Here is a 144179-nt window from a genome sequence, read left to right as displayed (position 1 = left end):
TTGTTTGTGAATAATGTTGACAGTGCATTAAGGCAAGTGGTGTATCTAATGATGTAAGTGAGAGTCATAGAATACCAATCCAGTTAGAGCTGTTTTTCAGAGCAATGATTCAAACAGTAAAGGTAACATATCTGTAAGGATAGAGAATAAAGGTGAAATTTTTTTGAAGTTTGTTTGGAACCACATTAATGATAAGATAGATTAATGTGCACCCTGGAATAAGTTAACTGTAGTTAGTCAAAATTTGTATCCAAACTGGTGGTATGACGTAAAAGAAGTGTAATTTTGACTGTAACATATTTTGTGTTCTTTCTGTAATAAAATGTGTTAGTTGTGCTATGGAATCCATTCACTGTGTTCAATCTTTACCTGACAACATGAGCAACCATTTTCATTCTGTGGTACTAGTAAAGACAGTGTGGATGTAGCAACTGACAAAACTGAAAGTGATCTTTTACATGAAGTGTCTAATAACAGAGATGATGATTCAGATTTTGGGTGTCCTTACATTAAGATTAAGATTGACAGGTGGGAAGGTAACTGTTCAATTGATACAGGTAGCCCGATTTGTGGTATATCTGAACAATTTAGAGACAAGATTGAGTATAGTAAGAATTTTGTGGAAATTCCCATCATAGATGTAAAGATAAGAGGAGCTACCAGTAAGCAAAACGAATTGCTATAAATCTCAGTTAGTTTAACGTTTAGTATAGAAGATAAAACCTTTGAACATGGATGCTTAGTGATGCCTAGTCTGGCAGAAAATATAATTCCCGTATGGGTTGGATAGTGAAAGTTGAGGCTTGTTTTGGATGGAATGCTAAAGAATGGATTTTTTGGAACCTTTAAGTAATACTTATGTGAAAAATAATTTCTGTATTTTAAACTGTGAGAAAAGTTCTAACTATTTGCAAAACATTGAGAACCAAGGTGAGTACCAGATGTCTGATGACGATATAGATTTTGATGAGACAGGATCAAGATTTTGAAAGTGTAGTAGATTCTAAAGTAAGGGAAGCTACAGCTCCTAATGACCAACAGAAGGAACAACTTTAGAATTTGTTATTGGTGTTTAGAAATGTGTTTAGTGAAAACCCAGGGTAAGTGAAAGGCTATCAGTGCATGCTTTTCCTTAGAGACCATCAACCTTTCTCCCTTAAGGCATATAATATACCATTTTCAAAATGAAAAGATGTAGAGAAACATGGGGTGTAATTGCGAGAAATAGGAGTGGTTACAATAATCCTTTAGTTGCAGTAAGTAAGAGAAATGGTGGAGTGAGAATTGTTTTGGACTCTAGAGATGTTATTAAATTTCATGTCAGAGTGAATGACCACCCTGAGAACATGGATGAGATGTTACACAGATTGGATTATGTAAAATATGTGAGTAGTTTGAACTTGACCTCTGGCTTTCACCAGATCCCACTTGAAATTAATTCTGGAAAGTATACAGCATTTTTGTGTTGAGGTAAGCATTTTCAATACTGTGTGGTGCCATTTGGGCTAAATGCATATGTAGCTGAATTCATAAGAGCTCTGGATTCTGTCTTGGGAAGTGAAGTGAGTTCAAAATTAATGGTGTATGTTTATGACATTCTGTTCACTGAAAAGGTTTGGGAACGACATTTGGAAATGTTAAGAGATAGTGTATAGCTGTACCCTGCTGGACTAGTTGACTTATGTGAGGTTATACATGTTGGGTAATGTAGTCATACACCTGTCAAGTACATCAGTGTTGTGACAGATTTGTAAATTGTCAGCCAAGACTGCCAAAGACAGTGATATTCCAGATAAATATTTGTTGCTTTCAAGCAGAGGGATTGATATGCTAATACATCATATAACTTTAAATTAGTATGTCTTTTTTACCCATTTTAAATGATTCTATTAGGCTTTTATGTATGTAGTTTAGTTTGCATCAACAATTAGCAAATAGTGTGGAAGACTTTAACTAGTGCAGACAATATAACACGACGCAAACATGTCAGCTTTCATATGCTGATTTTGGTCCTCAAACTACTCGATTATGTCATCATTCAAAGCTATTTATGACTGCGTTTACCTGTATTTATCCTCAGCACTGCAATATTGTATCAGACTGGAACTTGAATTGTAGGGAAAGTCATGCTTAACTCTGTTTTGGGTACCCTTGGTCATTGCGACAGCAAGTGTGTACTCAAGGAGTATGTGCAACGATTGCTTGAGGCTTCTTATAATTATTCTTTACATACGATTGCAATGATTGTGAATTTTATTCATTTTCTTGTGTTGAAACATTTTTTGCTTGTTTGTACGGTTTGGTTTGGATTCATGGTTCGGTACCTACATCATGAGCTTGGACCCTAATATTTTTTCATTATTTTATCCTTTCATGAGTCAACATATCCTTAAATACTCTGATTTATGTGGTTGATTGATTTTGTGCTATATTCCTCCTCATGACTGAGTATATTCTTCTGGTCTTTACTCTTCTCCTTTGAAGATTTTGAAGGTCTGAATTTTATGGATGTAAACTTGCAGTTTGTAATTCTAGTAATTTATCTTGTCTCTGTATTTATTTCTATAGTTTAGTGTTGTAATGTTGTAGTTTTGACTTTGTATTATTTGTCTTAGGACAGTACGTTCCACAGATCTCAGAATCTGAATGCCATATCCTGATATATGTGCAGGAGATATTTCTCTTATGTTGTCTGTAATGTGTTAGTCTTAGGACAGTACGTTCCACAGATCTCAGAATCTGAATGCCGTGTCCTGATATATGTGCAGGAGATATTTCTCTTATGTTTTCTGTAATGTGTTATATATCAGATACTTCTATACATCTGTATTCTGTCTTTTGGCATCATTCTGTACACCTTTTGGCAAACCTTATAGCCTGTCATAAAACATTGTAAACATGTTCTTTCCTAATTCTGTGAGGGGGGGATATAGTAAAGGGAGACCCTCTTCTAGCATTACTTTTCTGAAAAGAAGTAGACAATATTAAAAATAATTCCAACTTTTTTAAACAAATTAATATTATCTCAGCTGTTTTTTCAAAAATAATTTCACATGACTTTATACACAATATATTTCTGGCTAAAATGTATAAAAAGAAACTGGTTTATTTTCGTTGTTAAAAATCGATATGTGTTAGTTTTGAATGTACAGTTAAAATTACTTTTATTTTAGAAATATTTGAAAATTACGAAATATTTGGCACACTTAAAATTCCTATTATTAGCTGCACAGTGTGAGAATATTTATTATATTTATTTCTGGATTCATTTATAAAGTAATGATATACATTGGTAAAGATTCATTTGTCAAGAAAATTTGTAAACTCTTTGGAATATCATTAGTTCTGCATAGTGATGGGCTAAACTGCAATTTTACGATGTCGGTGATCTCTGTGAATGCTACTTTTCAGTATCTGTTATTCTTAACTGTGATTTGTCGTAGTTAAGAATCGCAGTTAACGAATCCAGGTCTTGTAACCCTCCGCACTCCTCCACTGCTATTTCTGCGACTCCTGATACTTCAGCGATTTCTGTGACTCCTGCGATTACTGCCACTCCTGTGATTTATCACCGTATGAAAAAGTTGTCCACACAGAAAATTGCATCTCAACAAAAGTGTCATTAGTAAGTATGTTTTATATTTGTTCCTCCACTGGCTTTAATTCTGTACTAAAGAAACAGTTGTGAAAATATTAATAGTGTCATTAATATGTAAGAAACCATATAGTACCGTAATAGTTTGTGTATAGAAAACGAATTCTAACGTATTTTATGCTCACAAATAACCCATCTACATTTCAGTCACTTACTATAGCGATAATTGAAAATATCATTGTCAACAGATCTGGAGAAATTGCTACTGCGTCTTTAGATTGTCTGCGTCAGACGAGAGGTTAGTTTCTAAGTGTTTCGATGAGCTTAATTACTTAAGTGAGATCGTTCTTGCAAATGTGAAACATCCCCCATTGAGTGGAATTCATTACAGGAAGTATTAGCAATGCTATGCTGCCAATTACATTGCTTGTAATTAGTAACAGCAAAATTGTTTACTAATCCTTGTGATTTAGCAGAGGCAGTTCCGACTGATTCCTGGTTGCTGTCCGTATCTATCCACATCACGGCTCTTGAGAGAGAATCATGAAGATTCAAGACAACTCTTAGAAGACTTGCAGTTTAAATGTGCCATAATTATGAAATAATTGTGCAGAATGAGTGATTGAACTGAGTTTAATTGAAGTTATTATGTGATTTTAAAGGAATGGTAAATAAGTGTTAAATACTGTGAGTGAATAATGAAAATCTCATTTTCCCCGTGTTAAGCCGTTCTATACCTGTAAATTTTCCGTCATTTAATTACTGGTAAATAGTTTCCCCATAATCTTGGTGTGGTGGCGCTGACCTGTAACATAGCCCAAGGTTTAGAGTACGCGTTTTGAGGCTGTAAAGGATGAGCCAGACAATAGGGGATTTTACTTTATTATATGAACCTGCAACCGGTAACTTCATTTTTCCATTGCGGCCAAGCCACGGCCGGCAGTGTTAGCTGCCTCTAAATTCTTTCGTCCCACGGTCTACTAACAGGAAGTCAGCACCGAGGAAGGGCACCTTGTTCACGCGCCTCTCTCGTGTGCTGACGAGGTAACGCCGCCCCAGGCGTCGCTTAGCAGGCAACGCTCTGGAAAGTTCCATGCCGCCCGCACGGTTTTCTCGGTCCTGACCAATCAGCGCGGAGGAAGCCGCGTGGGGCGTCGAACATACCCGGACGCCCGGCGCCGGGCTCGCTCTCTTGTATTCTTGCTCACCCGCAGGTCGGATGCAAGTCCTGTAGCATTGAACATCTCCCGCTTCTCCCGGTGCTGCGGCACTGTGGACTTAGTTTTGGCAGACAACAACTTTTGGTAGCTTCAGGACAATGTTCGCTAAATTATAAGCTCTGGCTCACCCTCACCTCCCTAGGCCTATGTATCCCCTTTCAACAAGTTTTAGCCAATAAATGGCCTTTCTCTAAAAATTACATTATTATTCCATAACGCCCACCGCCTGCCCATACCCACCATCCTGTACAACTGGTGTCAGAAGTGGGATTGCGTTCCCGTAGTGACTTTGTCGTTACACTAAATTTTTCCCGGCAAAACGCCGTACACTTCGCGCATGGAATGCGCCAACCGGTCGCCACGTTTGCTCCACGTGGGCCGTGGCTGCTCCACTAAACACGCACAGGGCGCGCGCTGCAGCGAGGCAGCCCACGCTAGTCAGCCACGTGAGCCGGACGCCGCCGCGCTGCCCGCTGCCTGAGTTCGAGGGGCCTGCGCTGCGCTGCGCGACCGGCCGGGCCGCCATCATCCGCCGCCGCCGCCGCCGCGCCAGGGCCTGCCGCCATCGCCGACCGGCCGAGCCAGCGCCGTCCGCGCGCCAACACATTCGCCGCCGCCCACGGGTCCGGACGCCGCCGCCCGCCGACCACCGCTCGCCGCCACTGCACCACGCCGTCGCCGCCTCCAGTGCGTCGCACCGCCTCCATCGCCATGTAAGTCGCCGCGATGCTTTCAGCAATAGCTTCGACGATCTTCCGCCGCTGGATTGAGAATCTTTGTGGCCGTCCTGTTTTTGTAACAATCATTACTTTCTTTTGGTCACTAGCGTCCCATACAATTGTAAACATGCCGATGGGAACACGAGCGACGGAACGGGATACCCCCGTAGAGGCACCCGCCTCGCAAGACCCGCTCGAGGCCATAAATGCGCAAATGCGCCAGTTATTCGCACAAAATCAGGAGGTACTTGAGCCAAACCGCGGCTTGAAACAGACGCTGGAAGCTAGTGCGCGAACTTCCATACCTGTGGCTAGCTCCACCCCTGTAACAAATGCTCAAACAGAGGCAACTAACACTAATTCTGTCTCTAATACAAACGCCACAGTTTCTGCTAACATGGCGACTGTAAGCAATTTTCCTGCGGCTGATTTCATTCCCACGTTTTCTGGGAAGTCTCACGAAAATGTGGCTATGTTCTTACAAAATATTCGTGATGTGGGTCGCAACTGTGCCTGGCCGGATGATCTATTGGTCAATGTAGCCAGACTGAAGTTGACAGGGGAAGCCCGAATGTTTATAGAAACGGTGGACAAATTGCGTGACACGCTCGAATTTCAAGAATTGGCCTGCGGATTGACTACGCGTTATTCCGATACCAGAGGTACCACATATTACAGAGATCAATTATCAACCCTTAGGCAGAAGCCTAATGAGGATTTTGATGCCTTTGCAGATCGCATACGAGCAGTGTCTTGTCGTACCTATAAGCTAGGCGAAAATGCCAGTGAAAACAGAATTTTGCGCTCAGAAGCCGAAGCGCGTGCAATTGATGCATTTGTCCGCGGTATTGACCCCCACATCGGAGGAGAAGTCAAAGCAGCCTCCCCCACTTCTCTGTTTGAAGCTGTTCGTTTGGCAATGCTACGCAAAGAGGTGTTGCGTTTTTGCGCTGCCGCCCCGCGCCCATCGGACCCAGTACCAGTCCCAGCAAAAGAAGTATTTTGTCAGCGTTGTGGGAAGCCCAACCATACGGCAATGCGCTGTCGCGCGCCGTATTGCACTATTTGCCAGACAGTAGGTCATGCTAATAATGTTTGCCCCACAAAGTCTCCATTTTCTAATCAGATTCACGGCCACCGTCGCAACGTGGGGTCGAATCAGGGAAACGCTTGGGGGGCAGGTTCCGCCACCCACCCGCGCCCCCGACAAAAATAATACACCCGGTTAGGACCGGAAAATGTAAAGAGGTGGAACACGTTAGTCTAGTTGGCGTACTCGGGAACAAATCAGTTAGAATTTTAGTTGATACTGGTGCTCAAGTTAGTGTATTGTTTGTGGAGAAAATTGATCGAAGGGTGTTACAGCCACCCCGGTACAATATCAGTGGCCTTGGAGAGGAAGTAATTGTCCCTGCAGGTTAGTGTGTAGTGAATCTGCAAATAGACGGTGGTAAATACAGTCAGAGGATGGAGGTAGTAAGCCTAAAGTAGGGTGAATTTGACATCATACTAGGGAATGACTTCCTGCACCGTTATCAGGGGATAGTGGATTATCGAACGCGAACTGTGCAATTCGGCGAAGCAATTCACCGATTTGGCAGTGCGCACCCCCGTCAGACGCGAGGGAGCTGCGAAAGGCGCCGTTCACAGTCTCCCATAAAACCGCAGATGTGGGCGATAAGAACTACTGACCCTGTGAGGATAAAAGGCGGAAGTGGAAAGATTCTCTGGATAGATGTCAAAAGTCAAGAACAGCCTAAGACAGACATCCTGGTTGACCCGCTCACCCACAATGATGTTTTAGATCGTCAGTCAGTTCATACAAAGAGAGGTATCTGCCGACCGGAAAGGAGACAGAAGGGTTTTGCGATACCAGTAAGTATAGATAATTTTGGTGTAAAAGATGTTGTGATACCGAAGGGTACTATTGTTGCCAGTGGTCAGGAAATTTTTGAGGAAATAAGAGGAACTGAGAAGCAGCGAGATAAAGATGAAAAAGGAAGGAGAAGAAAGAAATGTTCAGTTAGAGAAGTGCGATATGTCGCGTCGACGTTAAGGAGTCAGTTAGCAGAGAAGTTAGGTCATTTAAACAGTGAGGAGAAAAGAATGTTGCAGCCAGTATTAGAGGAATTTTCGTGGTTGTTTGGAGAGAGGCAGTTTCTTCCGGCTACGGATTTGGTTCAGCACGGAATTCCGACCGGAGAAGCCGGGCCTAGTACGCCAGTAGTTCCACCCAAAAAAGCAAGAAAGAAGGTAATACAACCGCCTAGACAGCAACGTAGATATGCTCTAAGGTCAAATCCCTATGATTTGCGTTCCAGAAAGTAGGTCTGAAATGGTATGTAAACAGTTGGAAAAGTCCTGCATGCAGCAAGAGAATCAATTGACGGTACTATACCTTTAATTAAGTTGTGCATGTTAGTTCTAAGTAGACATAAGAATTGGCAACCATTGGTAACTGGTAATAGAATTTATGATGTCACATATTAATGGAAGTGATTGAAGTTATGTAATCATTTTGTCATTTAACGTCTCCAGTAATGTTATCGTAGCAGTCGAGAATAAAAAACAAAAACATTCTTTAATCATGGAATTAAGGGGAAAGTTGTACTTGCCAATAGAATACGCTGAATTATGAATCAGTTAATCTTGTATATGTTAAATGGATTCACACTTCACTTGTTAATTTAGTGAATAGTGCACGAACACAGCTATTAAAGTTTTACCATAAAAACTTGATAGTAAGAGGCCTTCGTAAATGCCAGTAGATCAGTGACTACATGCTGCCGTCTACCTGTCCTTTGAAATACGCCCAATTACATGAATGTTTTGCTAAATGATCACACAACGATAATAACAAGAATAAGTATGTCCAAGTTAAACAACAAATAGGTTACTCTAAAGTAAAAGGAGTCTTCCTCAAGTGCTATTTTATTGTTTTCATGAAGCGATGTTGACCAGATAACAAGGTAAGTTTTCTTCGTACCACGTATTTCTGTATATTAAATGCCACGGAAGGAGTCGCGTAAATACCGCCGCTGTTGTCTACAGCTGTTCACATGCGGCGAGTCCCGCCCCTCCCTGTCAGCTGGCGACGCGGCCCCCTTCCCTTCCCTCTCATCGGCCTGCCGAGAGAGCGGCCATTGCAGTTCACACTTCCCCACCCACCGCCTCTGTCTTTGGCGCATACAGCATCTGCACCTCTCCCCTCGCCCCGCCACAACACCCACCCTTCGCTCTGCACGCCACGTGCGTCAGCCACGCTACACATTCGTACGTTGCAGGTTAAACAGCAAACCTAAAGTGATAGTTATAGAAATAAACTCGCCAGCTTAATATCGCCCTGCAGATTTTATTAGTCTGATCTAATGATGGAAATCTATTTGTTTTGTCGGAGAGAGAACTTTTTCCTGGAACGCATTGTCTAAGCCATCAGGATTAGCAAACGTTGGAATTTCAGATCGATCTCCGGCTATGTTGTATGACCACCACGGTTAATAAACGGATCTATATGGCGCCAAGGAAGCCGGCACTTGCCGCTATATCTGTCCTGTAAGCGACCGTTGTGTGGGAAACGCGTTAGCCAAGGAGTTGGGTTTGGAATGCCATCGCAAAATACAGTTTATCTAGAAGCCTAACACCTGCCAGTTACCTAAATTTTAGAAGAACAGAGTGTTTAAATAAAATAATTGGAACCCGATAGTTTTGTGACCTCTAGCGATTTAAGTTATTAGAGTCCCTTAGAAAAGAACATCCTCCATGCATAACTGTCGTGAACAACATAACTCTGGAAGGAAATTTTGTGACTGTACCGAGAGATAAACTCCATGCGTAGCAAGAGGACGGACCCAGCGTGAACGCCAGTTATGCTGCCGAGCCAGTGAAACCGAACGCAGCCGCACTGTCAGCTGTGCTGTCAGCAACTCACAATCTCACGAGCGCGACGCGTGTCGCACCTCAGCACCTCCAGCTGCACTGAATCTCAACACAGAAATTCTTAACCACTATATAACGAACGCTTTGAACTTACTTTGCTCCCTACACACTTTTTATATGACAAATTAACTCTAATTTTATTAAAAACCAAAGTACCGACAGGTAAGTCATATCGACGTCTACGAGATGCAACCAGCTTCGTCGAGCCGCCAATATTTATTATATGGAAGCAGGTAGGTGAGAGAATTAACAAAAGGAACAACAATCATATCCTTGAACGACTGACTGGGTGACCGATAAACACAAATATTTGCAAAAACAAATCAACACAGCAAACAGCATATCACGTGTTTAATAATTATTGGTCTGTTCATTGAAGGCGACACAAAACCACTTTTCATCAGAGTCTTCTTGTTAAAGGAAGTATTAACGTGACATCACACTATTCCACAGCATTACACACAACATTGCCATTACTTAATGACAGTTTTCTTGTGGGTAGAAGTACCAAAGATCAGTTGGTATGGAGATGCAAACGAGAGCATAAAGGAATACCAAGGGATACTTACACTCATTTTGCTACGAAATGTAACTGGAGGATAAGGAAGTTTTGTTTGAAAGAAATAATATTTTAAACTTTTGCTTTTGTTGCAGTTTTGCCATGTCTTGTAGTATCACTATGACGAGTTGCCAATTACTTATGTCAAATTACTTATGTCTAATTACTTGTGTCCAATTACTTAAGTCCATGTATTATCTTATTGTTGTTCATTTTGACTGTTTTATTACTACCTATGTAGAGAATTTTGCTAAAGTTTTGCCAGCACCAGTAATTTAGTATTTGTACCAACCTAGTGTTTCCATGTGTCACTGTGTTACTATATTGATGACGATAATCATTTTGTAGGATTTCAAGTATGATAGAGTAAGTTCCCGAGTTCTGCCAATTATTTGTTTAATAATAATGATGTCTTAGGTGATAAATTGTTTTGGAAGAGTAGTTTAGGATGTAACCATGCTTTATGTTGATTTGTATTTGAATGTTTATCTGGAGGGACATACCACATGCCTACCCCCGTGATAGATAACGTAAACAGAGTGAATCACACCCACAGAACGAGCAAGGTTTGGCCATATACCTAGTCTGTTGGATGAACAAGAGAACCACACCCGCGAGGGCACGTACCTTTCGTGACGCGGCTGGCACCCGCGCGGTCCCTTAGCTGTCTGTGTCGTTTCTTCACTTTTCCGTTTCGCGACATAGTCCATCCTACCCACTATCATATTTCCTCTCTCAACACAACACATGAATAGTTATGCACAACCCGCAAGGGCACGTACCTTACGTGACGCGGCTGGCACCCGCGCGCTCCCTTAGCTGTCTGTGTCGTTCCTTCACTTTTCCGTTTCGCGGCATAGTCCATCCTACCCACTTTCATCTGTCAAATTTCAACAGACACAAAACTATTCAGCCCAGACTTTGATCTTCCATGTCGAAGAAGAGTTCACGAGAACAGTGTTCCGTGCTCTCTGACGACAGCTGATCAGTCACCATCAGACGCGAACCGCGTCTAGCCCGCAGCTAAACCGCCAGTAAGCGGAAATCTCTGTTCAAAACCTTGAGCCTTCTTTGACACTGTTTCCCGTTGTATTTTCCGAAGGAATACCGACTACTGAAGTAGTAGCATTTAACTGTATGACGTGTCCCAGGACACTGCGAGATAACCAATGATAGGCGGAGTTTTAAGCAACCAGCTGGGCCAATGAGGCCAGCACCATGGAGCTGTAGAGACGGCGAGTTTAGTCGCAAAATGTTGAGAGGATGAAGACGGCGAATTTGGTCGCAAAGTAAAGTTAGTCGCAAGATGTTGAGAGGATAAAGACGACGAATTTTGTCGCACAGTAAAGTTTTTTTTTATGTGATGGAAGTCGAGTATGAAGAAGTATGAAGTAGCTATCTTGGAGTCGCAGCATTGTCATGTACACAGTTAAGAAGGCGATAACGTCGTGTCAACGATGCGCTGTGCACTATACCTTCATAAGGGAAAAGTCCTTCAGAAATTACGCTCAACTTAGTCTTTTCTAATCCAATTCCTTATACTCTCTGTGTCCACTATGGACATCGTCGAGTTTTGTTTCTCTCCTTTCGTTAGCAAGAGCCTTGACATCCAACGACACAATCTACGCCCCACCTGCACCAAACTGGTGTCACTTTTCTTTGTCCGTCTCACTTAATGGTGTTCAGCAAATACATTGAGTTACTAGAAAATTCTTCTCAAAATGTGAATGTTATTACACTTGGATGGTTAGCCCAAGGAGACAGTTAACTTTCTTTTTTTAGTTATTGATATGGCATTTGCAACAATTTGATATGATACTTGTGTGCCTCATTTCTACATTTATGTATGTTTATGTAATTTTAAACAGAACCTACTGTAACAACGCGTCTAGCGTGATGACACGCGTAATCCCACTTCTATTTTGTTTGTCATCGGTGAATAAACCATATCGATTACTCACATCTATTTCCCTTTGGAGAGAGTGTAAAATACAGACAGCGCAGTGAACAGCGTCGGTAAGCTTCATCGCTCTCTCTCGCTCTTACACCTGACGCATGCTTCCTGCGCCGCGCACGTGCGCACTGCGTGCGCACGTAGCCGCCTCGGCTTCACTTCTCAGCTGCCGCGTGTAGCTCTGACGCGGCGCTGCCCTTGGAAGTTATCTGCCGCGCACCTTTCTGACGTAGCGCGAGATTCGGCCTTGCAGTCAGCTGCCACTCTGACCTAGCCTCCGCGCAGATCTTTAGCAAACGGTTCCTGTTGGAACACCACTAATAACCTTTCATGCCACTACGGCTTACTCACTTAGTATTCGCGCCCCCTTTAATTATGTTTTTTATACCTGAAAGGCCATTCATGATTCCCTTGTCAGCTAACTTGCCAGCTTTGTCTAACTTATCAAATGATCACCTCCTATCGTCAATTGATGACTTGCTAAAAAATGAAAAAAGGACAAATATCTTACGTTCGCCTGTTGGCACACTTAAATTAATGGCAAACAGCCACAAACTAAACTAAACAAAAAAGAGAAAACAAGAACCTATCAGGCATGTGTCCTCCCTTAGTTTTAAGAGTGCAATAGTAATGTCACCTAATGTGGAAAAACTAGTGTAGTGTAGGAAGTGTACCCTTAGTGACTCCCTCTTCAACTGTGTTTTGAAACATGTGGACCTCCCCTCATACCCCCCCTGCGCTGAGTTCCAGTGCACGGTCCTGGCCACGGCCACGCCCCCTTCCCGCCGGCAGCCTGCACGCTGCCCGCTGAGGACAACACACCACGCCGCCTCGTGCCACTCGCCCTCGCCGTGACTCAGCAGTGGTGATATGTTTATATTTTCAACTTATTCCAACAAAAGAAAAAAAAGACATTTTTGCTTCAACTTAGCAACAAGAACACCTGACATATTTACCTAACACACACTGTCATGTTTTGTTCGAATTTTATTTTGATGTTTTATGATGTTTTGATGTTTTATGATGTTTTGATGTTTTATGATGTTTTGATGTTTTATGATGTTTTGATGTTTTATGATGGTTCTTGTATGCACACAATATTGTTGATGTAAGTCCCCTTGCGACCCTTAGGAGGTCTTTAGAGTCTCTATACCCTCCCATAGATTAAGACCCCTGCCGTCTTCCGTGAGGGCCGTTCTTAATCAAGTGATGTTCACCTTCTTTTGCAAGATAAATTTGTTTACATTCAAATAATAATTACATTGAGCGAATTCACGTACGTTCTCCGCTCCCACGGAAGGGGGAGGAATGTAAAGGATGAGCCAGACAATAGGGGATTTTACTTTATTATATGAACCTGCAACCGGTAACTTCATTTTTCCATTGCGGCCAAGCCACGGCCGGCAGTGTTAGCTGCCTCTAAATTCTTTCGTCCCACGGTCTACTAACAGGAAGTCAGCACCGAGGAAGGGCACCTTGTTCACGCGCCTCTCTCGTGTGCTGACGAGGTAACGCCGCCCCAGGCGTCGCTTAGCAGGCAACGCTCTGGAAAGTTCCATGCCGCCCGCACGGTTTGCTCGGTCCTGACCAATCAGCGCGGAGGAAGCCGCGTGGGGCATCGAATATACCCGGCCGCCCATCGCCGGGCTCGCTCTCTTGTATTCTTGCTCACCCGCAGGTCGGATGCAAGTCCTGTAGCATTGAACATCTCCCGCTTCTCCCGGTGCTGCGGCACTGTGGACTTAGTTTTGGCAGACAACAACTTTTGGTAGCTTCAGGACAATGTTCGCTAAATTATAAGCTCTGGCTCACCCTCACCTCCCTAGGCCTATGTATCCCCTTTCAACAAGTTTTAGCCAATAAATGGCCTTTCTCTAAAAATTACACTATTATTCCATAACGCCCACCGCCTGCCCATATACGCCCATCCTGTACAAGGCCGTTGATATGGAAGTGGCCAGTAAGGATTTTCCAGTTAAATCAGAAACGGTTTAAGTGCAGTGCTTGAAGGTGACACAGGAAGAGCTTACTTGTGCAGGTGGTTGTAATGTCGGCAAAAACTTCTTGTGTGTGCATTTGCCTTGTAGAACACCACGTGTAAAATTTTTCTCCAAAGTCTTGAACTGTATTGGAACAAAAGTGAGGCCTTCATATGACTCTATAATATTGTTTTCATTTAATTACACTCATACAGATGTCTGAGTTCTGCTGTGTTAAGATTGCAAAGTCCTGTGGGCATGTGGAGTATTAACCACAACCATTGTATTGGAATCAGAATCAAACATGTTTTAGGTTAACTGTCTCTAAATGATATTTTCAGGAGAAAAAAGCAATGTTGCTTCTTATTGTTACAGCTGTATTTGACCAACCATAACTGGTGCTGAATGTGCATGTCGTGTTGTCATATAATATGCCCACACAGTACATCGATCTCGTGAGGCAGAAGGTTCTTATATTGAAGTACGAACATCGGGCAACAGATGGCACTGTTAACTGTGCTTTTTAGTTGATACTTGCGACTTCTAGCCACGACTTGTCACTCAAATCGCAGCTAATTCCATAGCATAACACCTGGTTTACAGAAAGCAGTACAAAATTTGGCCAATAGATGGCACACAATGTTGAATGTGAAATGCTACTTGCGACTGCTAATTGTGACTGAAATCGCAGTTAGATTCTGTAAAGTTGTTATTTGATATCTGTGACTTCTCAATCACTGTGATTTCTAACATATACGCAATTTCCTGCCCATCACTAGTTCTGCAGAATGGATTAGTAGTGGGCATGCCTCTGATGTGATCAGACGTGTTTTAATTTTGGAAATAACAATGTAATTTTCGGATTTGAAGTGGAAATTTTAAAGATAGTGTGATATAGAAAAATGAAACAAAATAAGAATCACAGAAGCAGATATTTCTGCACAGCCAATACTTCAGCATTATTTACATCAATTGGAACCATGAGAACCTACAGTGTCAAAAATTTCACCACAGGAATTAGCCCCAAGACATGAAGAACTGGAGCCAACTGCAAGAAAAAGAGATAAGCAAAAAGTTTGTTGTAAATCTCACTCCTCTTGAAGTTTATTAAAAGTCAGCAACAATCAACAAATGATGTGATGGAGGGGTAGATTACAAGACTGATGTGCTACTGAAGAGGCACAGCAGAAACTACATTGATCAGGTTGGTGGGCTTACAGTACTTGTGAAGTACAGCATCCTTGGTGTGGGTGACAAAAGCATAGAAAATGCAATTGAAGCAGCTGCACTGTTACAGCTCTCATTAAAAGCCATAACTATATTTTTGCACTGTATGTCAGGCACTAATACTGAAGCATTTGCACAGCCCTGGGAGACAATTGAGTAATTTTTTGCAAAATGATCTAAGTACATGAGATACATTCTTGGTGACATAAATATTGATATAAGACTAAGGCAACCACACAATTTAGTTTTCTTAAAATGCTATGATTAGATGACTTGTATTGCATTAATCATAGGTCATAATAATTTTTCTGTTGCCATCAGTGTTCATTAATGATACTTCATAAAATATCAGGGTTTTGACTCTCATCATGTCCTGAAATGAAAAATATCCCCCCCCCCCTCCACCCACAGAGTTATCCTACTGCCTACTCAACTTACATGATATCCTTGGCTCTCCCTTTTCCACCCCTGCTCCAAACCAAGTGCCCCAGGGGACTTATCCTGCGATAGATGCAAGACCTGACCCACACCACAACATGCTCCAATCCTGTCCCAGGCATCTCTCATCCCATCAAAGGCAGTGACAAATGTGAAAGCAGTCATGTGATCTACCAATTTATCTGCAACAGATTTCTAGCATTCTACATGGTCATGACCAATAACAAGCTGCGTGTCCACATGAATGGTCACCACCAAACTGGCCAAGAGACAGCTGGAACACCCAGTTGCTAAGCATACCACCCAGTATGATATGTTTGAATTCAATGACTGCTTCACTGACTAGATTCTTTCCACCCACCCCATCCCCACAATCTCAACCTTCCCTATCCCCTTCCCTGCTCCCACTCCAGCCCTACACAGCCTACTACCCCACTGGTTCACTGTCAAAATCCTTTTCCTTTTCCCATTTTCTAGATTTGTAATGACCCTAAATTATTATTGTTCACATTTCAAAATGTCTACATGAGCAATTTTTGTCAGATCTACACGAGTACATAAAATGCACATAAGTTGTTTTCCATTGTAAGTGTCAATTACTCATAGTGATATCTGAAACTGACATCAAGATTCAATGTACAGTTTACTGCAATAGGTGTGCAAATGTAGCCATTGGTAGGATTGTAGGACTCAGTTTTTGGATTATGCTGTCTCTCATTTGTAAAATCACAGTGCTTTTGCTTTGGACTCTGCTATACAGTACTGAGAAGTTCATAAACCATGTTGCTTATTCACTACCTGTATGTTGTAATTTTACTTAGAACAAATGTCAGTTACTGCTCTTAAATTATTTTGGCTGGCTATTGTACCACTTGCACCTACTCATAAATTTTTGTTTGTCTGAAGTAATAGTATTGCGATCATTTATCTTATTACACATATTTGACTAATCTTTATGGTATGCAGAAAATAAAAAGCAACTGTGAAAGTAAATATCTTTTTTATGCTTTCTTTTATCATTCCTTACACAAGGTCCTTCCTACACAATATCATACCTACTTAACCCAGAGTACTTTTTTGCAGCTCTTTGTCTGAAATACATATCATGAAATATTTATGCTGGATAGTACATTTGTGGATGTAGATCTCCTGCAAGTATTATTGCTCTTTGTTACAACAGTGTTCTGTTACTGCGAGTTCTAACCCAAAGAAATACTAATATCAGAATGTGCTAATATTTTGTCAAAAGGAGGGAATTATGGGAGATCCAGGAGTTACTATGCTTATCCCTGAACTAATTAAAAATTTGATGATTAACACAAACTGAATTCAATATTATTCATCTGTCAAAGACAGTTTTAATCCAGGGAGGTACATAAAAGCAGTGAATGGTTTTCTGAATCTTTCCATTTATTCTAATGATATGAATATAATAGAGGGAAACATTCCACTTGGGAAAAAATATATCTAAAAACAAAGATGATGTGACTTACCAAACGAAAGTGCTGGCACGTCGATAGACACACAAACATACACACAAAATTCTAGCTTTCTCAACCAACGGTTGCCTCGTCAGGAAAGAGGGAAGGAGAGGGGAAGACGAAAGGATTTGGGGGTTTTAAGGGAGAGGGTAAGGAGTCATTCCAATCCCGGGAGCGGAAAGACTTACCTTAGGGGGAAAAAAGGCCAGGTATACACTAGCGCGCGCGTGCACCCCCCCCCCACTCCCACATCAATCCGCACGTACGTACATGTACACGCGCGTGTGTGTGTGTGTGTGTGTGTGTGTGTGTGTGTGTGTGTGTGTGGGGTGTATATATATATATATATATATATATATATATATATATATATATATATATATATATATATATATATATATATATATATATAATAGAGGGAAACATTCCACGTGGGAAAAATTATATATAAAAACAAAGATGAGGTGACTTACCGAACAAAAGTGCTGGCAGGTCGATAGACACACAAACAAACACAAACATACACACAAAATTCTAGCTTTCGCAACCAATGGTTGCCTCATCAGGAAAGAGGGAAGGAGAGGGAAAGATGAAAGGATGTGGGTTTTAAGGGAGAGGGTAAGGGGTCATTCCAATCCCGGGAGCGGAAAGACTTACCTTAGGGGGCAAAAAGGACAGGTATACACTCGCACACACACACATATCCATCCACACATACAGACACAAGCAGACATATTTTGTCTGTCTGTATTGTGTGTATTGTGTCTGTATGTGTGGATGGATATGTGTGTGTGTGCGAGTGTATACCTGTCCTTTTTGCCCCCTAAGGTAAGTCTTTCCGCTCCCGGGATTGGAATGACTCCTTACCCTCTCCCTTAAAACCCACATCCTTTCATCTTTCCCTCTCCTTCCCTCTTTCCTGATGAGGCAACCGTTGGTTGCGAAAGCTAGAATTTTGTGTGTATGTTTGTGTTTGTTTGTGTGTCTATCGACCTGCCAGCACTTTTGTTCGGTAAGTCACCTCATCTTTGTTTTTATATATATATATATATATATATATATAGACACACACACCTGTCCTCTTTTCCCCCTAAGGTAAGTCTTTCCACTCCCAGGATTGGAATGACTCCTTACCCTTGCCCTTAAAATCCACATCCTTTCATCTTTCCCTCTCTTTCCCTCTTTCCTGATGAAGCAACCGTTGGTTGAGAAAGCTTGAATTTTGTGCGTATGTTTGTGTTTGTTTGTGTGTCTATCGACCTGCCAGCACTTTCGTTTGGTAAGTCACATCATCTTTGTTTTTAGATATATTTCTATTTATTCTATTTGACCTTCAGCAGTGCAACGCTATTTAGCCTAGATTGCCTGTACTTGGGATGTGTTTATTCTTTATAGATTCATCACCACAACAAACTCATTGCATTAGTATGTAGACTATACCTGATTTCATTATAAGATGTGCATATTAATAATATGTATATGTATTTAGCCCCCACTTGTAATTTTAGTTTTCCTAAATTTCCCTGATGAGCTTTTAATTGACTTGACAGTAACTCTGACAGGCACTCTGTGTATGTAGAATAGAAATCTTCATAGAATTGAGCCATTTCTCATACGATTTGTTCACTTCATGAAATAGAAACAAACTCTTCAAGTGTCATTGAGCACACTGTACAGTATAGCATTTAGTACTGCAGTTTTGGTCAACCCGTTTTTCGGTTGGAAAGGAAGTTGCTTACAAAATGCTTTTCTTTATGTGCACTCCTCTCTACACAGTTGTATGGGTAGCTGCATTTTATGTTTTGTGCATCACTGGGAAGCTTTTCTTCATCATTCTGGACTCTACAGTTGCTCATTGAAAATCTAAACACACTATGTAACATTACTAACTTGGTTACATTGCTGGTATTCTTTGGTAATGCTAAGCTTTTGAAGTCCCATTCTCAGAAACTGGTTGGAGATGTAATCTAATATTTCAATGGTGGACATGAAACCACTGATTTAAACTTGAGATTACTTCACATTTCTTAGTGCCAAAACTAATAATGATGAAGATTAACTTCTGCTATCAACTATTTTCATAGATTAAATATACCAAGTAAGGTACTACACTGGTTGAATTGTAAACACTTTCAAGTCTATAAAAATGTAAATGTTCAGAAAATTGCATTTGAAAGAACTGAGTCACTGAATCTTCACTAACACTTTAACACAGAAAAGTTATGTGTTGTGTGGACAACTACAGACAGATTTTTTAACATGTCCAAGAAATGGTCACAATGAGTGACTGTAACATTAAGATCTGCTCATATTCGTGACTTTGACATTGAAACGTGGAATGGATGAGTGCACTCTATGAATTTTTACATTGAGACATTAAGAGGAAAAAAAAAAAGGCTAATCATGACTCTGCCTTGGAGAACTTACTATAACAATTACTAGAAGCTAAATTCCAATTACTATGTAAATGTCAAAATTAGTGGCAATGACATTATGAGGAAGCAGGTAATAATTTGGTTTATCTATGTGGTAGACGATTGGGAAGTAAATAAAGTTGGGTGGATTATTTTATTCATACCATGTGCTTTGCCGTGGGTATTTACTGAGCCTCTTGTAAATTTCACAGGATAGTAGCTTTCTTCAGTTCTTAAATGTCAAATTACTCTGATAGCCAGAGCAATTTTTCAGTTCAGAAAAATTAGAGCAAGAAAATTATGGTATTATAAAGATAACGAAAGGTCCTAATAATAACACTATTTTCTGAATGGTGGAAATTTTAATTACAAATAACTTTTTAGTTAATGACTTTTAGCAAATAATAAAATGTTTGATGAAAGAGTGAAACGAGGGCCTTCAAATAATTTGTCATTCTGGAAATAAAATTGTTACCTCATGATATGTTTCTGAGCGTATGGCTTCCAAATAAAGTAAATTACCGATTTCTCCTAAAGTAACACATATAGTGAAAAATGAACAATACCATTGGCATTAGCAGAACTCAAATAAACTGATGAATAATTAATTTTACTAAAACATCACCTACATACAAATTTTGGTGCTTTATATAAAGTGGTACATCTACTACTAGCAAAATATAAAAAAGAAATAAAAAATGACTGAGGAGTAGAATCATAGTAAATGGAATTATTCCAACTTGCTAAAATTCAAGTTCCTCATCTGTACAGTAGAAGCATGTCTTCTGCTGCTCCTACCTCAAAAAAGTGAGTTCTAAGGTTCTCAGATCCCAAATGGCACATGGAAATGTGTTTATGAAGTTACTGTTGATTTCTTTAGCACTGCAGATAAACTAGCTGGATTATGAAAACATGCCAAATTTAGGGAAATCTTTAACCCAGCATATAGCTGCGAGTTTCTGAGGGGAATATGACATTATAAAAAATAAAATGCTGTAAAATAATAACACAGCACTTGTGTACACAGTACACAGTTCTACAAAAGCAAACTTAGTAACAGTGGCATACAAGACCAGTCAAATTAATATGAAAGATATGAAGAAAGTAAGTAAATATTCATTAATACAGAAGTAATAGGCATAGTTGTTAACTCATTTATTCCACTGTAAGGCAAGGTGGTCAATGTCTTTGTGGAAAAATGTTTGCAGTTGCCTCCGGAAACATAATTGTACCCAAGCATGCATCTCATTATCTGAAGCAAAAGGACAACCATGAATGTCTTTCTTCAGGGCTCTGAAAATATGAAAATTACATGAGGAGAGATTTTACTTTATGGAGAATGTGTAAGGGTTTACCAGTGAAATTTCTGCAGTGTACTCTATAGGACCTTGGCAGGCATTTTGTTGGCAAGTTGCTTCAACTATGCAGCATAGTTTTGCTGGGAAGGCTTCACACAACCTCAATTCAGTCCCAAACTCTCCCCATGTTATTTCCATATTTTTGAAGCCCTGAAGAAAGACATTCTTGGCCATCCATTTGCTTCACACCAAGAGGTGCACACATGAGTACAGTCATGGTTCCATAGGCAACCACAAACATTTCTCTGTGAAGGGATTGACCATCTTGTTTCACAGTGGCATAAATGTATTCAAAACTATGGTGATGACATCTTCAACTTTTGTAGTCCTGTCTTCCTCAGTTGCCTTTATTTTCTGTAAGGCATCATCAGTGGCCTGGAATATGTACATATATTAGCTATTTTATTTACATTTTTGTCACTGTGCCTATAGGTTATAAACAGTTCTGGTGGTTGGTATTTCCTATTAAGTAGTAATGTTTTGAACTGTACTTACAGGTTGCGTGGACAGTTTCTTACATATTATGCTCTTGTTGCATTTTTGGTGTTGTTCTTCTTCTTATGAACGCCAATTTGCGGTTTTTTCCACATTCCACAGCACTATGCACTGAACGCTTGTTTCTGTTGCCGACTGTCAAATGTTTTTGCCAAAGATCGAATCTTATTGCCAACCTTATGAGTGTAACTATTGAAGTATCTGTGGTCTGTTCGTGTATGCATTTGTGTGTGTGTGTGTGTGTGTGTGTGTGTGTGTGAGTGTTTTTTGGTGTGATATTAATTTAATTTTATATATTTATTTATTTGTTTTTTTTTTGTTTTTTGTTTTTTTTGTTTTTGTCTTATGTATGTGTGTGTGTGTGTGTTTTGGTGTGATATATATTTTTTTGTGCTGTGTGTGTGTGTGTGTCTGTCCGTATTTTGGTGTTATACAATTTTTTTATTTTTTGTGTGTGTGTGTGTGTGTGTGTGTGTGTGTGTGTGTGTGTCCAGATGGTGTGGGGAAGAGTTTTTTTTATGTTATCATTTCCTTTATTTAGTGTAGTAGGGAGCCTGTGCTGATGTGTGTTTGTCCATTTATCACATGTTTGTTTTCTGCTATGGCTTTCTGGATGTGGAAGTTTTCTTGCACTTGTATTTTTTTTTTATTTTGGGTGGGGGGGGGGGGGGGTGCTGTGTGTGTGTGTGTGTGTGTGTGTGTGTGTGTGTGTGTGTGTGTGTGTGTGTGTCCAGATGGTGTGGGGAAGAGTTTTTTTTGTTTTATGTTATCATTTCCATTATTAAGTGTAGTAGGGAACCTGTGCTGATGTGTGTTTGTTCATTTATCGCATGTTTGTTTTTTGCTATGGTTTTCTGGATGTGGAAGTTTTGTTGCATTTGAATAAGATGTTTGTCATGGTTGCTTATTCTCATTATTTTCATTTCTTGTTCCATGTTTGTAGGATGATGGTTGTAGTGTTTTAAATGCTCTGCAAATGTGGAATGGTTTGTTTCATACTTCCAACATCTGATATGTTCTTTGTATCTTGTTTCAAAATTCCTACATGTCATGCCTATGTATACTGCATCACAACTTTGACATTCAAGTTTATATATCCCTGATTGTTGGAATTTGTCCCTCTTGGTAGCTGGCTGGCTTAGGTGTGATTGAAGGGTTTGGACAGGCTTATATGCTATTTTGAAGCCCTGTCTCTTTAGGATGTTTGCAACTCTGTGTGTTAGTTTATGTGTGTAGGTCATGGTGTACCATCTGGTTCTTTTCTGTGTGGTGTTGTCATTGTGTGTGTTTGTTGAGTGTGTTTGTAAGTTTTCAGCTTGTGAGTTCTTTTGTATTGTGGAAATGTTGTGTTTGTTTTTTATTTGTGTTTATATTTTTTGATTGAGCCTGTGTACCACATGTGTGTCATACCCGTTGTTCCTAGCTATTTGTACGATTGTACTCATTTCTTGTTCATAGTTTCTCTTGCTGAGTGGGATTCTGTTTAATCTATGTAACATGTGTCTTAGTGCTGCAAGTTTCTGGCTGTGGGGGTGGTTGGATGTGGAATGTATTATTGTGTCTGTGGCTGTTGGTTTTCTAAAGATGTTAAATGTATGTTTTCCATTTTCTTTTTTAAATGTAATGCCAAGAAAATTTATTTGCTTTTCTTTTTCTTTTTCAAGTGTGAATTTTATGTTCTGATGAGCTTTGTTTATTTCTGAATGGAGTTCATCTATTTTTTCACTTGGCTCATCTACCAGACAAATAATGTCATCCACGTATCTGTACCAATATATGATTTTGAAACTTTCATTTGTGGTTATCTTATCAAATATCTGATTTTCTAGGTGACTGGTGAAAATGTTTGCTAGTGTTCCTGATATTGGGGATCCCATGGGCAGTCCATCAGTTTGTAGATAATATTCTTCCTCAAACTGAAAGTAGTTTTGTTCAGTTGTCAGTCTGAGCATATCTGTTGTGGGATGAGAGATTTTGTTCTATGATTTCTATTTTTTCTGTGATAGAGATGAATATATACATATTTTCTATATCGAATGAAATCAGTGATGCTGTGTGTGGTACCTGTATGTTCTGTATGTTTATTATTAGGTTTCCTGTGTTTATCACTGTTCTGTTGTTTTCTACTTTATAGTGTTTTGTAACTAACTTTTGGAGGTGTTTTGGCTATGCGGTATGTTGGGGCTTTCTTGAAGTTGATAACAGGTCTCATTGGCATTCCGTCTTTATGTACTTTCGGTTGACTGCAGAGTGTTGGTGCTTGTGGGTTTTTCTGTGTTAAGTAGTATTTCTGTTTGTCTGTGAGTGTGTGTTCAATGTTTTTCAGTGTTCGTTTCACATTTGCCTGGAATCGTGTAGTTGGATCTGAGTTCAGTTTTTGTATGGCGTTGGTGATTATGTATTCCTTGGTTTTTGTGATGTATTGCTCTTTATCCATGAGTACTGTTACATTTCCCTTGTCTGCTCTTGTTATTAATACGTTATTATTTGTTAACTTTTGTTTTAACCTTTTCATAGTAGCTGCTTCTGTTTGGTTGTACTTATTGTGTGTCTGCTGTGTTTGTTTTATTATGCCTTTTATTTCTTCTTTTACTAGTTCTCTTGTGAGTCCTATGTTTATTTCACAATTATTTTGTTGTTCTTCACGTGCAAGGATGTGTTCGGTTTCTACTATGAGATTTTCTATGTATTGATTGTTCACTTTGCTATTGGTGCAGTATTTCAAACCTTTTTCCAAGAGCGTTTTTTCGTTTTCGTGTAGTTCTGTCTCTGTTAGGTTAACTAAGCGTGGATGGAATGTGTGTTGGTGTTCATGTGGTTTCACATTTAAAATGTAAATGTATTTTTGCGTCTTTTTTACTGTTAGTTTCAAAAAGAAAAACAAAAAAAAGAAAAATTATATTAATATCACACCAGAAAACACTCTCTCTCTCTCTCACACACACACACACACATACACAAATGCATACACGAACAGACCACAGATACTTCAATAGTTACACTCATAAGGTTGGCAATAAGATTCGATCTTTGGCAAAAACATTTGACAGTCGGCAACAGAAACCAAAACATTGCATTAAAACAAGCGTTCAGTGCATAGTGCTGTGGAATGTGGAAAAAACCGCAAATTGGCGTTCATAAGAAGAAGAACAACACCAAAAATGCAACAAGAGCGTAATATGTAAGAAAATGTCCATGCAACCTGTAAGTACAGTTCAAAACATTACTACTTAATAGGAAATACCAACCACCAGAACTGTTTATAACCTATAGGCACAGTGACAAAAATGTAAATAAAATAGCTAATATATGTACATATTCCAGGCCACTGATGATGCCTTACAGAAAATAAAGGCGAAAAGCGTATGGCACTAAAATTGTGTTTTATTCAGTTGCTGTCAGACGGTCCATAAGTATAAATTATCAATATACCGTAATAAGACAAGGAGTTTGTCTTTAAATATGTCTGCTTGTGTCTGTATATGTGTGGATGGATATGTGTGTGTGCGAGTGTATACCCGTCCTTTTTTCCCCCAAGGTAAGTCTTTCCGCTCCCGGGATTGGAATGACTCCTTACCCTCTCCCTTAAAACCCACATCCTTTCGTCTTTCCCTCTCCTTCCCTCCTTCCTGATGAGGCAACAGTTTGTTGCGAAAGCTTGAATTTTATGTGTATGTTTGTGTTTGTTTGTGTGTCTATCGACCTGCCAGCGCTTTCGTTCGGTAAGTCACATCATCTTTGTTTTTAGATATATTTTTAACACATACTAAGATAGATTTTTCCATGTACACAGTGTAAACCTTCCCCTCCGCCTGCCTCTACCTCTAACATACAAAAATTCATGAGATCAAATTCTTTTATCAGTTTCTTTGGGTGATTGTGGCAAGCAAGGACATAACTGACCAAAATACACACACACACACACACACACACACACACACACACACAGTGAGTGGCAACTATCCTTTTCATAATATTATCAAACACTGATCTTCCTTTTTTATTGATGTGAGATGACAAAGCAGTCCATGTAGAGTTACTGGTATCACTATTCCAAAGCAAACAACTGCTTTGTTGTTTTAACCAGTGTGTGACTTGTGATGATATGACATATCGATACCTCTGATCAAAAAAGCATTAAAATATTGTTTAAGACATTAATTTTAAAAAATTCTCTCTGGTAGGTCACAGTAATGGCACCTTTTTAACTGCTTTTATTTTCCTTTTTTTAATAAATCAAACACTGGTCATAACTGCTGCCATTTCTGCTTGTTTTATTTCATCAAGATTATCTCATTTCCAAAAGGTCAAACCAAATTGAACATATCTAGAAGAAACTGTTGTAATTAAGTGTTCTATTTCATAGCCCACTATATACTCTCACAGACTGATCAATGTGAAGTCACAAGCAGAGGAGAGGTGACATGAGGAAAGAATCAAGAAAAAAGAACTGAATACATGACAAATAAGAAGCTATGTATCATTAGCTGAATGTATTATCATTGGCTCATCATACCTTACGCCAAACATAACAATATTGTGAAAAGGAGAATTTCTACTCACTATATAGCAGAGATGCTAAGTTGCAGATAGGCACAACAAAAAGACTGCCTCAAATATTTAGCCAAATATAGCTTCCATACCAAGAAGTCCCTTGCACACAGTCTAGCAGCCCATGGTAGTCGTATCTGCAGTGAGTAGTGGTCCCACCTGAAACTTACTGAGGGTCTCACTGAAGCCTTCACTAACTGTAATTATCCTCTAAACCTTGTACAAAAACAAATCTCCCAAGCCTTATCTTTCCAGTCTCCACCCACCTCCCAAGGTCCCACCATTTGGTCACAGAGGAGCATTCCCCTCAAAGCACAGTACCACCCAGGACTGGAGCAACTGAATTACATTCTCCACAAGGGTTTTGACTACCTCTCATCATGCCCTGAAATGAGAAATGTCCTGCCCACTATCCTTCCCACAGTGGTATTATGCTGTCGACCGAACCTACATAAAATACTCATCCGTCTCTGCACAACTCCTTGCTTCATGGCTGATACCTCTGTAATAAACCAAATATAAGACCTATCCTACACATCCTCCTACCACCACTTACACTAGTCCAGTTACAAATAACACCTCTACAAGGTAAGTTGCATTCTATGAGTGCATGACAACCAACAAGCTGTCTGTCCATATGACATCCTTCATTTCAATGACTGCTTCACGGCCTGTGCCATATGGATACTTCCCACCAAAACCAGCTTTTCTGAATTGTGCAGACAGGAAATTTCCCTGCAGTATATCCTACGTTCCCATGGCCCTTCTGGTCTCAACCTTCATTACTCATTGTCTTCTCTCATCCAGCCCCTTCTTTGTTCCAATTCCAGCACTACACAGCCATCATTCCTCCATTGCACTCGAGTCCTTTTACTTCTCTCCTTTTCTGCTATTCCCCCTCCCCCCATGCCCACCCCTTTCTCCACAATCATCTGTCTAACCTCCTGACTGCCCGACCCTCTATCTACCTCAACCCTGCAGGCTCCCAAACAGCACATCACTGTCCACCATCCCTTCCCTACTATCCCTCCCCCTATCCACCCCAGCCTTCTCTTTAGCCCCACCCAGTCACCACTCCCAACATTCACTGGTGCTGCTCCTCGCAGTGTGGCCTCATTTGCCTGAGACAGCAGTTGTATGTGTGATTTGCATCTGCAACAGTTTATATGTGTTTGTTTGTCCTCAAATCAAACAATGGAAAATCCAGGGTGGAATGTAAAAATACCAGAGAAGGAAAGTTGCTACTCACCATATAGTGGAGATGCTGAGTCGCAATAGGCACAACAAAAAGATTCACACAATTAAAGCTTTCGGCCATTAAGGCCTTTGTCACCAGTAGACACACATACACGCACCTGCACACACAGTCACGTAAACACAACTTGCATACACGTCTGAACTCTCAGAGAGCTGAAATCACACTGCAAGCAGCAGCACCAGTGCATGATGGGAGTGGCGACTGGGTGGGTAGGGATAATATGGTGGGAGTGGCACACAGTGAAGTGTTGAAGTTTAGACGGAGGGCAGGAGAGAAGGTGCAGAGAGTAGAGGGGGAAAGTAGCAGAAAGGAGAGAAATAAAAAGAAATTAAAAGACTGGGTGTGGTGGTGAAATGACGATTGTGTATTGCTCAAATGGGAACAGGGAGGGGCTGGATGGGTGAGGACAGTGACTAACGAAGTTTGAGGCCAGGAGGGTTACGGGAACGTAGGATGTATTGCAGGGAAAGTTCCCACCTATGCAATCCAGAAAAGCTGGTGTTGGTGGGAAGGATCCATATGGCACAGGCTGTGAAGCAGTCATTGAGATGAGGGATATCATGTTTGGCAGCGTGTTCAGCAACAGGGTGGTCCACGTGTTTTTTGGGCACAGCTTGTCAGTCGCCATTTATGACAGACAGCTTGTTGGTTGTCATGCCTACATAGAATGCAGCACAGAAGTTGCAGCTTAGCTTGTAAATCACATGACAGGTTTCACAGGTAGCCCTGCCTTTGATAGGTCAGGTTATGTTAGTGACCGGACTGGAGTATGTGGTGGTAGGAGGATGTATGGGAGAGGTCTTGCATCTAGGTCTATTACAGGTGTATGAGTCATGTGGTAAGGGATAGGGAGCAGGGGTTGTGTAAGGTTGGACGAGTATATTGTGCAGGTTTGGTGGACGGCAGATTACCACGGTAGAAGTGGTGGGAAGGATAGTGGGCAGGACATTTCTCATTTCAGGGCACGAGGAGAGGTAATCGAAACCCTGGTGGAGAATCTAATTCAGTTGCTCCAGTCCTGGATGGTACTGAGTTACGAGGGGAATGCTCCTCTGTGGCCAGACTGTGGGACTTTGGGAGGTGGTGGGAGACGAAAGATAAGGCATGGGAGATATGTTTTTGTACAAGGATGGGAGGTAATTATTGTCGGTGAAGGCTTCAGTGAGACCCTTGGTATATTTTGAGAGGGACTGCTCATCACTGCAGATACAACGACCACAGGTGGCTAGGTTGTGTGGAAGGGACTTCTTGGAATGGAATGGGTGGCAGCACTATCATAGCACAGGCCTACATTGATGTTTTAAGCACCTTCCGCTTCCCACTGTTGAAGAGCAGTTCAAGGATGGCGATTGCATCTTTCAATATGATCAAGCATCTGTTCACAATGCACGGCATGTGGCAGAGTGGTTACACGACAATAACATACCTGTAGTGGACTGGCCTGCAAAGAGTCCTGACCTGAATCTAATAGAACACCTTTGGATTGCCGACTTTGCTCCAGGCCTCACCAATCGACATCAATACCTCTCCTCAGTGCAGCAGTACATGAAGCATGGGCTGCCATTCTCCAAGAAACCTTCCAGCACGTGATTGAACGTATGCCTACAAGAGTGGAAGCTGTCATCTAGGCTAAGCGTGGCCAACACCATATTGAATTCCAGCATTACCAATGGATGGCGCCACGAACTTTTAAGTCATTTTCAGCCAGGTGTCCAGCTACTTTTGACCAAATAGTATTTATTTTTGTACTTACTGATAAAGTTTCTCTTTCGCTATATGCTCCTTCCATCTAATAATTTGCAGACGCCGTTCTTTGTTTACGAAATATGACTTGAGTACACATATAACATGTTATGACAGTGAAAGGAACCTGTGACCACTGGAGGTATTTTATTTTACGTATTTTAGTTTTACCACTAGAAATTTTTTTTATATTTACAAGAAACACCAAAACCATCTAAAATAGTGCTTTGCTTCTCCACCAGAGTGTGCCACAAGGTCCTCCAAAAAATTTTAACACAGCACGTACATATTTCATACCACAATCTAACAAGTCGCGATACTTCACCCCCGATTTTGTTGCTTACTATCAGCAGCGTGCCAGGTGGCCAGTTAAACTGTTGAGGTCAGCATGATCGTGGAAACGAAAGTGAATAGTAGTTGCTTATTTTGGTTTGTACAATAGTTTTTACAAATGAGAAGATAACAAGCAATAAACTGCAGCAGCAACAAGACGATACCACATCTGTCTTTTTTTTTAGGTTTCCTAATGATCCCGAGAGGTATATACTGTCATGTTACTAAAGTGTATCACCAGGATTCGCTTGCAAACTACACGTATATTGATGATTAATGTTTGTTTTTAGAAGTAGACTACTAGATGTCAAACAAAACCTGTTCATTAATATAGACAGTAATAAACTCGTGTGGAATGCAGTTAACCACACTGACATTCCAAATAAGCCACCTCAACTGACAGTAAAGAGGAATCTGCCACAAAGGTACAACTATCTAAAGCTGTAAAACACTACTATGGCACAGAAGCAGCCAGTTCAACTCTCCATACATCAGTGCCAGATTCATCTGAATCATCAACGCAGACCTGCTTTGAAGATGAAGTGGTAAAATTAAGTGCAGTTATTTGTGTCTAGAAAAAATATATGGAGTATTGAATGTGCAGATCGTAGACTTCGAGCAAAACTATTACAGGACAAGGAAAGTGTCTGTCATTTATAAGATCAAATGTGTGTGAATTGCCAAGGGACCAAACTTTTGAGGTCATTGGTACCTAGGGTTCCACATTACTTTAACTTATGCTTAGAACACGTGCAAGGACTCGAACCTCCGGTAGGAGGGGCTGTGCAGTCAGTGACATGGCGCTTCTAAACCCACGGCCACTCTGCACGGCTCATTTTAAGTAAAGACAGCAACAGAAACTGTAGCAGAAGTATCAATCAAAGGACAAACAAATTTTGAAGGCTGTAGGGTCCCAACATTAAAGAAAAATATGCCCTTGGCTTGTTAAGCTAAATTAGCATGCCACCTGCAAGATGGAAAGACAAATATAAACTGTTTGCTATTTTATGTTTCCATCAGTGCACACATTACAGAGGTATGTGGAAGGGATACAAATTAAATTTGGGATAAGTGACAGTATGTTGCATCTTTTAATGCAGAAGGTACAACATTTCTCCAATACTGATAAACTAGTCCATATGTCAGTGGATGAAATGTCTTCAACGACAAATTCAACATATCACAGAACTTCTGACAGTGTCATTGGCTTTGAGGACTTGGGGTTTACACTCACAGTATATTTCTCCCATTACTTGGCAGTTGCTTGCCCCACTTAGAATAATATAAATATGAAGGTCGTATTTGTGGCAACAGGTGACAATGACAAACACAGTAGGCCTAAGGAACGACAAACGGGGCGTTGCCCCCTTTTTGCATGTAGAGGTACATGTCTGATTTTATTTCGTGTTCCATACATCGAACTGTGTTGGGTTCACAAGGACATGGAACACGTCAGTTTTTTACAAATACAATATGACAATCTTACAGCATGTGAACATAATTATATAAAAATTTATACAGTAAATTCTTTGAGCAGCAATACAGAAAAGGACTATCCATATTTTCTTAGAATCATTAAAGAAGATAACGAAGGTACATACAGCAATAACTCATTTCATTGTTTTACTACATTTACAATAATTTTGTAAAAACTACCAACATAAGCTTAATATATAAATAACTTAATTCTTTTGAGTGGATTTAAGTATCTGATCCTCCCAAGTGAGGAAGATGTTGCACCGGCTGAAGAACCAGTAGTCGGCTTTTACAACAGGGATGACAGAAGTGGCATTGCAAAGAGGAATATGATCGCAGCACAGTTGCTAATGTAAAAGCAGCACCAGATTCCCCATCACAAACATATTACAACAAATGTAAGTAAAACCCTATGGGATAAAATTACACACTAACAGCTTTAGTTACTACAAATTTGAAGGTTTAATGTTCAGTGTCTAAGAATTTCATTCATTCATTCTTTATTGATCAACAAATCATTTTGTTTACAGAGTACTACATATTATGGGACAAGTCATACTTGTGAAACATTTAAAAAATACACAACACCAAATAAATACACCTACACTTACACAATTGTATGATAATTATAGATTACAAGATATAGTGTTAGTATATTCAAAAGTTGTTTGAAATTAAGGTCAACAAGGCATAATTAAAATTACTGGATAAATTTAAAATCAAATTCAGTACAGATAAGCATTATGCAATTTATACAATAGTTATGATTTGCTGGATAAATATAAGTACATACAAGTAGATCAATTTTTAACAGTTGGTTAGGACTTGAAGTACAGAAACAGGACAAAGCATGCAATTTGAAGAAATGATTAACACAATACAACCTACGTGGTTCCTAAAATCATTTAGAATAAAGTCAAACAATTACTGCATCAGCTAATTTTGGTGTGAGTAAATTTAAATCCATAACATAGTGTAATTAGTCGCGCAAGTTAGTTTATGGGTGACATGTCCAAGGTCCTTAATAATAAACATATGGAAAGATGACCAAGTGTGACAGTCCCAGGCACTCTTCCTAGCATTGTAGCCAAATCACACTGAAAATGTTGGGGAGGCAAACGAGAGACTGTATCTGACTGGCAGAACACTGAAGATTTAACAGCACTACAAATGAGGTTGCTTACAGTACACCTTTCCATCCTCTGCCACAGAACTGCTTCACAATATGGGATCCTTGTGTGACTGAAGACCCCAAAAAAGTTTAAAGGCAGCTCATTTTGTATTATTACGAAATAAAGAGGTGTGTCATATACAAGTTTGGGTGGCAACAAAACACAGGTACTTTGCTTTGTGGTATGAGGATGTCATGAAATGACAGCTTTCTCCTGTAAATGTGAAAATATGTGGAACAACATAGCAATGAAAACGATAAATCTGAACCAACACTAATTGACTGAAGTGAATTTTTCCCCACATGCTTCAAGTGGAACAGGAGAGGAAGTGGTACAATGAACTAGCTGTCAGGCCCTTGTTTGGGAATTGCATATTAGTCACGCAGCTGTAAATCAGTCTCATGGCTTATCTGATGGGAAGATAATGAACTTTAAATTACCTCTCATTTTCACCTAATTCTGCTGTACTATATTGAGAAATCTCTGACCAGTAACCACTGAATCCCACAGAACAATCTCTGAAAATAAAAGCTAATTCACATCAAAAATAGACACCCAAAAATTTTAATGACTGGTCAAATAGGTGAAAGTTCAATTAACTCTGAAGATATTTCAATAAATTAATTAGAAAATATCAAATTTATACACAAAATAGGACAGAATGAATGCAAAGGTAATTTTACAAGAGCTAAAACAACTGTGCTTCACTATGAATGACACTTATAAATTAATGCCTAGCAGTTCATTGTAATCTAACAAAGCTATGAAGAAACTGCAAGACTAAAATTTCTTAGGGCCGATAACATGCCAAGCATTTTTGTAAAACAAATGACAAAATATAAAAAATGAGTCATGGAATTTTTTTTTAATTTAAACAGGACAAATGACAACAGGCTAAGAAATGTATCTCCAGATATGTGAGAACAAATGAACAAGCAACATCTTAGCAGTTATAAATAAAAGTAGCCTCCCCCTCCCCCACAGTAAGGTTTCAGATTTAGGATTCCAAAGGCAGAAGCATTCATCAGCGTGAGCTTTTCTGAAGGAAAGACATGTTTGGGAGAAAATACTGGAGGAAAAATAGAGCAATGAAAGAATGACTTGCCACACAGTCCCGAATTGACGGAAGTATCTATTTGGGGACAGACATTTAAAACATCAGATTTTGGTTTATTTGCAGAATACAGGGGAAATGCAATCAGTCTACAAAGAAGATTGCTTATAAGTCGCTTTTGCCACCCACCCTAGACTATTGCTCAGGTGTGAGAGACCCATACCAAACAGAAAGAGGTATATTGAATATACAGAGACTGTCTGAACAAATGGTCACATGTTGGAATCATGAAAGTCACACAGATGCCTTAAATGAACTGGTAGACTAACAGTCACAAAGTGTCCCAAGAAAGCCTACTTAGAAAGATTTAAGAACCAGCTTTAAATGACTGTACTAGCCCTCTACATATAACTCCTGTAGGGATCAGGCAAGATTAGACCAAGTACAGATCACACAGAGGCACTTAAACATACATGAACATAATGGGAAAATTAATAACTGGTACACACTCTCTGCCGTGCATTTTATCAGCAATAGAGCAAGTGGTAAATACCTATCAAATTCCAACACTTATCGCTAACAAACCCCTATTTAAAGTTTAGTTATCTAGCAGATTTCAAGACATAATTTGCAAAATTTGCCATATGCAAATTATAAAAATAGAAAGGGCACAATATAAACAAAAGATTTAAAAATGAAATTTTGGAGGATAGCTCATCCGAGCCTCGAAATACTTCCCAAGGAGCATATTCTGCTCCAACGTTGCCTCTAGCAAAGAACGTTTCACTTCCAGGCTTGCCCGTTTCAACTCCAGCCTCTCATTTTCCCTCTGGTCTCTTTTTCTGTCTTTCCCACTCCATCTCAAGCCTCTCCTTTAAATAATTGCTCCTCTCTTCTTGGGAATCTCTTGATGTGCGACTCTTGACTTTAAGCTTCTTGTGAGGGGGATGGATGTACTTGCAGAGTCCTTAAATATTAACATGCAGAAAAATTGCTTACATGCTCATGCAGAAGTGTGGCATAGAGAAGTATTCCATCATAGTAATGTTAGCACTTACCCAGCAATGAAAATAATTTAGTACATGAAAGAAGGCACTAAAAAATACAGAGTAAAATCAAATTTGCTTGGATAAAGAGAATGAACACAATCAAATAGCAATGCTTTTAGGCACAATTTTCTTACTGAAAACAATTTTCGTATCACTAATAAACCAGTTTAATGTAAATACCTCTAGAAGGAATAAGGGAAGACTAGACATGTCTGCAATACTTAGAGAGGGTAAAACTGATATTAAGGAATGAAAAAATAAAGGAACTAAAGTGCCTCTAACCAATTAAATTATTGGCATTAATAGTGTACAAATCAACCTGGGGTCATATTTGCTTGGAAGATTACTACATACAAAGAAATTTGAATGGAACTATCAATTAGTGCACTGAAAAACGAAAAAGTTCACACAAACATCCAACATACTCCCACAGTTTCCACTGAGAGAACTGACAAACTGCATAACTTTGGACCGAGATCTTGCAAATAAGAATCAAAACTTTTTTTTTATATTTACAGATATTGGTAAAACAAAATTGTGATACCTCCAGTTACCTTGGAGGATGAATTGAAAAATTACTTACGCACATAAACCATAAATTGAAGGATACAGAAAATAGGGTCATATACAACAAAAAGCTATGAAACTGCAATGCTCACACCCACGTGGACTCTTAGCATTTAGTAATTAACAGCTAGGACAGCTAACCTTCGTCGTGTATCCTGATGGCCTGGAACAGCCTGGTCGCTTGGTTGGTCGCTGCCTCCGCCACAACGTCTAAACAAAATAAGGCACTGTGTTAATGTTCATCAAAAACCGTTATAAACTAGAAGTCTCTTGAAGTTCACGTGATGACTGTATGAAGTATCGAATGTAAAGTTACATTCGATACTTGCACCATCAAGCAAAACCTCCGGGTAATTGTCGTTCTTGTTCTGAAAGATCTCGTCCATAGCTTTCATATACATGAAATCTTTCCGACCTCTCCCTAATTCCTTGTTGTCCATTACGCCCTTATAAGAACGTAGCAAACATCGCCATTTGTTTTCATACTGCGCTGGCGAGAACGTCTTTACCAAAGCTTTCTTGATATAAGTGGACATCGCGTCCCATAATTGCTGCTTCCGCTTCAGATCTCGGCTCTTACCGAGCCTTTGATTATGAATTCTGTAGAATTCAATTACTTTCAGTGTAGCTTCCCTGTCCCACAACGCTTCCGGTGTGGGACGTGAAAGAAAGGGTTCTTCCGCACGAGGTGAATGGAAAACCAGGAACTCGTCCATTACATCGTAGTCTGAAAATAACAAATATATAATAGAGTTTCCATATTCTCACCCATAATTAACATACACAGAACACTTTTTATAATTTACCGCCTCTCAATTTGTAATTAAGTCGGATCGGCAATCATTATGTTGCGAGAGGTAAACCAGCCACGTCTTTGTAATGGCACCCGGCTTGCGGGGAAGAAATTAAAGAACAACGTAATCGAAGCCACAATTTTAAAAGGAAAGTACACAGGTGAAGACAGTTTGATTCCAGTATCACTAAGATTCCGACCGACATGCCATTCGACTTTAAACGGTTATAATTTCCAGTGCAGCTTACATTTGCCATGTCGATAGATAAATCGCAAGGGCAGTTGTTATATGTTTGAGGCATCAATCTTGAAAATCATGTTTTTCACATGGCCATTTGTAAGTCGCATATTCCCCTGTCGGGACACCTTCAACTTCATTTGTTTATGCACCAGAAAACAAAACTATCAATGCTGCGTATCAAAAAGTATTACAATAAATGCTACCTAGCAGTAAACTTTGACACTGATTCACTGATCACCACAAAAGTTGACAGATATATATGAGTTTTCATAGATAGGTGAAGAGGAGATGAACTGAGGTGGCGGAATCCAACAGAGAGAGGACGAGGAGAAGGATAGAGGGTGGGGGGAGATGGGCCAAGGGATGGGTTCAAAAATGGTTCAAATGGCCCTGAGCAATATGGGACTTAACTTCTGAGTCATCAGTCCCCTAGAACTTAGAATTACTTAAACCTAACTAACCTAAGGACATCACACACATCCATGCCTGAGGCAGGATTCAAACCGGCAACCGTAGCGGTCGCGCGGTTCCAGACTGTAGCGCCTAGAACTGCTTGGCCACTCCGGCTGGCCAAGGGATGGGGGGGGGGGGGGGGAAGAGGTGATCAGAGAGATAGTGGGAGAGGACTAAATGGATAGAGAGAAAATAGGGGAGGGAAGATGGACTACGAGAGTATGGAATAAATAAATGCCCAGGCAACACAATGCAGTCTGTGCTGCACTTTTCAACACCGAAACGGATGGATATTTGTACTAAAGAAGTGAACCTCCACCCCCCAAAAAGAAGATTGGTCACCTCCCCAGAAGAATAAATTATCTACGCCCCTATTAACCACTGTACTGCAATGAGAACCAAATTAAGATTTTGGAAGTCTAGATTCTTTAACTTTAGTATGTTTCAGCCAAGTATGACACCAATTACATAAATATTTAACTACGTTTCCAGGATGTATTTTTCTGGTTCTGTGAATTCATTCAACGTTGGCAAAATCATTCTAAATTGCCAAAATGCATTTTAACAAAATCTAAGGACTTGTTTCGTATCCAGTTCGTCTAAAAACTATAGTACTGGGAATACAATGGCGACCCTGAGCCATTTTTTGCGGCGCCTACGTTTGCGTCATGAGAGTCCACACTTGTAGTCTAGGTCTGCGCCATGAGGGACCATATTTCAGGCCATCATGATGCAGACTAAGACGACGAGTGTTTACTTGCTTGACGCAAACCTAAACGACGACTGTAGACCCTCATAACACAGACCTAACGACGAGTCTGAATCCTCATGACGCAGATGTAGACGCTGTGGAGAGTGGCTCAGAGTTTCCATTATATTCCTACTACAATACATTCATGGAAAAAGACGCTCTTCATTTTAGGAGCATTTGTAGTGTCTAGGTCTTCAGCATCTTGACTCTGCATGTGGGATGCCCCTTAATATAGAAATACAAGAATAAAATTACATTTTGCAATGTGTGTGGAACTCAACAAAATAAATTGTAATTTAAACTCATAATGTGTATTGCCTTAATCCACAAATGAATATTTTATTTTGCAGAACACTTTTCAACATAAAATATTTACAAATTTTCCTTCAGTTCCCCTGAAAGTATTATTTAGGCCAAACCAGATACTCCTAAAAATATTTGGCTATTTTTGCAAACACAAGTAACAGAAAATGGTTTACAAACAATAATAAATGTCACTTGGGAGGATTGAAATCAAAAAGTTTAGTCTAAAATAAAAATGAACTGTATGCATTAAAAATTTTCTATCTCAGAAATTGACGCCCAGAAAGCACAAGAAAGAAATCTGCACTCTTAATTAGTAAATTTGCGCTCAAACTCATAGTTTCCTGTTTAATGTTCTACTGTATTCTTAATGTGTCTACTGATTAGCGTTTGAATTAATTATGACGAGATCGTTAAGTCTGTCTGCACTAAGACGTGATCGTTTTTCGCTAATTAGGTTTCCAGCGCAACTAAAAATTCTCTCACTAGAGGCACTAGTGGCTGGGATATTTAAAATTTTTCTTGCCACACACGCAAGTCAAGGAAGTCGTTGGGAGTTATTTTTCCACCACTGTAGAATATCTCCCTCGTTCACACAGTGTTCTTGCAAGTATCTGCTGACTTCATCATGTAGGAGAGGAGGCTCTTCTGCCCAGTCCTCAAATTTCGCTATTTTGTACGGCCCTGGATTTGTTTCTTGGGTGCTGTGATTGGGCACTTGTACTGAAACAGTACAGGTTCCAATTAATATTTGCAGAACAATGTGATGATCGTACTACACATAGTTGAAATTTTAATGGTTTTTAGATGATGCTATCATTTATCGTTCAGTAAAGTCACCAGAAGATCAAAACTAACTGCAGGACGATTTAAATAAGGTATATATTTTTGGTGTGAAAATTAGCAGTTGGCAATAAATAATGACAAGAGCGAGGTTATCCCTGTGTGTACTAAACTAAGTCCGTTAAACTTCGTTTACAAGATCAACCAGTCAAATCTAAAGGCTGCAGATTCTACTTAATACCTCTGATTACAATTACGATCTACTTAAATAGGAATGGACACACAGAAAATGCTGTAGGCGTTTTAATGACAAAACACTCTGTTGGAGCATTGCTACGCAGTTGGAGAGCCTTACGATTGACGAAAGAGGTCGAAAGAGTCTAAATAAGGGCAGCTGGTTTGGTATTATCGTGAAACAGGGGAAAGAGTCTCGCGGAAATTACAAAAGAGTTGGGGTGGGAATCATTACAACAATGGCGTTTTCTGATGTGGCGCGATCTATATATGAAATTTCGATCACCAACTTACACCTCCGAATTCGAAGATATATTGTTGAGTCCCATCTACATTGGAAGAAATGATCGTCAGAATAAAATACAAAAAAGCAGCGCTCAGACGGAGAGATGTAGGTGTTCTATCCCGGCCGAAATTCGAGAATAGGAGACAAATAAGTTGAAAGTGGTTCGATGAACCCTCAACCAAGCACTTGCGTGTGTCTTGCAGAGTAACCATGTACATGTAGATGAAGAATATATGCATTATCTTAGGAGCTTACCTTCAGCACACATCTGTCGTGCTGCTTGGTAAACTTCAATTTTTTCATCCTCGGTTAACTTTCTTAATGTGCGGTAGTTAGCCACCATAAACATTGCAATTTTATGCAACATACTTACGCAAATTTTCTGTTCTAGGAAGGTATCGGCGGCTTGTTTCAAAGGTTTCATGTCCTGAAAATACATTTTCTCAACATACATATTTCACAAGTGGTTCTATAATATTCAGATGGAATAAAATTACAAACCTCTTCATCGTTATCCCGTACGGTACAGTGAGTTTTTAAGGCATAAAACCACGGTAGAACTAAATGTAGGGTTGGCTCCTTGTCACCCTCTAGATCAACTGTGGCTTCTTTAAACGGCTTAAGAAATTCTATAAGCTGGCCAGTTATATGGTGGTCATAACCCAGCATCATATCAGAGTCACCTTCATTATGTAAAACAGCCTTCACTGGATCAATCTGAGAATGGACTGATACAAGCATGTCAAAATAACTGTTCCAACTAGTAGAAACACACTGCTTTAAAGATGAGTTCAGTCTCACACAGAGACCTCTTCTCTTGAAGTACGAAACCGTAGCCCGCACTGTATTAAGAATGGCTAATATATTTGGAACATTTTCTTTCAAAAACTGTTCGCTCAGAACAGACTGTGTTTATATTATGAGCCATGCATGGAAGACGCTGATATATTTCGAGAGCTTTGACAATGTTACTGCCCTGGTCTGTGACAAACGTAATTTTGGCAATGTCTTCACGAGAAACACCCATAGTTTCTAAGCAATCTTCCAACTCGTTTCGAGTATTAGAGCCAATTTTTGGGCAGTCAGGAAACGCAGAGAACATCAGTACCTATTTATTCAAACGCCAGTCTGAATTTATGTAATGCATTGTCACGGACATGTAATGCACCCCTTTGTAATTGTCTGTCCATAGATCAATTGTACTGGCACATATACCAGAACGAATCGCATGCACTATATCTGGGAGCATTTTGCTGTGCACTTTATCAGCTAAGGTTTGAACTTTCCTAGCTACTGTCACTCTGGAAGGCATAATATTTTTAATATCAACTGAGCCATATTTTTTACCTATGTCGATCAGTGTCTGCCCTAAATTAAGAAATCCTTCTCCTTCTATACTGCTAAATGGTCTCAGGTCCTTAGCACACATTTCGACGCACTTTTCGGCCACTAAATCTTTGTCCTCTTTCAAGATATTTACGGAGTGAGGGAACTGCTTGTCAAATTTGCACACATGTAACATATTCGAGGTTCCCGAATAAGTACTTAAGAGCTTTTTACATAGTTTGCATTGAGAGACACCTACCGATTTATTGAAGCGGCCTCATAAACACACGAAAACGTTTCCCATGGGGCACTTGTGCTCTGTTTCGTTACCAGCACGTATTCGCCAGTTGTCAATTTTTTGTCAATCTCACTAAAGTTCGACCTATTCATTGTGCTGCCCCCACCGTTGCGATAAATGAACTGCGGGCTAACTGCCTGGCTACTCTAGTCACGGTAGCTTGACAGCGCAACCTGTTGTCAGGCGCAGCAAGCTGAGCGGGTCCCGTGAAGCTCGGCAGGCTTGCAGGCACCCAGGTAGCCCGGGCTTGCGGGAGCCCGTATCGGCCGCATTACCCACTATGCCTCAGTACACGCGCACTCTTGTGTTTACGTCGCGGCAGGCTGACCTGCATGAATGGTTGCAGAGGAGCTAGGGGCAAGCAGGCTGCAAGGGGAATTTGTACACCTCTAGTTGTATAAGAAGAGGTACCAGAAGGAATTCGAGTGACTATGGAACTAACTGTCAGAGATCGGTATTTTCCTCTGGCAGTTATCGTTATTGGCTCACAGTTCTCGCTCTCTGGCAGTTACCGGGCTACCATTACAGGTAACCTGGAAGTTGGTAACGGAATAACTGTGTGTCTGCGTTCCCGATACAGTGACTCCAGTCTTAGACCTAGGTGATATTACAGAGACGATACTTACTGGAGCGAACAAATATTTACGTACTTCTTCGGAAATAGCCGCTGGCCATTGCGAATGACAAATAGCATGTCAGAAAGTATAACATAATACAGTTGAATATAATAATTATTATCCTCATCATTTGTCAGGAGATTGTCAAAATATGTGAATATATCACAGTAACTGCTAATATTTACATAATTGATACACTGTCAGAATAAAACACAGTTACGCACTTTTAATAAATTTATCATACACAGAATACCCGATCTTGACTGTTGCAACCAAGTGCTGTCAAAACTGAAATATAGCAGAATTTTTATCTAAGCTGGTCTATCAGTCTCTGTTACGATATTCATCTACAGAGTAGAAGGAGGGGTCAATGGAAGCGTCTGATTCCACCCGTCTGCTTCGACGTAAAGGTGTTGTTGTGTGTGAATGTCATTACAGCACGGTGTTTATGAGTTGGTTTTTGTGTCTGTGTGTGTGTGTGGGGGGGGGGGGGGGCTGCCGATCTAGTTTGCAGTGCCGGAATTTGCTGGTGGTAATTTTTTTTTTTTTTTTCTAGCTGTGATGTTTTGTGTATTTATGGAGTATTGAATGTGATTTAATTTATGTACGAATGATTGATTTGTGGACTTTTGGGATTGTGGTTTTATTTTTCGCAGTTGTAGGTGTTGATTTTTTTGCATCAGTAGCTGTGGTGCACCTATATAGGTCACCGGAAATGACCGATTCCCATTTTCATAGTTGTATGTGTTGATGTTTTAGTATCGTCATCTGAGGTTGACATGTAGGTCAAGGGAAATGTCCGATTCCAATTTTCGTACTTTTAGTTGTAGGTATTGGTGTTTTGGTATGGTCAGCTATGGTTGACCTATATTGTTCAAGGGAAATGTCCGATTCCTACAGATTTTTGTTGGTGTAGCAAAATGCTGTATTTTTTCTTTTTGTTCTTCATTTTGTGTTTTGGGATCATGGTGTGTGTGTGTGTTTTTTTTTTTTACTAGCTTGTCCTCACCCTAAAACCCCCAACTTCCCGCAGTTGTCCCATTGGTTTGATTGTATTTTTGGTGGGAGATGTTATTGTATTATTTATATGTATCTTCGTGTTTGTTGCCATGTGTATGTAGTGACGTCATAGACACACTTAAAATAGCCATTTCCGGCATATTGATGACGGGTGGAATCAGACACTTCTGCATCAAATAGTCTTTCAAACACACTGTAAACCGTGCTTTATCTGGAACCAAGTTTTTAATGGTTGCTGACTTGCTGGCAGTTTATTGAAAATGCATGTTCCCGAATATTGGACCCCTTTTGGACCAAGGTAGTGATTTTAGGTCTTTATGTAGATTGCTGTTCCCATTTCTAGTACTGATATTATGTATTGAGCTATTGGTTGGAAATACTTGTAACAAATTTCATTAAGGAATAAATATACTAGGTAGCAGTGGTTAGAATACAAAGTTCCTTGAACAGGTTCCTACATGATGTTCTTGAATTTATACCACAAACGATTTTTATTACACGCTTTTACATGCGAAAAACTTTTGCTACGTTTGAAAGTTACCACAGAATACTCTCCCTTATGAAATAATAGAGTGAAAAAATGTGGTATGCCCTTCCAACTGAATTTATTATCGAGTTGTAGTCCCAGAAACGTAACACTGTCAACCTTTTCGATCTGCATGTCTTCATATGTTATAAACATGCTGTAGCTGGAGAAATCTAGCAGTTACCAAATCTGACATAAAACCTGGATTAGCGTACTCACACTTTCCCCAATAGGACTAGCTTTTACAGCACAGAAGTAAACGAATCTGTCACATTACGTATATTTTTTGTTGTATTACAAGGCTGTAGACTTTATTCTATTATGTGAGCGGCACAAGAAATTAGCTTCGAATTTAACCTACAGTACTCAGTTTACATATTACTTCATACTTAAAAACGCACATTGTTAACATTTTACTTAAACAGTGCTGTGGCGAAGTTCAGCGTACTTTCTGTCGCAGCTGCGAAGATAATATTTCTCATAGCGACCGATAACCTACAAACATATAATATTAAACACTAATAATCGTTCTAACATCAACTAAAATGTACCCGGAGTTAATAAGCTAAGGTTATGACAAGATTCATACGACATTCCTGCCATTTTTCACTACTCGCAGTTATACTGATAACTAAACTGATGGATTCGAACTATGTCGTTATTTAACTGTAGCCCCTCGGAGTATTCGCCGAAAATCAGCTACCTCTCACGTGAGTCCAACCAGAAATGGGCCGCCGGGAAGCGTACGAACAGCGGAAGCGAATCTGAAGTTCTCCCTTCTCGCCGCTTGGAGCGCTAGTGTCGCTCCAGCTGTGAAACGGTAACAAGTAACAACTTTTAACAGCAGTGCCGTTTAATGGGAGACTGTGTCACATTACAAATGTAAACCGTGGAGATAAATAAGCAAAGGTAACAGTAAACTTGTTGTTTCATTCAATCACATATTTATTATTCTTGTAACTGCATGGGTCACACGAAGCATTTTCCATGTATTTTGTTACGATGTTCTGACAATAGTTGCAATATTGTATTAATTTAACGGCATTTTGCCTTGTATTTGAAATTTATTTTGTGTATCCAAAGGGCTGTATTTAAATTATCGTTGGTGGATTGGTTTATGGTTTGGGCTAGTGTGCGAATTTGGTTTATACTTCTATTATGTTATGTTTTCCAAAACAAACAACTTAATAATAATAATAATAATAATAATATTTATTCAACATCGAATAATCAAATACAATCCCTATTCCCTAGAAATAATACAGTTTCAGGACTTCATACAGATTATTCTTCTGAATACGTCAGTTTATAAATTACAAACTAAAGATTTGTTTGTATTAATAAATTTTACGTTTTGTTTTCCATAAGCTTGTAATTTTTCGAAATGGACAGAGATCAGCAACTTTGTGCGCAGGTACTCCCTACGTATACTATACATCAATTGTGAAAAGTACAGGTGCTGTTTGTAGCCCATAGCGTCTTGTGAAGTACTTGCTATTTTCGTCCCATCCGATAAAATCTCTACATCTATATTCTGTAATCTGTAACTTCATAAAAGAGACTATTTGTATTTTCGACGTTTTTTCAACAGTTTCCATATGTTGTGATCTCCAGTGAAAGTGATAAGTCATTTATAATTTCTGTAGGAAGGACGACCTACGACGGCAAATTTCTCACTCTCACTATTTGGTTACCTTAATCTGTATTTATGTTGTGATGTAATATTTTTTTTTTTTGTGAAGGAAACACGAGGGATAAGAACAGCGTTTGTTATGATGTAATGTGATGCTTGTCCGTACTACAGTGGAGTAACTTCGATAGTATTGTTCAGTCGTTTAGTGCACATAGTTACTTCATTTCAGGAATGGGGCATCAGCAGAAAAGAAATGTTGGACATATTCATTTGTTGTGGCTATTTGGAATCATTTTAGTATCCTATTACTTGATCTGGAAATCGTGCACAACAACAGTTTGTATTAAGATGCATTTATGAATGTTTAGTGTAAGGATAATGCTACATCTTTGCAAATAGATGTAGAAAGGAAGTAACTAGTGTAGAAACAGCTGCTATATAGCCTAAATGTAATTCTCACCATGGGTTCACAGTTGAGATGGAGGAGAGGCAATAAATATGTTTAGTAATAGAATATTAAACATAGATGATGATAAAAAAAAATTTGATGGTTCTTGAAAAAGTGCAGTGTGTGTGGTTCCTTTTTTTTTTTTAAGTGAATGGATAAAAATTCAGCACTGCAATATTTGCTCTAATCTGGGTATTCAGTTATGCCTTATAAAAGGAAAGCCTTACAGGAGCAACTGTGTCAAAAACACACATTAAACATATAATAAAATGATGCTGAACATCTCTTGTAGTTAGATTTTCATTTTGTACACGTCAAGATGATTCTGAATAACTGAAGACAAACTGCAGACTAATGTCCAAGTTTAGAGGTTAAGTACTGAAAGTGCCACATACATGATTAAGAACTGCAAATTCCATTTTGTTCTTACCTGCATCAATGAGAACTGGATTATAACATTTGGATAATCATATGCATTCTGGTAGTCCCAAACTGAATCCCAAAGATCGAAGTCTCTATTTCAACTTATCTTTCTTCGACTTTAAAATTGTGGTTGATGTTAGAAGCTGATTTTCCGTAGAAAATCCATTTTCCATTTATTAGTTGCTTTGATTCCTCATAATGCTGTAGTTACAGTTCCTGTGGGAAAAAGCAAGACACATATCAAGTAATGCTCACAGTAGTGTTATGTAGCTAGTGTATCTTAAACAAATGACAGAAACAAACAGCATCAATCAGTTGTAGCATTTGTTTCTGTTGGATGGATTTTGCAAAACACTGATTTTCTCTCATTTTAAGATTATATGTATGACACTTCGTAATGAGGAAATGGTAAATCAGTTCATGTCATTGGACTCCTTTCTTCAGGTAGTGTAGAATTTTTCTAGTTTAGTGGTTCATCTGCTGCAGCCAGTAATGGACTGAAAATACTGCCTTTGAGCTGTATCTCACATTAATAATGGAAATTGAATGTGACTCTTTGTACCTGGTTCCTTGCTTTTCAGGGGCTAATAACTGCAGTAATGGACCACCAGAAAACTATTCGGATAAAAGATGAAACAAATGAAACAGCAGGTTCACCAGGCTCCATTGTAAGTAGTTACTTTGTAATTTTATTACTGTAGTTTCATTAATTTCGGTGTGTGATATGTTCTGTGAATAAACAGAATTCATGTTGTGTTGCTGAAAGTATGCAGTAAAATATCCAGTGAGTTTTCGAGGTCACACACATCTTTTGTAGCACTATGCATAAATTGTAATATGTGTTAAAATTCACAAATGATGCAGGGGAGGTTTTAAATTTAATTTTTGTAAATGTAGGCAAATTTGTAACCCACTGCTTATTGCCAGTGATAACATCTTTGTATAAAATTAAGCTATTATGACAAAATAGTTCACGAGTGATTGGCTGGATGTCAGTTCCAGTAAGCACAGTATTTCAGTAAGTGTCCACACTGCCATCACCCAGTGTGTTGACTGTTAGTACGGAATTAAACAAATGGTTCAACACTGCTATGGCAACTTTGATCCACACTGTCCCTTTCACACTAACCTAGACCTTCAGCTTTGCTACAGATCAATTTAATAAATTTAAGCATATTCTTAATGCACTGGCAGTGGTTGTATGTTTGCTTAAAGGCAGATTTAATCTGAACTGATACATTTCCTTTAAGTGTCATCTTTAATCTACAATGCAAGAATGAAGATGACATTGTAATGAATATCAGCAATGTAATTTCAAAATATAGCAGGGTCAGGTAATGCATTATTACATTCTATACTTGAAAAGTGGGCAATAACTAGACTTGAAGACAATAGATGCTTTTCATATGTTGTGCTACAGGAGAATGCTGAAGATTTTTATAGGGAGATCCGAGAGCTAATTATGAGTAAGTGGTTAAAATTTAATCCACAATTTGACTAAAAGAGGTTTGGGATAAAAAAGTAGAGAGAGACAAAGGATTGACTTCAGTAAGCAGGGGCAACTGCAGTAGCTGCAGAAATGGACTACTGGGGAGAGCTGCGTCAAACAAGGTTTAAGACTGATCACAACAACAAAACAGTGCATTGAATAGAAATTGTAATTTCAGTATTAACAGTAAATGTTTTCTGGAACTGAAAAATAATTACAGGTGTAGTGAACAATACGAACTATAAGTGTAGTTTTTTCAAGTGTATCATATGTTACATAGGTGGTACCTTGGAGTTGTGTTTGTGTGTTCCTATTCTAGAGTGTGTTTGTCTGTTTTGTTGATGTCACTAGTTGAGTGGTGGCTTGAACTGTCTTTTTGCTATGCCAGCATAGGGCTACTGGAGATGCGGGTCACTTAAGGAAAGCAGTGATGTGGATTGAGTTCTATACTACACCTGTAGCAGTTATATAGTTATAGCACAGCCTAAGGCCTGTGTTAAATAGAAAGGTGATAGTCTAATTGTGGTTTGTAAATGCCAATGAATGTTTTTATAACAATATTTTTCCATAGTTACCTTTGTGCAACTGATGAAAACCCTTGTTTTCCTACTGTAGTCCAGTATTTTCAGATTTTTAATATGTCTACAGGTGTTAACCGCACTCAAAACTTTTCTTCTGTAGATCCTGATAGTTCTTCAGTTTTTATTTTTCTAATATTTGCATATTGTTGGTGAAGTCATCCATTGATAATTTCTTAGGGCTTGTATTGCTGCTGTGTTAATGATAATCGGTCTACCAGTGCTCAGTCAAGATATCTAATTGTTACCTTGAAAGAAGTTTGAAGAGATATTTACTGTGAACATTGATTTAAGAAGTTAGTTTCATATAATAATGTCTTGCAGTAGCACTTCTCTCTGAATATGTAAACTAAGCCTCAATAAGATCAGTAACAGAAAATTCTGTAGTATACATTAATTTATTTTTCTGATACTGTATACATGCACCCTGATATATTCCAGAGTGTATATATTTGATGGTAGCAAACTTATGGCAAAAGTAAGAGGTTGTACGTTCAGTATTGATGTTCTTTTTGTAAATATCTCTTCTACATACATCAGTTCATGACAAATGACATTTGTAGAATTGTGAGGATGTTACACAAATATTAAGGAATTTTTGTTGTAAACAATGTAACTTGAAGTTTGGATCAAACTTTTGGTTGCATTGTAAAAGACTTGTTGCTTCCTTTGCCTCTCTCTTCTTGAATGTTTCCACAGACTGGTGACAGTACAAATGTAAGAACATGCTCCATAAATTGGCTTTGCAAAAAAATGTCGGCAGATTAGCTGTATATGTTGACAACATAGCAGACAGTCTGCATTGAGTCAAGCTAGACTTTACATTCATTATAAGTCTGGCCTAAGAATAACAGTGTAGAGAACTATGTTGTCCAGCTTTCAACCTTTTCGCCTTGATTTTATTTCACTTCTCTTCTTTGTATTTAACTTCTATTAGTTTTTCTGAAAATTCGAGGATTATCTTGCCCATTTTCATTCTTTAAATGGTAATGCATCTACTATAGATAGTGCATTGTGAGCAAGTTGAATAATTTGTGATACTATAAAACCTGTAATTTCTGTGATAATAATCTTATGCCACTCCCATTTGGAATAACCACAGAAACCAAGATACACATGACATTTATCTTTTGCACTACTTCCATTGTGTAAGAATACCTGTTTTTCAGTAACTCAGTGCTGTATTAAAGAAACAACCTTGGCTGTTTCATCACTCAGAAATTAATTGTAGAATAGTTCTGTAGTGACGAAGATGTTGAAAATAATGTTGTGATTCTCATAATGTTAATTTCATTCTAATTGAAATATGACAAATCAGTTTTCCATCAACCAGAATTACTGTCACACAAAAGAACATATACCGAGAACTGGCAATAAAATGATAGTTGTGACATTTATTAATCTTGACAGTTACTTCAATTTGACTTCAAAGATGTGAAAGTTCTTAACAGTGTGTGGAGATTATGACTGTTTAACTGTACTCATTTTGCTTTGTTTTGCTCTTACCACAGGTCCAGGTATACCACTCCAGTGTGAAAATAAAGGAAGAATGGCAGGAGACTGGGAATCAAGAGGTAATTCTAGTATTTTTGTGATTGAGTAGGATCTTCACAGTTGTGGGGAATGTAATGGAAGAGGTAAGCAATATAGCTATGTATTAGTGTCAAAGTTTGTTCAGTAATGCTTGTAATGATGACTGACACAATATCATCATTTGCCCACTTGCGTCAAATATGGCATTGAAGACTAAATATAGTATTTTTTAGGCATTGCTCTATATGGATTGAAGGATTGTCTTCGTACAGGAACAGTAGTTTTAGTATATACATTAGTAGAATTATTATCTTGTACAAGGGCATGCTGAAAAGTAATGCCTCCACATTTTTATGTAAGTAGTGTCAACACTTTTCAAATAAACAAGCTTTGTTAACTTTTACATCTTGTATGTTTGACTTTGTTGACAGAACCACAACCTCACCTCTGCTCTCACTGCTTCAGTCACTATCTAATCAAAGTCCATGAAGGTATTGTTTAGATTAGGAAACAAATGAAATTGGATGGGTCAAGTCGGGACTGTATGGAGGATCATCGATTACAGTGAACCCAAGCTGCCAGATTGTTGCAGATGTTGCAGCGCTAATGTGTAGTCGGGCATTGTCATGCTGAAGGAAAGGGTGCAGCATGTATGAACACTCTTTGAATTCAAAACCTGATCACAGTACACTGCTCCTCATGCACCAACACAGTTAAGTAACACATGTTCATGTTATGTGCTATAATCCAGAGCCCTCTAGCAGCAGATGGTTTGAATTTGGGTCAGTGGAGCGACAAAGCCAATTGAGGTATTTCATATTGTGCACATTACTCAGTCGAGTAACATGTATGACATGTAGTACCTCAACTGATACTGAGAACAGAATAAAAAAAATTGAGGCATTACTTTTAGAACACCCATGTATATACAAACAAAAATAAGATGTATGTGTGATTGTGTTGATGTATGTATAAAGTGATGCATGATAGTTGCTGCAAAGCCCTGTACTTGATCAGTCATTTCCTACCTATTTGACCAGTTGTTTTGATGAGTAAACTAACCACAGATATTTCTTTGACTGAATCAGTTGTCATTCTCATGGGAGGTGTGCTTAGTGGGCAGAGCAAGAATGAGAATTCATTATATCCTGTGAAAATGATGATGAAGTATGATTCAAGATATGAATGCTTTTCCTTGAAAATACTCCAGAATATCAGGAAACGCAAAGTGAATGTTGACACTTCCCAACACACTTCTGATTCATATCACCAACTGAATCAACATGATACTATATAATATCCACATGTGCAACAATCTGGCAGTTTTTGTATTTTCCGCCTAAGTATAATCTATTATTAAAATTAAGCTCCATAATAGGCTTCTGTCCTTTGTTCTCTCTTCTATATTTCCATAAACCCTTACAATGTCATATACTTCAATTTGTTTCATTATCCTTGTTATCAAGGTATTTACCCAAGCTGCATATCGACTCTGTTTGCCTTGATTAAATTTTCTTCACTCTTTTTCATTTCTATGTTTTCCTTCATTAAATATTTTTTACTCTTTTCATTTCTACATTTTTTCTATGTGGAAAATCTAAAGGAAGATGGACAGATGGAGCAAACTCCATCCTGCAGAATGTGAGGTGTTAACAACTGCAGGGCCTCATTCAGTTGGTCCCTACATCCAGTGTTCTCTGGATCACACACAGTTTACATTATAGTGCATTTAAAATTAGTTGCAACTTCTGAAGTTTGGCTCAGATCGACCAGCCAGCGCAGCTGACTGGTTATGTGCCAAGCATTCCTGACGTTTTCTTCGCCTACAGCAATCTTCCATGCTGGCAACTATGCTTCCCTCCACTCACTTTGTACTGAACTGTCAAAAGTCTCAACTAGTTTTAAATACATTATAAACAATCTTTCCTTTCGTGCATTGCATATTAGGCCTTTGCTCTTCCTTGGCCCTTCCAGGCTTTGTCAACCTATTGGTTGTGCATTTGCACTACTTAATAGTGATGTTGCTATTGGCTGACTACATCGTGTGTCCTGTGCTCTGAATATCTGGTGTCATCGGGTGGTGAGATAACTGACTGGCTTACAAAATTGCGTCACAATTTTAGTGCTTCAGAAACTAACATGCTGTTTTGGGTTGAATTCGAATTTATTCTTTTGTAATTACAAAATGTGAAAATGCAGTGTACATGTTGCTGCACATCAAAGATATTTCTGAGAGCGCGTTTTTTTTCTTTCTTTTAAAATTTTCTCTGGGTTTTGCTGTCTAAGGTGCTGTGAAGAAGTGGTGCTGGTGTCTAAAACCTTAACCATTGAAAGGATTGGTGTGTTTCACAGTCCCGTGGGATTTATCATGGTGAAAGTGTATGTTCGCCCTGGGAAGAGTGTATTTTTAACCAGGATTTTTTTTCCTTCTCTGCATATACACCCTGTTATAAGACAGAGTTTATCTGTGCCCATGCTATGGACACTCTGTTGTGATTACTCAACCATAAACGTACCGTTATGTCCGTTGCACTGCTTTCAGTCTGTTCAGAAATGTGCAACTGTCTCCTTTGCATGTCTTCATTTCCTCCTATTTATCCATTTGAAAAACTGTGTCAGCATAGCTCCAGAGTGAGGATTTGAGCTCAGGAGAATGATAATTCTCGTTCCTGGCACAGGATTTTCTTGTAAAATAAGTATTGTATTGCAATCATGTATCGTTAATGTCAGGGTGTTGTAGCTGCCCTGTCTCGTTATTAATCACTACATGCAGAGTCCTTCATTAGATAGTTGCATGATGAGAAAGTTCTCATCACTACTTTTCTGTCCTAATGTACGGATATCACTTGCACTGGTGGTAATGCAGAATTGGTGGAACAGGAGGTTCTGGTTGTCACTGATGGTAGGATTTTGACAAAGTAAACAACTAACAGGAACTGAAGTGTAGATGATAGAAAAAATTGCCATGAGCATACATAAACAGTCCATGCAGCAGTCCAAATCATGCAGTGTAATGGAGGTAAGATCAGAAACTTAGGACCTCTGCCTGCCTTTTGCAAGCAAGTGTGCTACCAAAAATGCCCTTGCCTGTGAAAGGGAAAGGTCTTACTTCTGAGTACGAGTCCTGCACACAGTGTTAATCTGCCAGGGAGTTTCAAATTGATGCACGTTCTGCTTCAAAAGGAACATTTATAGTATTTGTATGATTGTTGCTTTTTCAGCAATGTAATTTTTTATGAGAGGTGCAGTTGAAGACAAATCCCTCTTAATAGTCATACAGTAGTTACAGAAGTTTATGCGCAAGCTTTAAGTGGGTAATTAGTTTCCTTTTTCAGTTACTTCAAGATCCATTAAAAATTGAAGATCCATGTTATGACATAAAGGAAGAGCCAGGACTAAAACTGAATGAGAGACTCTCTGAGCATAATGTAAGTTTTCAAATCAGTGTTGTTTTATGCTTGAGTTACAGCAAGACAATCATGAATGTAATGGCTGCATATAGTTAAAAGATCATAGATGGGGAGCCATTCTAACCTATGATACAGTAATCTGTAGTATTTGTGTAAAATTTCCATAACTCTGGTTATCCTCGTGTTGTACGTGTTAGCTGTTGTTGTAATTGTTGTGGTTGCATGTCCAAACATTGGTTTGAATGCAGCTCTCCAGGCTACTCTGCCCTGTGTAACCCTGTTCATCTTTGAAGAACTGATGCAACTTACACCCTTCTGAATTTGCTTACTGTATTTATTTCTTGGTCTCCCGTTGATTTTTAGCACCCCCCCCCCCCCCCGCCCCCCCATGCCTCCACCCCCGTGTGCACACTTCCCTCCTGTTCTAAGATGGTGATCCCTTGATGTCTCAGAATGCATCCTGTCAACCAATCCCTTTTTTAGTCAAGTTGTCCTGCAAATTTCTTTTCTCCCCAATACCAGTCAGTACCAGTTCATTAGTTATGTGATCTACCAATCTAATCCTCAGCATTCTTCCATAGTACCACATTTCAAATGCTTCTATTCTCTTCTTGTCTAAACTGTTTATCCTCCCTCTTTCACTTCCATATGTGGCTACACTCCAGACAAATACCTTCAGAAAAGAGTTTCTGGCACTTGAGTCTGTATTCAATGTTAACAAATTTCTCTTCTTCAGAAACACTTTTGTTGTTTTTGTCAGTCTATATTTTATATCTCTCTACTTCTACACCTATCAGTTATTTTGCTACCAAAGTAGCGAAATTCATCTACTACTGTAAGTATACTGTTTCCTAATTTAACTCCCTCTAACCTTTGACCAGTGCAGCACAGCATTATTTGGATGTACACTGGTAAGGCAACACTATAGCTACTGCCCACCATGAGAGTGAATGCATTGTGCTGTGTACACAGGGCTGTGGGGGTATTATTATGCTAAAGGAAACATATACCTGGGCTTCCATTGAACCTCTATTAGTAACCAAATACACTGTGATTACTGTGGATTGTGTCAATATGGTTCCATTGATGCTTTGTCTTTCATAGTGGTAATGCAGATTTCCAGGTAGGTTACTATCCATTTCAAAAGGCCAGAATGATACTGCAGTGGTTTGAATAGTATTGCAGTGAATGAACATCCATGGTGTGGCAACCAAATTCAACTGATGTGCATCCATGGAACACATTCCAACCCTGAACTCAGAAACCAACAGCCCATAATTCATGGGATTTGCAGGAGTTAAATTCTAGGCAGATCTAGTGCCATATACCTCGAGAAACCTACCAAGAAATGGTCAAATCTATGCTATGCAGAAACACTGCTGTACTGTATTGCAGATATGGATCAACACACTTTCAGCCAGATGAGTTGATGTATTTGCTCAACAGCATGTGATACTATAATATCTGGTCAGAAAATTAACTTTATTAAATTACTCTTTGAATAAGATACGATAATCAATGAAAAGTATGAAGATCTTCATACTGAAATATGGAGAGCTATGTTGTATGCACATAATGAGAGGTTTTTTTTTTTTTTCTCAGTATCTGGAAGACTCATTTTTAGCCTCGGGGTCCACTGATTCTATCAAGGAGGATCCAGTACTAACTTTAGGAGCAGAAGAAACTGAGAATTTCATAAGTATTTACATCTTACAGATGGATTGCATGTGAAGTTAAAATATGTCATTTGGTAACTGTGGAGTACAAAGGATGCATTACAGTGAATTTAGCATAGTTTGTAACTCTTAGTAGTTTTGTAGTATTGTGTTATTCCACTTGAATTATTGTCAGTATTTTGCTGAGTGCTCTGAGTAGAATTTCAACAGAGCTGTAACAATATATGTAGTCATAATTTCACTGTCACAGGTTGATATCAGTTACACTAAGATCATGATAATCCAGCAGATCCAGTAGTCCAACATGTGCCAGATATTTTCCCGTATTCTTTGATCATTTGCATGCCTTCGAGAAACATTGAAACCTTTTGGTGTGACATCTTTTCAGCAACCAATTGTTTGCCTAACAGATTGATTATATTCTCATCAAGATATGCTAGTTATAATATTGGCTTTGTGCTACTATCAGTGATTCTTCATTCACTAAACCTAAGTTTACAGTACTTATTTTTGCATCAGTGCTTTGGTATTTTAATTATTTAATGAAGTCGTAATGCTGTGTTAGTATTCAGATACTTCTATGACTGTCAGACTACACCACAGTAAAATGTTTGTATGTACAGTGAACATGTTTTCCAAATAGAGCAAAAGTGAACCTAAAGCAGCAAAACACAAACATGTGATTTTGACAAGCCACAAAAAACTGGACAACATAAGCAGTTTGGAAAAGAGTGAGAACCAAAACAGTATTATGAGTGAACTATGGTCTAAAATGATTGAAGAAACTGAGATGGAAAGCAATGCAAATGATGATGCGATTACAGCTGATGGTTCTGAAATTGTACAAATGATAAATTCTGCATCTACCAATGAACTGAGGGCTTTTTCAAGTGAAATTAAAATGGGTCAACATAGGCAGAAATTCGGTTACTGAAGGAGAGCTGAATGATATGACATTATAAAAGTGTTCTGAAGTCACAGCAGGTGCCTGAAGCTGACAGTGATAAAGGAAAAAGGCCTGCAACTAACACCTCTTAGGTTGAGGCTGTAGAAGCCTTAGACACTTAAGTGAAATTCGCTAATAGAAGACAATAATACAGTGCTTCAGAAGTTGTGAATCTGAACATCACGCAAAATAATTGTTGTCAGAAAAGGGCTCAATCAAAAACAAGTTGGAATTTCTGTAATGTTCAGGGTGCTCAGGAGATAATTTCAGTTAGTCAGCGGTAGACACCAGTCTGGCATATTCCACACCCGTGAGGGCATCAAATATCTGTACTATTTCTAAGACAGTGATTCCAATTAAACTGCACTAAATTCTTGACAATAATCTTTATTAATTAGCTTCATCTTGATATCCTCAAACCAATTGTTCTTATTGTATTTTGTAACTAGCGTACAAAACATGATTTATGTGCTGTATATCAAACTTCTCAAAAACTTTGAGCCTTAAACTGTTGTAATAAAGCAATATACTATTTGATTTTTAATTAAATTTTATTTTTATAGAAAAGTAGTTCTTTTCCTGATACAGGCTGTGGCCGAAAGCTTAAGTGTAAATGTATTTTAATTTTGCCTCATTGGCAACAAGGCATGTTATCTTTACATTAGTAGCAGTCTTCTATGCACTTCAGTAACTTTGATTAATGTGTTGGAGGCAAATACATTGGACTGTTACCTTGTCAGTGAGTCTCTGTATTTGTGAGTTTGTGGCAAAGAAATTTCCAAGGGGGGGGGGGGGGGATTATTAAATAAGCTAAGATGTACACAGACTCGGCACAGTGAACTGGGGAAATAGTGACTGTCCTATAAATTTTTTATTATATACTTTAGCCTCATGTCACACACATGGTATCATTAATGGTTTTAATTTATGACCAAGCTGTTATCAGATGAACTGTGCAAAAAATAAAGAAACACAGAGGTAGTAAACTACTATAGTGTGTTTAAAAGAAGTTGCGACATTTGACAATTTAGTGAAGAAGAGCGAGTGTAGGGAATCATCGTTTACAATCGGTAGTGATAACACAATGCCTATCTTAGGTTATGACCAATAGTCAGCTGCCAGGCAAACATTCTTTGACAGTAAAGAAATGACAATACTAAACAGAGCAGTTATATCAATGAATGTTTAATACCTACTCACAGTTATAGATTAAGTTGAGTGACCCCAAGGGAAGAATCATTGCTGTCTTCCTCAGAACTAGAACTGGCACTGGAGCTGACTGGAATGACTCTGTTCCATCTGTTCTTCCAGCAGTCCTTCATAAATCGATGTCTCCTGAATTTCCTCCTTGGAATAGCTGACAATTCAGGATCAATCCTGTGGGGTGAAGTGTGCAATGGCCTCTTTTTTCAGCATTTCAACCTTAATGAGCGTAAACTTCTTGGTGTCACTTGCCACATTACCTCTCACCTGGGCCCATATATGATGAGCTGGATTCAAATGAGCATGATGCAGAGGAAGCCTTGATTACACTATGCTCTTTAGTGTTAACTGATTTGTTGACCTTGCATTGTGGAGGTTTTGGCTTCTACAGCATAAGTTCCATTAACTATTCATGCCAAATTCAATTTTATCTCATGGAATGTTTCTTTGTACACAGTGCATAAACTCAATTTCCTCCACTTCATTGTTAGTCTTATCCATTACAGCAGAGTGGTATGGTACATTGTCCATTATTACTATCGAATTCAGATGAACATTTCACAGCAGAGCATCTGAAAACCACTCCATAAAAACTGTGGGATTCATTTCCTGATGATAGTTGCCTTGATTCCTGGAACAGCAATAAACAGGTTGGAATGAAGCCATGAGCAGAGCTAGCAAGAAGGATGACAATTCTGCCACTCTTGTCTAACTGTGCTTTGGATGTTCCTTGTGCTGTGTGGTCCAGCCATCCTGTTGTCAATGTGTAACGCACATTAAGCCATGTCTTGTCCAGTCTGTTATGACGACGACGAACAGATTGTCACCAGTGTTGATCGGTGGCCAATGCTAAATAGAAACATATAAATCACAGCAGGTTTATCAGTGACATCGATAAGGAGCTGGCTGCATGGTCTGGGTCTGCATTGACTAAAATAATTTGTAGTCATTGATAAAAAAATAATACATATTGTACTTACCTGGTGGTACAGGATTCTTCATATTCTGTAGGAATATAATTACAAACAGAGATCTATAGAGGCATCACTTATGCTGTACTTGAAATAAGCTCCTTGTTAGAGGTTGCTTCCTATCGGTTGCAGGCTATACTACTCTCATACTTGACGTTCTGAGCAAGAGTGGACATGTGCTCACTATAGGCTTGTTACAAGCCGCAGAGCGACGCTAGTCATGACTCGCGGGTCCAGTGTTACTATTACAGGCTGTGGTCGATAACTGCAACCCCTAACAAGTGTGGTATCAAACATTGATCCCACAGAGTCTCTCAGTGTCTTTAAATGAAAGAGACCAAAACCAAGCTTGTGAAGACAATTTCCGATAGATGACCTACCATTAAACTTCTGTGCTACTGAAACCGGTTATTCCTTGTGTTAATAATAACCATAAACATGTCAGCACATTGCATAGTTGTGGAATGTGTCGATCTTGGTTACCCACTTATCAAAACTGCTTTTCTTGCCCAGAGTTTCTAGTAGAGAATAAATTGGTGTTGCTTCATCATTTGCATCTTCCTTTTTTTCCTTCTCCTTCCCAATTCTTAGCACCATACACAGGTCAATGTAAAGTGCAGCAGTTGTTCTGTACACCTCTTTTGTAACATCTAAAACCAGATAGGCACTTTTGCACAGATGTTCATGATCTTGTCCATAGGTTGGAATTGCCTTTCTAATGCTCAATACCTTCACAGCCAATGAGCGTGTTCTTAGATAACCTCTTAAATTGTGAATTTCGTTTTCAGACATGCTGCACTGTTACATGCAACACAAAACACTTGTTCACAAAGCCTGATCACTGCAGAACACTTCAGTGCCAAAGAATAGCACTTTACCACAAAAGCTGATGAACATAAGTGCATCTAATGTGGGACAGAACATGATACTGTTTATTGAAGGTGTGGAAATCGGCACTTTGCCAACCTTACCATTGATGGTGTGGTAGGTAAAGCTGGCTTGCCACTGGTGATATCTGGGCAACTGCTTCACATCCTGCTGTGAGCCAAACATCAAAAGTCACCATTTATTTGAAATGGTATGGGCTCAACAAGTCATTGGAAGTCCCCTACAGAAATATTGAAACATGCTGTCACATAATTGCAAAAAGTTGCTGATGCAGGATGTCATGCATGAACTGACCTCTTGATTATGTCCCTAAATGTTCAATTGGATTCGTGTTGGATAATATGGGTGGCCAAATTATTTTCTCAGATTGTCCATAATGTTCTTCAAACCAGCTATGAACAATTGTGGTCTGGTGACCTGACATCATTGCTTGGGAACATGAGGTCCGTGAATAGCTAGAAATGGACTCAAAGTAGCCAGATATATCATTTCCTATCGGTGATCATTTCAGTTGGACCATAGGACCCAGTCCATTCCATGTAAATGCTGCCCACACCATTATGAAGCCACCACCAGCTCACACAGTACCTTGTTGATAACTTGGGTCCATGGTTTTGCAGGGTCTGCACCTCACTCAAACCCTGCCATCAGTTCTTACCAACTAAAATTGGAACTCACCTGACCAGGCTATGGTTTTCTAGTCACCTAGGGTCCAACCAATTTCCTCAGGAGCCCAGGGAGCCACTGCAGGCAATGTTGTGCTTTTGGCAAAGGCACTCACATTGATCGTCTGCTGCCATAGCCCATTAATACCAAATTTTGCTGCTTTGTTGTAACAGATACGTTTGTAGTGCTCACATTGATTTCTGTGGCTATTCCACACAATGTTGCTTGTCTCGTAGCACTGACAGTACACACACACTGCTGCTCTCAGTGATTAAGTGAAGGCCATTGGCCATTGCATTGTCCGTAATGAGAGATAATGCCTGAAATTTGGTATTTTCAGCACACCTTTCACACCATATATCTTGGAATATTGAATTCCCTAATGATTTTAAAAATGGAATGTCCCACATATCTAGCTGCAACTACCAAACCACTTCCCAACCATCAGGAGAAGAATGTCTCATCTACTGTACCAAATGTAAGCAAACATGTAACTGTGGCACAGTTCATGTTTTTATTAATGTGGCTGTTTTACCAAGTGCTCGGACTGATGGACTGACTGCACTGTATGCTGAATTTCATGGGACCTTAACGGCAGCAATGGCCTGCATTGCATGGCCCTTCATGCCTTCTGGATTCTTGGTTTTCCTTGTAGGCTTCCTATTTTAATTTTCACCACAGATAAAGACCAGATGCATTAAGGTTGGCAAGACGCAGGCCATTTTATATTTCACAAATGATCACTCTAACAATCTAAAAGTATTCTGTTAAGAATATCTGTAATTACTTCTGTAGAATGGATAGTACATTCATTTTGGTGGTACTAAATGGATTGCATTGTGGCCATTTGGCTCTCTTTCCAGTAACTGCAGGGACATATCTCTTATGAACTGCAGAGACTTGCAGCTATTTAGAACACTATCGATGAAACAGGTGCACAACATACAATTCCTCAAAAGGCTGTACCACACATTGACAGATAAAGGTTGTTTATTCACTTTTGGCCAGCATAGTTTTTAGCTGACCAGTGGGGCATGATGTAAACTTTGATTTGCCTGTGGCTTATAAATAATACTTAATGAAAAAAAATCTGTGCTGCTACTTACATTCATGTTCATCTGATTACTCTACTGAAGTTGTCTTCTCCCTTGACAAATTTTAACCCTCAGCCACACACTTGCTGCATTATTTCTTATTGCCTTTTGATGAGCCTGTCAACTGATTTCTTCTTGTTGTCAGATAGTGCCAAATTTGATTCAGTAATCACTAGTAATCAAATCTACAGCCTTTTTCTGTAGTAGTATATTTTAAATGCTTCTATTCTCTGTCACTATCCATCATTATTATCATCCATTTTATTATGTATCATCCATGTTTCACATCTGTAGAAGGCTACACTCCAAACTAATGCCTTCAGAAAAGACTGCCTAACAGCTAAATGTTTATTCAGTCTTAACAAAATGTTCCTTTTTCGGAAGTGTATTTCCACGCAATTGCAAGTCTGCATTTTATAACCTTTCTATTTTGCCCATCATCAGTCAGTTTTCTATTCAAGTAGCAAAACTCGTTTTCTACAGGTAGTCTCTCTCTCTCTCTCTCTCTCTCTTTCAGCATCACATTCTTTAATATCACTTCATTCCATCACCCTTGTTTCATTTTTCTAGATACTTATCTTACAAGCTCCTTTCAAGACCCTGTCAGTTCTGTTCGATTTTTCTTCAAGTCTTTATCTGTCTTTGATATGATTACAGTGTTATCAATAAACCTTAGTTTTTATTTCTTCTCCCCCAACGTTAATTCCATTACCAAATCTTTCCTTTGTTTCTTTTACTACTTGCTCAATGTCCAGTTCAAAAAACATGGGGATGAGCTACAACTCGACCACACTCACTTCTCCACTACTGTCTTCCTTTCATGTCCTTTAACTTTTACAGTACCAAACTCATTTCGTAACAACTTGCAGATAAGTTTTGCTCCTCGTGTTTTAGCTGTGCTACCTTCAAATGTTCAAAGAATTTCTTCCAGTCAGCATTATCAAAAGCTCACCTTACATCTAAAAGTCCTATAAACAGAGGCAAGCCTTTCTTACCTGCTGAGATAAGTTGTTGTGTCAGTATTTCTTCATGTGTTTCTACATTTCTCCAGAAACCAAAATGAACATCCACGAAGCTGGCTTTTGTAATCCACTACATTCGTGTGTAAATCATTCATGACATTATTTTGCAATCATGACTTCTTAACTGATGGTTCAGTAATATTCACACCTGTCAGCACCTGCTTTCTTTGGAACTGGAATTATCACATTCTTATTAAATTCTGAGAAGATTTTGTTTATTTCATATATCTTACATGCTAAATAGTTTTTTCCTCGTGAATGACTGAATAAATAAAAACACTGGACTTACACTTAAAGAGAAGTGTTTGATATTGAGTCACGTTTTAATTTGGTACATGCCATTAGTGTATTCTCCTCGTCCTCTTAGAGAAAAGTACTTTATGCAATAAATCATTTGAGAGTTTCGTAATGTTGTGAATTTAATGTGTGCATTTACTGCATGTTCAATGATAGTAATGAATATCTAACATTATTTCTTTGTTACAGATATTCAGCGATCCCAAATATGATCCTCTGGGAGTAAAGACAGAGGAGGTAAGCTACTGCTATGTTTTAAGGTCTGTTAAGTCTTTCTTTTCTCTGGAACATAACTATCTCTTGTCTAGTTTCTAGCTGTGTGCACTTAGTGGAACCTAAAATTTCAGAGCAGGAGGGTGTAGTATTCATAAAGAGAAACACATTCAGCTTTATGTGCTACACTTTTTTTACAACAGGTGGATACTAGTGGAAACACAAAATTCATACTGTTAATCCATAGTAACTTTCGAGGTATTGGGATGTCTAACTGATTACAGATGAACATGTAGTTTTATTGTATATGATATCTGCAGGAGAAATAAGACACCTTGCTTTTTGGAATGATTAACCCAAGTTCTGCAGTTACATAAGCCTTCACTGTACTCGTAGCATTGTAGTTTGTATTGGAAAATGTTAAAACTTCTTTCAAAAGGAAGGAAATTCCAGCTCACTCACTTTTCAGATTATGGGATAGCACAACTGAGAAGGAAATGAGAAGGACATGTACTTTGTCATCACTCATTTCACCCATATTTATGATACGTGCAAGGCTTGGCCAGAAATAAAAGTGGGTACTCCAGATGTCCAAGCATTTAGAAAGAATAGCATTTTGGTGCAGATCGGGTAAGGCATGAGCCATTTATATTACTGTAGTTTATAGATAGTGGTTGGCACAGTGGAAAGAATACCAAACAGTTATCTGAAGGTTATATGTAAATTGAAGGTTGAGAGGGGTGGAATGGAAAGGAAGGGGGAAGGATCACTGCTGTCAGCTGCATTGGGACATTGTGCGGAATCAGCAGCGAAAAGTGAAAACACATACGTCAAAATACGTTTCGCATCACCCCAGTTCCCAGAACTTCTGAAGATAGACATTGACTGTGGGTACTGTATCACAGACAAAAAACCCTTTGACTGTTCAGAAATGTCACTAAACCTGCCCAAAGATGTAAACAACCAGGCATGAGCAGTACCTGTTAGGTGGAAGTGGTCCGACAGCCGATCAGTTCCAGTTATTCCACCAGGAAGGAGGTACAGGGCTCATGTTGTCTGTAGTTCAGCCATGCTTAGACAGTCAATACCACATTTTGATTGTGTCTGCATGGTTACTTTGTGCCAGGAAGGGCTCTCAACAAGGGAAGTGTCCAGGCATCTTGGAATGAACCAAAGCAATGTTGTTCGGACTTAGAGGAGATACAGAGAGATATGAACTGTCAATCACATGCTTCGCTCAGGCTGCCTAAAGACTACTAATGCAATGAAACCCTGACAACAATGCCACTCTGTTGAATAATGCCTTTCGTGCAACTACAGGATGTCTTATTATGACTCAAACTGAGCACAATTGGCTGCATGAAACACAAGTTCATTCCTGACTTCCATGACAAGGTCCATCTTTGCAACCATGACACCATGCAGCGCAGTACAGATGGGCCCAAGAACATGCCGAATCGACTGCTCAGGATTGGCATCACGTTCTCTTCACCGGTGAGTGTAACGTATGTGTTGTGACTCGCTGATCATTCAAAGTGCCGCCGCGCAATTATGCGCGTCCTCTACATCCGGCGCTGTCTGCCAACCATGCAGCAGCCACGCCACCTAAGCGGCCAGCCATGCAGCGGCCGCTAGACTTGGACTCAGTGTTCATTCGAATGTTACCTTGTTCACATGTCTTGCTTAGTCAACTTACTTAGTGACTTATATGTGTTGTGTCGTTTTGAAATATATGTGTTCAACTTGACGTTATAACAATTGGCGACGAGGATGGGATTTTTCCTTTTCATCGTTGACCCACCGGTTTCCATGGCTACTGTCGAGCAACTATTGCAAGGTCTCATTGAACAGCAAACGCTTCTAACATCGGCGATTCGCGATTTCGTCGCAGCATCTAATGCGGGCCGTTTCTCGTCGTTGTCTATGCCTCCTTTTCCTCCTTACGACGAGACGGCGGAAGATTGGTCTGATTACCAAAAATGTCTTCGACAGCACTTCCTGGCATTTCATGTCACGCACGAACAAACATTTAAGTCTCTGTTCCTTTCGTGGATTTCACCGCAAATGTATCGGTTGTTGTCGCAATTGGCTCCTTTGAAAGATCCTGTGTCTTTGTCCTTTGCTGAAATGTGCTCACTTCTGTCTGCATATTTTCAAAAGCAAACGCATGTGGTAGCCTCTTGTGTTGCCTTTTATCGTTGTCAAAAACAACCGCATCAATCCTATCACGCGTGGGCGGCTGAACTTCACGGCCTCAGTCAAAAGTGTCAATTTGTTACTGACGTTCATAAAGGATCCTATGCCGATTCCATGGTACGCGATGCTATTAACCGGTCGGCGCCCGACAAAGAAGTTAGGCAACGTGCCCTTCAATTGGCAAATCCAACTCTAGATGAAGTCCTCTCCATCACGCAGTCTTTTGAAATTTCTCGCACCGCTGGGGCGCAAATAGAGGCTTAGGGTGACGTTGCAGAAATACAACCTCCGTGTGCTGTTGACAACGCGTGCGGCATGTCCCCGCCGGCTGACGTGGCTGCAGTAGGCTCCCACGCGCAGCCTCGGCCTAACCGTAAACAACCCTCTAAGAAACTGCAGCAAAACCCCTGGCAACTTCCTTCATGTCCGCGGTGTTTTACGAAACGTTCACGGGAGGATTGTCCCCAACGTTGGGCTGTGTGTCACAATTGCAAAAAGAAGGGTCATGTGTCTTCCGTTTGCAAATCAGATTGCATCCATGATGTTCATGAACATGACTCTGATTCTGCTTCTGTGTTGTCTGTCAATTGCACTTCTACCCTTTCAGGGAAGTTATTCCTCACTGCCCAAATCCTTGGTAGGGATGTCCACATGCAGGTGGATACTGGTTCTGCTGCCACTATCATCAATTCTCAGACGTATCTTCAGTTGGGTTCTCCAGTCGTATCACCCGTCACTCGGCAATTATGGACGTACAATAAACAGAAGATTTCTCTCTTGGGACAATTTAATGCTGAGGTATCATACAAACCCGTTGTTCACACTGTTCCCATATTTGTGGTTGACCAGAGTAATGCAGAGAATCTTTTTGCTTTCGATGCCTTTCGCGTTTTTGGGTTCTCCATAGATGACTCTGTCAATATCGTCTCTGATGCTATTCCTTATGCTCAATTGGATTCGTTGTCGACGACATTTTCGTCCCTTTTTCCTCCTGGGTTAGGTGGCGCAAATGACTTTGAAGCTCATATCACGCTCAGACCCACTGCTCGGCCTAAGTTTTTTCGGGCACGGCCCATTCCTGTGGCTCTTCGCGATCGGGTAAAACGGGAGCTGGATCGTCTCACTACTTCAGGGGTCTTGCTTCCTGTCACTTCCAGTGAGTGGTCCTCTCCTGTCGCCGTTGCTAAGCCCAATGGTGATATTCGTCTCTGTGGCGATTTTAAAGCCACTGTAAATGTGCAATGCCTCATTGACACTTACCCTATGCCCCGACCTGAAGAATTGTTTACTAAACTTGCTGGAGGCCAGTATTTTTCTAAAATTGACCTTTCAGAAGCTTATCATCAACTTCCTCTCGATGCTGCTTCCCGGCAGTTTCTGGTCCTTAACACGCCTTTCAGCCTCTATCAATACCAACGTTTGCCATTCGGGGTTGCCAGCGCCCCTGCTCTCTTTCAGCGATTTTTGGAACAATTATTGCTCCCTGTCCCTGGGTGTATCAATTACATGACGACATTGTTGTCACTGGCTCCACCACTGACGAACATCTTCAGAATCTCCGCACACTTTTTCATGTCTTACAGACCGCCAGTCTTAAGTGTAATCTTCAGAAATCGCAGTTTTTTCAGGCATCTATTACGTACTTGGGGTTCCAACTCTCTTGGGATGGTATTCGTCCACTTCAGCAAACTGTCACGGCGACGCCCTTCCTCGCCCTAAATCTGTTAAGGAACTGCAGGCTTTCTTGGGGAAAATAGCATACTATCACAAGTTTTTACCATCTGCTGCTTCGGTGGCTCAGCTGTTGCATCACCTGTTGCATAAAAAATGTGCCTTTTCTCTGGTCCGCGTGATGCGATGCAGCTTTCCAGAAATTGACGACTATGCTGAAACAGGCCCTGTGCCTGGCTACTTATCGACCTGGCCAACATCTTGTTCTTGCCACAGACGCCTCTCAATACGGGGTCAGTGCAGTCCTTGCGCACCATTTTTCTGACGGCTCTGAACAACCCATTGATTATGCCTCCAAAACACTCACGGATGCCCAACAAAAGTATTCTCAAATTGAAAAAGAAGCTTTCGCCATTATTTATGCTCTTCATAAGTTTGGTGTTTTTCTCTATGGATCCAAGTTTCATCTTGTTACGGATCACAAACAACTTGTTTCCTTGTTTCATTCATCATCGTCACTTCCCAACAAGGCTGCACACCGCCTCCAGTGTTGGGCTCTTTACTTGTCTCGTTTCAATTATGAGATTCATTTCCGGCCGAAGGCTCAACATGTGAATGCTGATGCACTGTCTCGCCTTCCCATGGGTCCTTATCTGGCATTCGATAGGGACGAACTTTTGTGTTTCCACCTGGATGTTGCCGAGCAGTGGGTTGTGGACGGATTCCCCATCACCGGGGACCTGCTGGCGGCTGCTACGGGTTCTGATCCTACCCTGTCCCGGGTTTTACGCTGTATTCAGAAGGGTTGGCCAGATTGTCCATCCGCTAAGACTTCTGACCCATTGCGGAACTACTACGCTTTGTGCTACCACCTCATGACTAAGGATGGTGTTATCCTCCTTTCCACCGACAATGCTTTGCCACGTGTTGTGGTACCTGCATCTTTGCATGCTTCGGTCTTGCGCCTCCTTCACCAAGGGCACTTGGGTGTCTCTCGCACAAAATCTGTGGCGCGCCGCCATGTGTATTGGCCTGGCATCGACTCTGAAATAGCTCACATGGTCGCTGCCTGCGGCCCTTGTGCGTCACAGGCCGCATTCCCCGAAGTCATCTTTGTCACCGTCGCCTTCGCCTGAGACGCCCTGGGAGCGCATTCATGCTGACTTCGCGGGACCTTTTTTTAGGTACTTATTGGCTCCTCGTAATTGACGCCTACTCTAACTTTCCTTTCGTTGTCCGTTGCATGTCGCCTACCACCTTGGCAATCACAAGTGCTCTCGCCTGCATTTTTTCTTTGGAAGGCCTTCCCTCTACTCTTGTTACTGATAATGGTCCACAATTTGCCTCTTCCAAATTTGCGGATTTTTGTGCTTGTCACGGCGTTATGCATGTCACGGCCCCTCCGTTCCATCCACAATTAAACGGTGAGGCTGAACGACTGGTCCGCACATTTAAGGCTCAGATGCGGAAACTCCTGACTTCTTCTGCTGATGATGATGTGCTTCTCCAGTTTCTGGCTTCTTACCGTTTCACCCCCATGGGCGACCACAGCCCGGTTGAGCTCTTACATGGCCGACAGCCCCGCACGCTACTTCATCTTCTGCAGCCTTCCACCTCACGGCCGCGGGTGCCTTTGCTTGGCCGGTTCACCGCCGCCGATCTAGTCTGGGTACGGCGATATGGCAGGCGACCAAAATGGAGTCCGGGTCGCATCTTACGACACGTTGGCCGACGCCCATATGAAATCCATATCGGACACGGGTGTTGCAGTGCGTCATTCGGACCAGCTTCGGCCTCGTGTGCCGGCAACGCCTGTTCTGAATGCCGCTACACCACCTTCGGCTCTACCTGACGCTCAGGATCTTGGCATCTCTCATTACTCACAACACAGCCCTCTCACCATCATCTCGGTGCCAGTACAAGAACTGACGCCACCAGGAGATGTTCCCATGCAGGAACCGGATGACCATCTACTGTCGGAGCCGATCTACTCGCCTCCTTCTCCTACGGATGCCGACACATCGCCAATGTCTCCTGTTATATCAACTGGACTTGCCACAATGGGCAGATTGGTGCACGGGGCCATAGCAGATTCGACCCCTACGTCTCCCGTCATCTCGACCTGTTATCATCGGGGACACTTCTGTCTGTACGGGAAGCCTCCTCCTCGAGACTTTACGGCGAGTCAAACAATGCCTATGCACGTTAGCAATCTCCAGGCCACCTCCATCAAGACCAGTGAAAAAATTTCAAAGGGGGGGAAAAGTGTTGTGACTCGCCGATCATTCAAAGTGCCGCCGCACAATTACGCGTGTCCTCTACATGCGGCGCTGTCTGCCAGCCATGCAGCAGCCGTGCAACCTAATCGGCCAGCCAGGCAGCGGCCGCTAGACTTGGACTCAGTGTTCATTCGAATGTTACCTTGTTCACATGTCTTGCTAAGTCAACTTACTCAGTGACTTATATGTGTTGTGTCGCTTTGAAATATATGTGTTCAACTTGATGTTATAACAGTATGCCTTCAACCAGACAGTCGTCTGAGATTTGTTAGGAGGCAACCCGGTCAGGCTGAACGCCGTAGACACACTGTCAATCAAGTGCAGCAAGGTGGAGGTTCCCCTCTGTTCTGGGGTGTCTTATGTGGGGCTGACATACACCGCTGGTGGTCATGGAAGCCGCCGTAATGGCTGTACGATACGTGAATGCCATCCTCCGACCGAGAGGGCAACCATATCAACAGCATATTGGAGAGGCATCTGTGCCTCATCATGCACATCTTGTGATTGACTTCCTTCAGGTAACGACATCACTTGATTAGTGTGTCCAGCATGTTCTCCAGACCTTAACCCTATCGAACATGCCTGAGATAGATTGAAAAGGGCTGTTTATGGACAATGTGACCCACCAACCACTCTGAGGGATCCACTCTGAATTGCCATAGAGGAGTGGGACAATCTGCACCAACAGTGTCTTGTTGAACTTGAGGATAGTATGTTACGACGAATACAGGCATGCGTCAATTCAAGAGGATGCTCTATAAGGAATTAGAGGTACCGGTGTGTACAGCAATCTGGACTACCACCTCTGAATGTCTTGCTGTATGGTGGTACAACATGTAATGCGTGGTTTTCGTGAGTAATAAAACGGTGGAAATGATGTTTATGTTGATCACTATTCCAATTTCTCTACAGGTTCTGGAACACTCTGAACAGAGGTGATGAAAAACATTTTTTTATGTGTGTATATACCAGACTGTGCTTTGAACTTAGGATCTCCTGTTTGTTATGTAGATGTGGTAATCACTGCGTCATCCGGGTCACAGTGTTATTGCAACTGCATGGATTATCTCGGCTTGCCTCATAGCTGATCCACACTCAAATTGGGCGCCATCTATCCACAGCCCTTGTCTATTTTCTCAATATTCACTTTTCTGAGATTTGCACAGGAGGTCAGACGTATTTGTGGATCCGCTCTGAAGGAGGTGGATTCATTGCCTAGCTAGGCCTATGAAATTATATGAATGTGTGGTGCCTGCTCTTTCGGACATGGACAGGAGCTGTGGATAGGTGGCGCTTGCTGGGAGTGTGGATCGACTTTGAGGCAAGGCAATATTGTCCATGCAGTTGCGATAATACTGTGTCCAGGATGGCGCAGTGGTTACCGCACCTACCTAGGAAGTAGGAGATTCTGAGTCTGAATCCCTGTCAGGTATACATTTTCACTTGTCACTGCCGATTGTGTGTAATGTCCAAATGAAGCTGATAGCTGTGATCTGTTTCCTTTCCTTTCCTTTCCTTTCCTTTCCTTTCCTTTATACCCCTCTCCACCTTCAATTTACGTGTAATTTATAACAGCTGTGGATTCTGTATGGTGTCTGTTATTTCAGACATGTCCAAAATAGCAGACACCCCACATTTATATAATTCAAATAATGTTGGGACAAGTCGCTATGAGGATGATTCTTGTAATCATTCAACAATATTGTGAAAGTTGCTGCTCACTATATAGCAGAGATGTGGAGTCACAGTTAGGAACAAAAAAGACTGTCAAAATATAGCTTTCATCCTCTAAGGCCTTCATCGGAATTAAATGACAATCACACACATACACACTGGTGTAAATGCAACTCACACACACATGACTGCAGTGTCAGGCAACTGAGGCAACACTGCAAGCAGCAGCTACAGTGCATGATGGGAATGGCGACTGGTTGGTGGTGGTGGTGGTGGTGGTGGTGGTGGTGGTGGTGGTGGTGGCAACCCCTTATCTCATGGCTCGTACCACTGTAGTAGATGCAAGATATGTCGTGTACATCCTCCCACCACCACCTACTCCAGTCCGGTCACAAACACCACTTATTCCATCAAAGGCAGGGCTACGTGTGAAACCAGTCATGCAATCAACAAGCTAAGCTGCAACCACTGTGCTGCATTCTGTGTGGGCATGACAACAAACAAGCTGTGTGTCTGCATGAATAGTCACAACTGTGGCCAAGAAACAAGTGGACCACCCTGTTGATGAGCACACTGCCACACATGACATCCATCATTTCAGTGACTGCTTCACAGCGTGTGCCATATGAATCTTTCCCACCAACACTAACTTTTCTAAATTGTGCAGTTGGGAATATTCCCTGCAATATATCCTATGTTCTCATGACCTCCAGGCCTCAGCCTTCATTAGTCATTGTTCTGTCCCATCCAGCCCATTCTCTGTTCCCATCCAGCACTACACAGACCTCATTCTTCCATCGCATCCAGATTTTTTTCTTCTCTCCTATTCTGATGTTCTCCCCCTTCCCACTTCTCCACTGCACTTCATCTAACCTCCCAACTGCACATACACTATGTGATCAAAAGTGTCCGGACTGGTGCCCTAAATCAGTAATGCTGGAATTTAATATGGTGTTGGCCCAACCTTAACCTTGATGACAGCTTCCACTCTCGCAGGCATATGTTCAATCAGGTGCTGGAAGGTTTCTTGGAGAATGGCAGCTCATTATTCATGGAGTGCTGCACTGATGAGAGCTATCGACATTGGTCGGTGAAGCCTGGCACGAAGTCGGTGTTCCAAAACATCCTAAAGGTGTTTTATAGGATGCAGGCCAGGACTCTGCAGGAATGTTATTGTTATGTAACCACTCCGCCACAGGTCGTGTATTATGCACAGGTGCTCAATCGTGTTGAAACATCAGTTGCCATCCTCAAATGGCTCTTCAACAGTTGGAAGCAAGAAGGTGTTTAAAACATCAATGTAGGTTGTGCTGTAATGGTGGCATGCAAAACAACAGGGGTGCAAGGGCCCCCCCCCCCCCCCCCCCCGCCCCCCCGTGAAAAACATGACCACACCATAACACCACTGCCTCTGAATTTTACTGTTGGCTATACACCCACTGGCAGATGACGTTCACCAGGTAGTCGCCATACCCACACCCTGCCATTGGATTGCCACATCGTGTACCATGATTTGCGACCCCACTCAAAATTTTTCTGCTTTTCAATCATCCAATATTTATGCTCTTTACCAAGTGAGACATCGTTTGGGATTTACTGGCATTATGTGTGGCTTATGAGCAGCCGTTCAACCATGAAATCAAAGTTTTCTCACTTCCCGCCTAACTGTCATAGTACTTGCAGTGGTTCCTGATGCAGATTAGAATTGCTGTGTGATGGTTTGGATAGATGTCTGCCTATTACACATTATGACACTCTTCAACTGTTGGCGGTCTCTGTCAGTCAACAGACGATGTTGACCTGTCGGCATTTGTGCATACGTGTCCCTTCATGTTTCCACTTCACTATCACATCAGAAACCGTGGACCTAGGGATGCTTAGGAGTGTGGAAATCTCTCATACAGATGTATGACACAAGTGACAACCAATCACCTGACGACATTCGAAGTCTGTGAGTTCTGTGGAGTACCCCATTCTGCTCTCTCACGATGTCAAATGACTTGTGAGGTCGCTGATATGGAGTACCTGGCGGTAGGTGGCAGCAAAATGCATCTAATATGAAAAAGTGTGTTTTTGGGGTGTTCGGATACTTTTGATCACATAGTGTAGCTGCCCTACCCTCTTTGCACCTTGTCCCTGCATGCTCCCCAACAGCACTTCACTGTCCGTCCTCGCTACCCTACTATCCCTCCCCCTCCCTGCACCCACCTCATTATTCCTATCCAGTCACCACTTCCATCTTGCACAGGTGCTGCTGCTTGCACTATGGCCTCAGTTGCCTCAGACTGCAGTCAAGTGTGTGTTAGTTGCATTTGCATGAGTGTGTATGTGTGTGTTTAACATCTAGTTTTGACAAAGGCCTTACTGACCGAAAGCCATATTTGTGACAGTCTTTTTGTTGTTACTATGAATAAGAACAATCCACATAGAGACCTAAAATCACTTGCCTTGGGCCAAAAAGGGATCCAATATTCAGGAACACACATTTTCAACAAATTGCCAGCAACCATTAAAAACTTGCTTTCAGATAAAGCACAGTTTAAACAGAGGTTGAAAGAATTTTTGATAGGCAACTCCTTTTACTCTATCAATGAATATCTTAACAGAGACTGTTCAGCCAGCTTTAGTAAAAATGTCTGTTAGATTTCTGTTTTGACAGCACTTTGTAACCACAGTCAAGATTAGGTAAATGTATTGATACTGCATAACAGTGTTTCATTGTGACAGCATGTTAATTCTGTAAATATCAGCTGTTCCACTTTACCACATTGTACACTCCTGGAAATGGAAAAAAGAACACATTGACACCGGTGTGTCAGACCCACCATACTTGCTCCGGACTCTGCGAGAGGGCTGTACAAGCAATGATCACACGCACGGCACAGCAGACACACCAGGAACCGCGGTGTTGGCCGTCGAATGACGCTAGCTGCGCAGCATTTGTGCACCGCCGCCGTCAGTGTCAGCCAGTTTGCCGTGGCATACGGAGCTCCATCGCAGTCTTTAACACCGGTAGCATGCCGCGACAGCGTGGACGTGAACCGTATGTGCAGTTGACGGACTTTGAGCGAGGGCGTATAGTGGGCATGCAGGAGGCCGGGTCGACGTACCGCCGAATTGCTCAACACGTGGGGCGTGAGGTCTCCACAGTACATCGATGTTGTCGCCAGTGGTCGGCGGAAGGTGCACGTGCCCGTCGACCTGGGACCAGACCGCAGCGACGCACGGATGCACGCCAAGATCGTAGGATCCTACGCAGTGCCGTAGGGGACCGCACCGCCACTTCCCAGCAAATTAGGGACACTGTTGCTCCTGGGGTATCGGCGAGGACCATTCGCAACCGTCTCCATGAAGCTGGGCTACGGTCCCGCACACCGTTAGGCCGTCTTCCGCTCACGCCCCAACATCGTGCAGCCCGCCTCCAGTGGTGTCGTGACAGGCGTGAATGGAGGGACGAATGGAGACGTGTCGTCTTCAACGATGAGAGTCGCTCCTGCCTTGGTGCCAATGATGGTCGTATGCGTGTTTGGCGCCATGCAGGTGAGCGCCACAATCAGGACTGCATACGACCAAGGCACACAAGGCCAACACCCGGCATCATGGTGTGGGGAGTGATCTCCTACACTGGCCGTACACCACTGGTGATCGTCGAGGGGACACTGAATAGTGCACGGTACATCCAAACCGTCATCGAACCCATCGTTCTACCATTCCTAGACCGGCAAGGGAACTTGCTGTTCCAACAGGACAATGCACGTCCGCATGTATCCCGTGCCACCCAACGTGCTCTAGAAGGTGTAAGTCAACTACCCTGGCCAGCAAGATCTCCGGATCTGTTCCCCAATGAGCTTGTTTGGGACTGGATGAAGCATCGTCTCACGCGGTCTGCACGTCCAGCACGAACGCTGGTCCAACTGAGGCGCCAGGTGGAAATGGCATGGCAAGCCGTTCCACAGGACTACATCCAGCATCTCTACAATCGTCTCCATGGGAGAATAGCAGCCTGCATTGCTGCGAAAGGTGGATATACACTGTACTAGTGCCGACATTGTGCATGCTCTGTTGCCTGTGTCTATGTGCCTGTGGTTCTGTCAGTGTGATCATGTGATGTATCTGACCCCAGGAATGTGTCAATAAAGTTTCCCCTTCCTGGGACAATGAATTCACGGTGTTCTTATTTCAATTTCCAGGAGTGTATTTACGTATTTCAACAATCTCCTGACAAATGATCTGGGTTGTACATATTACATTCAAGTGTTTCATGTTATACTTCAACATGTTCCATGCCCGTGAGAATCATCTCATTTTTTGGGTCTGTGGAATGAAAATTTAATCTAATCTAATCTTTGAGGGAAAACATTTTTATATCCCGCCAACCTATCTGTACAGTTTCTCTTTATGTGATGCAGTCTGATGTTCTGTTCAAATGTTACAGTCATGTATATGTAACATTCCACAGTGTGGTCTTGACAAAAAATAGTGGGTAATTACCAGTATCATAAGTACATTAAATTCTTTTTATGCTGCAAATATAGCACTGACCACAAATTCTCTATAATGTACAAAAAATAGTTAGGTGTGGATTATCAAGTGGGTGATGTTACATTATTTAAATTATGTAGCTAATTTATGGGACTAACATTATTTAGTACAGAATACATTGTTAGATTATCTCAGCATGTGCTTTTGGCAGTGCAATCCCAATTTAACTTCCCCACCTACATTTAGTGGAGATCCATCTTATGCTATTGTTTATGCAACGTACTTAATTTCCAATGTATAATAATGAGAATGTTAGGCTAGTGTTTTGTTTAGAGCCACAGTATTCAATTCTGTATACTTAATTTATTCTTTTTTTTTTTTCAATTTTTCTATTAATGGTCTTCAAATTGTGCAGGGCTCAGCATTTGAGAATGATTGTCTTGATGAGTACGATCCATTGAGCATAACAGATGATGCGGTAAGTCATAGATCACGTTTATTTACTTTAACTTAGGATATCATCATAATTTAATAATAACTTTGTGTTACCCCAGAGTTATTTACTTAGTAACATTTCATTAAAGTTTAGGGAAGTGATACACGAACTGACAATAACTGAATGTGACACCATGAAAACGTCAAGTATAATGCTGTTGTGTGCACTGATACATGTGATTTTCCTTTCTTTAAAAAAAAAAAAAAGGGATGTTTTTTTAAAGGCGGTGAAATGCCCAGTTGCTAGTCACTGTGTAAGTAAATAACTAAGTTAACTTTTCCAATGAATATTTCAAAGCAATAGAAAATTTTGATAGAGAAATTGTATAGTGATGTAATACGATTCAGAACTGGATTTTTTTAAGTTTGCTAATGGGCTCCAGAATTGAAGAACAGTGTTACAAAACAACTATGAGCTGTCATGATATGTATTTATTTATTTATAATAAACCAGTTTTGGTCAAGTGACCACCATGTCAATTCCAGTGACAGTAACAGGTTGTAGATAAACTATGTCTCTTTTAGTTTAGGTTGCTGGAATATAATGGAGAGCTGCTGTCATACAGATGGTGTAATGCTGATTGCTTCATACACAGGAATAGCTACATGTTAGTTCTGTTTTCCCTAAATGTGAACTGTGTTACACTAATTTACAAAACAGTGCAATATATCCAAACACCTCTAAAGAGCTCTGTTAATATATGGCATACTTCTTAGCTGAGTTGTGCTGTGTAAAATGACTGTTGCACAGACAAATGCAATCTTGATGTTTTTTCCTTAAAAATGTCTGTTGAAATAGCTAAGTTTTATAATGTCACCTGAATGCCGACAAGTTGTTTTAGACATTAACACCCTCAGTACCAGGCCTACTTTATGTACCTATCCCTAGAAACCAGGCAATTTTTTCAATATTTAGATAATCACTGCATCAGATATTTTTTTTGGATTGTGGCAAATTTGGCACCATTTTGAAGCTGCACTTTTCATCTTTAATGCTGTGCAAAAGAAACTACTTTGGAATGCACAGCTCTAAGGTACAGTTATAGAAATCACATATGTGTTTTAAACAGTTTAGAAAAGTCATATGGATAAGAGAATGCAATTGTCATTTATTTTTAACTAATATTATGGCACTACATAACATCTTTCTGTCAGTCTACAATAATTGCATACAAATTTCACACAGAATCATATTGTTTTTTAGTGTGGAAAATTTTGAAGCAAGGTTCCAGGCAGAGTGAAACACCATACTGTTCATATTTGTACCATGTCTCTTTGTGAGAAGCTTTGCCATTCTCTTTCTTACTCCTGGCACTGCACACGTGACACACACGAGCAGCATATTTCTTTGTAGTTGGAGGTATGTGCTGCAAAAAATGTCTCTTTGTCAGTTGACCTACAGTTCCTTCATTCCTTTGTATGACTTAAAGCGTATCATCTTCAACAAGCTGAGCTGCAATCATTGTTATGAATTCTGTTATTGTTAGTTTCTTGTTGTGCACTGCATTGTATAGCCAAAAATCATTTGATACTCCCCTCAGCAGCAGATGGAAACATAATTTTCGCCACCATTTCACTGTTCTGTTCTGTTCTGTTCTGGAATGGAATGGAATGGATTGTACTGCAGGCACTGGTATCCGATATCCACTCCAATTTTATTCAGATTGTAATCCAGTACCTGAAGTGGTTTCATTACCAGACCCATTTTTCTTAGTATGCATACCAAATGTGGCCTGATGCCTTGTAGACAATATATACACATCCATCTTACCCTTCCATTTCATTGCTAGTACATTATCTTTACACGGAAAAGACAGTTCGCCCTTTCTCAGCTTATTAGATACTAAATCTTTAGGTACTCCTTTCAGCTCTCTGAGATTTGTTCTGTGGGATAGTGTTTACCTGTGAAGATCTTTGCAAACCTTGGCATACTGGGTGAGGAAGTTATTGTCACTACAGATATGCTGTCCCTTGGTAGCCACACATCAAGGGATGGATTTTTTGGTGTGGAAAGTTCTGCAGTTATTGAAAAGCGGGTACTGGTTGTGGGTGGTGGGTTTAATGTGAACATATGTGTGGATGGAGTTATCAGAGAGAAGGGGGTCAGTGTCTAGGAAGGCGGCATGCTGGATACAGAGGACCAGGTGAAGTTGTTGGGAGAGTAGGTGCTGAAGTTATGAAGGAATGAGAGGAGAGGGTGTCTTGCCTCTGAGCCCAGATCATAAAGATGTTGTCAATAAAGTTGAACCAGACTAGGGGTTTGGGGGATATAATAGGTTAGGAAATTTTCCTCTAGATAGTCCATAAACAGGTTGGAATAAGAGGGTGCCATGCTGGGTGCCCACAGCTTTGGTACAGATACATTTGTGTACCTTCCAAACAGAGTAGTCGTGGTTGTGTGTTAGGATAAAATTAGTAAAAATTATGAGTAATGAGGTAGTGGATGAGTTGGTGAAGGAAGTGGCTGCTGTCATTGCCACGAGAGGCTAGAATACAGGCTACAAAACCCTTTTCAGTTGGAGTGCAATAAAATGCTACAATGGAGTGTCCACGACTGTTGGCTGCTCCATAGTAGCTGGTTTTGTGTTCCCCCTGAAAGAATTTCAGCCCTCATTTCACCAACACCTCCAACCTTGTCTGAAATTTAGCCTCCCATGTAAAAGATACCACCCACTTTCCTCAGCAACTCTGCGTCATCCACGTTCTTTTGCCTCCTAGATCTGTACTCATCACTCTTGATGCCACTATTGAACACTACCTCTCCCACTGTCCTTCAGTCTTCCAACCCACCTCATTTCTCATAGACCTTATTAATTTATCCTAAAATACAACACTACTACTACTACTACTACTACTACTACTACTACTACTACTCTGAGGAGAAAGTATACCAACAAATCTGCGGCACAGCCATGAGCACCTGCATGGCACCCTCCCTGTTTATGGGCCATCAAGAGGAAACTTTCTACCCTCTGAAAACTGTAAACACTTGGTTTGGTTCAGGTTCACAGACATCGTCTTCATGATCTGGACTCAGGACCAAGACATCCTACCCTTATTCTTTAACAACCTCAACACCTTCTGTCCAATCTGCTTCACCTGGTACTCCTCGACCCAGCATGCTACCTTCCTAGATGCTGACCCCCTACTCCCTGGTGGCTCCATCCACACATCTGTCAACATTAAACCCATCAACCAGCATCAGTACCTGCATTTCAACAGCTGCCAATCCTTCCACACCAAAAAATCCCAACATTACACCATATCTGAAGTGACAGCTACTCCCTTGCTAGTATACTAAGGTCGTGCAGAGACCTTCACAGACAGGCACTATCTCCCAGACTCTGTCTGCAAACAGATTTCCCATGCCATATCCCACACAAGTCAACCCTTCCACAACCCCAGTGCTCAACAAAGGTGTGCCACCTTCGTCACCCAATATCACCATGGACTTCAACAACAGAACCACATTCTTCGCGAGGGTTTGATTAACTCTCATTCCACCCTGAAATGAGGGACATTCTAACCAAGATGTTTCTTACTCCCCCTAAAGTGGTGTTCTGTCACCCTCTCAAACTCTACAGCATCTTAGTCCATGCTACTGCCAATTTCAGCCCCTTACCACAGGGATATGATCCCTGTGGAAGACCTAGGTGCAAGACCTGCCCAATCCACCCACACAGCACTTCCTATTGCCGTCCTGTCAGGCTTGTCCAATCCCATCAGAGGCTGGCTACCTGTGATAGCAGTCATGTCATTTACTGCCTCTGTTGCAGTCATTGCACAGCTTTTTATATTGATTGATATGACTGCCAGCCAGCTGCCCAGCAGAATGAATGGCTACCACCAAACAGTGACCAAAGAGCAAAGTAATCACCCTGGGGCACGACATGCAATAGAACATAAAATGTCTGATTTTAGTGGTTGCTTAACAACCCAAGCAATCTGGATCCTGTTTTAACTGCGACCAGGACGGTCGCGGGGTAACAAGAATGGAAGGCGCGGTGGGACCCGTGGAGTGGTGCGAGAACAACAACACAACTGAAGAGGACGGACATGACCAACGTAGGACGGAACGAATACAAGAAGACCGAACAACAGAGTCACAAGGAAACAGGAAGTAAGCAGTCTAGTGCAAAGCGAGGTGTAAACCGACATAAGCGAGATTAGACTGACTGGCTGAGCGAGTGGCCGGCGTTTAAGTACGCTATCGGGGGCACCGCTATTGGCCACTGGGACCACGTGTTGCACTGTGGTGCTCACACACTAAAAGCAGGCCAGGAGGCGCGCGCCACCACAGCTCAAGGCGCGATGGTGCAGAGACCGCTATGGGTCTTCAACGTCCATGATGTCTGCTGCGGATTCAAATTCCGTGGCGTGCGGTACCAGATCCCTCCTCCGTGAAACTTGCGCGTACGGGTGGAAACGCCCCGGACGGTGCCAAGGTGGGCGGCAGTGGGAAGAGGAACTGGGCGTATCAACCGCTAGCGGCGGGGAGGAAGGGACGTCCGAGGTATCCATAACAGCCGATCCAGGGTCCAGGAGTTACTAAGGCTGCTGCTGAGGAATCTAGGGTGGGAGGGATTGAACTGGTTTGCCTAACCTCACTCAACTGTTTAAATGTTGTATTACTATCATTTTTAAGCTGTACTATTTGATTAACTAGCTCTGAAAAGCTTCCTCAGTGGAAACCTCTTGTGGTGCTGACTCTGACTTTGTACGATTTCGTGTCATCATTTTACAAACTATTAGTTACACAATCTTACTACACTGAATGAAAAAGATGCTGAAATATTTTCAACAAACTCTTAAAATTATGAGAGAAAATACACTTCTGAATAAAGAAATATTAAGACTGCTACGCAAACCTCTATGCTTTCACACATTAAACAATATTAACTGTGGACATTTAGTGACTGTCATTCACACCTCGTATTGAGCCAAGGTTTTTTTTTTTCTCTGATACCAAATGTAATAGTTCTGACACTAAATGTAACTGGGTTTTTTCTTTTGATGCTAGTCAGTTGTCAGGATGAGCATTACTGCAGAGGTCCTTCGATTCTAAAGCATTATGTCAAGGCGAAAATAATAAAGAAATTAATTTTTCTCTCTTAACAACATGTGGGCAGGTTGGGTTCTTCCTTGGCTCGGGTATGAGGTAGAATGAAACAGCATTTTTACATAACTTTTAGTGAAAGTTTTATACAACTCTTTGCTTACTGGATGTTCTGGCTCGGAGAGCGGCAGCGGCGGCGTCTGATTAGGCGTGGCAGTGTGTATCTCGTGTCACCGTCCTGCCTAGTTGACTGGAGATGCGCAACGCGAGGTGGCCCGTTTGATTATTGAGAGCGAAGTCGTGCATCAGAGGGTAATACCTTGGATGTGGCGTCCCAGTGTTTTTCTCTAAGCGGCCGCGTATGTTGTGCGTCGGCCAGCGGAGCGGCGCGGCGGGGGAACGCCAGTGTCCCGGACTCGAAAAACGGACTCCCGCTTGCCAGTCTTCGGCTGTCAGATCTTCATCCCAGCTCACAGGTGCCTGCTGATGTGAGACCGTCTCCTTCGCGTCGTCACGAGTCACCTGGGTACCTAAAAATCAGACTTCAAATACCTTTTAACCCCTGTTTTCTGGCGCCGAGGCTGCTGCTTGCTATTCTATTGCAGCGGCGGACTTGGTGCGTCTGTGTACGATGTAGTCTCTTCTTGCATGACAGTCTTCAGCACCGAAACTGACTAAAAACTACTGCTACTCTTTGTCGGGTCCACTGCATCTCACGTATTAATTCACTTCACTTCACTGGAGGTGAACGACTTCACGGTCATTGCCTCTTCGGTCATGTTGAAAAGCTTCTCGAAGAATCTTCTTAACGTCGGTCATCGACTCTTGGAATATAGGCGGGGGCCTTTGCTCACATGTGACAACTGAGAAACACCTGAGCCGGTCGGGCGATGCCCTGACAGCTGAATCGACAGCGTCTGCTTATGTGGGGAGGGCGATGGCTTCTGAACTTGCTGACTTCACGGTCATTGTCTCTTCTGATCTGCCCGCTGTTTGCCAGTATGTAAATCTCTAAACTATACCAAGTTTTTCGTTTATTTTCTAATTTCTACTTCACTTTGATTTCACTTATTTATTTACTTAAGTACCACTCAACAAAATAAGTGGTGTAGGAAAATTAATTTTGTTCATTAATATTCTTTTCTTTTGGAAGTATAAATTTGCTGCTCTTCAAGCAATGAAGATATCCCCTCTTGCCAACTACGTAAAATCATGTTGTTAGGCAAGTTATTAACAGAAACCTAACTGGTTTCACCATGTGTGGTGACTCCTGAGCAAGCCGATGCCAACTCATGTCAAAAGGGATTTCCTTTTGAGTAATCCGAGGAGCAGACCCCTTGAGTTAGTTTTGAGAGGGTTACAAGCCAATCTAGCTTGAATCCTGCTAGCCAATAGATGATGCTTTTAGTCACTATTTGGTAGAGCCCTCAAGTCTTCACATTTATCTACAACTAGATATATATTTCTTCAGCCAACATATAGTGCATGATGGAGGATACCTTATGCCACCAATGATCATTAACATTGTGTCCCACTTGCAACTGGAATGATGGAGAATTGACTGTCTATATGGCTCCATATAAACCTTGTGAGATATATGTTGGTGGCAATATATCGTTCTACAGTCTGTTCCATATGCTGGTTATCTGAACTTACTCACTAGCAGTTTGCAAGAACATGTTCCTTCCACAGGAACCTAAAAATACTGCCCAGTTCCCATCACACAGGTCCCACTACCTGTGTAGCCACTTCCTGTGTATAGTGGAGCTCTGACCTATTAAGCAGAACCCAGAAACCCACCACCCTATGGTGCAAGTCAAGGAATCTTCAGCCTACATGGATGCAGAACCATCTGGACCCCTGATTCAAGCCATCCACTGGTCTCTGTACCCAAGGACCACAGTCAGTTATGTATACGATGCTACAGATGGCAATCTCTGCCTTCATCTTGGTCTTTACTACTTCAGCTAGCCACTCAAAACCATAGAGAATCTCTTCCAATCCAATGCAACACATCTTTTTAGTTAAAACATGAGCCACTACCTGCACTTGGCAGCACCCTTTGTTTTTCATGATATTTGGACACACCCATTCCCCATCTAGGATAATGCCTTCCAAAATTCCTCCTTATATGTGCACAGTGCACAATGGATTCCTTCCCCTCTTCCGCAGCCATATCCCCTAATGTTGGAACTCCCAACTACCAGTAAACCCCCTCTCTGTGAATGCCCAGACCTTGTGGGCTGAGTGGCTTGCTCTGGAAAAGAGTGCCTTCATCTGGCTCAGGGATTTTGTCAGCCACAAACAGCACCCAGAACTTGTTTGTCGTGCTATCTGTGGTGGAACTCTGATCAGCCCCTCAGAAATTCTTTTGCTGGAGTTACCTACCACTTGACTGTAGGTGATGGGTCACCTCCAGTGCAGGCAGTTCAGAGGAGGGCCACAGTAGTGGACCAATTGGGTGGACGTGTGGGACATAGTAGATGTCTAGTCTTCCATAGTGATGCCCATTGGCAACAGCCTCAAGCTGTTTGACCAAAGCCAACACCACCTGGAGCTGTTTGCTAGGAGTCACCAACACACAGTTAATAGTGAGAGACCTGCAGTACCTGTCTGATAAATCATTAATTCACCAAGTGACAGCAACTTAATTACACAGCTTTACAACATGCTTTCAACAGTAGACAGCAACAAAGTGACACATTTACCAATTCAGCCCCTTTCCCACCAACACAATCACATTTATAAACTAAGTACTTCTCAGCCCTGCTTTCAGGCTCGTATTTTACACAATAGCTCACATAATACAAGCAGTGAGTATTGAATTAATAATCTGAAAATAACAACACTGTATAGGGTGTCTTTTTCCACCATTTACAAACTCCAGGAATTGATTGATGAGAGGATATAAAAGAGAAAAGATCTTATGTCCAGAAATGCATGATTTCCATGCCAGAGACCATTTATTAAATCATACATTGTTTCATAGATTGTGGTCTAATATGTACTGTACCATCCAGCCACAGTTACTGTATGCATGGTTTCCTACATCATGCCATAGGATCCTCTCCTGCCATAGTAATTGGTAATGTCTCCGATTCACTTCTCTTATCCACTCACCTTGTAGTGGATGTGATACAGCATTGTACACAATCATTCGATATTCGTATTGAGAGCTTGCAAACATGTTTCCTTACAGAAAGGCGAATGGCGACGGCTAGCAGGGTTGTATCAGGAGACCTATCCCCACCAATAACAATCACAGCATTCAATGTTTCCAACAGTGTTTCACTATCTAAGACAGGGTTGCTTCAGGAAGCAGGAAATCATGAAGGACGTACCCAAAATATGCAGACACCAGACTTAAAGGAAAATGTAGTTAACACTGTGGAAGGCCATTGCTGTGTTAGTTCCAGACAGTCGGCCTGCCAGTACAGTGTAACCCAGATGACCATGTGGAACATTCTCTATGACAATTGTTGCTACCATTAACTCTTAAGACAACAGGGCTTGCTTGCTAGTGACAGATTTTCCACATCAGGAGCAGTTCCGTCTCTAGTCCCTTCACCAGACAACCACAATTCTAAGATTTTTCATCCATCCTATTCCCAGATGGTCACCTTTATGCTCAGTGGTATCTTCAGCTTTCGTAACGGTCATCTATGGGACAGTATGCAGAGCCCCCGTGGTATGGTGACAATGAATCATCATGATCAATGGAACAAAGGATTATGTGGCTGTATATGATGGTGTTCCAGCCCACTTCACTGTTGATGCCTAGACCCATCACAGTTGTCTCCACTGGTCGATGTATATGACTGGGGGGGGGGGGGGGGGGACAGTTGCATGACCTGCTCATTCACCAGATCTCAACCCATACAATTTCTGGTTATCTCAAAAGTATTGTATACACAGAGTCCATTCCAGATGTGGAGACATTGCAGCAATGTATTTATGCTGCCTTTGACACTGTTTAGGTGCAGCTTGCCGAAATGTGAGACAGAACGTGCTGCAGCACATACTCACATGCAGTGAGCCACATGGAAACTATTTCAGTACTTATTGCAACTGTGGCAGCTTGGCACAGCACATACTAGGCCGCAGTCTCTGTAACAATGTATGATTAAATAAATGGTCTCTAGCATGGAAACCATGCATTCTGGACATAAGTTCATTAGACCTTCTATGTTCTGTATCGTCTTATCAATCAATCCCTAGTGTTTGCACACAGTGGAATAAATCACCATGTATAAATGCCAGCTGAGTGAGGTTATTTTGTCTACTTACAGAAGAGGACTGCACAGGAAACGCTGGGGAGGTATAGACTGTATGTAAACTGAAAATCGAGTGACAGTTGTAGTGGGGAAGTTGTTTTCCCTGGAAGAACATTTTAGTTGCTGTACTGGATGACACAGACAATTTCGCCCTCTACCAGTGTAGAACAGTATAGACATTCACACAGATTTCGTCCATATGTTACTTTTATTACCATTATTAATGAAGTGTTAACACATGTGGAAAAGAGATGAAACACCTTCACGCTTCTCCTCCCCCTCCATCTCCCTCCCTCTCTCCCCCTCCACCTCCCCTATGCCCATGCCATGGGCATAACTTCACAGAGTGTCCTGCTTTTAATTTTTGTAACAGTGCTGTTACGAAAGTGGGTAATTTCCTGCAACTTACTTTCCATTGTGCTTCCACTCAACACATCCACTCTTCACCCTGTTGCATATCCACACACCCCTGGTATATAATTTATCTGATAATACTAGTGTATTGCACTTACATGTGGTACAAGCATTTAATATTTGATTTTAACCCATTCCATTTAAAAAACAGTAAATATATACCGTTAAAACTATTTTTTAATACTTGCTTTTTCCCATCCTCTGCCATAGTATCAATATAAATCCATCCAGGCGATAACAGCGTCACCTGGCAAGGAATGGCTGCTTGTCACACATGCATTGTACATGTAGTATCAGTGAGCATCCTCTCTGTGTAGAAGGGGGAGGGTGTGTGATCTGAGTTTGACTAAGGGCAGATTGTGATAGCCCAGAGGCTCAGCACGAGCATTTCGGAAACTTTATGACTTGTCAGATGTTTGATGAGTGCTGCAATAAAACCAAGGTGAAACAACATCCAGACATCATGGAGCTGGGTGGCCTGCCCTCATTACAGATGTCAGATGTCATAAGCTGGGCAGACTGGTAAGAGGATGGGCAGCAAACTGTGGCAGAACTAACATTAGACTTTAATGCTGGGCAGAGAAAAGGGTGTCTGAACACACAGTGCACAGAACACTGCTGAATGGCCTCTGCAGGCTATTACCCTTGAACATGCCAGTGTTAACATCACATCATCAGCAACTACGACTGAAATGGGCAGGTGACCATTGGCACTGAATGTTGGCACAGTGGCAGTGTGTCGCATGGTCTGCTGAACCCCGATACCTTCATCATGCCAGTGGGAGGGTGCAGATCTGTTGTCTTCCATGGGAGCAGTTCCTTGTCTTGAAATCTGTACAATGGGACAGACACAAACTGGTGGCGGCTCCATTATGATCTGGAGATCATTAATGTGGCCATCCATGGATCCAATGGAACTTCGACAGGGCACAGTGATGGCCAAGGGGTATCATACCCTAATAGCAGACCACATACGCCACTTCGTAAGTCATGTTTCGTGACAGCACTGGCATTTTTCAACAAGATAATGCAACATGTTACAAGGCCAGGAGTGTGATGGAGTGGTATGGAGTGGTTAGAGGAACACAGTGGTGAGTTCCAGTTGATGTGCTGGCTCCCTCTCCCCCAACTCGCAAGATCTGAACCCAATCAAATACATCTGGGATGTGATTGAACATAGCTCCAGACCTCATTGGTCCCCCCCTCCCCAAAAAAACCTCCCTTCAAAGACCTACCAAGGCTCATCGCTTCCACGCCATGATGCCTTGCTGCTGTTATACATGCCGAAAGTGGACATACTGTCTTTTAGTTATATATCTTTGTGTTGTATATCTTTCTGTTTTTAGTAATAGTATCTAGCTTTGTAAAACAAGAACAGCTAGTATCATTACTGGCTAGCTGGAGGTGGGAAACAGAAATAAAGATAAGTGAATCATCTGAGACGTGTATTACAAAAGACTGATCAAAATTAATTGAACTGATATGACTGGGTGAAATTGGAATGAGGTTCTCCATAAAATTACCAAAAAAAGGCACTTGCGGAAAACACTGATGGGAAGGGACATTGTAATAGGATGTGTATATGAAGACAACAGAGAATATCTTTTGTGGTACTAGTCGGAGCTGTAGAGGGCAAAAACTGTAAGGAATACACATTGGAATATATCCAACAAGTAGTTAAAGAAGGTGGATATCATTGTTACTATGAGATGAAGAGATTGGCACAGGACCACAAGTCATGACAGGCCACATCAAACCAGTCAGAAGTATCTTCCCCTCCCATGCCCAAAGAATACCAATTTTAATGTTATATATGTCAAATAGGCACTGTAAATGGCGTGTAATTGTGTGCATTTTATGTGGTGCATAGTGGATCCAAATGAAGTAGCACAAAGGAGGTGGCTCAGAACTGGTAGATTGTGTGTTTTTTGAGAACTACTGGGTGATCAGAAAGTCAGTATAAATTTGAAAACTTAATAAACTACGGAATAATGTAGATAGAGGTAAAAAATGACACACATGCTTGGAATGACATGGGGTTTTATTAGATCAAAAAGAAACAAAGTATTGCTAGACACGTGATGATCGTGTGCTCAGCCGCCACTTTCATCATGCTTGGCCTGCCAGGTCCCCAGACCTCAGTCCATGCGATTATTGGCTTTGGGGTTACCTGAAGTCACAAGTGTATCGTGATCGACCGACATCTCTAGGGATGCTGAAAGACATCATCTGACGCCAATGCCTCACCATAACTCTGGACATGCTTTACAATGCTGTTCACAACATTATTCCTCGACTACAGCTGTTGTTGAGGAATGATGGTGAACATATTGAGCATTTCCTATAAAGATCATCTTTGCTTTGTCTTACTTTGTTATGCTAATTATTGCTATTCTGATCAGATGAAGCACCATCTGTCAGACATTTTTGAGGGTTTGTATTTTTTTGGTTCTAATAAAACCCCATGTCATTCCAAGCATGTGTGTCATTTTGTACCTCTCTATCTACTTTATTCCGTGATTTATGCAGTTTTCAAATTTATACTGACTTTTTGATCACCTCGTGTATGCTATACATCAATCTGCACAGGACTTTGTAAGAACACTGTGACATAATGTTTATTCCAGTATCAAACGACATGACCATAATGTCTAAATGAGATTTTTGAGCTCAAACATATGCTTCCTGACACCTGTTTAAACAAGTACTGCATTCACAAGCACCTGAACTACAAAACTGTTTTTGCAATCGTCAGATGTTTCTACAATATTGCCTCTGTGTTGTGGGTAACCGTTGAAAAATAGTTCTATTGGTATCACAAATACTCAGACACATGCTATAAAGTGGCATGCACAGTTTAACTGTAGAAGCAATTGGATGTTAGTGGGTAGCAATGTGACCTTTTAACCACATTTATGATGGCATGTTGAAAAGTAATGCCTACAAATTTATGTGAAAACGTATACAGATTTTTGGATAAAATTTCATAAACATTCTACATGTTTATTCTTCATCTCTACATATTTATGTCGCAACAAAGCCACATTGGCAATGAAATCATTTCTCCCAGTGAGTGATCAGTTCATTGATACTGTCACAGTAGGCTGTTCAACTCTGTTGATGGAGCCACAGCCTCACCTCTACTTGCACCACTTCATCACTATAAGACTGAATTCCTCAAAGATGTCTTTAAGTGTTGGCCTATGCAGCCGTCCACTTTGAGCTGAGGTTAGCGGCTCCGTCTGTTTCATTATGAGTGTGGACAACTGAATGTTTGGACATTACTGACGTTGATATAGTGAAAACAATGCACTGCATTCGTTCTTCTGTGGATTCAATTGAAGGCCCATTTTGACATTTACAAACTTGACTAGAACACACTATTTCTCATGCAATGACATAGTTCCATTACACACTGCAATGTTACACACTACAATTCAAAGTTGCATAATAGTAGTGTTGCAAGTTGTCAGTGAAATGGGAATTCGACCATGTAATGTGCATGATAAGTAATTCCTCAACTGATATTGAGAACAGAATAAAAATATTCGGCAGCATTACTTTTCAATGAGCCTCCATATTACGAGACAATGGGAGAAGTGCTAGGAATTTAACTAACACATTTCTTCAGTGTTTATAGATTTTTCCATCACAGGACAATGGTCACAGACAGAGGTTACACAACAATGTGAGGGAGTGTAGAAATCCAGAAAAGTTAGTGGGTGTACTGAGGATACAGACAGGGACAAGAGCAAAGGTACAGATATGAGAGAGATGATGACCTGTACATTTAAAATGCATACTGATTTGGGACAAGATTCTACGTGTCACCATGAATGCTCAACATAATATTTGACAGATTAATGGAAATAGCAAGGATCCCAACTTGATAGGGCACATGAAATAAGTGAGGTTTGTAGTCCAAAACGCTAAGAAGCCAGATGTGTTGACTCTTCCCTCAGGAGTGGTGCAAAGTGACCCAGTGCATACTGGGAATTTGATTTACAACCCTAGAGAAGTTCTGATGTGTGGGCACAAACTTACAGCTGGATATTAAATGAGGCAGCATTAGTACATTCAAAAATCTGCAACTATGCAAATGATTGTTACTTAATGTAGTGTGTCCAGCAATACTAAAATTTAGGCTTATATTAGTTACAGCCCCAGGGTTGGTTTATAAACAGAGTTCTTAAGTATTGTAAACACAACTGAGAGAAAATCTCATCTCTATCATCTTTGGTCCATTCTGAGACTCTGATGTCTGGACAGAAAGAAAAAACAAAAAGTGTTGGAAATGACATTGTTGGAACAGTGTCATATGCCAGAAAATATTCAAACCAGAGCTGTGAGCATGAGAATGTGTTAGCATTACAAATGCAAACAGGATGAAATAGACAGGGGATTTAATTAAATATTAAGGAAAAGTCGTTCAGTGGATGCAGGAAACGACACTGTAACTGCAGGCAAACGATAGTGAGTAGAAGAGGAAACGTGCTGACTGTCCTAGTTCAGTAGATCTGCCGTGAGATGTCAGTTGGTCTGCTTGTGACCCACAGAAGTATGTGTTACAATGGAAAAATCAGCAGACTGACTTTCATTGTGGATCTTAGATACTATATGGAATACAGAGGGTTTTTTTCAAATAAGTTTTCTGCTCCAAAACCCTGTATTAGTGCTTTTGTTGCAAATATCCAGCTAACATATGTGTTTGTCTCACGTAAAACGTCAACGAAAATTGACATTTATGTTCAGTTTCTGCAAGAGACAATGAAAGTTCTACAGGAATGTACTGGCAAGCAAATTGTAACTTGTCCGAGCAGTAGTCGTCTTGCTGATGGGTGACGATTTTCAACTCGGAGACGTAGAGATACCGAAATGATGCTGCTGCTGGGAGAGAAATGCAACCTCTTTTCCATAAGTATTTAGGTATTTCGAAGGTACTATTAGTGGTTACTCTTAGCGCCAGTGTGTTCTTTCAGAACAAAAGCTTTTACTGTATAGATAGAATGCCTCCCCATTTCATTAACTTTTTGTGAGCCTGTGTGTTTTGTGCAAAGCATCACCAAGAGAATATAAGTGTGTCCACTAAGTTATTTATTTATCTAATGAATAATCCTGTTGATTCTGGAGAACTATCTGGTCGATAATTGTAGTTGATTATGCCATCGTTAAAAAGTACATCACTTTTATCACATCAACCACTTTTTATTCAATTTATGACACGAATAGCGTACGAAAATGCCCATATTCTTCCGGTCTTGTCAACTGTGTTTGATGTTGAGCAAGGAACTTTAGTTTTTATGCCAGTAATTCCTAGACACTGCTGGACCTTTTTATTCAGTTGTGTACTGCGCCATAAGAAGTGAATGCAATAAGTGTCATTCTGGCTTGCTCTAGCTGGATAATGACTTGAATCAATATATGCTAGACATCACTGGGGGTGGCATTGTGACTCGAGTATACTAAAATAGGGTGAATACGATTATGCATCAGAGCAAGAGATAGCAACACCAGAGCAATGATAGGCAAAGTTATTACTACAATTGTCTGAAGTATATACCCATAAATTGACGAAACAAACTTTCAGCAAAGTGTTATTGAAATGTAGCTTTCCTTGTGCTTTACTTCATCAAAAATCAGCATGTCTTTGTTTTCATTTTGCCGTTTCCGAAAATAATTCTTAATTGTTCTACAGCCTCTTGGTTAATTTTACATGAGCAATTGAGATTATTTACTTTTGGAGATGTTTCAGAACGTTGTTGCAACAATGCGTGCCTCAAACCATGTCTATATCCTTTGAGCTTCTAATTTTCAAGGGCATGCTATCCAGAGTAAATTCATTATCACATCACATAGTGCATTCTCTTGCTGTTTCTAAATTGGCATTTCTTTAACATGGTGGCAAATATGATTTTCTGTTTTTACGGAGTGTACAGTGATGTAGGACATTCGACTGAGCCATCTTATGGTTTTCATCTGAGACTTGCTTCTGGAAGAGATTGATTTTGGCATTTGCTGTCCTTAATTTATCACTTAATCGGACAATTTCCAGTTTCTGGCACATCAACATTGTTTTCATGTGATTACTACTCCGTTCAGCACTGATCTGCACCCTACATTTTCCTTTAGCAGAAGAAGCACTGGCAGACATTGAAACTGCAGCTTGTTTACTGTCTTCCTTCCACAGCTTCCCTTTAGGGAGTGCTTGACGGACGATTTTCTTTTGTGTAATATTTTCGACAGATATTTCAGTAAACTGGGAAATACACGAGGAACCACTGAGCCGCTCTGGTTTTAAAAGACCGCCCTTGTCTTACAATTTCAACTTATTTACTGACGATAAACATTTGTTGTTCCTCACTGATATGTGAATCTCACACAAAACAACTCGGAGTCAGATTGTATTTTCCAGGAATTGCTGTCAACCATTTTGAAAATTTTTGGAGAACTACAAAATATTTACCTTTAGTTTCTCTTCAGCCACATCGGTTCACTGGATCGAAAAACGTGGACATGTTTTGTTCGTTTTCTTCTATAAATACCAGTTACTATAACTCTCAACACCTCTTTATAATCACAGCCCCGGCCGCAGTGGTCTAGCGGTTCTTCAGGAACCGCGCGACTGCTATGGTCGCAGGTTCAAATCCTGCCTCGGGCATGGATGTGTGTGATGTCCTTAGGTTAGTTAGGTTTAAGTAGTTCCAAGTTCTAGGGGACTGATGACCACAGATGTTAAGTCCCATAGTGCTCAGAGCCATTTTTATAATCACAGCCTTCAACTCTTAACCATTCACTCACAAGTCCGTAAACAAACTCTCAAAATAAGTTGAGGCAGAAGCAACAAATGCCATCCGATTACATGTCAGCTTGAGTCTCAAGTGACAGTGCTACTCGTAGTTCTTGGGTATATGAAGATGGTACCTGTTCTTTCAGACATGTCCGAAAGGGCTAACTGGCCATTTGACCATCTTCTTCTATGTGGCTGCACAAACAGGAATTGGCAAAAAGCCGCGAGTAATGAGTTAGTGGGTAGGGGCACTATGAATATAGCGTGGGACAATAGGTTGGGAATGTGGGTCTCGTGGTAGGCATGCCAGAGATAAGTCCCTGCAGTTACACTATCATCTGTGTCCTTGGTGGCACAGATGGATAGAGCATCTGCCATGTATGCAGGAGATCCTAGGTTCAAGTCCTGATCGGGGAACATATTTTCAGCTGTCCCCATTGACATATATCAATGCCTGTATGGAGCTAGGGGTATTCATTTCATTGTAGTTCTTGGGCTCGCCGCCTTTCCAATCCTATGTTAATGCACAGGGAGTAAGCACACCCTCCTTCTTCTTGCCACGGGCAAACTGTCAGGTTACCAAAGGAAGGATAGGGCTCAGTAAGCACCGTGAAATACGCTATGTAATGACTGATTATGTGTAAAATTAGTGCAGTATGGCACAGTGTGAAATTATGGAGATGCATGTTGGCAGAATAGCTGCTCATTAAAATATATTTTTTTAAATTTTTTGTGTATGCGTGATACAAATCTCTGAAAACTTGTATCATATTTATAAAAAAAAAGAAATACTGAGAGCCATGTCATAAGTACAGAAGGCTGTAAGCATTTTTAACTGAGAGTTTTTTCTTTCTTTCAGTGTCTTGAAGATAACTTGGGAATCTCTCATCCAAATGATTTTATCAAGGAGGATCCTGAACTAAATTTGGAGGTATGTAAAACTTAGAATACTGTAAGCATTTGCATCTCCGATTTATTGCATGTAGGGTGATAAAAATGTATTTGTGTAATTGCTTAATGTAAGGAATGCATTCCTGTGAGGCAGGCATAGATTATGAGTTTTCTTGAGCTAAGTGCAATTAATAATTTTACAGTACTGTTGTGCTATTCCACTTATTGTGGATTAGCAACTGTTATTTGATAATTGTTCTGAATAGAATCTGAACAGAATTTGTAACAATGTGTTTAACCATATTTTCAGTGACCCTTCTGAATGTTAAATATTTTGCATACGTTTAAACCACGAGAGTGCAGATCATTTGAAAAATATTCTTCCTTTCAGTAACTTATGATTCATGCATTGCAGAAGAGTACATTGCACATGATTCATCTTTTCAGTGAATCATTGATATTTGTCAGTTTGAACCAAAAATTTTCAAAGGTGCCAAAGGTATGAAGTGTGATACAATTTGTATGTGATAGATCACCCTTGCTACATTGTTCTTAGAATAGTTACAGTATGGCTACCTCAGTGGTACATGCTGATTTACTTATAGATTTGTCAGTCACAGAAAAACTCTAGGACCTATGCAGATAAATCCATGTATTACCTCACCGTAGAAGTCATAGCAGGTCCAAACTACAGCTTCGATAAGGTCTGCTTGTATGAAGCATAAAATTTAATCCAGTAAAATAAAATGTTGTGGTAATAATTTTGTCCACTTTGTGTAAGAGAAAGCGGATGGTTAGATTCATAAACTTCTCACAGGAAGAAGACATAACTAATATTGGGGAATATTAGGTAGAGTACTGAAAAACCTAATCAGAAGACTTACTATGCAAGACACTGTACAGTGCATGGCAGTGGGTATGTTCCACCACTGTTTGTCATTTCCTTCCCTTTCCCGCTTACAGGCAGAGCGAGGGAAAGGCAACTATCTCTTGCCTCCATAGAAGCCATAATTTCTCTTGTCTTTGTGGTGTCTGTAAAGACCCTCAGGCACATTGATATCTGGTGGTTGTGCAAGCATACCAGTCAAGGAAAAAAATTATCATGCTAGGGACAGTGCATATGGTATATAAAAAAAGAGTGAATCTGGCATAACTGGTTCCTGCATCACATTTTCTCTTCCCAAATTAAGCATTTGTTTGTTAGGCTTCATTCTGTTGTATATGCGTGCTGTAATAATAATTTTCTATGGGGCACAGGCATAGTAGTTTTTGCATATGGTATTCACTTTAGAGAATGTGTTCAATATTGAAATCAATTCATTTAGCAAATGTGTTCCTTTACTGTCACTGCTCTGATATTTTCCCACATTACGTCAGTTCACAATAAGAGGTAGATCGACACCTTGGACTATTAACTTAGTTGTTGGCATTGTGCTTCATAAAATCTTCCATTAGTAAACGTGCCTCTGCATCATTTCAATGTTGCTGCCTTCATGCTATTGTGGGGAAAATTAATCTGGAATGCATAAATTTTAATTCCATTTCGTCCACTATCTTTACAATCCCCAATGCACCAGGAAAAAGTAGTTGTCCATGTTTACAAGTTCACCATCCATGACTGTATTATACCCAACAGCAACCTTACATAATTGATCTCCTCCCATTGTTATGTCAAAACTCACAATTTATTATTACACATCTAAACTCTCTTCTAGAATATTACAATCACTAAATCCTATTAATAGTTTTCTGTTTCAGTATACACAAACAGATGATTTCAGAATTAACAAAAGATACTAGATGAAAAAAACAGTAAACAGAAAAATAAAGCTCTGTCTATCTCTGACAGTTACGGAGGATACACAAAGTTTGATGCATTATAGGCAAATATTAGTGTACAAATCAGACACACAAACTTTCATTATGTTTCCTTTACAGTACACACTGATCAACATTTACATCTGCAGTATGCTTCAAATGCCAGTTCCCTAAATTTTCTCAACATTGACTCAAAAAGAATGTCATCTGCCCTCCAAGGATTCCTGTTTCAGTATCTGAACCATATCCATAACATATGTGTGCTAATGAAAGCTAATAATTGCAAATCTAGAAGCATGCCACTGAATTGCTTCAATGTCTGACTGGTGGGATGTGCCATTGTCAAGCATGCGTATGTTCCAACAAAAAAATTTTGGAAAACAGGAGTTCAAAAGAGAATATATGAAAATGGTGAGATAAAGGTGGGAAAATGAGATCAAAATCACACCCACACACTTTAAACCTGCGAAGAAGCTACAAAAATCGAATTTTCTGAACTCTGCTTTACGTGAGTTTCAGATAGACCATGTTGTTATAGCAAGTAAGGATACAAAAATTCTCAGTGTAAGAACAAGAGAGGAATTTTTTTAGTCCTTTCAACGTCTCTTGCTTATAAAGATTAGATTTCAACCTGTCAGGAAAGAAACACACATGAATAAATCACTCATCATTAATCCATTTTTCAACAAATTATTCATTCATATACCATGAATTGTAACAAACTTGCATCCATTATGAGATTGTGCTAACCACAAAGGAAGAGAGAACACAGGTAGTGGAACATTGCCTATGATCAAGGTTTAGTAGATGCAGGGGAACAAGCATTGGAAACTTTAAATGGTAACAAACATCAGAAAATGGCAGGAATTCTTAAAAGTATACAAAAGAATGTTCAAGGCTATAAAAAAGTGTAAACTGGGTCACTTGAAACTAACATAAAAATAAGAGGTTTTGTCTATCACTTTCACTCAGTTCTCGACTGTGTGCCTCTGAAAGAACAATTAGTTTTGGAAGCAAAACAATTCTGATTGAAAATCATCTGTTGAGGAACTGAAGGAAATCAGTACTTTTCAAAATAACGAGTCATGTGCAGAAGACAGAAACTCATATTAGAAGTATGGAGATATGGATACTGAGCAACAGTAATCTCACACAAGCAACTGGCAGAATTATGTTAAACATTTGTAAAAGTGAAAAAATTACTGAAGAGTGGAAATGTGCATTAATTGATCCTCTTTATAAAAATGAGATAAAACCAGTCTGAATAATTACAGAGAATTTCACTGCATCCAGTTATGTCCAAGATTCCTTAAAAAGCCCTGTGAAGGCAACTGGACGAACAAGTAGGCCTATTAATAGGAGAGTATAAGGCACGATTTTGCAAACGCAATCGTGTAGAGAACAGATATGGGAACCAAAGTCAATTTTGCAAAGATGACGATGTGTAAATACTGTGGCAAGTTATGCCAAGTGTCAGAAAGGCTTATGATTTGACGGAAAAAGACTTGATTCAGTATGTCAGAGGAATTCAAAATTCACAGGAAAACAGTGGCAGTTACCCAATAGACATAAATGGGTACAACACTAGTCATTAAACTGACTGGAGAAATTTCAGAAGCATTTGAAATGCACAACAGTGTGCAGCCAGAGATCCACGATCCACTCCAACTTAAAATAAAAGACATATGGGAAGGAGACAAGGGAATCCAAATCGAAATTAAAAAAGAGCAGAGCATTAACATGAGGTGTATGGCTTCTGTAGACACTCTCTATTCTAAGATACTGTATAGAAGCCAAACTTGTCCTGGAGAAGCTTCATAAAATGTCAAAGAAAACTAGTCTACAAATCATCTGTGAGAAAACTCAGTAATGGACAGGAAGCCTACAGATAATCTCTCCATTATAACTTGGTATGAGGAAGTATCACAAGATACATACATTAAATATCCAGGAGAGATCATCCAATCACCAAGACATTTATTTATTTATCCTATTCTGACAAGGGCCATCAGGTCTCTTTTGCATTGGACCAGGGTTTCCCACATACATCATAATTACCTAAGAAACAACAATTTTAATATGACAAATAGTATTGAAATGATATGAGTGTCTGAAGTGGCAATGTAAGTAACACTGACTATGAACTAATAAAGTTAATAATGACAGTACTAGTAGTATTACAGCTGTTGCCACTAATGTGGTGGTGGTAACAGTAGTAATGACAACAATAATAGTGGCAGGAATAAAAAGGATTTATAAATGTACAAGCTATAGTGAGTTCCATGGAAAGCAAATTTAAGAAGCCTTCACCATCTAAGAATTTTGAGAAAACAGGAAGATCTGGGTGGAGCGTAATTATATGCTTCCATGTCAGTTCAAAGAGCAAGTTAAAAACAGCCAAACCTAGGTATTTCAGGACGTTTGTAGAGGACACACAGTGGTGACTTTCTGTTAAGGGATGTGATATCTATGAACATATTCCTCTTGTCTATCTTCATGATTGTTGGATGTGTGTAAGTACATTATGTGATAAATCAGAGCATGTGTATGCCCCTAATCCACCCAGTTGTCAGTTACATCTGTTGTCTTAAAAAGATGTGGTCTTCTCGATTTACAGAACTTGTGGACATAGTTGGTTGGAGCCACGTCTCTGACGGAAGTATCAGATGTAGGTCCGTGTCTTGAAATATGTGACAGACTTTGTTATGATGAGGTGGCAGAGATCGAACATTTGCGTGTGCAGTATGAAGTTTAGTGCATTTGGCTACAAGGCTCGTGAAGCTACTAGATAGTAGTGACTTTAGGCCAGTGAGGTTATGAGAACAAAGCATACCAGAGTGCATTATGGTAGGGGAGCAAGGTTCCTTGAAGTGAAAGTGAGAGATATCTCCAGGAGGAGGGAGGTTTTGTGGCCAAGGCCACCATGCTTTGCACTGGTCAGTGAATGGTCAACTGAAGACAGGAAGAGAAAGTTCCTGAACAGAGCTAGAATAATCTATGCACAACAACTCCGAAAGTAAGATAAATGGAATGACAGAGTGCTGTCTTATTATTGGTCCTAATGATGAGTAACCACAGTAATATGATGATAAATTATTAAAGTAGAAATAAGACTGTAAATTATCATCTGAATCAGAGCCTTGTGAGCATATTGAAGTAATAGTGAATTAATGAATAGTATTGGTATTAGAGTTATGAGAATTGAGCAGAAAATTAGTACTAAAACTAATCCTAGACAAACAGATAATAATAAGAGGGGAAACTGTTGTAAATATAATATTAGTAAAACAAATTGTTTATATGTTGATAAATTATCAAACAAATTGTTTCTTTGCAAAATAAAGACCTGAAAGTAAACACAAAAAATTAGTGGCAATAAGAGTTGACAAATTTTTTAGCTTCTGACGTCCAGACACTCCAGCTCATCTGCATTGCGGACTGATCATTCCTATTTTAGTTCTTCACCATTATCCTGCCATCGTTTGTCCACAAGTTTTACAGCTGAAGTCTTGGGATCACACTGTCCAAAACTTCAGTCTTTCAAAAGTGAGATCCTCGCTTATTGTCAAACCTAACTTCAGGAGTTTCTGGCTCAAAAGCTTGTCAGCTGATATGGAGTCATCATAAACAAAAAATCTATTTTAGAACTACTACTGGAATATCTCTTTGCTTTAGAAAGTACTGCGATTCATGGTCAAACATAAATGACTAAATGATAAGAAGGAAATAAAAATTCTCAGGAAAATATTTGGACCAGTTTTCTGTGAACGAATTTGGATATGGAGTCCCTTTAGAGAGATTTATAGACAGACAGAAACAATAACCGACAGCTTTAGATAAAGTGTCAGAATTTTGTGGATGCATCACAGGATGACCGTCGACAGGCTCACAAGGCAGATCTTTGAGGTAGCAAGCACTAGCAAAAGCAATTCAAAATTGGTCATAGGTACAGAAGAAGGTGGACTCTCACAAGATAACATAATAAATCGAAAAAGAGTCAAGAAAGACCATGAAACATACTTAAACAGCAACACATGGAAAACAGAAATGGATATAAATATTTGGAAGACCACAAGAGAGACCACACTACGTGATCAAAAGTATCCAGACAGCTGCCTGAAAAATGGCTTAAAAATTCGTGGCGCCCTCCATCAGTAATGCTGGAATTGAATATGGTGTTGGCCCATCCTTATCCATGATGACAGGTTTCATTCTCGCATGCATACGTTCAACAAGGTGCTGGAATGTTTCTTGGGGAATGGCAGCCAATTCTTAACAGGTGTTGCACTGAGGTGAGGTATCGATGTCAGTTGGTGATGCCTGGCATGAAGTCAGCATTCCAAAACATCCCAGAGGTATTCTAAAGGATTCAGGTCAGGTCTCTGTGCAGGCCAGTCCATTACAGGGATGTTATTGTCGTGTAACCACTCCGCCATTGGCCGTGCATTATGAGCAGGTGCTCGATTGTGTTGACAGCTGCAGTTGCCATCCCCAAATTGGTCTTCAACAGTGGGAAGCAAGAAGGTGCTTAAAACATCAATGTAGGCCTGTGCTGTGGTAGCGCCACACAAAACAACAAGGGGTGCAAACCCCCTCCATGAAAAACATTGACACCATAACACCAGGACCACCTCCGAATTTTACTGTTGGCACTACATACACTGGCAGATGATGTTCACCAGGTATTTGCCATACCCACATCCTGCCATTAGCTCACCACATCGTGTACTGTGATTCTTCATTCCGCCATTGGCCGTGCATTATGAGCAGGTGCTCAATTGTGTTGACAGCTGCAGTTGCCATCCCCAAATTGGTCTTCAACAGTGGGAAGCAAGAAGGTGCTTAAAACATCAATGTAGGCCTGTGCTGTGATAGCGCCACACAAAACAACAAGGGGTGCAAACCCCCTCCATGAAAAACATTGACACCATAACACCAGGACCACCTCCGAATTTTACTGTTGGCACTACATACACTGGCAGATGATGTTCACCAGGTATTTGCCATACCCACATCCTGCCTTTAGGTCACCACATCGTGTACTGTGATTCTTCATTCCACAAAACAATTTTCCACTGTTCAATTGTGCAATGTTTTCGCTACTTATACCAGGCGAGGCATCGTTTGGAATTTACCTGCGTCATGTGTGGCTTATGAGCAGGTGCTCGACGGTGAAATATAGGTTTTCTCACCTCCCACCTAACAATCATAATACCTGCAGTGAATAAAGATGAAGTCTGGAATTCCTGTGTGATGGTCTGTATAGATGTCTGCCTGTTACACATTACAGCCCCCTTCAACTGCCAGCAGTTTCTGTAAGTCAACAAACGAGATCAGCCTGTACTTTTGTGTGCTGTATGTGTCCCTCCACGTTTCCACTTCACTATCACATCAGAAACAGTGGACCTAAGTACGTTTAGTAGTGTGGTAATCTGGCTAAAGTGATACCCAATCACCTGACCAAGTTCGAAGTCTGTGGGTTCCGCAGAGTGCCCCATTCTGCTCTCTCATGATGTCTGATGACTACCGAGTTCACTGATATGGAGTACCTGGCAGTAGGTAACAGCACAATGCACCTCATATGAAAAACTGATATTTTTCGGGGTGTCTGATCAAAAGTATCCACATTGTGTATGTAAAGAAATTGGGAAGGATGTAGGAATAGGAAGAAAATTTTAAATTTAGACACTATCTCCTAAAAGTTAATGTATGAAATAGTAATAATGATAATAATGTCATGTGGAAACATCTCCCATAATTATCAGTGTGAGGAGATTAGCAATAGTCATAGGTATCTGATTGTCAGTAGACTTCACAGAAGTAATCTGCAGTAGCAGCTTCTGCTTTTTAATATGCTATGTGTTACAGTCTGCAACCCTCTAGACAATATGATTTGTGAAATACAATGTGTAGATCCAAGAATGAGTGAATGAATGAATAACTAACTAACTAACTAACCTTCCCACCCTCTCTCTGACCAGGATATAGGCTACAGTGTGATTTCACACTGAAAGAGAAATTAAATTTATAAATGAAATAAAAAAATTAAGAAATAAATTCAGCACAAGAAAACAGAGTAAGATTACCCTATTTTACTGAAAGGGAAGTGATAGCTGTGGAACCATATCGTGTGTAGGTTCCAAAAGGGTTATATCCTGGACACGAATAAAGATACAAATGTAGGATAACTTAATGTTCAGATGTATAGCTATAAAGCTTTTATTTGCAGGGAACCATTCAATTTATCAGGAGCACATCTTCAATATGCATGCATGTGTAATAGGGTACTTTTCACAATTTGGTTTAAGTTCAGTGTTTTCATTCACTTTCGACAAAAGTTCACTATTCCTTCAACTGGACACACAACAATCACTGAGGCAATAGACTTGTTCCATACTTATTGAAACACATTTGGAGTTCTTGTGCTCAAAGTTGCTTTTTTTTATTTAGTGAACCTTAAGTTACTGCATGGCAAGGCAAATAGATGGAGCCTTCCACAAACCCCGACAAAAAATGACATACTGTGAGATCAGACAAAATTCAAGGTGGGCAGGTGAATGTGAGATGTGTATGCCCCTTATGGTTGATACATAAATAAGGCAGCTTATTTTTTAGAAGTGCTCTTTCATTCAGGTGCCAGTGTGGTGATGCTCCATCCTGGTGAAAAATGATTTTTTTTTCTCTGGATAGTTTCCTTTGCATCTATCTTGAAACCTTTTGTTATTTCTATTTATGTCAAAATTTCATGTGTTGTGAAGTTCCTTGCTGTACTGATTATATTCCTCATTAATAACATGAAAGTGTTGCTTCATTAAATTACATAATTTGAATAACAAATCATGACCACCACCAAGAAATGGTTTCTTTTTCCAATTCACAATACTTTATCCTTGTCTTTGTTATTACTCATTTTCAATGCAGTTATTTTTTAAAAATCAATTATTTCATATAGTTACCTTAATTCAACTTACTGTCTGAGATGACTCAGTCTTTCATGTTACTGTGAAATAGTTTGTTTAATCTGACACGTTTCTCATTAGGCTATCATCTTCGGGTTTGCTGACTGAATTTCTGGATTATCCTTGGTGTTAAAGGTTTTCTGCTAGGCTCCAGTAACAAACTTGTTTTAGTGCTTGCTGTCTACATTCTGATGGCTTCTTCATATTTATTCATTGTATACTGGCTCTTTATAATTGGCCATCTGAATTTATCTGCAGTTGTATTAATCCCTCCCCTGCTGTGAAATGTATGAAAGCACATTCATTCATTTGGAGAGAACACTGTCCTCATGTTGACCATGTTGTTTATTTCATATTTATGATACTACACAAATCTTTGTCATTTATATGAGTATAAAATAAAACCACTTCATGTAATAATTCCTATCGCTTTCATGTCAAGCTGTACTCCCGAATTTCTTCCGTGGATGAAACTGATGTGACATTTAACGACTTTGATGTTCCATGCAGTGAGCTATCTCAAGAGAATGGCATAGTATTGAATGCTGCAGTTGTGAAAAAAATACATTTAAAAGCAGTTCAGATAGATATTTTTTCAGTTCTTTCCTTTGCCAGTTTCATCAATAAAAATCGGACGAGTTTTTACATTTTTCTCCGGTACTTTGCCTAGCTGTATGTGCCTGAGAGGTGAAAGGTATTTCAGGCATTTAAGTTTGAAGTATCAAGTAGGAAATTTGTTTTCCAATAAATCAATGTTTCTATAGTTACTTACACAGCTAAAAACAAAGTGCTGAAATGAAGCGTTAATTTTTACCTATAATTTTCTTCAATAACTGCTACATTTATGTCGTGTCTCTTTGGTAATACTATTTCCAAGTATTGTTTGGAACATTCAGATGTTAGTGGGTGTTAATACAATTTTATTTATTTACTGTTTCATCAGTTTTAAATAACCAGTAATTCTTTGTACTATTTCAGGTGGCAGCCTCAATAAGAAATGCATCTGATAGTTTAAGGTACGTTTTTATTCTTCACTGCAGAATTTTTTGAGCAGTATAAATTTTTAGTTACTCCATGTGAAAGGAAAACAAACAATAATCCCTAGGGACCAAAATACCATAAGTTATTTTCAAAAAGTTTGGTTTTTGGAGTTCTATTTTTTCTATATATTAACCATTTGCAGTATATACATACAGTATATACTGACTACAGCAACATTATGCATGTTATCAGAGAAAACACTACTATATATATACTATTCTGTTATTGCAGAAGATTAAAAAGATGCTTTAAAATATTACAAGGTACATCAGTCCCATTTATAACAGTGGTTTGCAATAACTGCACAAACAGAACAAAAAAGCCATTTATGATTAACTGTCAATCCAAGCTTTCCAATAATGAGAGTAGATGCAAGGTGAAGCATTAATTTTATGTTCTTAAAACATATCAGTTTCTCAGATTCACTCATCACCCAAGAATGTTGTTTACTGCTGGCCCCACAATGCCACATGTCACCTTTTGTTTTATGGGTTTGACTTGGCAGAAGTTGTAAAGAAATACTAGTTTTGTCCACATTGCTGGCGTAAGATACAGCAAAGTTTTCTCTCACTTGGTCAAATTCATGCTTGCCCTTCTTCATAAACTTCATTCATTTCATTGCCTAGCACTGAGCATGAAATTAGGCCTCTATTTTGGAACTTATACAGCCAACAAACAAAACAATTGAAGTCTGTTTTGAATGTCTAAATTTTCTGCAGTCTCATTTGTTGTTCACTCAATTATATTTCCACTTATAGGCACATTGGAGGTGCACATATAGCTGAAGCACTGTAAAAGTAAAAGTTCAGCATCTTCATATATAACACTGTGAAGTCACTTCAGTATGCACCTGGAACACAGAGCAGCAGAATTAAGAACATTTCATTTAAGTAGTATGGATAATGTAGATTTGCTGAGTCTAAACCTTCTTCCAATTGTGCTGTTTTTCAATACACCATATTCTGCTTCCTGCAGAATTTTTAGTTTCACTTGCTTATCTGTGCTTTGTGCTTCCTACTGCATGACAACCCTTTCACTTCTTGGAACTCAGTGTTACTACTACTGGCTCTATTTAAAGAATATAAAAGCACATCTCAACATGGAATTGCACTTGTTGATAGAATCTAGTTTTTCACGCTGTTTGTGTCACATTTGTTTTCCTTGTTGATGATGATTGCTCAACAATATTATGCACAAAGGTCAGCTAGAGAAACATTAGGAAAAAAGAAAAACATTGACAGTTCAGGTTTAATGAAAAATGTAATGATGCTACAGACTAAAACACAGTTTGTAATTCATGCTGAATGAAATTTGTTAACCAGTAAAACATTGTATAATATCATACACATCACTGCCAGTACTGATATTCTGCTGGTGTTAACGAAGTGATCATCTTAAGTGAATTCATGTTAAGCATGATGTTTGAAATATACATGATGGTTCATTATTATTCATAAGTAAAAATATTACAAAGCAGTTATGTTAGTAACACATTCTATAAAACAGCTGGTTTGTGTGTCTGTTCTTTAATAAAAGAGTGTACTTTTATACAAAAGTGCAGGTGAGGTGTCAGCAGCTGTATAGTGCTAACTATTCTAATTGAATATGACATGGAAGTCATACAAATTCAATGTGCTGGGTACAGGCCAATGTCCTACCATGTAGAATAAGTAAGAGGAAAGGGTGAGTGGTTATATATCCAAAACCTGGAGTCGAGTTTCAGCCCCTTCAGATTAATGAATGTTGGGGGTGAACAACTCTTTGACTACTGTGTCAGCAATGTGGATTCGGAAACAATCTTGTTGTATTCACAGTTTACAGGCCATCATCATGTTCTTAAATTTCATAAAGCAGTTGTAGTCAGCTTTAGTAAGGCCATGAAGACTTAACTGGTGAGTCATCTTTTGTGATTTGTGAGAAGCCACTTACCAAGGGCACCTAGAATCCCCTATGTCTGAATATGGGAAATCTAATACAGTACAATTCCCCAAAAGTGCACACATTGCAAATTTGGCTGATTTGGGAGCAAAACTGATAGTGATTTATGTGGCCATGACAGTAAAATGAATATTGATCAGTTGTGCTCAGATCATTTGAGGAAACTATTGCCATCACAGAATTAGAGGGAAATTACAGGACAAATATCAGTAGGTACATAAGAGGCACACTGTGGATGGACAGTTAAACTTTGTGTTAATAATTTTTCCTAGTATTCTTATTCTGTAAACCACCACAATACTGACTGGAAGTAAGAGCAAGGGATGAATAACTCCTTGGACTTAATTATCTTGTGCAAGGTAGAGAGATCTCTACCTACTTCAGAAGACAACAAACTGTGATAGTGAAATATTCTGCTATACTGTCTGTAGTGCACAATCAGATCTTCCTTTGTGTTCAGTAAAGCTCTTTTTTCCTGTCACAAGATGTTCTCATCCCAAATTGTAGCTATGCCTTTTTGGTGTTTGAACTGTAGTAGCCACTGGACCTGTTGTGTAGTAAGGCTGGACTGATGAGGTTGCAAAATCATTTTTAGGAAAATAATCAATTCTGGACTGACTGCTGTACGTACAATTGAACCAATGTGATGATTCCATTTGGCATCTCCACATATTGCCACACTCAAGAATACATGAGAGTAGTGATAGGATACTATGATTCTCCTTTTTGTGAAATACACTATTTTTAGTCATAATGTTTGAAGCTAGCTGGCAATCCTTGCAGGACTTCAAAATTTTATCTAGGTACAAGCTGATACATTCTTTTAAGTTCTTTATAATTGACAGAGCTAGTAATTACATGTGCCTGTACAGTTGTGAATAGTTTTGCCTTTTATCTGTCTTGGCTATGAAACTGAGTCAACCAATACTGTTCATTATAGTTTACCTACATTTCTATATTCTTATTTATAATAACTTCTACTGGTGCATTACTCTTCTTTTCTCCGTATTCACCTGACCAGAAATGTTCTTCTTCCTCCCATGCACCACACTAATTCCCACCATATCAAACTTCAACTTATCCATTTCTCATTTCATGTTCTCTGACTCACCTAATCAATCAAGGGACTTCACATTCCACATTCTCACTTGTAGCGATATTGTTTCTTTCACCTGATGATATCGACGAGTGTAGCCCCCTCCCAGAGATCTTGTTGGGAGGCTATATTGCTACTGGAATATTTTACCCAATTGGATGTCATGATCATTAAACTATACAGCAGAGTAGCATGTGGTTATAACAGTTGTAGTTCCCCTTGTTTTAGCTGTTCACAGTACTAACATAGCAAGGTCTTGTTGGCTAATGGTACAAGACCAAATTGTATAATCATCCAAACCATTCTGCATTTACATCTACATACATACTCTGCAAGCTAGCATATGGTAGGTATGGTGGTGGTTGGTACCTTTACTACTAGAAAGACCTGCCATCCATCTTCATTAACCACATGTTAGTGTGTGGACCCTCCCTAGATATCCTTCCATTGCAGTTTTATGTACTTTATGTGTCTGTTTGTTTTGTTAAGGCATGCATGTCACTTCACTTTGCCAAGATAAATGTTTCATATTGTAAGTGGGTGCCACACAACTGAAACATGTGAAATAATTTAGCTATTACCAAAAAGTCACAAAATTAGGAAATCATGACACTGTGCCGTGGAGATGCTGATAGAATTTTTAATTGTACACTTAATATCATATATTCTCACTACATACTTCAGTAAATTATTGGTTATCATAAGTAATTTTTTGGAAGTTACACAGGAATTAGGATTGGCTGGTAGAAATGAGGGAACACATACTTGAGGATAATTATGAATAACTAAAATGGTAAGCTGCAGTTAAGAGATATAATATTAAACCCAAGTTCATAAGGGTTAACAGTATGTGCAACTGCTCATGTAATCAGCTTTGAGATGATGCCGTAAGTCCCAAATATCACAAGCTTTGTTGTACTGTGTCATTTAAGGGACAAGAACTCCATGAGAAATACCAGAAAGCTGCATATGAATCAGGAACGTAAGTGCTGCAACAGTTGTACCAACTTGAACCATGACTGTACAGCAATAGACTAGGATATCTGCGTGTCACTCACTTTTGTTATGGGAAGGTTGTTCCAATGAGACATCTTGGTATATTCAGTGTTGGAACTTTCACTAGCAAAGTCTTCAAGAACACATTTGATGGTGACTTGGGGGTTGTGGCAGCTGACGGGGGTGTTATTTGATGTTCTACTCTATCCCAACAGAACAAGATAGAAAATACTTCAAACCTAAAGCCACCACCATTCTCATTGGAAAAAAAAAAACATAAATGAAATAACAACTGTCAAAGTATCCCATGAATCACAAGTGGACTCAGTCCCTAGATGCAAACATTGATGGTTTTGCGTTGGAACCACCAAGTTCCACAGTGGAAACCCTAAAATTGTCATCTCCCTAATCAATTGTAGTAATGACACAGAAGCTTATCATTGGTTTAATTACTACTATATTGCAATGGAACATTCATAGTTAGATAGCACATATGAAGTAAATGAAACTTTTTATTTGTAGACAGTCAAAGTATTTCACGTGAATCACTCTGTAAATGTTTCAATACCCCCATGCTGTCAGGGCACAGTATCTGACTGGTTGCCACTGTGGGTAAGGATTGCTGAATGGACAACCTGTGTTTTTGGTGTGTGTGAGGCTAAGTGAGGACTGAGATCAGACACTAGCTGTATGAATTCTTAGGGGAGTTAATCAATGATAACAATAGATTTTGATTTGCCAAGATCCTCTTTGCAAGAAGCATTGCTAATATTATCCTAAAATTTTGCCAGCCATTTCATTTGTAGGAGATATTAATGTAAGCAATATGCAGGTGTAATGCCGGCATCTCCTGGTGGGTTGTGAGATGAGCTATGTCTTCTAAATACAAGTGCTAGAATTTACTTCAGCACAGTTATTTGTTTTCTCACAACTAATCTCTAATCCTGCTTAATTATAATTGTAACCTACACACATACGCATGTCAAAAGGAGGTCACTGAGGTAGGTACCACATAGAGCAAACAGGATTGTTTTACCATCTGCTGATATTAAAAAATGCTTACATCTTGCCAGGCTATGATTATTGCGAGGTAGATTCACCACACTGTTGGTGCACTTGCCCTGTTGTGGAAGTAAGTGTCAACCCACAGTATTTACCATCTGCAAAGCTTGGTGATAGTTCCAATGTTGTTCGTCTACAGTGAATATTTAGTACAAAACAGCTGTCTACATCGTTTCTTTTGTGATCTGGGTCAACAAAAATATGAGTAGCAATGAGGAGGATTTATTATTGTTGTGGTAGCCCATGAAACTCCTGTATCAGGCAGGAACAAACCTAAACACCAGAGGGGAGAAAAGGAGGTAGCTCAGACAGTGTTGATGTAATGCCACAAGAAACCTAGATATGACTTATTATTTTCAAGTAGTGCTACATAACAGCTGAACTAGTAGGAAAATTTCAGCTTTATGTGAGAAAGCAATTGTGCCTCTTCTACTGAACCCAGGGGAAAATGATACATTGCATAATAATTACTGTAAGGTGGCCCTCACCAACAGTAAGCCAAATGACAAGAAAAATACTATCAGCATGTGCCATACCTGGTCTGTAGAATCCAAGAAACTGAGCACTCACATCCAGTGTACATTTGAAGGATATTGCTCCATCCTGAGAATGTGAATGGCTGGAATACGCTGCCTTTCCCTAATCAGATAATATGTTGGAAGAGTGTGTAATTGTGGCTGTGTCCTCCTTGTATATGTGTTGATAGGAGTGTTTGGGGAAAGGCAGTGCCTGCCATCTATGTCATCTGTAAGCTTTGAAAGTATGAGGTGTTTCCAGCCACTTTGATAATGGGCACACCAGGCATCTACTCTTATAATATGGCCTATGTGGAAGCAACTGTGTAAGTAATATACCTACATAGGGCATACTGAAAAGGTGTTTTTTTTTAAAAAAAATTCAGCATACAGTACTGTAGTCAGTGGGATATAATATTCTACATTAACTTAGTGCCTGGAGATTTTAGACAGAAGCCCATTTTACTGAGAATTTCTCTTAAAGAAAGTTTTCTGGTGTATGGCATTTTTGGCACAGTGTATAACTGTTCTACGCAATGTAGTGATTAACTGCAAAGGTTTTTATTAATCACATAGAAAATAACTTTTACTGTAGTCTGATTAAAACTACTTGATAGCTGATGTGTGCCACTTGCCACTACAATATTACTACATCCACTACCAGGTACATTGCTTGATTATAGGCCACACACAAACACAGCTGATTTTAAGTGACCTATGACTAAAATGTGGCAGATGACAGGTTTTGTAGCATTGAAAAAAACTCTTGTCCTAACCTTATCACAAACTATGTGATCTGCAGTATATCTGAGAACACAGCGATCAACAATCTGCAGCACAATTGAGATCATGATCATTTTGTTCAGAGCTTTTAAGGCTAACCTCTATGAGCAAACTCAAGACAGAAAAATTTCTTAGTATGTTTCTTTGCACAGCCATCTTCTGCAGCAAAGTTTCAGTTTTTGATGAAAGCAAACTGTAATTTCTCACTGTCATTGGTTACTTGAAACCATATATCCATCAAAAAGCAAAACATTCAAAAGCAGCAATCAGGATAGAATAATAGCACAGAAGTATGTGCATGCTCCTACCCACCCACAGCCATATCCACACTCAAATGACCTCATTGGGAAGCTCAAAGATGTCCATTTTCATTGTGATGGAATGGGGTAGCTGCAGGTGGAATGATTGGACCCAGATATCACACGGATGGGCCATGCACCTACTGCAATTACTTGCTCTCAGAAGATTGTGGTAGGATTTGTTGTACATGATTCGTGCTGATGTCACCATTGATACATTCGTTTGATTCTGTCAAGGATGTTTTGGAACTCCAGGGGACCAGATATTGAGTTGTTGTAAAGATAATTTCTAATTGGAGGCTGTACTGCCAGACAGTATGTCAATTAGAAAGGGCTACACGTAATCTGTGCTGCTAACAATACACATGTAATGTTGGAATAATTTGTGTGTGTCATTCACATTTGTTCATCAGTCTGGAAATCTATGTATGTGTTCCTTCATTTATTGACCTGACATTATTTCTTATACAGTACATGTACAGGTGTTGGTCACAAGGTTGATGGCCATAGCACCTAGCCAATAGGAAATGTGATGTTGGTGGTAGTTGGTGATCAATTTGGAGTAAAATAAAATGCCATGCTTTATTGGTTTCAGAAATAAATTGATCATTGGTGGTTTTAAGAATTTCTACCGAAAGCCTAAAGAGTCCTCCAAATCAAAGAAAAATCCACATGGAAAGAGTGATTGGTTTTTATTTTAAAATCATAGATTACTCTTTTTTTTGTTTCCCTTTATCTTTTGGTGGATATTTTTATGTCAAAAGCTAGAGGATATTATTTCTAATAAATGTAATAATTTGGTGTAAAAGATTGTAAAACAGTATTTTAAAAATACTGCAAGACTTTTAATAATAGAATCTATTAGAAAATATGGGAATTTAGTTAGCACTGAATGAGACTGGTTGTTATTGAATTTCCTGTGATCATTTGCTGTATAAAAATGTTTCATATTAGGAAAATTCTATCATTCTGGTAGAATGTCATGACAATTTTAAATCACTTACATTTACTGAATAAGTTATCTGTGGTGGCCATACATTTTTATCTTTTGGTTTATAGGCCCCGATTTTGTGGATGGTGAAATATTGTTTTGTATTGTGTAAATCAACATTTCACACCTCTTTCCTCCTTCCTCAGGTTCATTCAAAGTGCTGGTGACAGCTGTGACATTTCATATCAAGAAACATTACATCAAGGAGTAGTCAATGACAAGCTGGAGATGTATGCAGAGAAGTCAACAGATTTCAGTGTGTCTCACAACTATACCAAAATACAGACTTCACAAGAAGACGGCTTATGTGGCACAAGATTAAGTTGTAGCATCAGGGGAAAGGAATTCCATAAGTTTAACTGTAGTTTCTGCCTACAGAGCTTCCCTTCAAAATACAGACTCATAATGCATATCTTCATCCACATTGACGATGTGCAGGCACCTGCATTTGTGTGTAAGTCATGTGGTGAGGTATTGCCCTCTGATGACTGCTTGAAAGAACATTTGAGAATGATGGAGGGTGACCAAGCATTATCTGCTACCAACAGTGAGAAACTTGAATGCAGTGATGATCATGAAAACAATATCTCCTTCGACTGTGTACAAGAAGGAATTGTGGAACAGACTGCAGAGCCCCCTTCATACAAGGTACCCAGGAAAACCTTCAAAAAATCCTTTAATGACATATGTAACACACATACTGTGAAACAAGCTGAAGAGAAACTCGAAAGATGTAATGACTGTGGAATTTCATGTACAAGCGACCATGCTCATGTCCAAACTGTGCTAAGCGCAAAGGGACATCACAAATGTGATGTTTGTGGTAAAATGTTTACTCTGTTAGGCAATCTTAAGAAACATCGCCTAATACACACTGGAGAGAGACCCCACGAATGCAATGTTTGTGGAAAATCGTTTGCTGTAATGAGCTATCTCAAGAAACATGAAATAATACACACTGGACAGAGACCACACAAATGCAATGTTTGTGGAAAATCGTTTGCTGTAATGAGCTATCTCAAGAAACATGAAATAATACACACTGGACAGAGACCACACAAATGCGGTGTCTGTGGAAAATCATTTACTCACTCGAGCAGTCTCAAGTCCCATATTTTAAGACACACAGGAAAGAGACCACACAAATGCGATGTGTGTGCAAAATCGTTTACTGAAAGGTGCAATCTCAAGCAACACGAATTAATACACACTGGACAGAGACCATACAAGTGCGATGTCTGTGGAAAATCATTTACTCAGTCGGGCCGGCTCAAGAACCACAATGTAATACACACAGGAAAGAGACAACACAAGAGACAACACAAATGCGATGTGTGTGCAAAATCGTTTACTGAAAGGTGCAATCTCAAGAAACACGAATTAATACACACTGGACAGAGACCACACAAATGCGATGTCTGTGGAAAATCATTTACTCAGTCGGGACATCTCAAGACCCATGAATTAATTCACACTGGACGGAGACCACATAGTTGCAATGTCTGTGGGAAATCATTTACTCAGTCGAGCAGTCTAAAGAAACATGAATTAATACACACTGGACACAGACACCACAAATGTGATACTTGTGGTAAATTATTTAATGCATTGAGTAATCGCAAGGCCCAGAAGATAATACACAGTGGAAAGAGACCCTACAAATGTAGTATTTGTGGAAAATCTTTTATTCATTGGGGTAGTCTCAAGACACATGAATTAGTACACACTGGACAGAGACCACACAAATGCGATGTCTGTGGAAAATCATTTGCTCAGTCGGGAAATCTCAAGACCCATGTATTAATTCACACTGGACGGAGACCACACAGTTGCAATGCCTGTGGAAAATCATTTACTCAGTTGGTCAGTCTCAAGACTCACCTGTTAATACACACAGCAAAGAGACCACACAAATGCGATGTGTGTGGAAAATCGTCTACGCGGTCGGGCTATCTCAACAGCGACGTTTTAATACACACATGAGATGACCCCACAAATGTGATACTTGTGGTAAATTATTTAATGTATTGAGTAATCTCAAGACCCACAAGTTAATACACAGTGGAAAGAGACCCTACAAATGTAGTATTTGTGGAAAATCTTTCACTCATTGGGGCAGTCACAGGAAACACAAATTAATACACACTACATAGAGATCACTCAAAGTATTGTTGAGGTCTGTAGACCTACACATGTTGATAGAAGACCACACGTGTTTTATGAAAATTGTTCGCATGTGCTACAGAGAGGTCACAAAAAATATGACAAATCCATTTCCGCAGCTTCACATTCAAAGAAGTTACATACAAAATACAACATACAACATATGAAGCACACAATTCTGATTTTTTGTTGCAAATGCTCCATGCTTTAATTGTTCAGGCTACCCAAAATCTGTCTTCCACTATTACCAGTGCACCAACATCAGGCGCTACAGTCTGGTTCTAGGCGCTACAGTCTGGAACTGCGGGACCGCTACGGTCGCAATTTCGAATTTGCCTCTGGCATGGATGTGTGTGATGTCCTTAGGTTAGTTAGGTTTAAGTAGTTCTTGGGGACTGATAACCACAGCAGTTAAGTCCCATAGTGCTCAGAGCCATTTGAGCCAACATCAAAAATCACCTACTCGTTGATATGCCTACAGGATTAATCTTTAGAGATCTTGCACAAGAAAAACATAACTTACTTCAATGCCATGCTACATCGAACACCCACGAAAAACACACTAGCGCGACCCTTCTTGCTTCCTTCCATCGGAAGATAGCTGCGCAAAATCGTCACGTGACTATGAAACACCTATTCCGCCATGTGAAAAATATAGAAGCAAACATTGCCTCTGAGCCATCACCATAGGAAATACCAAATCAGCCGCTTGTGTAATTCTGTAACAATAAATATCATCAGTACCAAAGGAGCATCTATCCCATTTTACAGAGCAGCTAGGTTCTGATTTGCTTGTTCTAGATAATGGATGGGCATCCGACAACCTTTGTCAACTTGTGGTTTCACCATCTTTCAACAATGTTCCATAGAGGCTGATGGTGGAAGCATCTGCACAGCCAACCACATTCGCTGCTTCTGAGATGCACTTACCCAGGCACCAGGCAAAACCATCTGCTCTTTGGCAAAGTTATTTATGCCATTTTTTTAACAAACTGTCACTAGAATGATAACCACTCATTTCTGGTTGTATAGTTTCATTACTACGTGACATAGCCACAATGATGCTGGGTAGCAAACACTCCTCCTACGGAAGTGGATTCAGTGATTTGGATTAACAGTGTATCTTCACAAAAAAGGCCTTTTGGTAAATTGTGTAGTAATTCAATTTTTCTGCTTTGTTAAATTTTATGTCAATACACTATTGTCAGTTCAAGTGCCGTATTTATTGTGAAAAATTTTTGTATTACAAAGCTCTGTACATTAATTTTATGCATCAAATCTTTTAATTATTTGTCTGTTTTTAAATACCATGTAACTACTGTACAAACATCAGTGGCAAAACTGTCATCATGTAGTGTCAGATTATAATTCTGATTGTTTGTAGAAACACAAGGACAGTTGAAAGAGCTCAGTGTGATTTCTAGGTTATGAATTTAATCCAAATGCATGATTTTTATTGTAAGAAGTTAATTTATCACATGTACTTTCTTTCTAATTGCTTTGTTTCAATTTGATTTTTAGTTGTCTTTTTATCTGCTTTAAACATGATTTCATAGTGTATATTTTCCATAATTTCTCTGAGTAAATGTGAGGTTTTCAGAAATGTTTACTAATGCTTTGTCTTATATTTCATAATGTATATTTTTGGTCATTGTTTCCGATTTCTCACCGATTTCTTATTGGTGTAAGGTAGTTCGTTTATTAAGTTTTGTCATACTTTTAATAACTTGAGACAGTTGTTTTTAAGTGATAGGCATTTTTGAGTTTTGCAACACTTTAAGCTGTGTGGCTTTTTACCGAAATGAGAATGTATCTGTCATGATCATTCCTGCAACATAATAGTGTGCTGCTATCTGGGCTGTAATATTGCAGTGGATTTTAAATATTGAGGGCTCCCAGTCTTCACACACTTCATGAGATATTTTGGTTGTGACTTGGAATGAAATTGCATGGATTTTAAATTGTCATTCTCCTTATAGTAATGTTGTTACACTATTCTGTCCAGCTACTTAGTTACATATTTCTACTACAGTTCCTGTTGGTACTGCGCTCTTTGTGGATGGTTTACTTTAATCATAACAGATAATATTTTGTTCTCTCAGTAACGCTTGCAGAGACAAAAATCGTTACTATTATTATTCAAGTAAGAACAGAGCTCTGAATTCACAAACTTACAATACTGCTGCTCTCATGAAGCTTAAATCCTGACTCGAAACTGCCCTATTTTAATGTCTCATCACTGAAAATAAGCTTGTGTTGATTCTGAAGATTCTGTACAGAAATTAAGTAAAGTAACCCACAGTGATATGTTACAATCGGATTTCAAATGACAAAGGGAATGAGAGATATTGACAATAGTACTGTATTTTGACAAAGTGCCATTAATTGTTATAATGCGGTATATGACTCACCAAAACAAATGTCATTATTAGTAACTGGTTATTACTGCCATCATCATATGATGTTCCTGACCACTTTTAGACGTTTTGTGCTGAAATATATCTGGTAAATGCCATAGAGACTCTAAGGACTATCTTCACATTATCACCATTGCTCTGCCCCCGGTAGCTGAGTGGTCAGTGCAACAGACTGTCAATCCTAAGGCCCCGTGTTCGATTCCCGGCTGGGTCAGAGATTTTCTCCACTCAGGGACTGGGTGTTGTGTTGTCCTAATCATCATCATTTCATCCCCATCGACACGCAAGTCGCTGAAGTGACATCAAATCGAAAGACTTGCACCAGGTGAGCGGTCTACCCAATGGGAGGCCCTAGTCACACGCCATTGTATTACCATTCACTTAAAGCTAATATGGGTGGCATTGGCCAACCAAAAAGTTCTACAGAAAATCATTTGATACGATAATTGTTACCTTCCACTCCTGTCCAAAATGGTTCTTTTCAAAACCTACACCGTTAGACATCTGTCAAAAGACTAATGTTAGTGTTCACTTCAGGCCAAAATGAATCATAAATCAAGAAAGTATGATTCTAAATATTGTTATAAGAAGAGTTAGAGTACTTTTTGTTTGAAATTACGTGAGTGAATGGATGTTGTTGGAAGATGACACAGCTTTCATATAACCTTAAAAAAAAAGCTACTTTTCACTAAAATATATAATTGTGGAAATAGTTTGCAGATTCATGCTACTTATTTGGATTTGTGTGTGTAGTTATTTGTGCCATTAAAATTTTTTATTGTTCAAGTTTAATGTGGCTACGTTTACTAAGGGGAAGTTAACTAGTGTGCCACATGCGACTACAGGTGTAACTCTCTCAAACATTTATACCCATAAATTTGTACAAGTTGTAGCTATGCAGTTGCACATCGACATAGTTTCATATCTTAGGTTACAGTGCAGGGCACATGAGATAGATATATGTAATTCATACATTGTCCCATAATGAACAGATTGAGATACACCAGTATCCACCTGTGGTGGTTGCATTAGTTAACTCTATTCAGTTATACTCAGGTTAGTTGATTTTCAACAAATATTGCCATAAAGCATGTTATGGGACATTTCTTAAGTATTTGCATGACTACGAATAATTATGAGTAGACTGATCCTTTCACATCAGAAGTATTAGAGACATTAAATCAGTGGTCGTTTTTGGGCCAGTGTTGACTATAATATCCATGAATATTGACGGAATACCTCCCTGCAAGCAACAACTCTTGCAAGACGTGCCACACTAAGCACTGTGATATTTTGTGTATTCAAGAAATACACACATACACCCAGCAGAGACTTCCTTCAGTTCCTGGAATAAAACTGGTTGCTGAAACACAACATGCACAGTATGGCAGTGCTATCCTTATAAGACCTGACCTTTGTCTGTAGTGTTCATCAGTCAGATGATAATAATATTGAAATTATTATTGTTGAGTAACAGTATAGTCACATCAGCGTATAAAGCTCCAGCAACAGATTTTTCCTTCACCCCACCTGAACATGTTATTACAGGGAAAGCTTCTATTGTGGTATGTGATTTCAACATTCACAGCCATGTTTGGGGGGTACACTCAAGAGGATCAAAATGGTGAGGCTGTCCTCCTGTGGGATGAAACTTTCCATCTCTCACTCCTTCATGACAGCAAACTACCTCTTTCTTCAGTGCACACAGGCTGTAATCCATATCAGCTTTTTGTTAGTGAAAGTATTTTTCATACCTGCACTAAATCCGTCTGTAAGCCCATACCGAATACACATCGACCTATTATGTGTCAAGTTCTCCCACAAGTAATCCCTCAAGAAATCACTTTAACCTGAAGGTACAACTTCAAAACGGCTGATTGGCAGAAATTGTCAAAGTTATTACATGAGAAAAATGTAACTATAGCTCCTCTGATAGATCAATATAAAAATTTTGTTAACATCGTTAATGCCTCCTCCTGAGCATCAATTCTAAGGGGATGCAGAATGAACTATATCGAGGGTATAACACCTGAAACGACCACTCTTCTTTAGGAGTACTACAGAAAGTTTGAAGATCCTTTTAGTGAAGCCACATCAATTCATGTACAGAATGTCCTCTCTTCAATATCTGAGGCAAACAGAGAAGAATGGATTCAATTAATGGCAGACTGTGACATGAGTAAAAGTAGTCAAAAGGCCTGGAGGCTATTATATCGCCTGAGCAATGATAACACTCAGGTCAACATATATTTTAATATTAAACCAGACCAAATTGCTCAACAACTCCCCATTAATGGCAGATCAACTAAATCCAGAAATATAGAGAGGAAACAATTATTTAGGCAAACAGACCAAGAGAATAGCATCTTATCTCCTTATTTCTCTGTTGAAGAATTGAATTCAGCCCTGAATAAATGTAAATAGGGAAAAGCAGCAGGACTGGATGACATTAGAGCTGAACAAATCAAGAATTTTGGTTCCGCTAAAATGCTTTGGGTACTGCAATTTATGGGCAACTGTATTCGAGAGTGCAAGAGCCCTAAATTATGACGAAAATCAAGAGTAATTGCCACACTGAAACAAGGAAAGTATAGGAAAGAACCCAAAAATTATAGACCAGTCTCTTTACTCTGTGACCTCTACAAAATACTGGAGAGGCTCAGTCTTCAGAGAATGATTAGAAAGGCGGAGCCTCTTCTAATACCACAGCATGCAACTTTCAGACAAGGGGAGAGCTACACATCTGATATTAAACTTAACACAACATATCGAAGATGGATATGAGAAATGGCACATTACAGGTGCTGTATTTATCCATCTATCCACAGCTTGTGATGCGAGCATCCATCGGCTCCTTCTGAATAAAGTTTATGACAAAACTAAAGACTTCACATGCATGTACAATATTAGAAACCTTCCCCAGAATTCCAGATTTTTTTGTGGAATTTTCGGGTAAGAAAAGTAGGTGGAGAACTGAGAAAATGGGCTGCCACAAGGCGATGTGCTTGCACTGCTATTATTCAACATCTATACCAACGATCAACCTATCCCTGAAGGAGCTCGAAGCTTTATTTATGCTGATGACTGCACTATCACTACTCAGGCTGACTGTTTTGAGACTGCAGAAGATACGCCATCAAAATCTTTGGAAGAATTCACTGTTTACTATTATGGGAATTACTTGATACCTAATCCTGCCAAGACTCATATCTGCGCTTTCCACCTCAAGAATAAACAGGCAAATAGATCCTTAAATATATCCTGGGGAGGGATCGCACTCGAACATAATCCTACTCCCAAATATCTTGTAGAAACACTGGATCGCGCGCTAACATATAAAAAGCATTGCCTAAACACCAAAGAGAAAGTGGCAGCCAGAAATAAAACAGTGCGACAATTGACACATACATCATGTGTGCTAATCCATGCACTGTGAGCTCAGGCGCGCCTGCTCTACGTTGTTCCACTGCTGAATATGCATGTTCAGCGTGGTACAAGTCCACTCATGCCAGGAACGTAGATGAGGCTCTAAATGAGTCTTACCAGATTATCACGGGTTGCTTAAGACCTATTCCTGTGGACAAACTCCATTGCCTCGCTGGCAAAGATCCTCCTGAAATGAGACGTTAGGTAGCTGCGAGATATGAGAAAAGTAAGGCCACAACGAAGAACGCCCATCCACTATATGAGGCAGATATCAAGGAAGAGCTTCTTGACAACTACTGAGGCTCTCATCGAGAATCCATATGTGGCAACGATCTCGCGATGGCGGGAGAAACGTTGGTATTTGGGAGAATGGATCGCTCCAAAGGAAGAACTTCCTCCTGGATATTCGGAGAAGTGGTCAATATGGAGGTCTCTCAATAGATTATGGTCAAACACAATGAGATGCAAGACCAATCTGCTGTGTTCCTCATCACCAACCACCTGCACCATACAAGACCTTATGAGAGATACACCAAATGCACTTGAAGTGTCAAAGTTTTTGCCCTCTTTTGTGTAAAATTATGTCAACACTCATATATATTTTTGACATTTCGGTACTTTTGAAATGACAAATAAATAAATAAGTAATGTAATAAAAGTAACAGTAAGAAAAACTGTATCATTTGTTTTTAATGTCCAGAGAAAAGGAGATTATTCATATGTTAGTGGAGGAAACATGACATGATGGCTTTTGGTACAGTGATATTAGCAACGAAATAAACCCAGCGCTGCATCCTTTTTATGGTTAACTAGATGGAATGCCACAATCATAGCATTAACTCTCATCATTTTGCAGGTACGAAGATGCACAACCTACTTAATAGAAACACAGTCCGATATTCCTTCTGACAAGAACAAGGAAAGTAAGGATTTGGTGGAAAATATTAGTTCTCAGTGTATGAAAATTTAGCTAACACTATAAGGATGATTGATAGTAGCAGCTAAGAGTTGTGCTTAAACAGAAAGAGAAACGAATGAAATCCTAGCATGAAACTGTATCAGCATCATTTTTGGGAATATATGAGCTGCTTCAGTGCAGAACACCAGGTGGATTGTGGACAAGATAGAGTTGATAGTTGCGTGATTGTTTGAGGGCCAATTAAGAGTCATGAATATAGTCAGAGAAGTCGGCAGTTATTGCAGTGCTAGTTTATATTGGGCCCTCCAGGAAAGATGAAGTTGCCAGTCTCGATAGCAACAGGGATGGGTTGCCTGCTCTGTGACAGAGATAAAACACAAGTGAGGCTGTTGTAGATGGCACAAACCATGTCTGCTTTAGCACAAGTAAATGAAAAAAGAATCACAAGCATATCAGACTAAATCAACTCCACTGTACTAGCATATGCACCGAGCTATGATTGAGCACAGAAGGTAGAACTGTAACTAAAAAAGAAAATACAAAAATTATTAATATCTATGGATCCTTGTTTGGACTAGCACACCGAGTTGTACATTCTTAACATTTCACCCTTTTGAATAGGCCAGAGTGTAGGTGAAGGGATATTGTTAGGGACATAAAATTACAGGGCAGCAGAATTTGTTTAGATCTGAGGTTGCTTTGTATTACAGTAACGAAATTAAAAAAATAACTCTATCTATAAGAAAAGTTTGCTGACCATTAGGTGACCCAGGGTAGTTGTTGTCATATTCCATATCTGGCAGAACTGTTGAAGTGACATGCTCAGAAAAAGAAAATACTGGAAACACTTGGACAATCGTAATGGAAGGAGTCTTCAGAAATACTGTAGTAATAATAACACAAATAAAAAGGCTGTGTTGATACTGAGGAAAAATGTGGTAAGCAATAATTATTTTAACTGTGCAAATCAAAATTAATTAGAAGTACAAAGTGCCAATACATTTACCATGAGTATACTGATACTGTGCAAAAATTCAATATGTTTAAAAATGGTAGAAATTAGAAAATTTATTAGCCAGTTGTTAGTCCACAAGAGAATGAAATGAAAGAAGAAAATACAGTAAAGGGGACGAATTGAGAAACAAATGTGTACAGTGTTTTAGAAACTAGTATTCCATATTTTGAGAGGCAGTAGTATATATCTCATAACAAGAAAAACTGCATAGGAGACATGGGCTCTAAAATAATTACTGTACCTTAAGGGGAGATATAATGGAAAATGTAAACATTTATTTAAAAAATCATTACAGCCATATTTATTAATGTAAAAATCTAAAATCTTGCATGTGTAAAAAAGGAGCTGTGTTTTAACGGAAAAATAATATAAAATATTCATAAATATTATTTTGCCAGAAATTTGAATGGTTATAATAACGTGAGAAGCCTAAAACAGAGAAAATGAGGTTCAAAAATTTTCTGCTCGTACTTCTACATGTAATAAGCTTACCTCAGTTTTAAAATCGTCCATACTCATACATCCTCCAGATTCCTTTTCTCTCTCTACATTTCCCTGGCCCATATTTGCAGGTCAGACATTGATCCATTAGCTTTCTTGACCAAGCTGTCGTCGATGGTGTAAAAAGCTTTTGTTTTAAACACACCAGGATCTATACCAGCTCTATTCATCACTTCAGTTCTGCCATTATTTCCGTTGCTGTAACATCAAACTGCATCATAGACACCTACTTTGAGTACTTCAAGTCCACAGAATGTCTCTGAAGTTTCTGGTTACATCAGGAGATGAGTTTGGAAGGCAGTAGAGAATCCAATTACCATTTCATGTCCACCACTGATACAGAGTCTTGCCCAATCAGTCTCTCATCCAGCTTTAGTTTCTATCTCAGTGGATTTCAGTTTTTGTGTACTGTGACAAATACATTACTTACATTTCCCATTAGCCTATCCTTCAGATGTGCACTTAAATTTTCCCCAAAAACCTCATCGCTATCAATTTCAGGTTTCAAATGGCTTTCAGTATTAGGGAGGCTTAATTGTTTTTCACGAGTGCTTTGAATTCTGGCACTTTGTTGCGAATGCTTCAGCAGTTAACAACTAGGATTTTAATACTCTCACCTGTGGGAGGCATTTGTTTCGATCTTACACTGATACTACTTCTGGATTTACTGCAACTCTTGTTCCCAGGATTGCATAGTACGTCGCCTAGTCTAAAAAAACTTTTGTTTGCTCCCACATACAATCAGCTACCTGGACAGCAGCCTCTGATGTGTAGTGCACACCTGACCAATCTAGAGGCACCCCACAGTTCTCAACAAAATGGCGCAAGTCCAGGAAGTAGCAGTCTAGCTCGTCACAGAACTTTCGAAGTATCTGGTTCAGTGCTTCCACTCAGTGCAGAACCAATGATCCACAATCAGTTCTGGAGACAATGCTGCAAATTGTGAGGTCTGCTGAAACTGTACATAAGGCTGGTCTTCTCAGCCTTATCAGTTGCTGGAATGATCACAGTATGACCTCAGAGCCCAGATAACAGGCTTCATTTATTCCAACATGTGCAACTATCTGCAGTTGCTTGCACCTCATTACCTCAATGGCTGTTGGAATAGCCTCTTCAAGATGTTGAATGAGGCCTCCAGATATACACACAGGGTGCATCTCATGCCCTTTCCTGTCCCTTGCTGCCATTTCCGTAAGGGGAACAATCATTCCCTGTACAACTGAACCGCCAACAGTTAATACACGTCTGCCTTTTTGCGTTTACCTCCTACGGACACGTGACGAAACAGGTTTCCCAAAAACAGGTGAAGTGAGTCCCACTGGCTTAGTTTCAGTTTCAATTTCAGTGAATGACAGCACCTAGAAATTGATATTTAGGGTATCAGTACAGCACCCTAAGCCTCCATGGTCCCTGTTGACACTGTGGAGGACGCCTGGATCTACCACTGAAACGCCAGTTACAGTCTAGTGCACGAGTAATGAGAGATTCCGTACTCTCTTCAGAGGAGACAGGGTCCACAGGAGAGGACAGTACTTGAGTCACCATTGATACTGGTACCACAGGTACATGACTCTCGGGAACTCTTCACCATATTGATTTGCAGCAGCTGACAGTCCTTTGACAGTAGTGAAGGCGATTTCCAGCTGCCTACAAAAGTCAACCAGCTCAACCCATTTTTGAGAATTGCATTCAATCCGGGGCTTAATTTTGGCTGGCGCAATGTGTTGCAGGAAAGTGAACAAATAACTTCAAATTAAGCTTGCTTGTTGTCTTTTATGTCCATTGAGCTAAAAAGGTACTAATTCCCGTAAGAACTGAAGCAAATATAGAAAGCGATAATTCTATTAAGACGAGAGTAAACTTTTTAAGGTTAGTTATAGCTACTTGTAAATTTGAAAATGAAGTTAATTTATGAAAAATGTAGGTAATATGTACGTTCTTTAATGGAAAATTTTGTGTCTGCTACAGTACCTAAATCACAAACTTTGATTTACAACAAGTTAGATTATGTACAGGACAAGCAGCTTCTGAAAATTCTCAAAAATGCGCTTTTCTTTGCGTCGATATACGGTGAAATTTGGGGTGATCTACTCTTTAGCAGTAAGTGTGAATAACAAACATTGATTTTCTACGAAATAAGTTATCCAAAAACACTCTTACTGGTAACTTGCGAAAATATAGTTTTGTAAGCGACGGAAATTTCTCACAAGTAAAGTATTTCTCAAGTAATTATACAGTGCAATTAGAGAAAGATTGTTTTCAAAAGGATAGGCCTACTCTTCTCAACATTCTTATTAGAGCAAAATTGAGTTTAAGCCTAGAATTAACAGTAACAGTAGGCGTTCATTGTGACACTCGTGAATGTTCGAATTTCACAATAGACCAAAATACAAACGGATATTAATACAATCAATAATAGATTATGCTTAACTGACGTGATCAGTAAAATATGTGAATCTAGAATTTCAACTCGGCACTTCAGTCTCACACAAAGGAAAATTCCGAAGTCTACTTTTACATACAAACAAACATGCTAACTGCACAGGTTTTTAAGTTATCTGTTTCTGTGCCAACTTCTACCCTAGCGTGCTACAGAAGAACACTGCAGCATGTGCTAATCAGTCGAAATATAGAAGAATGTGCAGCACCAACAAAGCACATCTTCTGCTTATTCCAGCTAGCTAGCTATCTGGAAGTGCAATATGAGTTAGGAGTTTCAAGACGAGCACAGAGGAGAAAGTTTGACTTCACTGGCCTGTGTGAGATACCAGTGTAAGATATACTTTTATCTTATGATCATATAATTCATTATACTCATCTTAACATCTGTAACACAATTCGTTAATTTTTTTACTATTAAAAACAGTCTTCATCACGATTTATTTATCAAGGTGACTGGTTTCGACCACTGCTGTGGTCATCTTCAGACCTACAAGTTATATACAAAGCTTTAATTAGAGGGCTACATACATTAAAGAAAATACAGAAACTTGTAAAGCTATAAAACGATGAATTACCATTGAGTAGGAACCTCTTTCTGTTGGAGAATCACTACTGCAGAAACCAATGCACGTATTACTATATATAATGGTGGCATCATTTTATAGCTTTATAACTTTATGTATTTTCCTTAATGTATGTAGCCCTCTAATTAAAGCTTTGTATGCAACTAGTAGGTCTGAAGATGACCACAATAGTGGTCGAAACCAGTCACCTTGATAAATAAATCGTGATCAAGACTGTTTTTAATAGTAAATATTTGTAAGACATTGATCACTGCCTGTGCCATAAAGTATTCAAAAGTAATTAATTTATTTCCAAGTCAGCTATTGGGAGATTGCAAGATGTTTAGAGGGTTATGCACTAAAATAATGAAACTTAATTCCAAAATTTCTTTTAACGAACAATCTCTAATGAATCATGTGATTCCTAATTATGTAACAATTAGTTTTAATACCAGATCAAACACAGAAAAATTTTTATGACAGAAGAGTAGCGTTCTATGGATTAGATCTGAAATTAAAGATGCATATAAAGAAAAAGATGCATTAAATCTTGAAATGTACATTTTACATTTCAAAATTAGCAGTCAGTTGTCACCATTAATATTTTCACACTTACTTAACTTTACAGATGACAAAATTAATGCAGTATGAGAAATTATTCTTAATAAGCATAATAAGAAAATTGCAGCCCTTGTTAGTCACCAAAATGTGAGTTCATAAGATGTTTCACCAAATGTACATAACTTTTATCCAAGAGTAAGCAATCTAACCAAAATTACTTTTACTCATGCAGAGACAACACTTTTAAACAAAGGCCTAAAATATAATTAAGCTCCAGAATTGAGCAATGCAAATATTAAACTTGTGATTGCTGACGTAAAGGTTGCTGCAAAACATGCACAATTTAGTAGGTCTGAAATATGTGACATTGCACATAAAACTAAAAATGTCATTACTAATGAAAAAGATAAAAATAAACATAATAATGAATTAAAACTTGTAAAACAAATGAATCGGAAGTTATTAAGTAATAAAGCTATTGCAATCAGGGCAGATAAAGGGAATACTCTTGTCATTGTTAGTGAAGATGATTATGTTTTTAAGACTTTACAGTTTTTTGATGCTAATGGAATAACTGAGGTTAATAAAGACCCGACTTCAAGATTTCAAATAAATCTTAAAAAGGTGATTGATGATAGTGACTCTTTACTTTCACCTAAAGATAAAATAACACTTAAAGTTATGAACCCCACCTTACCTAAGTTGAGATCACAAATCAAATTACACAAACCAAATTTACCAATTCGTCCAGCTGTTAATAATACCAACAGTCCCTCTTATAACCTGAACAAAAAGCTTAATCAAATCTTAAAATCCTTTTACATTTATGAAGAAAATTATAGTATTAAAAACAGTTTTGAATTAACAAAATTAATTTATGATGTGGATATTCCAAAAAACGCAAGGTTTGCATAGTTGGACATCACAAATCTTTACACGAATATACCTATTCAAGATACTATATTAACTTAACGTATCACAAAATCGTGAGCCCCAAAGAAATAGTAGAATTCATTGAACTGTTAAGAATTACTCTAGATTTTAATTATTTTTCATATAATAATAAAATATACATACAGGAAGATGGACTTGCAATGGGGAATTCACTGGCTAGCACTATAGCAGATATCTTCGTCAATTATGTTGAAATTCAATTTTTCAAAAATAATCCAGAAATAACAAATTATATACTACAAAAGATGCGTTGATGATACATTGCTATTATATAACCGTTCTAAGGAAGAAATTGATGCTTTCGCTAACAACTTAAGTACGTTACACCCAAAACTTGTATTTACAGTAGAACACGAAAGTAACAATAGTATAAATTTACTGGACCTCACAATTACAAACAAGAATGGAAAACATAATATTTCTATTTATAGAAAACACACATCAACCGACATAATAAATGCCACATCATGCCATCCATTATGATACAAAATGGCATTTTTTTAAAACTATGATACATAGGATACTGAAATTACCTCTTCAACCTGATGCAATCCAGGAGGAAATTGATGCATTAAAACAGATAGCAGTTGCTAACAATTATAATTCACATCATGTTGATCGGTTGTATAAAAAATTACAAGAAACAAATGATGCTGTTATAAATGTCAAGAAGAGATTTACAGAAATGACACACATGGGACCTATTTCAGATAAAATAAATGAATAATTTAAGAACACAAGCGTGACAATAGCATTTAAAACTAATAACTCCCTGCAGATGAAACTGAAACACACAATTGGGGACTCAAATATATACCAAAAGTCAGGCGTTTACAAAATAATATGTAATGACTGTGACAAACAGTATATTGGCCAAACTGGTCGTAACTTTCTAACATGTTTCAAAGAACATACTACTGGTACTGCACATACCAAATCAATATTTGGTCAACACCTTGATGGATACAATCACTCTGAGGGTTGCATTTCTAACAATTTGAAAATATTACATACTGTGCCAAAAGGACCACTGCTAAATACTTTAGAAGAAATTGAAATCTTTTCACTTCACAAAAGTAATCCATTATCTGTTTTAAACGAACAACTTCGGTTCAAAGACAAACATTTCTTTGAGCTTTTCAATGATCTGCTTTAGACTGTTTACTCTTCTGTCATTCGTTTTTTAAGATTATTAAGACTTTTAGGAAATTTTTTATCTTTACATTGTAATTTTATTTCACCAAACATTATTTTATGACTGACGATCAGTTTTAGAATTTTTGCTTATATGCTTTTAGACTGTATATTGCTAATTCACATCCTTCTATTTTTGACACTATGGCTCATAATATTATAATTTTAAATTCCTTCCATTTTCATTATTTTTATTTGTTTATAAGACTGGCATATAACTTAAGGAATAACAATGCCTATTAAAAACTGTCACATGTAATTTACATACCAACTTCATTGACAATATTTCATATACATGGACAACAACTTCGTATCATATTTGCGCAGCATGTAGTATACATGTCAGCTAAAGATTATTGCAGCCTACTCATTGAAAATCGTTTCAATAAAGACATGTTGCTGCTCAATAATAGATCGTTTGACGTGACAGTCTTCGCCATTCCACTTTCGCAACAACTTCGTTGGAAAGAAGCCTGCTGCCACATCTTTGCACTGGCATTTGTCCTCACCATGGCAACCACTAGCTCGCCTATCGACTTTACAACAACTTCAGAGGAAAGAAGCCTGCTACCTCATCTTTGGAACGGCGTCCAACTTCACCATGGCAACCAGTGGTTCCAAATGGTTCACTAACAGGCCTTGAGAGGGCAACCCATGTACTGCCAAACCGAAGTTCATTTATCCTACATGTTTAAATATTTTTAACGCTTCTTAATTGACAATTGCTGTTTAATAAGCTAAGTTTAGTGTGTATTTATTTTTAATTCTTGACAATATTCTTTTCATTAAGAAATTTTAAATTGCATTTCGACTTATAACTCATTGCTTAGTAATGACATCGTGCTCTCAGAAGGGGGCGGAGCCTCCATTATATATAGTAAAACGTGCACTGGTTTCTCCAGTAGTGATTCTCCAACAGAAAGAGTTTCCTACTCAATGGTAATTCATGGTTTTATAACTTAATGTATTTTTTTAATGTATGTAGCCGTCTAATTAAAGATTTGTATACAACTTGTAGGTCTGAAGATGACCACAGTAGTGGTCGAAACTGGTCACCTTGATAAATAAATCGTGATCAAGACTGTTTTTAATAGTAAATATTTGTAAGACATTGATCACTGCCTCTCCCATAATGTGTTCAAAAGTAAATGATTCGTTAAGATTTTAAAAACTTTCATTATTGTCATCAGTGTCATCATCGTCATAAATCTCTTATGGCAATATAAATTTGTATTAAAGCTTAAAAGTGTCGTCAAAGTATTTATCAACATAAAACTTTCAGTGCACATCCCATTCCTCCCAATCCACAATACTCACTGTAAGAGCGACAAGAAACAGTGCATAAATTATATATTTTCAACTCTGTCATGCTGCTGATTATCAGGTTTGCAATACTAATTTAGAATTTGCCCACTTACTGTCAAATGTATTTAGCCTACTGGCCATTAAAATTTCTACACCGCGAAGATGACGTGCTACAGACGCGAAATTTAACCGACAGGAAGAAGATGCTGTGATATGCAAATGATTAGCTTTTCAGAGCGTTCGCACAATGTTGGCGCTGGTAGCGAAACCTGCAACGTGCTGACATGAGGAAAGTTTCCAACCGATTTCTCATACACAAACAGCAGTTGACCGGCGCTTTCTGCTGAAACGTTGTTGTGATGCCTCGTGTAAGGAGGAAAAATGCGTACCATCACGTTTCCGACTGTGATAAAGGTCGGATTGTAGCCTACCGCGATTGCAGTTTATCGTATCGCGACATTGCTGCTCGCGTTGGTCGAGATCCAATGACTGTTAGCAGAATATGGAATCGGTGGGTTCCGGAAGGTAATACCGAAGGCCGTGCTGGATTCCAACGGCCTCGTATCACTAGCAGTCAAGATGACAGGCATCTTATCCACTTGACTGTAACGGGTCGTGCAGCCACGTCTCGATCGCTGAGTCAACAGATGGGGACGTTTGCAAGACGACAACCATCTGCACTAACAGTTCGACGACATTTGCAGCAGCATGGACTATCAGCTCAGAGACCATGGCTGCCCTTACCCTTGACGCTGCATCACAGACAGGAGTGCCTGCGATGGTGTACTCAACGATGAACTGGGGTACATGTTTTGCAAAACGTAATTTTTTCGGATGAATCCAGGTTCTGTTTACAGCATCATGATGGTCACATCTGTGTTTGGCGACATCGTGATGAACGCACATTGGAAGTGTGTATTCGTCATCGCCATACTCACGTATCACCCGGCATGATGATATGGGGTGCCATTGTTTATACGTCTCGGTAACCTCTTGTTCGCATTGACGGCACTTTGAACAGTGGACGTTACATTTCAGATGTGTTACGACCCGTGGCTCTACCCTTCATTCGATCCCTGCGATACCCTACATTTCAGCAGGATAATGCACGACCGCGTGTTGTAGTTCCTGTACGGGCCTTTCGGGATACAGAAAATGTTCGACTGCTGCCCTGGCCAGCACATTCTCCAGATCTCTCACCAATTGAAAACGTCTTTTCAATGATGGCAGAGCAGCTGGCTCGTCACAATACGCCAGTCACTACTCTTGATGAACTGTGGTATCGTGTTGAAGCTTAATGGGCAGCCATCCAAGCTCTGTTTGACTCAATGCCCACGCGTATCAAGGCCGTTATTACGGCCAGAGGTGGTTGTTCTGGGTACTGATTTCTCAGGATCTATGCACCCAAATTGCATGAAAATGTAATCACATGTCAGTTCTAGTATAATATATTTGTCCAATGAATACCCGTTTATCATCTGCATTTATTCTTGGAGTAGCAATTTTAATGCCCAGTAGTGTAATTGGGCCGTGGCTGGTTCGTCTTATGCCTTGCATTAAACCTTGTTTGCTATTCTGTGCTCAGTGTTCTGCAGTTATCACAATCATGCTGCTATCCTCTCTCTCTGCAAGTGGCAGCAGCAGCGTGTATCGATATTTACACGCTTGTAGTATCTTTGGCCTCACGCTTATAGTTTAAGGCTGTGCCATGCGTGCCGTTGGTTGGTTTGCGTGGAGCAGCGAGGAAGTCCCTGTGGTGCGTGTCTGGCCGGGCCTGCTGGTGCAGTCCACATGCAGTCGGAATGTGATGGGCAGTTCCCATTGATACAGGGTCCGTGGTTCACCGATCCCAGGCACGAAAGTTGAGTCTTTACTTAATCTACCAGCCATCCTCACCTGTTCACATTGTGTCTTTGATGTCGTAGTGGGCTGTTGGGACATTACCGCAAGCAACAACGTGTGTTTTCAAGTTGGCGAAATTCTAGTCGCCCTCGTGTGTAGTTTAACGTAAATCGACTATTTTCGAATCGAAGTGCACCAGCAGAATCTTCTACCTTGTGGCCGATAACGCCCCTGTTACCTGCCCTGGCTGTTGATGTAAACTCAGGCAGTGTATTTTCCTCGTCGTGTTGTGGCTGTCCAGCATGGCGTGTAGTTTGACAGTTGAAGATGTAATTCGTTGCGGGCGCCGATACCTTCTTCGTGTTCCATTGAACTCCCCATTGTGTGCTGGTCGGGTGGAGCGGAAGTTATCCTTTCGCTTGGTCCATTGACTGCCTGTCAGTTGGGTTGCCGTCGGTTTGAGAATTGTTGGGCCGACTGACTGTCTCACGTAAGTTGGCATTAGTGTTTGAGTTCCAGGCCGACCCCAGGAAACTTCTGAGCGCCGTTTGATGTGCTATTTTTTCTTATTTATCCTTGGTGTTTGTTTATGTATGGCTTCTAGCCGACTTTAAATTAAACTTGTTTTGCCCTTAAGGCGTGATATTGTTTGGGCCTTCAGCCTAATTTAGAGAAAAGTTTTGAGATAAGGCCGTCTGCCTTTTAAATTCAAATTTCTGTTTTTGAGTCTTAAGTTCTTGGCCTACAGCCGATTGTTTGCTGTTAAGGCATGAGATTGTTTTGACCTTCAGCTTAATTTAGAGAAATGTTTTAAGCTGAGGCCTTCTGCTTTTTAAAATTCAAATTCTTGTTTTTGAGTCTTAAGTGGTTGGTCTTCAGCCGGTTTTAAATTAAAGTTGTTTTGCCCTTGAGGAGTGAGATTGAATGGCGTATTTAACCGGGAATTAAGTTCAAAAATTAATGTTGGCCTGCTCCGTTTTTAATGTTTCCTTTACTCTTGTAATGTTTGTAAAATGAATAAAGTAGTATGTTCGGGTGCAACTGACAGCGACTCGTTTTGGCCCCTCTCCACAAATTAAACTATCTGTCCTGTACTGCGGACATAGCAGGGGATCTCACTGGTAGCAGAGCATGATTTCGCTTGTGTTTGCTATTCCAGTTGCTGTCAGTCTCACTCTTGTTATGTTTTTGTGTTCTGTTGCACCATATTGTTTAGGCTGTTACTTGTTTCAGGTGTTTATCGTAATGGCAGTCAGACAGTGTCTGGGGATACGCGTGCTCAGAAAGGACCACCTTGTTTACTAGTATGCTATAAGGCGCCAACCGATTGAGGGCAGTGTTCCGGAGTTAGTAGCCCGTTTGCGTACTGCCGTTCTTCATCCGGTTGACGTCACGTCAGCGGTGGTGGGTGAGACACGAGCAGCAACTGAATTTTTGTATGAGGCTGTTAGAGGCTTTGAGCAAACTATTGGTGTTTTGGAGGTAACCCAACCTAGTGACAGTTACCTGGAACGGGGGGTGCAGGCACAGTTAATGCATTTAACTAATCAGATAGCGGATTTAGGAATGTTAGCTTTGGAAGATCATCACCGGAAATTAACCGTTGGGTTGGGAATTTAGGTGAGCACATTACAGGTTAAGCTTGCGTGTTTGGAGTTGGATGGGAGGAGGATTGAAGATCGGGATTTGCGCTTTCAGGGAGAGGGTGAGAGCCAGCCCGGTGGGGTACTGTTGCATCCTCTCTTACATTAGCTGCTGTATTTGCCTAGTTGCCTAATCCGCTGGCCTATTTCTTCTGAGATATTACTGAATTGATTGTGGAGCGACTTGATGAGGCGGGAATATTATTATCGTTATTGGTTCGCTTAGAATAACAAATGGCTGCCTTTTGCATTCCGCACCAAGTAATTTTGTCATCGTTGTACCCGTTAGCTAGAGGCGAGTTGCAGAACCTCCTCTCACGAGCCAGGCGAAAGGGTTTTCCCTGCAGCAATTAATGGAGCTGGTGATTAGGCAAAGGTTGACCACCGGAATTCGTAAACAGTTAGAGTGTCGTTACATTTGGGAAGTACATGGTGTGAGGAGCTGTTACATTAGTATGCCGATAGAGTACAGATAGCCTTTTTGACATTGTTAATTGATTTACCTGAACAAGAATTGGTCTGTATTGTTCTTAGGGGAATGCGCGCGGCGGATTAGTCACATTTTGTCTTCCACAAGCAGCCTTCAACCTGGGAAGAGCTGCGTGACGTGGTGGTAACAGCATGTGCAATACCACTTGGTAACAATGTACGTCACAAGGTTAAGGGGCAGGTCGTCAGCCCTGATTCCAGAGTATTTACATCCACTGAAGCAAAAGGAAAGATAATAAATCAAAGGCCGTATAGAATAACCCAGGCGCAGCAAGAATCACTACAAAAGGAAGTACAAGGGATATTAGCTGATGGGATAATATCCCATAGTACTAGCCCATGGAATTTCCCAATATTGGTATTGCCAAACAAACTAGATGCCAGTGGTCGGCAGAAATAGCGAATAGTAGCGGATTATAGGAAGTTAAACGACATTTCATTAACTATGGTTTATCCCCTTCCCAGGATAGATGAGATATTAGACAGCCTGAGAAAAGTGAAGTATTTTTCCAAGCTAGATTTAGCGAAAGGATATTATCAAGTGTTGATAGACGAAAAGGGCCGAGAGAAAACGGTTTTTAGCACTCCCACAGGACATTATTAGTACAACAAAAATGGCCATGGGACTAAAAACCGCGCCGTCGACGTTCCAGAGACTAATAAATAAGGTACTCAGTGGAGTACAAGGCAGCAGGGTTTTTATTTACCTCGATGATATTGTGGTAGTGGGTGCAACGTTAGAGGAACATAATGTACACCTGGAAGAAGTATTCGAACATCTAAGACACGGAAACTTGAAATTACAAGTAGTTAAATGTGAGTTTCTAAGAAAAGAGGTAACTTTTCTGGGCCACGTCCTAACTGCGTCAGGACTACAGCCAGATCCCGCAAAGATAGAAGCCATCAAAAAGTACCTACCGCCCAAGACAACAAAACAATCGAAATCATATCTGGGGCTCATTGGATAATACAGGTGCTTTATAAGGAATTTTAGCGAAATGGCCAAACCGCTACATGATTTATTGAAGAATTCCATATGAGTGGGGATCGAGCCAAGAAGAGGCATTCCAGCAGTTGAAGGAAAAACTGATTAGTCCACCGATATTGCAATACCCGGATTTTGAAAAAGAATTTATAGTAACCAAGAACACCAGCAATCTAAGCCAGGGACAAATGGGAAAGGATTTACCCATAGCATTCATACTGTGAACGTTAAATAAGGTGGAACAAAATTATAGTACAGTGGAACGAGAATTACTCGCCGTTGTATGGGCTGTGAAATATTTTGGGCCATATGTATTTGGTGGGACGATTAAAATCGTGACCGAACACAAGACACTTGTGTGATTAGGAAGTATATCAGATCCATCATCGAGATTAATGAAGTTCCGGTAGAAGCTAGAAGAATACAATTACCAAATACTGTACAAAGAAGTTCAAAAATGGTTCAAATGGCTCTGAGCACTGTGGGACTTAACTTCTGAGGTCATCAATCCCCTAGAACTTAGAAATACTTAAACCTAACTAACCTAAGGGCATCACATACATCCATGCCCCAGGCAGGATTGGAACCTGCAACCGTAGCGGTCGCGCGGTTCCAGACTGTAGCGCCTAGATCCGCTCGGCCACTTCGGCCGGCCGGTCCAAAGAGGGAAAACAAAATAAAGTAGTGGACACATTATCACGGATTAGGAGTATGTGAGAAGGAAAAACAGAGGCAGTGCCGAAGGCGGAAGACGAAGCACTGGAAGAAACAGAAATTGCGACCAAGGAGGCGCAAGAGGAACAAAAAGGCATAGAAGAGGCAGAGCAAGAAGCGGCGCCACCGATGGACTAAGAGATTGCATTGAGTCAGGAAGAGAAAATGGACTCAGCGATTGCGTTGAGTCAGGAAGAGAAAATGGATATTTTAAAGCAGATGCACGAGTCACCGATAGGAGCACATGAAGAAATGGGTAGGACATATGAGCGATTAAAAAGTACCGCAGTTGGCCTGGAATGGCAAATATCGAAAAATTTATACGTTCTTGCGAGAGTTGCCAGAAGACTAAGATAACACAGACGCAGACAAAACAGCCATTGGAGATAACGCCAACGCCAGAGTTTATTTTTGAGAATTGTGCCGTTGACGTAGTAGGTCCTATGACGCTATCGAATGTAGGAAACAGATCCATCCTGACATTCCAAGATTCTCTGACTAACTTTATTATAGCAGAACTAATAGAACGGCACGACGCGGATGCAGTTGCAAGAAAACTAGTAGAAAGTGTAATTTTGAAATTCTGAATACCAACATCACTGCTAGACGGTATGGGAAGTAGTTTCTTAAGAGAGACTATGTAGCAGGTTTACAAATTATTAAAGATTGAGAAAATACAGACAACCAGCTTCCATCCACAAATGAATGGGACCCTGGTGCCCACACATCGTACGCTAACGGAAATGTTAAGAAATTTCATAGTAAATAGTAATTAGATACCATTTGCAACTTTCGTATTCAACACGACGCCGCACAGTACAACAGGTTATACGCCTTTTGAATTTTTTTTTGCGAGAAAGTGCAATATCCTAGGAATATTACAGAAGAAGCCAGAGAATATAATATAAAATTACAATGATTATGCGACAGAAATAAGGCAAAAGAGGCAGATATTACATCAAGAGGCCTGGGCTAACACGCAGAAACGTAAAGAACAAACTAAAGAACAATATGATAAGACATAGAATCCGAAAGTGTTTAGAAGGTATGACAGAGTACTTTTATTTGACGAAAGTGTAAGAAACGGGCTTTCGAGGAAACTAGATAGTCAGTGGAGAGAACCATTCACTGTTATAGATGTAAAGGTGCCAAATGTAGTAATAAGGATAAAAGGACAGAAGTGTGTAAAGGTGCATGCAAATAGACTAAAAGAGTTCTTTTAGGTACAGATGATGGCAGCAAAGATTGGAGAGTAATAATAATCGGAAGCTTCACATTGGCCATTGTAACAGAAAACAAGGAGGTGCATGTTAGAGCTCATTTTAGTTTCGTTCTTCCACCTACGCTCAATGGAGCACGTTATCATGATTTCATACAGGATACTCTACCTGTGCTGCTAGAACATGTGCCTTTACAAGTACGACACAGCATGTGGTTCATGCACGATGGAACTCCTGCACATTTCAGTCGAAGCGTTCGTACGCTTCTCAACAACAGATTCGGTGACCGATGGATTGGTACAGGCGGACCAATTCCATGCCCTCCACGCTCTCCTGACCTCAGCCCTCTTGACTTTCATTTATGGGGGCATTTGAAAGCTCTTGTCTACGCAACCCCGGTACCAAATGTAGAGACTCTTCGTGCTCGTATTATGGACGGCTGTGATACAATACGCCATTCTCCAGGGCTGCATCAGTGCATCAGGGATTCCATGAGACGGAGGGTGGATGCATGTATCCTCGCTAACGGAGGACATTTTGAACATTTCCTGTAACAAAGTGTTTGGAGTCATGCTGGTACGTTCTGTTGCTGTGTGTTTCCATTCCATCATTAATGTGATTTGAAGGGAAGTGATAAAATGAGCTCTAACATGGAAAGTAAGCGTTTCCGGACACATGTCCACATAACATATTTTCTTTCTTTGTGTGTGAGGAATGTTTCCTGAAAGTTTGGCCGTACCTTTTTGTAACACCGTATATATAATAATAATCAAGGAACTGTACACCTATACAGCACAACGTGGCGAACAGTAAGTTATTTTAATTTGCAGGCATGGCACGATAAGTCTGAAAGCACAAATCAGGCATCCACAAGGCAATGGCAAATTGCATAAGGAAAATACAGAAGGCGAAACTAAGTACCGTAGAATGTGAGAATGCGAACCAAACCATCAGCTGGCATAGTGGGAAAAAAATGGAAGTGAGGGAATTAATAAATCAGTTAGCCCGACATGAGGAAGGACTTACGAAACGAGGCATTTTGAATTTTTTCGGGGAAGCAAGTACACTGTTATTCAGTACATTAGATGAGGGAGACGTGTAATTTTTTAAAGCAAAGATAGATGTTCTGGAAGAACAGCAGCGAGAATTGTTACGGCTATCAAAGGAACAAGTAGCGATTGTAAGGACATCATTAGTGAGGTTCGATCAGACAATAAATGCGGTAACTAAAAGTGAGGAAATTATAGGAAATGGAATACATAAGTTGAGCAAAAATATAGAGCCGTTCGAAAATAGTACGAATTGGAAAATACCGCTAACATTGATTTTAGTAGCAATCACGGAACAGTTAGTTCAGCTAACGACGATGTTTAATGAGTTAGAAACAGAATATGATCTCTTCATATTGGCAGTTGCAAATGCAATGAAAAAATTATTAGAGCCGCACTTAATAAATCCTATTCAAGTGGTAAAGTATTTGGGGCTAATTAAGAATGAAATGAGAGATAAAAGGTTTCCGATCGAACTCACTGAAGACCATGGGTATCAGCTATTATATGTAATAGACTTAGATGTATTTTTAGCCAGCAGTACATTAAGTAATGTATTAAATGTACCATTAGAGGATAGCAATGAGTACTCTTTATATAAATATGGTCTTTACTTGCAGACTATGATAGTAATAAGAGGTTATTTACATATGTCACCCCAGAGAAAGAGTTTCTTATAACTGATGATGGAAAGAGGCAATGCGCACAAATGGCAGGAGACCAACTTGTGTGTGAAACGATAACCATGAAGCACCAAAAATGTAAACATAATTTTGTATTCATTTCGACATATGACCATGAGATGTGTGAAGTCAGAATGCTTCAGTCAGTTAGGACAATACCGAAAGATTGGAAACTGAAATATGTTATATTGAACGAAAGTATCTGGACGCAGATATGGAGAAACGAATGATTATTCGTAGTCCCAAAAGAGGAATGGTTGACTATACTATGTAATGACTTGCCACCCTCTGATCTCATAAAAAGAGGAACAGGAAATTTAAGTTTTAAGAGCGAATTCAGAGGATATGGTGCTCAGACAATGTTACAATCAGAGGGGATAGTTCTTACCAATAGTTGTGTAAAAGATATAGTCCCACCTGTAAGTATAGATATTGATTGTTGTACACTGGAAGATGAGAAACAAAAGGGGTCAGAAATACGAGTGATGTTACCACTGGAGCATATAGTACATCATTTAAATGAATTAAAAGCAGCAGGACATAAGATAGACGACCTGCACAACGAAATAGAATAACAACAGCGGACCAACTTCCGAAGATGCTCAAGGGTACATATTCCATGTGGGGATACATGTGATCTGTAACAATAGTTTTAATTATTTCTATCTGTTGTTTGTGTATATATTGCAAATGTTGTCGAAAATGTGGATGACACATGTGTGAAATAAGTGCAAGATGTGCGAAAATTTGTGTAACAAACAATGTTATAAGCAGGAGCCCAAAATGGGAAATAGTAAGGAATAAGCACGCACAGGCCTCTGAACCTGAGTATGAAGCAGAAGACGAACTACACACCTTAAGTTACTCAATCACTCCAGTTAACAGAGCATGCAGAGAGAGAGAGAAATCAATCACCAAACATGTCCAAAGCATCAAGAGCAACCACCCCCATGGAGGAATCGCCAAGAACATGCACAGGTAAAAGATAAATAGACCTGTAAATTGTAGAAATAAAGTGTATTGTGTAGGTATTATGTAAGGAAGTGTCCACTGAAAGAGTAAAAGGAAAATGTGTAAAAATAAAAATTAAATTGATATGTATTTAAAAAGAAATGGTAACAGCTGAATATTGTATATAGGAAAGTGATGACTGCAAAAGAGCATTCAATTTTAAATGTTGTAAAATTATGTGTGAGTGAATTTTTATGTGTCCAATCAGTGTTAATGGACGCCATGTCTTTTGATGAATCGATATTGTTAGAATGTATAAAGCTAATAAACAAAAGAGAAATGTTCCGCTAGCAGTGAAACAGAGGTTTCAGAAATTTTATAACTTATGAGGTCAGAGTTTATAAAATTTCCCCTAGAGGAGAGAGGTGTTGCGAATCTCAATCAGTGACGATTATAAATTAAATGTATTATGACTTATTCAGCTGGAAAAGCATCTAGGCTCTGACCTACGCCAATGAAGTGGCGCCAGGAGACAACGTTACGTGACTAAATGACCACTGTGGCCAGACGCAAAACAGGGATCCAAGTAGCTTTCACACATCACATGATGATGGAAATACACCAAAAAAGTGGTCAGCCTCTCGGCAGGAGATGTAGTATGTTCTAGAAGCTTTCTGTGACGCACGAAAGCAGTATAAATAGGGGGTCAGGAGGACCCTGTAGTCAGTCGAGATCTGCTGGGTATAACGACGCAAGCTCAGTGTCATTCTACGGCAGACTTGGGAACTGAGTACGATTCGCAGCCTCAGCTCCGTAGCATTCAGGGAGATGGATTCCAGATAAAGGGGTTCAACTGATAAAATTATTGCAAGGCAGTGCCAGTAGGACTTTTCAGTTGTCAAGCTATAGGAATCTTATGAATTCTGCCCTGAATAAGTAACCACTCCTCACCGAGTTACGTATCCTTCTCCTTAGCAATAGCTTACTCCTTCTAGAGGTCGGAGTTGCAGAAGCTGCCCGCACCTCCTTCCACTCTGCGAGAAGATCGAATGACGTAAGACCCCTAAGTATAACACGTGTCGATCTAAATACCTCTCGGGACATGACAAATCTTAGTAGCTGTCTAAGATTGTTTGGAGATGATGCTGTCATTTCCCAGCTTGTAAAGTCATCAGATTACCAAAGAGAATTGCAAAATGCTTTAGATAAGATATCTGTATGGTGCGAAAAGGGGCAATTGACCGTGAATAAAGAAAAGTGTGAAGTTATTCAGATGGGTACTAAAAGAAATCCACTAAATTTAGATTATGCGATAAGTCACACAAATCTGAATGCTGTACTTTCAACCAAATACTTAGGGATTACAATTATAAATAACTTAACTGAAACGATCACATAGGTAATATTGTGGGTAGAGCAAACCAAAGAATGTGATTCATTGGCAAAACACTTAGGAGGGGCAAAGTTCTACTAAAGAGACTGCTTACACCACGCTTATCCACCCTATTCTGGAGTATTGCTGTGCGGTGTGGGATCCGCATCAGGTGGGTCTGACAGATGACATCAAAAAAGTACAAAGAAGGGAGGCTCGTTTTGTATTATCGCGAAATACGGGAGGTAGTGCCACAGACGTGATACGTGAACTGGAGTGGCAATCATTAGAACAAAGGCGTTTTTCATTGCGACGGGATCTTCTCATGAAATTTCAATAACCAGTTTTCTCCTCTGATTCCGAAATCATTCTGTTGGCACCCACCTACATAGGGAGAAATAATCATCACGTTAAAATAAGAGAAATCAGGGCTCACACAGAAAAATTTAAGTGCTCATTGTTCCCATGAGCCATTCAAGAGTGGAATGGTAAAGAGACAACTTGCAGGTGATTCATTGAACCGTCTGCCAGGCACTTTATTGTGAGTAGCAGAGTAATCACGTAGACGTTGATGTAGAGACCATTGCTAGGTTCTTTATTCTGACACTGTATTCAGATATTTTGAATTATGGAGGACGTAACTTCACTTTCGCCATTCAGTACGGTGACAAGCAATGTGATATCATGTTGATGTTCCATCTAGTTTGTAGATGTTACTATTTAACCACTGCACTGCCAGCAACTATTTTCCATTCTAGTGATGTGAAGCATTAATCAATCAAAGCTATCAATTCCTGAAAGACAAATTAAGCTTCTACCAAGGTATAGTCTCACAAGGGGACGTTATTGACTCCTCTGTGCTCTTCCATTTTCTTTTATTTATAGGACTGAAGCTCAGTCATCAGACATTAGTTTCCTAAAACAGTATGACTCAAACTTGAAATAATCGCTTCTGAAGAATAGAAGATTTCTAAATGCAAAACATTTGAATTTTATTAAAGTAGCCATTGCTAACTGTGAGTGTAGTGTGGAAGTTTGTTAACTGCAAAGTTTCTGATTCAAATGTCGATAGCAGCAACACTTTCTTTCTTATTTATTTAAATTCTGTGTTTATCGAGAAGTAGAAATGTTAAGTAAGGAATACCGATTTACGATTTCTTTAAAAACAACATTTTTCATTTTTGTTACTAAATACATGAAAATGTCAATATTCACAATAAGTAAGAATCTGGTGTAAAAATGCAAATCGTTAAGTAGGATATAAAAGACTTCCCTGTTTCTGCAGATTGAGTAGTATTGTTGCTATATATAATATTTTAAATAATAAGGAATTTTGCATGTCTCTCAGCTTTTAATTTACTTGATATTTTACATGTTCTAGCAAGCTACTTTATAGTTACCAGACGTTTACACTATGCATTCAATTACCACTTATTTTGTTAATTTATTCTACATTTTATACTTTACTGCGTTTGGAAAACTTCTACTCTTCAAAAGTATTTATTTCGAGTTTGTTTTAGAATTGTGTCATACTCCTTTTAGAAACTGTTGTCCAATCTTACAAGTATAGAGAAAATTGTAGAGGGCAGAGTAGTCTGCAAGGCCCCCTTGTTAGCTAAGTAGCAGCAGCTTCACATATCATAGTAAACACTCATTATAAAATATAAATCTGACGAATAGTGCACTGAGTGAGGTGGATCAGTTGTTAGCACACTGGACGCAGATCTGGGAGGACAATAGTTAAAACTGGCCTCTGACCATCCTGATCTAAGTTTTCCATGATTTCCCTAAATCACCTCAGACAAGTGCCAGGATGGTTCCTGCGAAAGAGCACAGCTGGCTTTCTTCCCCATCCTTTCCTAATCACATGGGACTGAGGACCTCATTGTTTGGTCTCATCTCCTAAATCAATCAACCAACCATCAAATAATGCAGCCCTCTAGCAATATTTTTGAATGCACAGGAGACAGCACTTGAAAGGAAATACAAGTGACATACAAGCAAGCAATTTTTCCTTCCAAAGCTGTTCTTCACCATCATCTGCAACAAACAATGGTACCTACTAGATGGGGATTTCTCCTGCATACCCAGTTCCTAACAGACTAAACACAAGCAGCATAACATTTATTCTTTTAGGTTTCCAGTGCCCATAGATACAAACAGCTATGACACAGGTAGCAGTCTCTGATGCAAAAGGTCTGGTGGTGGCGAAAGCACATGGAAAACTGTGTGGCAATTGTTATCTGTGCCATTTACATCACGGTGGCATCAGAAGGCAATGTGGAGCTGGCTGCAGTGCCATCATGTGCAGTGGCAACTGAACATTAACAAACTCTTAACCTGAAGCTGTATTTACAGTGGCGCAAATCCGAGCAGAACAAGTGAACAACCATTTGCAGACAATTAAACAGTGTTTACTACCATTTGTTTATGCATGTTCTAACCACTGTTTAATATATTGTTAATAGTGAACTCAAGAAAAAACGCCTTTACATAGCAATCGAAATGCAAAAACGATTATTTTTACAAAAATTAAGGTAATTTTATAGCAGTGGTGATAGAAAGTAAAATAGTATTACTACTGTCTTCTTGGCAATAATATCCAGGGGTTCAAATGTTTGATATAATTTTTCAGTAATCAGATCCATATCAAGACTGAAACACCATTTATATGTTGCACTTGTGAATTTACAACGATGATTTTCTTTCATGACATTGATAGATAAGTTTTTAGGGTCACAGATAAAATTTTGCTTATCTCTTAATTCAGTAGTAGAACAATTACACATGACTGACTCATTCCAGATAACTAACTGGGTATGTAAGGGTTGGTCTCATGTTGCTTGTACCAAAGTGGAAGATATGTATGTGTATCAGAACTGCGAATCTGAACAGAACTTAAGATATGCATTAATCTTCTATTCAACTGACTCATGAACATTTAATCATAATGCCTGGATCTATTCAGTATTATTAACACTTGCTTCAGTTAATTTGAAAGTTGCAAAGTTTTATATTTTCCGCCATTTATAGGTGTTTTCTTATTGTTTTGTAATGGCAATTTACTTTAAGCTACTCCATAAATATTTTATTTGACAAAATGAAGTTTTACATATTATGTTACTTTTGTAGCTTACTAGTGTCACTAATGTCCCCAGTAACAGGGACAAAAGTAACACATACATTGATGCTTTAAAATTAATTTCACAAAGCAAAATGTGTGTAATTTGGGGAAACTAAATGCAGTCGTGTTAGGAAAGCCCTGCAGAACATGTACAGTAGTCCCTTTTCTTACATACATTTAGAGGGACCTAATAAAAAATGCAATATTTAAAATATAACTTTTGTCCCCTGTCTCCCCTATACAAATTCATAAAATTGTGTCACATACGGACAGTTCAGTAAAAGATGTAAGGATGATCATCAACAAAATACTGCAAATAACAAAGAACACATTAAATAATTTACTATTATAGTTCATTTTAGATTACTACAGATGTGTTAAAAGTGGAAGAGGCAATTCAGACTACCAGAAAGAGAAACATTTTACAGAAAAGTAAGCTATATACAGCTGCTTGAGGAGTTGCTCTATGGTAAGAAAAAAGAGCGAAAATTAGGTAATAAACTGTCTCGACTAGAAAATAGGTGAATACCTAAATAGGTTCCACAGTAGTCTCAGAAGTTTGCTTGTACCTTATTGTATCCAACAGCTAAGTTTCACAAAGGTTTGCCTTGTTCATTTAAATTACAACAGTAAACCTTCCTAATATTATTTCAATTGCAACATCACCATATTATTTTATTCATTTTCTAGTTTTACACTGAGTTTTACATTGTTTTCGTCTCTAATATATCAGGCAGTTTTGGCAAAACCGTAATCAGATGTAACTTATCTACAACATTAATTTATTCTACACTTCAGGCATATAGTAATCGTAACTTCCTAATCCCAGTCACATACCATTATTCCAAATCTATTAACTGACCAGATTCATTTGCTGCAACACCACCAGACTTACAAATAACATATTGCCAAATTGTCTCAGCATTGACAGACAAAATATTTCAAGTGATAGCACAAAATCAACTTATACTCTGCCCAAACGTACACTAAGTTGACACAATGAACACTACCATTGTCATCATCTCCATCAAAATGACGATTACAAATCATTATTTCAAATCACACCACCATATAAACATATACCACATAATATATCTACATAACTTCACAAAACTCTAAGACCCTCAAAATAATACCAAAGTTAGAAAGTTGTTCTGGTCATAGCTTACATACAACATTTATGATGACGTAGCACTTACATGAAACAACCGTATCAACTCTTCTTAAAAGATGCTCACATAAGTTGCAATATAACATATAATTTTACAATTTTTCTTTGAAAAACTGTGAAAAGTAATTACTTTTCATAAATTAACACTTATCTCCAATTGCTACAGGGATAAGAAACAGAGTTAACACAATTTGCAAAACTGTAGCTCAGAGAGATCCATAATCAGGTTTCCTCATTAATGTGTCAGATGTTACTTCAGTATCCAGGTTTATGGGTGACTACGCCCACAATATTATGCTAAAACAGCAAAAAGTATGAAATCCAGTCTTTCAGCAAATAGTTCAACAGAAAACCAATTTCAAAACAAATGGACAGTAGTTCCCTAACCAAGGTTAATAAGTGTACACATTTTCATCTATTTACTCAAACAGTTTTTCAAAAACATGTAAGGTGCTCTCTACCTGCAAGTTATTCGCAAGAAAAAAACTCATTCTGAAAATGAAAAATTTCTCCAAATCCACTTGCACTTCTTTAAAATAGTGTGAATCTAATATTTCATGAACCCTTTTTTAAATATTGTAATCATTTCGTCTTATACATCCTTGACTTCAGAAAAAAACAAAATATAGAGAGAAATAAAAATTATTACTTTATACAGCAGCATTTTCAATCATATATAATAAGAACATTCCCTTTCCAAAAATATGAGTTTATTTCTCTTTAAGCAAACACAACATGTAAATGATTTTTTCCCTGTCCTCTAAGATCGCATTATAATTTTAACTATTCTTAATCTCCAGTAAAGATAATTCCTAGCTAAGACAGACTGAAGTAGAAGATTACATTTAAAGCTCAATGGAAGAATAAGAGAAAAGGTGTAGCAGGGAAGGGTGAAAACTTCAGAAGTAATGCTGCTTTGTCTGGGGCCATACATTTACCACACTCATGTCATGGTCACAGTTTCATGACTCGGTGGGAACATAATCATTAATATTAATACATAGCATCACTTGCCCCCAAAGCTTCTGTTTAAATCTCTGTTATGACTCCAATAGTGTAAGTTAGTTTTAACACTTCCAACTCAAAATCTTTGCAACATATTGCAGAGAAATGAACTTTAACATTCGTTTGACTGTACCCTTTGTAAACTTGCACATATATGTAACATAGTCTCTCATAAATTTCTCTGTGACATAGTTTTCAGCATTTTCAAACTATTGTCACAGTAAATACTGCAAAAAGCGCTATAATGAGCCAAAACTTTGTTAACATATGAGTGAGTCTATACAAAAATATTTTCGTCTTTTATTCTACAGATATTTTTAAAAAAATGTAACGCTGCAAGTTTCTTACATTTGTTTGGGAAAATCTTCTTTATTAAAGTTCGGCAAATTCCACGTAATATTTTGCTATTTTCGACAAGAAGTTGAAATTGATGAAACTGTGTTTCAGGCGTCATACTACAACTCAAAATTTCGTCTTGTTCTACAGAAGTACTATTGATTACTTCAACTGAATTTTCTCCTCCAAAAATAAAACAGTCATCACTGACATTGCTATTAGTGTTCCTAACTCTTGCATTATTGAATCCGATTTTTGGTACACTCATTCAAATGTAACATTTTATCACAATAAATTTCAATTTAACTTTCTATTTTTGTGATTCTTTGATTGATTTCCTTCCTATACACTCACAATTTATCAGTGTTTTCTGCTAACTGCAACTGCAGTTTTCCATTGATTTCTAGTAAGCAAGGTGGCGCATTTCTCAGCACACTGGACACAGGTTTGAGAGAAAGTCAGTCAGATCTTTATAAATTCACCAAGATTTAAGTTTTCTTTGATTTCCCTAAAGCGCTGCAGGCAGATGCTTGGATGGTTTCTTTGAAAGGGCATGGCCAATTTCCCTCCTCAACCTTGAAAAATTTAGAACGTGTGCTATATTACTAACGACCTCAACGTCGATGGGCACGAAACCCTAGTCTTCCTCCCTTCCTTCCTTCATTGCTTTCTTTAAGTTTTGCATCTAAATTTTGAACTATTTGAATGTTCTTTTCTTAAAGTTTTGAATATAATTGTTCGCCAGCATCTTGCATTAATCTTGCTTCCATCTTTTCCAACTGAACTATTAACGTTCTCATTATTCCTTCTAAATCTTGAGTTTTTATCTCGATTTTGCACATCTGTCGCCATCCCACTGTTACTGAGAGTATCTTTCCACCACAGATTTCGTCATTAGCGTTTCCTTTTATTTCTCATAGATAAAACAACGACAAATAAAGTATTTGATAACACTGAACTATTTAAGAAGTATTGTTGGCTGTATTTATCTCCACGTGCTACAGTTCAATTCAGCTATTGCTTTCGTCAGTGTGATCTATTCTCAATTTCTCTAGAAATTTGAATGATCCAAGTCCCTCATTATTCTGCATTTGTCATCTACCGTTCTTTACACATTTTGGACACTGTTTCACTGCTGAAAAACATTGCAGTCTATGGTTTTACGTTGTGGGTTAAAGAAGTTTAATAGTATCAGTAAGAGAACATAAAGTAATTGTATTACTAATCTTCCATGAGAGAATGTAATGTAATTGTGGTACTCATCTTCTTCCTGGCAAGAGAGTCTATAGCCTCCAATAGAGCATATCAGTTTTCCTATAGGCAGGTCCAGGTTGTAGATCGAGACTGAAACGTCAATTATGTGGTGCACTTTTATATTTATTTCAACTTTCTACAATTACAGAGAAGATATCACACATCTTGTAATGTACTCACAGAGCAGTTACACCATGATTAACTAATTCAGGTAACTAACAAATTACCAGCATGTCATTATTTCACTATCACAGATCCAAAGACGTTTCTGTAGCAGAGATGTACAGATGTAACAAAAATGTATGGCACAAAGTGCAGGACACATCCCACACATATAAGAAGAAATTATGTTATATGAACATGGGTCAGGAAACTTTGTTTCCATATTATAGCTCTTTTTCTCCAACTCCATAATCAAGGAATATACACGAGAACATATCATTAGAATCATGGGGAACATGAGCT

The 144179-nt window shown here is 39.6% G+C and overlaps 1 protein-coding gene across 8 annotated transcripts; it reads left to right on the top strand.

The window, feature by feature from the left end:
* The first annotated feature begins 42992 nt into the window (after positions 1-42992).
* LOC124719897 (zinc finger protein 665-like) lies at positions 42993-112188 on the top strand. 8 transcript variants are annotated; one of them, XM_047245083.1, is made up of 12 exons: positions 42993-43118; positions 45295-45381; positions 48292-48354; positions 51649-51741; positions 53326-53418; positions 60676-60723; positions 73417-73479; positions 90887-90958; positions 100674-100711; positions 108563-109064; positions 111381-111413; positions 111547-112188. In XM_047245083.1, the coding sequence occupies exons 2-12, from the start codon at positions 45313-45315 to the stop codon at positions 111565-111567; spliced, it is 1095 nt and encodes a 364-aa protein (XP_047101039.1). In that variant the 5' UTR covers positions 42993-43118; positions 45295-45312; the 3' UTR covers positions 111568-112188. The 8 variants fall into 8 exon arrangements, with proteins under 8 accessions (XP_047101039.1, XP_047101038.1, XP_047101032.1 ...); XM_047245082.1 differs by having other exon boundaries at positions 111381-112188; XM_047245076.1 differs by having other exon boundaries at positions 108563-112188.
* Positions 112189-144179: the final 31991 nt, after the last annotated feature.

Source organism: Schistocerca piceifrons, chromosome 11 (assembly GCF_021461385.2).
Source record: "Schistocerca piceifrons isolate TAMUIC-IGC-003096 chromosome 11, iqSchPice1.1, whole genome shotgun sequence".
Lineage (NCBI taxonomy): Eukaryota > Metazoa > Arthropoda > Insecta > Orthoptera > Acrididae > Schistocerca > Schistocerca piceifrons.
The sequence above is the reverse complement of the archived record's forward strand: the minus strand, read 5'-3'. Positions and strand labels throughout refer to the sequence as shown.

Bases quoted from the DNA above. Each gene is read 5' to 3' on its own strand.
- LOC124719897 (XM_047245076.1), top strand. From the start codon at position 45,313: ATGGACCACCAGAAAACTATTCGGATAAAAGATGAAACAAATGAAACA. The intron at 48,355-51,648 runs GTAATTCTAGTA...TTCCTTTTTCAG, and splicing joins AGGAGACTGGGAATCAAGAG to TTACTTCAAGATCCATTAAA. The intron at 90,959-100,673 runs GTATGTAAAACT...GTACTATTTCAG, and splicing joins ATCCTGAACTAAATTTGGAG to GTGGCAGCCTCAATAAGAAA.